The sequence below is a fragment of the Watersipora subatra genome, chromosome 3, assembly GCF_963576615.1.
Source record: "Watersipora subatra chromosome 3, tzWatSuba1.1, whole genome shotgun sequence".
NCBI classification, from domain to species: Eukaryota; Metazoa; Bryozoa; class Gymnolaemata; order Cheilostomatida; family Watersiporidae; genus Watersipora; species Watersipora subatra.
In genome coordinates, this window is record NC_088710.1 from 50707677 (window position 1) to 50832919 (window position 125243).

Below are 125243 nucleotides of genomic sequence, written 5' to 3' on the forward strand. Positions count from 1 at the left end.
ATTGGTTTCAGGTAGGATGGTGCATTGCAATTAGGATAGTGCCAAAATGCAAAGAGGATAGAGCTATATTGCAAATAGGAGAGCACTATATTGCAAAGAGGATATTGCTATATATCAAAGAGGATAGAGCTATATTGCAAATAGGAGAGCACTATATTGCAAATAGGATAGTGCTATATAGCAAAGAGGATAGAGCTATATTGCAAATAGGAGATCACTATATTGCAAATAGGAGAGCACTATATTACAAATAGGATAGTGCCATATTGCAAAGAGGATACCGCTATATAGCAAAGAGGATAGAGCTATATTGCAAATAGGAAAATGTTATATCACAAATAGGATACTGCTATATTATAATCAAGAATAAGCTAGTACATTTGATTGACATCACGAGTCTGTTTGTCAGCTCTCAGTCTTACTGCTCTATTAGGCTAGCGTATCTAGACTAGCATAACTTACTGCCCAACCTCCAGACCTTGATTAATTATTGATCATACATCACCTGCTAGACGGCAGCGTGATAGGCAGTACCTGCCTAAAATGTTTGAGCCAAATTTTAACAGTTTGACAATGCCCCTTCATTCTCGTGTCACATGCTGAGATTATTAATTTAGTTACGACCAAATCGATGCAAACTGTTGAAAAATGTTTAACTATTGGTATTATTGTTATGAAAAGATTCGCTATTAAGAAGGCACGCTTTGAGCATATATAATGTGATGTATGGTGAAAGAGTTTAAGTATGCAGAAATAAGCTTGGTTTTACCAAAAGATAGCGTGCACTAGTCTGGGTCCTTTATTCGACATACAGCTTTATAGCTACGTATAGAGAGTAACAGTAAGTGAATGCAAAGAGATTAGCATATCTCGAGGAAGTGGTTGATGGCAAAATGTTTACTTAAGCAGAATGAAATTCGAAATGGCTGCATTCAGGAAGGCTGGTAAGTATTAATATCTTCGTAGTTTTCATCGATGCTTCTCTGTTTGGCCGCATGATCCTTGCTGATGTTGCATGCTAAGATTGGTTTGATTTTGTGTTGTTTATGCGAGCCAAGGATAGAAGAATGCAATGAGCTATCGAATCAAACCAGCTTAGCAAAGTGTATATTCCATGAAGACAATGATTTTGCATCCAATCATATTTTCTTTTGAATTCAAGTTCAATTTGAAGCAATACAAACTTGGACAAGCTGCAGCAAGCTTTTAGTCATGTTGTTTTATATGGATGAGACGATAAAAATGATCAGATTACGTATAGTTTTAGTGTTTTATAAATGTTCATGGACTTTGATGCAACATTTGCATGCAAAATAATAGAGCAGTAATGACAGAAATATATTTTTATCTGCCAATTAGGTAGAGAAACCGGTAATTTATCTAATGAGATACGCCATTTAAACAATTGATAATTATTATATTTTCTTCCAATAATTTAGAAACAATTTAAAACAGTGTAAATAAACTTATCTGAAAAAAGCTCTGAAATGATAGCTATATACAACAAGGTAGAGATTTTTGTTACAATCTAGGTTAACATCTAAGGAATGTGCATCAAAAGCAATAGAACTTTTACAAAAAATCATAATTAACTGGCTTACACAATCGCATCTACTTACATATGCACAATACCCAAAAATAAAAGTAAATAATAAATAATTTATTATTTCGACATGAGTTGCTTTGCGTGAAAGTAGTTTGTTATCTTGCTGGTCTCTAAGTTTGGACTCAGTGTGGAGATACGAGACTCAGAGATGAGATTGTCTAGGTGAATCGCATGTCCAGTAGTCTTACGAACTGATGTCAAATCTCTCCCCACACCGGTGAGCTTCTCCACAAGTTGGTCATAGGAAAGAGCCTGATAAAGGCTGGAGGGAGGTAGACAGGTCGTACGATTATCTTGGATACGAGGAAAGCTTTCTCGTCTTGCGTAAGCTTCCTTAGATGCGCGATGAGTGAGAGGAAGGCTTGGCCGCCTGTTGGCCAGCTTTATGTCACTCCAGTCTATTCGTTCTTTCACAAAGAGTATGTTAGCACGCAATTTGTTAATATCTGCTACCGACTCACTAGGCTCAGTAGTGACACATTGCCCCAATGTATCCTCACTGTCACCGGAAGAGATATCATCATACGGAGATGCAATCGTATCAAAGTTGCTGTTAATGTCGCCCTCTAGTGACAATAACTCGGACTCCGGCAAACGCTTCCATACTTCCATGTTGGATTTAATGTTGTTCACCTGATTTGTCATAAGGTCTCCTGGTAAAAATTTGCCAAACTCCGTGAAGAGCGGTTCTACGACGTGATAGATAAACTCTAAAATATAAATACATTTATGCTAGAACAAATTGAGGTGATCATCTGGAGACACAATAATCACAGGATAATGGCAAGGTTCACCCACTCCTTCATTAGATTTACTCAAGGTCGTTTACCAAAATTGCTACGCATGAAAATATTACTCACTTTGCTGTATTATTGGAACTTTGTCACTGTACCGGTTGCATAGCATAGTCACGTCCAATCCGAGCCGTCTTTCGTAGTCACCTATGTGAGATCCAAAAAACATGAAATTAAACGCTGCTAAGAGACAACTTCAGCATGAGATCATCAAACAATTCGCTAGAACACCGTGTAAAATGAATTGCGACAGAAAAGAAACAAACGTGAGATGAAACTAACCTTGTTCATAGAACTCATCACATACTCTCCGACTCCACTTATAGCATGTCTTCCAGGACCTAGCAGGATTGCTAATGTCGGCACATTTCAAAGCTATTTGCAGAATGAAGTGTTTGTCATCGGCTTCTGACATATCGATATCCCCCTCTGCCACACGCTTCTGCAAAACAATGAGTATTGTGCAGGTTACTAGTTCCGAGCCTATTGGAAAGCCACCAGTCGATTAAATGCGAAGTCAACCAGTCCGCTGTTGGCAGTGCAGGTGAAGTTGAAAATGTTGCAAGAGTGAATGAGCCAAGAGATGAGAAGATGACTGGTTTGGGCTGGAGATTTCTGCGTGAGGTGACAGCACGCTGGCATTGTTACTCGACAAGTTTGTCGGCCAGCTGGCGCTGTGCGCAGCCTACTTGCCACTAATGGCCATCATTCACATCATCTCAACACGGCAAAGTTGTGCATATTCATCTCCAGCTGCACCCATTAAACAATTTATTTATATGGTTACTCTGGACACCTCAACTACCTCACATCCCCGTCACCGCTTTAGACCAGAGCTAATTGTTATTACAGCAAAAACAAGGTTACCCCCTGCCGAGAGCTTGTCAATGAATGCTAAAAGGCAATACAAGGCCAAGTTTGATGAGGGCTGACAACTTACACAAAGCTTGTCACAGAATTCCTGCTGCCGGCTCATATCTGTGGCGAGGATGAGAGACTGCATCTGCTCAATCACACTCTTTCTACAAGTACCATCAAATCAATGCTTTGCTAACATAATCTTCCCATCTTAGCAGCACCAAACGCCTTTGGAAACATTTAAAACGATAAGAAATAATTTTGGAAAAGCATTTGGTCCTAACATATTACATATAATCTACACACCTCTCCGACAATGTAAGGTGATCCAAAAGTGCGGACTCATGGAGGATACCGACAGCCGTTCGCCAGTGATGATTCTCCAAAATGGAACAATTCTGTAAGAAATGAGAATAAGTTTGACGGAATATTTCCATTGACCAAAAATGCAGCCAAAAATGTGAGACGGATTATCATATTATGTAGATGGATATAGTTGCCTCCGATAAACAGTTTGCTTTTGGCAATTAATTATGTATGAGTGAAGGAATGACATGGCATGCTGACAAATATTCCTGGCTTGACTCGCTACAGCCAAACATGCATCAGTCAACCATTCATTTAATTATTCACACACATCCTATTCCAAGTTGATATCTAAATATTTTAATCTTATGATATTCAACGTGTTGAGTCAAGTCTGCAAAACCTAATATCAACCACAAATCCTTCAAACTGTTCTTACGCAGCTCCTAGTCTCTTGGCTGATTTAATCTAAGAGCTAAGACTAAAGATTCCACAGGAAATTAAAAACTTGACGCGTCTGTATGTCTGCGGCAATCAAAAATTAAAACCCACTGTACAGATAAATCTTCTCGCACTCGTCGACGAGGATGGTTGAAGAATGACGACGACAAGCTGAATGTACCTTATAAAGTGAAGCGAGGTGGTTGGAGGTGGCGATGAGGAATGTTTGGTTCACGCCAGGATGGTCCAAATCGTGTGTGATAGCCGCTATGAGAGCGGCCATTGTCTCCAGCGGGGTGAGATGTCTCGCAATCTGCGGACGAAAAAATATTTACCGTTATCAAGGATAAGAGGCAAAGAAAGAATATCTTCATGAAAAATGGAAGCTAGGAGGGAGCAATGACCTGGGGTTCAGCCTCTATAAGACACTAATAACAAGCACTAAATCTGTTGGCAACAATTCAGATCTGAAATCTTCATGCGCTCACTAAACGAGCATAAAATAACTACACTGAGGAGCATATCAAAAGCGAGATTCCATTGCACTGCGATGCCATCGATGAGAAGACTAACTCTAGGCTGCTGTGCGATGCCTATGCACATCTGTAGTGGTGTCTGGCTCCAGGGCAATAATACAAATAGGTGTTTTATATCCTTCTTACTTAATTACCCGGTGAAACCAATGGGCATGATTATAATTAGAATTACCTTCTCTTGCATTATATAACAATGCATAGCCTGAGCTACATCAGCAGCATGAATGGCATTGTGGTAAGGGTTGTCATGGTATCCCTCCTCAACCAATCCTGTAAGACAAAACACAATATAATTAACAATTTGTTTGAGGAACAGAAAGGTTTGGATATTCATGTTGGATATCAATGGCCAGTTTTAAAATGTTACACGACAAAAACTCCATCGAAGTCGTAAACTTAAATCAGAGATCAAAAACACTTACTTGCAAACTTCATTAATTTGACGATGTCTAAGCCAAACTCTTGCATGAGATTGTGCTTCTGAAAGAGTTTTAAAATCATATGGAACAATGGTCGCCCGTCTGAAGATTCATTCAAGCAAAAGACATCAAATGACCAATCGGATACCTTGTCCAAAAGGCACTGTAAACAGAAAATAAGCACTCATGAATACATCGAACAAATTCCTTCTTGTGTGAGGCGTAGGAAAAGAACTAACAAGGAAGGAGGAAACAAATACACAGGCCGTAGTGCAGCCATGACAAGCTGAAGTGCGCTGTATGTCTGTCCCTTGCGCATTCAAACATGTCACTTAGCTATGCAACAAATCACTAGGCTCATTGCTCATTGACAGATGTATCACAAAGTGTAGGACAACATTGGCAACAACGTGCGTGCGCAATCTTTTGCATAGCGCAGGAGGAGTCAACAAAAGGCCAACTCACAGGCAAATCAAGCAAATTGTGGTCAATATTGTTAATCCCTTCAGACGTAGCCAAATCACACCTCTTGAAAACACATACAATTTAGAGGACGATCGCCTTGCTCACCTTTGTAGGTGATTTATAGAATCCATCAACGACATCTGGCCCTTGCTTGAGCACGGAACGTCGACGACGCCTCACTCCGCTGACTGTGAGAAACTTGCTGCCACATCGTGGCTTGTTAGTTGAAGAGGGGACGTCTGGGAAGAATAGACATGTTGTGTGAATAGTCTAAACATTGAAAAACATCTGCTAGACAAAGAGGAAAACATGAGCACTGTGCCATGAGAAAATAATTTGAGATGAGCATATGATTAGAGATGAGGAAAGAAATTTAGCCTCATGCATCCATCGCTCTCTACGAAACATCCCATGATACAAATCCTTTGATATCAAAGCCTCTTGGGATTTATGAATGAGTGATTTTAAAAGAAGCAAAGAATCAGCATTGTGAAAGTGGCGAGATAGAGAAGACTGTTTACTCAGAGTTGACTCAAGCTTTCGTCTATGCTACACTCAGATTGTGTGGGGCACTGAACCAACCTCAATCGATGAGTGGTTAAAGGAGTTTTGCTATTCTCAAGTGATAAAAGCTAGATTAGCATGAACAAAAACAACCCTTCAAAATAACAAATATTTTTTCTATCAATCTGTGTCTGATTTCCTGTGTAAGAGACGATGTTACTCACTCTGTAGGAGACGTTTATCTTCCGCCAGCAGATTGTTTAGAATGTACTGGTGTACTTTCTCCTGCTGAGAGTGCAAGCGGACATCCCCTACAGACACAAGCTCTAGGGTCAGCAAACAGTAAAGCTAGCTGTAATATTTCAATTAAGCCTCCTTTCTTGATTTATATCATTCATAACTTACGACACTGAGCATTTCAGTATGATTAAATACATAAACCACAAATAGTTACTTATTGTTAAATTACAGTGGAAATTATTTTTGAAAATTTCGTGGACATATCAAATACCATTCTAATATCTAGCAGTAGAAGAGCAAGTCAAAGGCAGTTTGTACAGCACTCAAGCAGAAGACTCAAAACTAGCTTTTATAGTGGAAACTTTCACAAGCTATTAAAGAACAGATCATATTATGGCAAAGATCAATTTATATCTACAAGTCGAGGGTTGAGTTACCAAACTGCGGATGGAATTAATTAATATCCATCGGAAAGATAAATTGTTTATGAACACTGCATTTACTTAATGCGTGCATAGTAAATATTTACCGAGTTGCCTGATGTAGACAGCGTTCTTATCCTTGCTATCGAATGAAATACCAGCTCTTCTCTGCAACATGAGCAGCAGGTCATAAGGCACTGGCACCATGCTTGACAGAGTGTCAATAGCTAATTTAACAGTAGAGAATGGCTCAATGTCCTAGAACTACTCTAGGTGCTGTAAGAAAGACACGAAGCTCTTCGACTGCAAGTCCAGGTTTATATAATCCAGAACGCAGCAGAGGAGGCCGTAGCCCAGTCGAGCGAGAAAGCGAATGAAGAGACGGAGCAGTGTTTAGTTGAGCGATGTAATCAATCAATCAATAGAAAGAAAGGCAGGCGTGTCCTATTGTGGGGCGGTATAATGCTGATACAGTGCGCCCTCAGGATACGATGTTGATCAGTTCTGAGGTTGGCATCGTATGGTGAAAAATTCGTATGTAGGGTATAGAGACCATTGTAATTACACAATGCAAATATCCCCTGGTAGAAATCGTCAAAATTTTATAAAAATGTATACATGTTGAAAATTAGGAACAAAATAGTATGTTAACTTTAGTAACTGTAGTTAACTACGATAACTGTATTTAGTGTATTTTAATGATTATCATCTGCAACAAAATGCAACATTATAATGTGTGTACCAAATGCAATTTACGTACGGTAAGAAGTTCTTATTTTCAAGACGTACGTATAACATAAACTTTGAATTCACTTCAAATAAGTTTAGCTTGCTAAACTCGCACTTAAAACTAAGTTTTAGTATGCATTTTCAACTATTTTACTGAATTTCAACTTTTTATGAGGAAAATTTTATTCTATATCAGTTTCTGTCTTTACTTTCACTACAACATCTAGCGTGTTTGCTTAAAACCTTTTCCAACCTAATTCAACTAGAAAGGCCGAGTGATGAAGTTATCAAAAGCGGCCTTTCGCACACTTGACCATTTAATAGCCATCGAAAAGAAAAATGAAATTTTATTTACTATACAGGACGTACATACCTTTGGAGTAACGTGACTTGAGCCGGTACGTGTAGCGAGTAGAGCAGAGATGAGGCAACGACATATCAATGCTAATTATGTTACTGTACATTTGAAAATAAATTTAATACGCAATGAAATGGACCTTTTTAGCAGGCTAAAATAAGTTGTCAAATCCTGTCAAATTTTTTCGACAGGTTTTAAAAGAAAAAGTTTAACACTTAGGGGTCCTGAAAAGCAGAAATGGCCAAGAAGACACAGCTTTCCTGATGGTGCAGAGAGTGCTCCAAGAAACAAGCCAACTCAGCACAATATAGTAGATAGCCTACTTGATCACTTATTGAGGATGATGCTTGCTGGTGTACTACAAATGCTGGTGCAACGCAAAAAATTTCTAACTAGCTAACGCTTGAAAAAGATCCCGAGAAGGTTGTACAGTAGTTTGTTTTGTATGAAATGTGCTCCAGAATCAATGTAACCATACATACAGAAGTTTGTACGCATTTATACTCTAGAGGGCAGGGCTTTAGCAAGTTCTAGAAAGTAATGCGGATGCGTCAACTATCTTGAGTAGCTAGTTATAATATTTGAGTTACATACAAGAGGATTTGTATTTAAATAGTCGAAAACAGGCCCGTCTGCAAAGATATAATTAAACAAGAAAATAAAACATAAAATCAATAGGAAATAAATAAAACATGAAATAAAATAAAACATAAAATGAAAAAAACATGAAAAACACGCCACACAAAAAGATAAATTAATAATTATATTATACATACATTGTACAGTATTGTTTTTATGCATCAGTCCACATCAGTAAATTACACTTTAAAGGTTTATATGCAACAAAATTCACATTACAGTTATTTGGTATCGAAAGATTCACCATGTCTTACTATGCTGTATTGTAGGTGCAAAATATGTGGAAATGTGATTACAAGCTCTTCAAAGCTCTGGGTGCACTGTATAAGCAAATACTAAGCTTTAAATCATGATAATATCCAAGTCATATATTTATCCATGACTGTAGGACAAGTAAGCCTTTAATTGGGGGTTTTTCCACCTGTGGAAAAAACTGAAAACCCAACCTTTGATAAGATTTACTGACAAGGTAAGATAAGTACTTTGCGAAAAAGGTTACGGGTAAAAAATGTTATTTTAATCCGGTATACTTTCCCCATAAAATAGTTGACAATTGGTCAGCGTGCTTATGCATGAGCAGCAGTGCAGGTCAATAAGAAATGCTGATTATTGTGTTTAAACCCTTTTCGTTAGAGTGAATGCAAAATTCTCATATTACTTTTTGTTGATCTAAGACATTTGTAAAACTTCTTTTACGATAGCCTTATATTTGCCATGAGAGCAAATTCTACTAATAATGTATTGATCATAATAGGTGTACTGTTATTGATTTTAATTTCTCAGTTATAAACTGCTGGAGAATTTAAGTCTATCGTTACAAGCCATGTTAATTTCCTGTTGTAAAAATTAGTCTATTTCTAGCTCAATTTTTTAGTCAAAGCTAGTCAATTTCTAAATTTTAGCAAACTTGTTTAAATATTTCAAAAGCACATGTAGATCCTTCCGTTGTAAGCTTCTCTATAAATATAAAAGTCACCTCATTTTCTTTAGATTTATATTAAATAGACTTAAATGAAGTCTTTTTTACATAGCAGTAAAATGAGTAGTTACAGATTTGAACAAACCGTTATGTACAAGAGAGACAAGGGAAGGCAAACACGAACTTGTTGGGTTGGCTACACAGACCATTGCAAGGACCGATCTGTTTGACGCATAATTGCCATATAAAGCTCATTTTCAATCCTAGTAAAAGGGCATGAAGATAACATAAGGTGAGAAAATACAACGTTAGAATTAGTTGCTGTGGGGTAGTAAAGGTGATACTTATTCAATGCAAAGTTCAGCGCATCTGCTGCACACGCTATCATATCTACTTGTAATAATCAGGTCAAATTAGCGATTCATTGACGTCATTACTTGAGATGGGCCTGAAATCTCACAGCGCAAAACATAGAGAAACTGAACCGAGCTTATCTAAGACAGATATTGACATAAGAGAATGCATGCACAGCTCAAGATTGAACAAATGCTATCCCTAATATCATAACAGCCCTATAGCTGCGAGCTTATTTTGTGGACGTGCAATCAACAAGGTGGTTTAGGAAACTATCAACAGCCAGTTGTAGGTTACATTGGGCAGTTGTTTTCAGTGCAGACACATTCCGTCGGGGGAGCAGCATTGACACAACTGAAGGTCAGACAACACACACCGACGACATGCTTTGCGACGCACATTGACGCTGATAAGCGTCGCATCGTTTTAATAAATGACCAACCAATGCGAATTGGCCTCAGTCGCGTGAAGGCCATGATATTCTCTCTAGAGTTTTCGGTACCGTTGTTGACAATCGTCGAATTGTATGGAAAAATGGATCAAACGATTTGCGATAGCAATAGCATTACTAGAGTTTGTTCAAGGAAAAAATGCGACACCGCAACTATGAAAACAGCTTAAGGCAAAAGTTATGTTATGCCGATGATATATCAAACATTAGAAAAAGCATTGTCATCTATTTTACTACCGAAAAAATTATGTGAAATGTTTCATAAACTTCCAATTTATACTTCCAATTTATTCAAGTGACTTTCATGTATATGTCACAAATGTGAACATTTTGGTCCATATATAAATAGTTATTTGTGTAAAAACCTGTTAACATTACCATTTAAAAATCCAGCTTGGTCGCAGCTACTTGAATTGGAAATGAATAAAACTGAGTCGAGATCATTATAGTCAACTATTTTAACCAATCACAGATGCATCAGTTTTACCTCCACCGATGTAGACCAGCATGTTCATTTTAAAACGGGACAAAGACAACCCATTGTCGACAATGCGTTGGCTAGCAAAAGACGCTGACTACGTGTGTAGCAAGGCCTTTACTTCTAACCCCTTGATGTTCCCTGACCTTTGTCTGACTGGGTTGATCCAATTTCATGAGCACACTGTACTGGTATTTCTCTGCTTAAGCTGCATTCGAGAAGTGATTCAACATTTCATATTGAACTGTAGGTATCCTTCAATTAAGGATGATTTCAGTTCACTACATACCACGATAATGATCAGAAACTTCCATTTGAAACCATGCCAGTAATGGTAAGTCTTTCACTGTCAATAATGACTAAATAGTCGTACCTACAAGTATGTTAACCTTTCCAAATGCTCCCAAATTTGTGTCCAACATTGTTAGACTAGTTAGAGATATTAGGGCCTGTCAACAGCAATTGCTAATGTTATGACAACAGCTTTGAGCTATAGCAAACTTTGCGCTATAAAGCCTTTGAGCTATAGCAAACTTTGCGCTATAAAGCCTTTGCGCTATAGCAGACTAATACATGGCTAGCATACACTGCCAGATGACTATAAGTGAGTTATAAAAGTCTACCATGGAGGAGCCTATGCAAGACAATTTGGTTCCTTCAACGAAAATCTGTGTGATCTAGAATGTCTGAGTCTTTTCAATCTCACTTGCTATGAGCTGCAATTGAGGATTTGCTAACACATAACTAATGTTACTTGTTAACAGTTCCGCCTGGCAGCTAATACTGTTTTATCAGAGGCACTGCCTTGAGCCATGAATTGAGCATTTATGACATAAACAAGTAATTTGTAATTTGAAAACAGTTTTGCACCTGAAAAGTAGCCCTTGCAGTTCTATTGCAAATATTGTAATTGGGTTCTCCAACTGTTCGCGTATCAACATTCATACCGCAACCAGCTCACCGAATGTGCAAAAACCATCACAACTAACTTTCGTTGACCTTTAAAAACCTATCAGAAACCTCCATTATCGCTTTGAATAATGAAAAAGGAAATACCATCAATAGATAGGCTACGATAGGACCACCGCAGAATATTCGCTCATTATGTCAGAGGAGATAACCACCGACTATCGAACTAAATTGACAGGCCACGCAGCAAAGCCAATGCAACTGGAGATTCGCACAGACAATGAAGATGAGGCAGATACATGAGCGCTACTTTAAATGATATAAGTCGAAAACCGTATTTATGAGCACAACTTGTGTAACGGATCCCAGCCAGCATCTTATCAGTTGTAACAAAACTGGTAAACAGTCTAGGTCAATGAATATATGAACAGAGTATTATCTCTATGTGAAAGCATGGCCACAGATGATAAGAAGTTCTTCAGCAATGGGCATATCAACACATCCGCAGGAGCTCATCAGTAAAAAATAGGTTGATATGGGAATTGCCATCAACCCTTATCACTCGGAAAGCTAGCAATGCTACCAACTACTATCATTTAGCATTCAACATGTATGGTAAAAAATTGCACTAAAATTTTCAAAATCACACTTACTGACTGCCATTTTACCTATAATTGATGAAGTTTAAATACGGTTACAAATGGTAGCTAACCAACTTCATATAAATGAATGGTTTCACAGCAAATTATCATGTCCTACGATATATAATCATGGCAGAAAGATTTTATGTTTTTCTTTGTAAAAGATCAATTAGGAATAATGTAAGTCTTAGCGATTTGTTTGAGTGTTGCAAATATAAACACATAACACGCTCACAGAGTTTTATATCAACTATAATATGCATAAAAACAAACTACTAACCTTGAATAATTCTACAAAGAACATTTCTGAATCTTTGCGAAGGAGTGGTGGAGCAATTGTGACAGTGATATTAGCAAAGCAAAGCTTGAGGAATGGAATACAGGCATTTAAACAGTCTGAAAAGGCTTCTAATAAAATGTCTTTTTACCAGCAGTTTGTACAGGAATGCAGTAACTCTAGTTTTATTACCTCCTTAGTGCGATCGCTTCTATCAAGGTCAAAGCTGACACTCAACATGAAAGTAAAAAGGCAATGATGCTTGGAGAATACGGTATTCTTACATTAGACAGGAGTTTAGACCAAATTATACATGCAAAGATAGGATTGTTGCTACTATTTACTTATTTATCTATCTTAAACATACAACTGCAGTTTCGAGATACAAATCTTGTTAGCATTTAAGTTTGACAGAATATATGGACAAGGAGCTAATGACACGATATGAAAACTTGACCAATCCGATTTGCCTTAGCCTACAGTTTAACTAGCAGATTTAAGATACATTCCACGACCCAAATAATATAGTCAATGCTGGATGAAAATTCGCCAAATGGGATTTTTAATGACTTTCCTGTTTGAAAAATTGTAGAATCATTACATTTTACAATTGGTCCCAAACCTGATACCTTTTTTATTCTTTAAAAGATAAATACAGTAATCCCTCCCTTGACAAAAATGCCACTCGAATTTTCTTGTCAAAACTTCAATGCTACGTAACACAAGATGAGATTCACGCAGTGAAATATTTTTAGGAGAATAGAAAATGGCAACGGCTACTACAATTCTCACATTTGCGCACAGACAAACCGACAATGAGACACCATCAAAATCATAGACGTAAATTGTTTTCAATTCACAATTAATATTGATTGCCTACCTTATTATACAGCGTGTGTACAAAAACGAGTGCATCTGTGTGCCTGAATGAATGTTTTAGAAAAATTGAGAAAATAATTTTAAAAACTGTTCTAATAATCTTTTAGCAGATAGTATCAGCGTAGCGTCCTGAAAAGATTGCATTTGACATAAAGTTTGATAAAACAGTCATTTTATTAGAGGATGATGAGGGAAGCATGCACAACACTATGTTGAAATACCGTCCCAACTCAGTTTGCACTTATTTTAACATACACACTTTTCTACGTACAGCAAAATCTGAATAATTATTTGACTCTATACCCCAAGTAATTTTTAACATATGATACTGGTATACAAATCTTTTGAAACTTTGCAGTTTTACAAAATCTGAACACAAGTATCCAATTTTCCTTCACATAGGTAGTTTGGTTGAACAGTATTTGACCGTAAAGTATTCGCATGCTAACCTTTTTAGTTTTAAAATCATGAATTCCATGAGGACTAGTGTGAACGTGGAAAAACTCAAAGCAGGTTTTTTAGGATTACAAAATATTTTAAAAGTATGGGCAAACATATTTGGGGCGTTTTGTACAGAATTATGATACTACAAATTTCTTCATTTATTTGTTACAAATTTAACAACGACGCCACACCTTTTTAGCTCTGGCCTTTGGTATAAACTTCTATCAAGCCATGCGAGGCAGCTTCCGCAATAAGGTTGAAAACAAAAAAAACAAAAAGCTAAGGAAAATTCCCAACGACCACAAAAATGACCACAATCTAGCAGTAAAAAACTGATATGCACTGAAAATGTGCCAAATTATGAGCTATCAACCTATCTCATATTATAAGTAGGCCTACTCAAATAATTTTAGAAGCAAGCTTCCGTGTTGCATAAAATGTGAGCAATTTGGATCACATATTGACTGCTAGTAATTACACGAACTTATTATACAAAGTAAAAATGTGATGATAAAAACTCGTACATTATATCAATGCAAACCCGTGCAGTGCTAACTCATTTCAATACTTACATAAGATAACTACTGATCTGGGTTTATGCTTGGCGATGCGAGATGAATTCCCAAAATATGATATAGGTGATAATAAAACAGTTCACCAGAAACCCTCAAAATACCAGCTTCAAATACAAATAAAATGGCTTTATCTCCTTTAACTCATCGTTTATACGACTCATAGTTTACATCACTGCATAAAACGATTACAAAGTCAACTACATATGTATATTTTTCATTTTAATTACTTGCTAGTAGCTTACATTGGCTCTATAACAAATCTTTCAGATAAATCTGGCAACAAAACAAATGAAGCTATCTACGTGCGTTGTTTATCGGTTTATTAATAACCTTTTGGTTATGAGTTTACAAATGGTTAAAAAATCTTAAAATGAGTTTGTAAGTTCAGGGTTACCCACCCCCAATCTAGGTACACAACGTCGTGCAATCGATGGAGGTCCAAATGATATGGCTCCTCTTCTTTCAAACAGAAAATGGGGAAGCACAGTTAAGTCTATTGGAAGTCTTCCATAGTTCAACTCATGGTTCGTAAGTTTTGCCATTATCGTGCAGAAAATATCTTGTTTTGCCCAAATCAGAAGTCCTCAGGTTCATTGATAACAAATCACAACCCATACTAGTACTGTGCTAAATCATTGCTACTACTATCCGTGTTTAGAATTCCCAGTTACGTGTTGAGATGTTCGCGAATACTAACGATATGTGACGGTGTGATCGTAGAGATATCAGTGTATCGATATCAATGCGACAGGCTTCCGCGGACATAACGTGCCTTCGTAGAGCGAACCTCCTAAGCAGAGCTATATGAATTCGCGCTTTAGCCTGCAGTGGGACTTTTTTAATAAAGTTTAATATTCTTTGGCTCATTCGTTAAAGATGTGAAAGGTTCACCAATAACATCGGAATAGAAGGCCTGATTGATGTTCCTAGACTTGTCAGTATTGTCAGTCTTTTCATGCCTTAGTGTATTGCAAAAAGTATGTCGTCTAATCTATCTGATTTAGTAGAGATTTAGAATGAATAGGTTGGCTAACCAGCCGATATGCATTATATAGTATAGCCAGTATAAGCTTGAACGCTTCATGTAAGCCATTCACACTAAGATCTAGTGGTTATCTTATTGTTAACACCTCCAGTTTGAATTACATGAGTTTCCATTCAAAATTTTTCATAACAAAAACCTACTTGCATGTTTAAGGATTATTCAGAAAGAGACATAGCCTACCTGGTATATAAATACACTGAAAATATTTTGGTAGCCTTTTTAGTCAATTAGTTTTTCAGTACACATTTCCTGAGTTACCATGAGAAAGCCCTAACAAAACACAATTTTTCTTATGAGAATACGCTTTCGAAATTGCTACATGCAGTAAATTTTGTTTACAATAATTGCTATGGAGTCACCATGAACAGAATGTGTACTAACAACTTTTCATACTCATGTTTAGTGATAATACTTTTATTTGAGACTGCTGCACACAGATATATGCTAGTGAAGTTATGACATCTATATAAAGAGTAGGGTGTCGCTGTAGTCCAATGTAGCAGTAGGTGGTGACTGCATGTGCATTCTGGAATGCAAACAGTATAGTGTTCGAATCCTGTGTCTAGTGTTTGTAGATGGCGTCCGTTTATTCCTATCTTAAGTGTTATAAGAGATTTATTGCGGAAAGTCTATCAAGGCTATGGCTATCCATTTACAAACATAATACTGGGAAAATGATGGAGGCGTTTTCATCCTCGCTTTTAGCTAACACTTCCAATTAAGTATAAAGAGAAAAATGGTAGCATTTAGGAAATCTAAAAGAAAAGGACAATATCGCATGTATTTACAGGAGGAAATCAATTGCAGGAGACTGGTATTTATTCTCAAAAAAGGTAAGACAATAATTTCTGCCGGTGGAAAGCGTTGCAAAGCCAACTCAGAGAAACCAGATAAGCATGAGAAAGCAGAGTTTACAACATAAAAGAGGCGAATATCAATCACGATCTGCCTAATCAGAGTTGTAAAGCAATTAAGAAGACTAACACACACTAGGCTCTATTCACAACGGCATTGTAGGATGACGCAAATACGGAATTTATTGTAGACAATATTATCATATTTATGACAGACAATCAAGGGCAGGTCATCTGATACCAAGAGATATCCGAGACTCTTATTTCTCCTGGGACAATTGAATAATAGATACAATATGGCATACAAATGGCCAAGTTAATACTATATACACTATTACGTATAAAGAAGCCATCTCTTCATCGTTTTGCAGCAAAACCTAAAATATATATAGTACAAAAATTAGTGACGAGAGAATGCTGTTAATAAGTTGCTCCAATTGAATGGACGCATTAAACTTGTGCATAATTGCATAACTGACCACGGATATTGCGGAGCACCATGCATGATAAATTCAAATTACAGAATTGGGAAGGGCGACAATATTACCTTAATCAAAAGCATTATAATAGCTTATGAATGAATGGGATTAGTAATCCCGACAGGGGTGATTTCATCAGTGCTATAGATTTGCCATTTACCGTGCCCTGATGACAAAAGCTAACCTAGAAATTTACTGAACAAATAGTTGTCATGTACAATTTCAAAACTATCATAATTTATTCCAAAATTATAATGACTACCAGACTAGAACAATAGCGATCATTACTGTACATTCCTATGTTCACAAAAAGGCGTTCATGAAATCAATGAATTAAGAGAATGGAATGTGTATAATGTGAAATGCTTGAAACGCAAAGCAAATGGCAGGAGCGGAGTGTGTTGATATCCAGTCCATCCACATCTCAAGACATCTGAATAGCATGGAAGGAGGGAGGACAAACAAGGAAAAAAAATTATTTGAAACAAACGAAACACAAAATGCAATCGCGCTGATGATATACATGTAGACCAAATATTTTGGCTTCTAATTAAAATCAATATTCACGAGAATAAAGAGTTACAGAGACAGGTAGAAGGATCGAGAAAATGTCAAGCACAACAGATACCTCTCTTTGAAAATCACCTCAAATACAAAATTCTTCACAACCAGAAACTAGGAGTGAGTAAGTGAGTGATAATAGAGTAAATCAGTAGAAGAAAGAGTTAGGTCTTTATGGTAACAAACAATGTATATAAAGAAAGCGATGGATAGATCAGGCCAGTCATAAAGAGATATTATTGGCGAGACCTGCGCACGCACACACACACACAGTGTAATCATTATTATTGTGTAACATTACCTTCTGACCAATAGAAGTTTACAAAGTCAAGCAAATGTGAGTAGGGGATGTGAAAGCATGAGTTCTAATGCAATGGTGCTTTTAAGGACTTTTTTATTTGTATCTTTTGGACCTATCAGGTGATGAGAACAACTAGTCTGTGTTGTATTGTAAAACCGAGGTTATTTCCTAGCCCGCAATGAGCCTACCTGACTGTCATCAAGTTGAGGTAAAGACCAATGAAGGTAATGAACCATCAAAACTTTCGCCGCCGCAAGATGCTCACGGCTCTAGAGCATTCAGTTACTTGCTGATCAAGTAATTAACAAAAGGGGAAGAATTTCATATGAGTACGCATAAGCAGAAAGATACAGAGGAGTTAGCCATGTTCCACCTAGGTATCCAGGATACAACATGCATACAAAAATAATACTTTAAGAAATTCTTAGGGAATTCCTGTTTGTTATTTGATGATTGTTATGTATTACAAAGTGCAAAGACTGTATGCACATATTTTTTAATACGACAGTTGCATCTCATTCCGATATAGTCTTTATGATGGCCTGTGACTAAATGAACACTATCAAAATCTCACTATAGTTACAGAACACTTGGGCGCAAAATTTTTAGACAACACCAGGTAAAATTACAGGTATGCGTGTCACTGATGGATAAATTCCAGCCAAAACACATCTTATTAAAAAAGTATTTAATATATTTGCAAATAAAATTTACTTACAGTTTTCAGTTGGAAGGGGTTGGCACAAGGGAAACCCCATCTACAGTGGTGTGATGGGCAATGAATCTAAGCCTCATCTGCAAGCTAGTTCTAAGGTTTTTTATAACCTTTTCGACCTCCAGTTTAGGTCCATCTCCAACATACATGTACTTGAGGTGATAACTGAAGTGGCATTGAAGAAAAATGAGCAGATAACTCCACGATAAAAGATAGGAACTAAAGATGACAGATACACATGTTTACGTTGGCAGACTACTTGATGCGCATAACGCAATAAAAAGATAGCTGAACAGTTGTGTGGAATCGGATAACAAAAATTATCAATGAACTTTGGCATTCAGGTGAGACGGAATGGGAACAGGAAAGGCGGACAGGAATCATCTAAAACGCATATATTAGTATTATGAGTGCAGAACGGGGAACACTAGAGGCCAACCAGTATAGAGATATACCAAGCTTTAGCGTAACAAGCTTACAGTTTTATCTTAGATGACTCAGTTTATCAAAATCTTGTTTAAATAAGCTAGTGACACTGGAGTTATTAAATTCTCTTACGCTTGTTCCAGACAACCTGAAAAAACTTCGAGAGAAGGCTTATCGAATGTTAACCATAAATGCATTTTTCAAGTAACTGTATTCCTAAAATATAATCTGATGCACATTCTCATCTTGAAAGCATATCAAAGGATGAGTCAAATCTATTCATCGAAAGATTAGTTTCAAATTAAAACTTGAAATAGTAATTTAAAATCTTCCTTGTAGCAATTTTTGTTTTTGCATTAATCATGTAGGCGTGACACCAGATGCCAATACACTTATATCTATCTATTTATTGATTTGTCTTTTGGTAGCGCCATATGTAACGCATTTGTTCTCTAAAAAAGATTATGGACTGCCCAATAAAAAAAGACACGATAAATATATTCAGCTTAAAGAAGTTTATAACACAAGACTGACTGATAATATGAATGCTGACAAAAGGATACAAGAAGTCACAGATCGTGTCCATATAGCGCAGCTCCGCGCCAGATTTGTCCACCTTCTCCAGGATCTCGTACAGATCAACGGTGAGCTGGAAACGAAACCGGCAAAATGTTACAGACGCTCAAAACAACTTGACAAACAAAAGTAATGACTATTCAATAACTCTAGTGTTTCGCCCTAGCTGCAGTTCATAATTCCTTTTTTTAAGTAAAACAAAAATTCATAGAGGTATTAGTAAAATTACTGACAAGTCAATTACTAAAACCACTACAATGAAAGTAAGAGGAGAAGCTGCACACCTCACTGCTAGAAGAAGCTCGTTCTTGCTGAACTCTGGAGAAGAATGGCCCGAGGAGATGGCAGACAAACAGAAATTGTTGTTCTGTCTTGACAATGGGTTTCACCTGCTCTTTGATAAACCTACAAGATATCCAGATAGTGATCAGCCAAACTTTTTCTTGCACAAACCATGAATTTACAGTTGTAAACCTATAGTAAAACATTCAAGAATAGACAATAGTAGCATGAAATAAAAGCTTGCATGGAAATACAAGGAATCTTTCTTAGCACAAATACAGTTCAGCCTCGTAGTCGCACAGATCCACAGATGGGGGACTTACATGACTTAGCAATGGTACATTTAGATTAAATATTTACAATGTGTTTGCCATAGCAGACATCTTTACACATTCAACAGCCATAGAGTGATTGGTGATATTTCTACTACACAAACGCATAAAATGCCATAACTAATAGATGTGACTGCAGCACGATAAGTCTATTGGAACAATACAGCAGTAGCGAGCAGACGTAACAGTTTACATTTACTGCTAGACCTCCCATTGTTGCTAAATGTTAGAGAGATAATTTATTACTTTCAAGTTTTTTATTTTATTTCCTGTTTAGAATGCTGGCTATGCTTCACCCATACTTCTGCAACACTTTGGCATTTATTTGATCTTTCTTCCTTGTATTACATGATAAATACATATTCCCACTTTTATATAATCGCGAGCAAGGTTGGATTCAAATCTGAGGGGTGCAATATTATAAGTTTTTACTAAACAGTAAATACAAGAGCAGGCAATTTATAGTGCAATAAAATATTTTGTTACTAAATAAGTGGTGAGCTGATTGGGACATTCGATATCACTGCATATAATGTACATATACAATGCATTAAAGCTACTGAAAGCGCACTAGTTAAAAGAAATTTCATTTGCAAGCGATATTGAAATATTGTTTCACTTGTACAAACTGACTCCTGAGTAAGATAGTAGATGGCTGTGTGTAAAAACATAACTTCAATTGAAGAGTTAGTGCCAAAGAAACATAACTATTGATAAAAACAGATGAACATTAAACAAAGCAGTTTGATATAGAGGATATTAGTGCTACAAAATTGGATCTTTGGTTTTCATAATGAGTTTCCTTTAACAGACAACGCAATAGCTTAAAACAGCTGCTGACTGTGCACATGTCCATCTGCTGCTATAATGATCTACAATACATGTATCTTAATTTACAGGTCAGTAAACCCTCGACTTCCTAAATATGATCCTGGATGTCTGAAGAATGCTAGCAACTGTAAAGACGCACAAATGCCATTAAAAATAAACTTGTGTAAGATCAACTTACACAAAATTTTAGTAGATTTTATCAGAAAGTATCTGTATCTTTCTATCATTTGTGATTGTTTTTGATGTTTGAGGTGAGCTGACTGCCAGGATGTTTCAAGATTAATATTGACAAAACCTGATCACGGTTAAAACACTCAGAAAACAAATACCGTAAAAACCTCTGATACAACTCCACCTCTATTTGACCGCCACTTTGACATTCTTTTTTTCACGAACCAATAATAGTAAGTGATCAGTAGAAAAGTATCCACAAAACCGTATTAATAATGACTCGATTACAAGAATACCAATTAATTCTTTCGTAGTTTCTGTTTGTATCGAAGTCCGTTTTCCAACTTCAAAGCTTCTCGATTTTTTTGTTAAAACTTTGAAAGCAACACTATAAAAATAATTAACCACTGTATCAGGCTTAAACATAGTTTATCAAATTTTAATACTTCAGAAAATTAACTAATCTGTCGTAATTACTGTTTTTCTGGCCTGGTCAGTTTCCTTGTTTATCTTTGTATCAAAAACAGGACAAACACTAGCAAGAACAGAACTGAAAGTCTAGTAGCTTCAGTTTTAAATTAGTCTACTATATATGAGACAGAATGGCTACTGCAAGTTAAAGGATGACAAATGCTCCATGACAAAAAGCATACATAAAGCCTTGTCACACATAAGTTATATTGAGGCGGTAAAATTAGGTTCAGCGATTTCCGGAAATGAGTTGATGCGCCGGCTACTAATAGTAGTTTGTTGTTTAGCTCGGTCTCGATACTTCGACGTATAAATGACTAGTTTTAGGCTAAAGTTAAGATTAGCGCCCATGCAGCTAAAACTTTATCATTATTTGTGCAAAATACAACATGTAAGTTTTACGCTGCCAAAAAATTGTTTGAACGCTAATATCAACTAACTTAGCAGTACAAAAAAAGTTGAGGTCAGAAAACATTGAGGAATGTATTGAACAGCCAGAAAAAATAAAACCATATTAAATAAAAGCAGCAACCAGAACTCAACTGGCCGAGCAAACGATGCAAATATGTTTGTTTCAAAAATGTTAATTTTCATTCTTGCATATATTATAAGTATGGCTTGTTTACGCTACTTGCTCTTGAATAGATATATTTGTAACATTTCATAGAATATTATTATTATATAACTTATAAATTTGCAGATTTATAGCAAATTATTTGATAGCGTAATTGCAGTTATATAAAGCTTACAATGGATCAATGCTCATAACTGGTCTTCTATTGCACATGAAAAGCCGATTTTGGCTGAAAACTGCAGAAAATGTATCAATGAGTGCAATGAGCTTTTATGTAACATGGTTAAATTTATAGTTATAAAATAAAAATATGCCTTCAAATTTAGGGTGAAATAAAAAATTTTAAGCTCCAACAAATTACAAAGCAAGGTACAGGCTATAATATCATCGCAGGTTAATTGGAAGCAATAGATATCAACTGGTAGAGATATTTCTCAGCTTTCCAATGCATATTTATTTAGAGATCTACGACAAGTTAGAGGTGAGTAAGCAGATTTCATGTATCTAAAGGGTTAATGTCTATCCACTCTACGGAAAGTGTTAAGTAAAGGCGACCATTTGCTTAGCTCACAAAATGGTTTAATTTATCTTTCCAAATTCTGACGAACTATTTGAAAAATACTATGCCAGCCTCTATTTGAACGCCACCTCCATTTGTCCACCACTATAAGGAAAGAGTTGAAAAATAGAGCGCCATGGCATTCAAATAGAGTCAAAATGATGTCACTAGTTGTTATGGTAGCGGTAGTTGATATCAGCTTTTGCTTTCAAGTTGCAGCATCATGCGGCGTTATTCGGTCGATATCTTTGCGACTATAGACATCATAGTCGCACTTCTGATTGATCTGAGTATTTAAACCGTGATAAAGTTTTGTTGATTTTAATCTTGAAACAACCTGGCAGTCAGATCACCTCAAACATCAACAACAATCACAAATGATAGAAAAATACCGATACTTTCTGATAAAATCTACTAAAATTGTGTGTAAGTTCATCTTTGAGAGGTAAATGCTCCTGACAGTGAGCACTAGAGTTTGAACCTAATTTCTGCATGCTCCGCTACTCTATACCAGGACATCAATAAGGTATGCGCGGAATAGTGCGGTCAGATGTGAGTTGTAATACTGCAATAGCAGCTATTTGAAGCACTCCACCCACATCCCCTTACCATGGTGAGAAAATCCGATTACATGCTATTAACACAGAGTTTATCAAATTATATTACTTCAGACAATCAAGTAATCTGTCGTAATTACTGTTTTTTCTGGCCTGGTCAGTTTCCTTATTTATCTTTGTTTGTATCAAAAACAGGACAGACACTAGCAAGAACAGAACTGAAAGTCTAGTAGCTTCAGTTTTAGATTAGTCTACTATATATGAGACAGAAAGGCTACGGCAAGTTGAAGAATAACAAGTACTCCATGACAAAAAAGAATACCTAAGACCTTGTCACACATGAACTATATTGAGGCGGTCAAATTAGGTTCAGCGATTTCCAAAAATGAGTTGATGAGCTGAGAGTTACTCAGTGGTATAGGTGTTAATTTTCAGTGACTTTTCGACAATAAGACGAATGATATTAACATCTAACTAGACTCTCGGTTTTCTTTAACAGAATACAGTACGCTCCTTAACATGTCTACGAAACTCAAACTGGCTATAGATAGTTGGTTATGCCTTGACAATTCATCAACAAACAATTGCGTAAGGAAATGTGCTGTGTTGATCAATTTTGCGATCGAACCTTCAATGTCAAACCACACGCTCGATCTGGCAAAATGAGAGCCAAAAAAGTGATTTCCGATTTGGCAAAATGCATCCAATCAAGCAGTCCAAAGAGAAGTTTGTATAACTGTAAAAGCTTGCTGAATAAATCGCCATTTTAGCAGATCATGAATCATTTGACTGTCTGACATTCAAAACTAAGGAGTTTTTCCAAGGTGGCATCGAAATGAAAAAATTGGTTTAGTGTAAGGGTTCTTTGCCAAAAATTTTGGGCTTTGCCTTAATAAATTGCCATAAAATTTTTTAAAAATTATGCTTAGCAAAGATCAGAATGTCAGAAATTTGATAATTTGTCATAGCTGAGCGAGTTGGTTTGTTTAATTCACAAGCATATCTAGCAAGTCTGTAGAGACGGGAAAGAACATGAGTGCCACTCAACAGCGCCAAAGGCGCATCTGTTGGGCTGGGTGTATACCTTGGAATAGTGCCAAGTTGTCCGATGTTAGCGTGGTGCCAGATGACATGTGTGAGCGCGAGGACATAGCTGCACCGGTACTCTCTCAAAGCGTGGCCACTCCTCCCCACATCAAACACCTTGGACAAACCGAAGAGTAGATATTTGCCTCCATTCACACGACCAGTGACATAAATCATGACAGGCATAGAGGAAAGGCTGGTGTGAAATAGGACCAATGGAACTAGACGAATATGCAATTACACTTCATTCCATCCGGTAGAATGTGTGTGATTGGCATGAGAAGTGAGGTACCATACATAAGAATTTTAATTGCTAGACTTAGGTCTAACATCTGATACGCAGGAAAACTCCATTTTACAAGTAAAGGTACAGATGCTGTCAAGAGTCATAGCAAAATGGCTAAAATTAGTTGACTCATGCTGTCACGTGCTTTAAATGCTGGACCGATGATTGTCATGGTAATTATCACGGCGTGGCAATTGTATTGTTTTGCCAGACTTCCTTGTCAGAAAGCCTCACGCTGCTTTGAAGAGAACTAAAAGTTAAAACCTTGACATGCCCACAGCAACCAGTGCATTAATTGGCTCGCATCAACGCATTTACGTCAAACTGGATGGTCAAAAAACAATTTTCGCTATAATAGACCAATCTTGGATGATTTATATGGCAAAACAACATTTTGTCACCAAAATAACTTAAAGAAATGTCAAAGTCTCATGGATTTAAATGCTGAAAAGCCACAACACATATTTTCTGTACAATTTATGTGACACTCGTGCGTGAGTATGAAGCTACCTCAAAAGGGTTGCAGGTTCCCATGTCCGCGCTTTTAAGAAACTGACTCTCCGTAAATTCCTCGATAATGCAGGAGAAGATAACCTTCCAATATGGCTCGGGCAGAGTGGTGAGGAGAAGGCCTATCGCATTCATCCAGCTTGTAATAGCCTTTTTCGGTATCAAATATCTCCTGCAATGACCAGCCATTCTCATGGGATTTTCATCTTGACCTTTGCATGACTTCATACGAGGGCCAGCAAATACTGTTGCTTGAGAAAAAGGTTTAATTATTAAGGAGAAAGTATGCTGTGCCGTAATATATATACAAGGTTATTAATTAGCAGATATCTAGTAGTTCCAGTGAATATAAAAAAAATGAAAAATTAAAATTGATTGCATAAGAAACTTTCAGAAATATTCGCAACAGTTGTGGACACTTTCTGTAGGTGAGTAAATATACGCAAAGAATCAAAATTAAATGCCATTGCAAGCTCCATGTAAAACAACAGCACCAAAACTACACCTTCCAGGAGTAAGTAAACTAAAAATCTCTTTCACAGATTATGACAAAAAGAACAGTTGATGAATGTACATGTAAATTGGTTGAATGAACAATTTCACCAGTAAATAGCACAAATCTTTAAAAACTTCAATTTATATGATTATCTACTATATTATTCTGGATGAACGCATCGCAAGGCTTGACAGAATAACGCTGTGATGAATTATAGGAAACAAGCTACTTTATGATGGTAGCCGAACCGAACAATATAACCGCAACAGATACAGACGGATTAATAGAAGAAACTTGCGTTGTCAGAATGAGGATAAGCTGAACTGTAAGCATGACGCATAGGCTGAATGTATTTAAAATAATCTATGAATAATATTACTTTAATGAAGAATTCAATGAAGCAATAATAATAGGGTGACCAGCAATCGTACCATCGAAATACTACATCTATGAGTTGTTGGCCAAGCTCTTCTCCACTGATGGGCAAGGCAAGAAATTCAGCACAAGTCGAGTAGAGAACATGTGAAGGAGCACTGGTGAACTCGGCAAACCTCCAATCGATATCTCGTAACTCCTCCAAGCATTCGTCGGACATCAGTGAAGCAATAGGTTAAGGACATGTCAAGCTATCGGAACTAGAATTACCTTTAGTAGCAGATATTAAACACATACCTTATCTTATTTTAAAAGCAGAATATCTGATGAAATGGCACCTTACGGTTTGGGAAATTAATCTTTTTATTTTTGCTTTTCAAGTAATTTTTTGGTTCAAACGAATCTCTCTCATCTTGAGAGTATCGAGTACCGAGTACTTACAGCCTTCCTTGGATGACACATAAACCGTTTTATACTGATTGTATACCAAAAGTACAAAATTTATATCGCAGCTTACAAACGGTTAAACATTATGCTAAGCAGGGTCAATTTGCAAATAACACGACCATCAGCAATTGAACTACTTAATGGAGGTTAGTGAAAATATCACGGTCAAAAGATCCATGTTGTACAGCTCTAATAAATAACAACGCTGATCAGATTAACTGAACATGATTGACATGGGTGGGTAGTTCATATCATCCAATGATAAGATGATAGAAAAAAACAGGTGGCCGAACTGCGGAAACATGCACTTTAAAAGGTCAAAAATTGTGGGAGAAAAACTGCGGTGGGTGGAGTGTTACTGAATGATAATCCATAGATAGTAATTAATAAAGGATATCATCAACCAGCCTCTTTACTTTTTGATAGTAATAATCCTCGCTGGGTGCCCAATCCTGGTTTGACATGATGTAAGCTCTCATCTCACTGGAGATGATGAGATCGAGTCGAAGCTTCTCACCGCAGCCTTGTAAAACAATGCAAATATCTCTAAAGACCAGTGAAGTCTATAGTAGGTGATGGGAGTGCCATATCTTCACAAATCTGAAGACACTGTTGTAGACAATGGCATAGATGGATAACCCGATTAGACTAACCAACTCTATGGAATGATAAGGCCAGTGAAACAATTAGCATTATTTTCATTGCACAAAAAGCATCCTTTTACCAACCACCATGCCTGAGGATTTCTCGGTGACTAAGACTAATCTTTTTAATGAGCCAGCTTAAAAATTTTTTGAAATCAAATATCTTTTACATAATGCTAAGCTGCAACCAAGAACAATCAAATAGTAAAATTGAAAACTGACTTCATTGATGACTAACAAAATTACGACACCTACTAGGCGCTATACTCTACTAGCAGCCAAAAAAATATCTTAAGTCTGTTATAAACCGTATATTACGGCTTCGCAGTTGAAGAATTTCTGAGCGTTTATGAAGCAGAGTTCGCGTGGCATAATCAACACTTTAATAAATCTGTGGATATCAACTCCATTGGTATTACGGAAAAGACAAAAACGGGATCCTACAAAAAGATAAAAACATAACAACAAATTTTTCTGAATTAATTATTCATGTTATTATTATAATGCACTCCCAATAAAAGTTTTTTGAAAAATTGATGGCCATTGGTGCTTAGCTTCCGAGTCGACAAATGATTACTGATTGGCTATCTGCAAATATGACCAACATTGTTCAACTAAATAAGCAATGACTGACAAGAGAGAATTAGCTGTAAATATAGAATAACTAAATACAGCTCAGACCATGTCATGCCAACAGCAATTTAAGTAGTTGGAAAACTAACCAAGGCATTGAAATTCCTGGAAATAGTTGTGATTAGTAGGGGCAGAGATAGCGCAAACCATCATTAACTCAAATGGCACCAACAACCATAATTAACAACGTTCACTATTGGATTAGCAAAATAAATGATAGTATCTTGTAAAGAACTGACTGCACAATATCACAGACATCACATTCATCTCGATTGGCCTAACATTTTATAGATTATTGGAAACTCTAGGGAAGGCTTTATGTCAAGGACAGGCAATACGTCATCAACACTATTCAAATCTACTAAAAGCAGGTATAAAAACTACATAGCGATATAAAATAAACCTTGTAAGTAGCTCTATAACAAAATCTATGAAAAGAACAAACTTTTTTATTCACTATTTCTCCGAAAATGAGGATTTTCACAGTGATGATATCTGTAAGATTGCATGATTGAACATGGGACAGAACTTTCTTTAGTGTGAACACATCATGCGTTATATTACTATTTCTAGAACCTTCTTTGTAACCGGCACTAACTATTGACTGCAAATAATTTAATTTTAATAGAGATGAACTCAATAAATAATCCAAAGTAAATGGAGTTGAAGAGGTGAGAAACTAGAGCACAGAAAGTGTTATGAACTGTTATCTATTATTGTCATTTAATTACACAAGTTATACATGTAGTTCTGATGGGAGGCAGGCTTGAGTGATTAGACTTCATGTTTAGTGTTTTAGAGAACATAGAATTATTGTCAGTAGTTCACATAACGATAAAGAAGATATACAGAAAGGAATACGGGATACAAGAAAATTATTGGTAACCCATCTTGGTATTTTCTAAGATATAATGGAGCTCGCCCTTTAGATTTGTGTGTTAAAAAGAAATGCAGCGATACTTCTGGAGACACTGTTCAGTAAAGGACCATAACTCATGAATTCAACAATGATACAAGAATATAATTTATACACGCTGCCAAACAAATTGAATGAAAAATATATTATAAGAAGTGAATAATAGACATTAGACTAAGTTTTCTGGCTCTTGTGAGATACAACCTCAGACTAAGTGGGAAGCCTTCTTATAATAATTGTTGACCACCCTTACATGTATGTGGTAAGAGAGGTTTCTTACCAAACATGAAATTTCTTTTATTTCAGAGAAGATAATTTAAAAATGGGCATAATCCAATCCAAATGGAAGTGCTGAACTAAATGTACAGTAGTTATGTAATCCCTTATAATCAGGCTAAATTAAGTGCATTTCATAGTCACTCTTTGTTTTGTGTTCAGAATTCACATCGTGTTGCACAATTAACACCGTCTATTCATCAAAGTTTGCACATATCAGTAATAATCTTCGGTAGTACATAGTAGAATGTGATCTTGATAATTATTCAAATGTTTGACGTAAGAAATGGAGATCTCAATTGTAGCGATGTGACTGCCTGTCCTTCGTATTTCATCACAGAGGATAGAAAAGAGGCTGAGGTTGTTAAACCAGTAAATAATGCCCACAAAGCATCCTTCTCAGCAAACTACACTGAGGGCAGGTGCGGTGATCGTTTTCTTCTTACATATTTAAGGATTATGTAAGAATTAAATTAATAAAATTGTTGTTATTGTAATTATTCAAAAATCTTGTACAGCTTAATCATCACAAGGACCTTTTAATAACAAACACTTTTTGCTTATTGGGCTAAATGACATAACTGCCTAAAATCTGCTCATTTGTCGAGAGCAGCTGTGCAAACAATACACCTCCATGTTGTCCAAATGAGTAGAGATAATATTGGTCTGCAGTGAAATGTGATAATGCGCATAACTATGGATTGTTCTAGAACAGTGGTAAATCGGATAAGAAATTTCACAAGCGATGTTTATCCACAAATGGCTAGACTTGATAGCAACTAGTAAAATTAAGACGATATTCACTTTTGAGATAGTTAAAATAATTACCAAGAATTCCATGGACAAGTTTTTTCTTGATCTCGGTGCGGTCTTTCAAAGTTTTGTAGTAATAGTGCAGAGTGTTGTACAGGTAGGTCACGGGCTGATCTGGAAGCAATCACCGAGCTTAGCATCAATCATGGGCACCTAAGTCACCTGCAGGGGCTGACACTAGCAATTAATACTCCATTGACAATTTCTGTGGCAAGCAAACCGCCAAATGTTTAAGAAAACAAAGAGTGAAGGAAGAAGTAAAAGAAGATATATTACAACTATCAAAAAAAATTTTGGTGCTAGCAAAAAAGGGTGTATTGAGTCACCTAACAGTACTTCTAAAAAAATCAGAGGTCAATGAGTCACCTACTATGATACCTGCATAGGATGAAGAGGTCAGTGAGTCACCTATCTTAATACTTATATAGGATGGAGAGGTCATTGAGTCACCTCCCATGATACCTGTATAGGATGATGAGGTCAGTGAGTCACCTACATTAATACTTGTATTGGATGGAGAGATCATTGAGTCACCTACCTTAATATTTGTGAATGGAAAGGTCATTGAGCCATCTACCATAATACTTGTAAATGGAGAGGTCATTGAGTTACCTACCATGATACTTGTATAGGATAGAGAGGTCATTGAGAACAGTTATGAGAGGCTTTTCGCTTGTTGTCCCGAGATTGACGGCCTCAATCAGCCTGTGTACAATGACATCCAGCACCTGCAATCGTAATATTCAATTCCTTCAGTTCAAATAACATGTATAAGTATGTACACCAAAGTGGTCACCTTCGGATGTTGATATATATTTAAAGGTAACTCGTTTAATAGCCAGGTTAGATCTGAAGAAGGGAATAAATACTTTTGTAAAGAATTTTAAATTTTAAAACAATTTTTACACAAAAAAGATAAATTATTATAAATTATAAAAAGATAAACATGATCATTTAGTAAGTACTATCTGTTTTCTCCAGCTACTCAAGCATTCAGCCACTAAAACACCTATCATTCTATAGACCTAAAGGATGAAATCATCTCCAATATAAACTTTTAACAATGCAGACAAACAACTCCATTGAAATAATTATCATAAAACGACTCATAAACCCTTTTTAAATACAAACACAGATAGGTTCTATAAAAAGAAATGCTCCAAACATTGAATAGGGTTAGTGCATGAAGAAGCCCTGATTGAAGGTGTCAAAATGAAAGGCCATCTTGAACTGGTCTGAGCTGGATGTCAGATTCCTACGCTCCTGATACAAACAGGGGCTTAGCGTGGAATATGCTAAGCGATCTACCTCCAAATGGACGAAAGCTTTAACTGATAAAACGTAAATTAATAGTTTATAATTATTAGTAAAAAGCATTTATTTATAGCAAAAATTTATTTAAAAACAATATAGTGATAGGCCTACTTTAACTGATATCATTGAAGACAAAATAAAAATATTTTTTCACACAGCTAAATGTAAACAGTCAATAAGAGAGTGATCTGAATCCAAAAATGAAACCCATTGATATGCCATGCACCATAAACACACTTCCAACCAGCAGTCAAGTAAATGAACCTAAATCTATTGTATCGTCTGCAGCACACTTGATACCAACATTTACTATAAGTTTAGTTAGTAGCAAACATCTAGTAAAATAGGTAGTCTTGCAAGTGCTTGCAGTGTAACTAATTTGCATACCAAATTGTTGCAAAACAATAGAAAAATGTGAGCTTACCAGTGTTTCTAGCAAGTTAATCATTATTTACGTCATTTGAGCCTTTTGAACACTTGGGAATATGGACTCATCAAAAATGCAACAATTTACAGCGAATGACCCCAAGTATACGGTGAGAGTGCAATCTCACAATCTTGAGCATGGAAAGAATTGGAGTAATGATTTGTCTGCACATGTAATCAATCATATTCTAACCGCATAACACGGCACTCGGCGATTCTACCATAAAGCCGTAGTAACGAGTAATTCAACAAGCAACTGCAAAGTTTGCTATCAAAATCTGATGAGCTGATTTAATGCCATTGGTTTGAGTGACTATTAAATTGAGACATTCAACACCACTGCGTACCAATGGTATTGCACCACCGCATACACATGTAGCAGCATTAAGGCTACTGGCAGCAAACAAATACAAGAAACTCTGTTTGAAAATGATAATGAAATATTGTTTCACTTGTACAAACTGACTCCTGAGTTAGATAATAGATGATTGTGTAAAATCACGACTTCAATTGATGAGTTATTGCAAAGAGTAAACTTCCCAAGAGCTGATAGAAACAAGAACATTAAACAAAGCGGTTTGACTGACCGTACACCAACTATTTAGAACAGCAGAAATATGGATGATATTAGTGCTACAAAATTAGATCTTTATTGTGAACATCTGATGCCGTACAGACACTAAATTCAAATTAGAATTACTTTAGACTGTTATCAAATGGAAAACTAATGGAGTGCAGGACATGTAAACCAGAATTTTCAAACCATTTTGGTAGAAGTCGAGCATCTAGCCCACTCATTAGTCGGTAGGTTGCAAAGTGATTTTGTGAAAGCCTGCATGTCATTTTCGTAGGAAATCATGATCAAAGCTGGATTCTGGGTGATCACAATAAATAGAAAAAGTAATAATGTTATGTTATTGCAAAAGAATACAAGCTAAGGTATGCAACATGTAACGTCTATGTTGAAGATAGCTTTATGTCAGCCACACAGCTCATTCAAAATTCTAAGGTTTTCGTGTCATGTAAAAATCTAATGCGTGATTCAGCCAGAGATCTGCAAGTTGGTGTGCCACGAGATTCCCCTCCCCCATGCACTCATTATAACAAACATATTAATGTTTTTCGGGGTGCATCCCTGACAGAGAGCCCAGACTACTAAAATATCTGTTTACCAGCAAATGTCCGAACTATTCCAGGGTTTGAAGGCTGACATTAGGTATTTCTAGACCAGACTCACGGTTGATGAAACAAGAAGGGAGAGGATGAGTAGCACCCGAGTGATAGCCTCGTGGTAATGGTATGCCACGATATTCACTAGCCAGGTAGGTACAGCGGATGTTGGCAACTAAGCAAAACCAGAGACTGCATACTAAGCAGTAGGTTTTACCGACAAAACATTTTTGTAAATATAATATTATGCAAGACTGTGGCCGGAGAGGAGATCAGAAGGAAGTGAAGACCGTCCTATTGAAGTGAATAGCAGCGAGAATAGAAACCTACGGGTAGCATTCGAAGGCAGACGTTGTCGAAATAAGTGGGCAGATACTGAGAGCCTGAACTGTGACTCGCACCAGCCATGCCAGCCGCCTCCATTGCGCCTTCATACATCAGCGACTCCGTGTTTTTCTAGGAAAATAGAGAATTAGCTGTTATCTAATGGCGAAAACTCGAAATTGAATGATCGCTGACTGACAGCACAAAGAACAGACTGGTCCAAGACAATGTACTATAATACAATATAATGCTCCACCACACCTCTACTTTAAAATGCTTAATCTCAAATTAAAGTGAAATTGTAAGACCATTGATCAAAGGGCAAGTCATAACGACAAGATTATGGCAAATGAATTTTTGAGATGATTTCCTGAGAGTGATGTGTGAAATTGTCATTAATATGTTAGCTTGTTGTGGCCAGTACGACTGCACAGGTGATTGATCGACACTATTGTCATGGTAAATTTGACAATTTACCACAGCCAACCGGCATGGCAAATTTATTCAGCGACAACCGCTTTGCATATCCAATCGTGCATTGACGTAACAAGTTGGCACTCAAACACAACGAATAAATTTAATTCATTTGTATGTATTTAATACAAACACTTGAGCCATGCATAAATAGATAGCTATATACGTATAGAGATGAAAATTTACTAATCTACATGCATATATGTAAGTCGCTGGTTAAAGGAACAATGCAGTATCCAGTTTCCTGTGTGCCACACCAAATGAAGCTAGTGCAATTTATATTAACTTTGAACGAATTTACTAAAAATTTATTAAAATTGATATCAATTATTTGTTAGTTTTGTGAGAGAAAAGATGTAAAACATTGAGTATGTATAAGAGAGCAAAACATTTGATATATTATATAAACTTACATCAGTCTTGTATTGCCTTCTGTGTTTTTGGCATGACCTAATTTAGCAATGAAAGGCAAATGAAATATCAAGGCAGCGCAAAAGGGTGATGTCAACATTTTAGTATCAAGCTTCAGGGAAGCAGAATTTCTGTATGGTCACTTCATTTAGAGTAAAATAATTGAACCGGACCAACTGGTCATCTTCATTGAATATCAGAAGGTTCTTCTCAATCTGAGGGAAACGAGAGGAGTACTTCCGGTTAGCTTACCGCGCAGAAACTGACAGCCAACTGTGTGAGCAATCAGTGCTACTATAAACTACTATTATCGGAAATTTTGTAATTATATATATTATATATATAATATATATAATTGTAATACTTCCTTGCTCCCTAGGTTCATATGAGGGGAGTTATCCCATCATGCAGTAAAATATAAAACCAATCCGATACATTTATGTTAGCAGCGCAATTACAGAATAGTTTGGTTAGTCAAAAAATGAGATTAGCCTCAACTCTAAAGCGAGATTTTACATTCCTGGTGGTCGCACAAAATGAAAGTCAAAAAATGGGTACATGACAGAGAAAAGAAACAAAGACTATCTATTGACCTATGACTCAGCACAAGAAAGATATCTTGTATGAAGCATGCATTTCCCATAACCGCAGTTCAGTCCCTGTGAAATCTACTATCGAGTTCCTGGTGGTGGCACAAAATAAAAGTCAACAAATGGGAACATGGCAGTGAAAAGAAACAAAGACTATCTATTGACCTATGAGTCAGTACCAAAGAGATATCCTGTATAAAGCATGCATTTCCCATAACTGCAGTTCAGCAGCTGTGAATTCTACCATTTAGTTCCTGTTTTTGCTTCGCCTCAACTTTGAGCTAAAGCTAAGAAGCATTGCCAGAGCACAAAAACTTGAAGTTCTCTCCCCCTTAGGGACGATCAATAAAGGATACAGAGCTTTGTGTTTTAGAATTAATTTTGCTAGACTAAGGTTAAAGCAGAAATAGATACCATGTGGTAAGCCATGTGGTGTTCATACGATTTGCTAGACTTCCAGTGCTGAGCGGGAGCTATCTGACAGAATTCTTTGACTAGATCCATGAACCGCCCCGTTGTGAGCAGCTTCTGGATAGCGAAGAGGCAGACTTGGGCATCCTTATCATCGAAGGTTCTCAAGCTCTGCAAGATATAGATTCACATTCACTAGACTAACCGCTTTGACCTTTTTATATGTCATATTGACATGGCAACACGCTAGCATGCAAAGAAACACAAGAGAACGTTGAAAAAAGTTTGAGACAGTTTGATAAATGTTCGAGGATGAGAAAAAGCCTATGAAACTAACGCTATTAGAGCCATGATTGTATTTTTTTATTTCGCAGCAGTCCTTACATCACTTGTCTGGCGTCAATCACGCTAAGCAACATACTTTTTTGGTAAATTTGGCAAAAAAATGAAGAAATTTGAGTAGTTTTTGTCTTTCTCAAAATGATTGAAGCGTAAGCTGGCTGCATCAAACAGTATTAACACGAGAATGTTTCTTGCAACCATGACCTCCAATAATGCCAGGAATGTAAATCAGTACATACCTTGTGTAATTACAATTTATCATAGATAAAACATCTTACAGTTAATTAGAAATCGTAGGCGTAATGGCTGTCGGATAGAAACAGACGGAAAACATTTCAGACTATGAGAATCAAACACTCGAATTTAGGATCAAATTTTTTTTATTTGAAAGACAAATGTCACATTTGTTTGGGCATAAGACTAGCGGCGGTTACGAAAGAGAAACGGTAAACAGGATGCTCGATCTCACCACAACTGAATAGCTCTAATTGTTGCTTAGTCGGAACGAGAAAAATACAAACATATTCCTCATTAAATGATGGTAATATTATAGTTCTTAATTCTAATGTGACTAAAATATGTTTTCTCGTCGATGAATAAATGTGCAGTACTGTAACCGCAATCAAAGCTAATATCCATTAAAGAAACCTTAAGATTAATGGCTATATTAGCATAAGCAACACTTTCCAAAATTACGGAACAATATAAACATACGCTTATAGTAGAATAGTAGAGTATAACATAACAGCGCACAAATAGTGACTGGAAAGTCTAATGGCTCAAGATTAACTCATTGTTTACGCCGTATCCTAATGCTAATCTGGGTAGTATGAGTCAAACCAGTCGGCAAGAAAAAACGACTAATGAGGCAGACTGACCCACAAGCTGATGAAGTCGATCGCCAGACAGATACTCCAGTCATTAGCTGAAGCGAATGACCTCATCACTGTTGTAAGGCACGTGCACGCAAGACCAAGAAAAAACAATGGTTGAGAAGGGAAGGTAAGGCAATGATATGACAGCATGCTTATGGTTGGAAAGGTAAAATATCAGGACTCACGGCAGCAATTCTATGGCAGTAATTCTATGGCAGCTATTTTATGGCAGCTACTCTAGCAAAGGTTTTATAGTGACCTACAGTGTATGCTTGACCTAATAGAGTTCTTTATCGCAGATAAAACAACATTAAGTAGCTACGCCTGCCACTGGCCTCCGATTACTGTCACAAATAAGATCTAGCAATATTTTGATATTGTGGTAAATTTCAAATTCAATTAAATGGTAACTCATCAAACAGATTGAAGCAATGGTAATGCTTTTAAGCGGTATCTATTGGAGCATCACAAAAAGAACCAATAAATACCTCAGCATCAAATACTTTAATAGAACCATATTGTCAAGCATCATTTTCAGCAAACATTAGAAATGTACTGAACATGGCTTAGCACAAACAAAACCTTTTGTTTACGTTACTACGATTATTATTATTACTTATTACTATATCTATTATTACTAAATTATTATTAGTTTGTTTTTAATAGCAGAGGAAGCATTTGCTATCCATAGTTGAGGACCAATTTTGCAATTTTATAAAGCAAACAGCTGCTCTGACTGTTGTCAGATTATAATCAGATCCGAGCATATGACAGAAGGACAACCTCGAACAATTGCATCACAGTCTGGGTTTTTTCCATGTTTTTCGCCTTATTGACATTGTGAATAGTCAAGCCTTCACCTTAGCAACTTGTTTGACTATTCCTAGAGATTCTTAGAAGCATCTATTCTTGAGAAGGTAAGTGAGCAATAAATATAATAGCATTCACCATAAGACAGGAAAGGAAGGACAACCTTTCAATCTTCACAAAAACATTCCTACGTGCCGATAAGCCGGTTGGTCATTTTCAACATGCACAAAATTTGGCAATCAATGTTATTTTTTCTCTATTTGACTCCACCCATGTTTCCTAATGCTCTCAATAAGCATAACAACAACTGGTAAAAGCAGTAAACGTAAAACTTGTTGTTGTCATCTGGCTGTTTGATGAGCCATGCAAGCCTACCCAGCAGAGGAGGAATCTGTCAAAAGTGAACAGGTTGTAGTTCCATAGCATACTTCTCACTGCATCAGTCGAGTGCAAGAAGGTTTCCTTTTTCTGACAGGTTTGAAGCTGTCCGGCTAGATAATCACAGAATGTTCGCAAGTGCAGACCCAAAGCCTTGGGGCCTATTGTCTCTAGAATTCTATAAAAAACATTGATGTCATTATAACAATCAATAAACATTAATGACTCCTGCTAAGCCTGGCGAGCATGGAGGATGTACATTAATACATAAAATATTTTCTCAAAAACTAATGAATTACTAACATGCACTCAATTATAATATGGAACAAAAACTCTAAAATAACTGGCAAGCATGGAAGACAAAACTTTATTTATTAATAACTAGCAGAACTTGCTACAACCAAAATGATTCTTCTTTACTTAATAGCGCTGGAGTAAAGAAGACCAGACAAAACTCGAGAGGCAGATGTTGGACAAGGACGGTCTCAAGTATGTCAATCAGGTAGTTTGTAAAAGCGGAGAGGTTTAACTATTCCCAACTATTTTTAGACTTGAGATCTATAAGATCTTCACACCTAAACAATCAACCCGATCATCGTTCTTAAGAACTACCAAAGGGCTGGCGATAAAACAATGGGTAGCATTATGTGGAGACAACTCTATGCGCTGCCCTGTAACTGATTACAATAATATTAAGCATGACCTCAGCTAATCCAAAAGGCAGTGGAGAGTTTTCAGCTTGCACTTGAAAAATGCTAGGCTCAGTATTACAAAAAATAAACAAAACGAGGGCAGCATAGTCATTCCGAATAAATTATTTATTATCGTCCAATACGGTATACAGCCGATAAAAAGTAACATATTAAGGATTATAATATTACATATAATATTACATAGTATATATATTACATATTATATAAATTACATAAGCTTATTATCATTCTCAATCCATCGTTGGCAGAGTCAGTTACGTTATATTCGAGCATAGCTCACACAAATAATGTAACTCACAGCTAGCTATCACCAATCACTGACAGGAAAATATTCCTATTCACACGGAAACCCTACGTGCTGCTCGCAGGATAATTACAATATCTCTATTCCTTGTTAATCACGTAGAGACGGATATCGTGAAGCTTTTATCATTCATGTCTGATTTAAATAAATGCGAATGTTGGCTCCGATGCAATGTTAACTTCCTTTGCCTCGGCACAAGCACAAATGCGTGTCACGCTTATGCATAACCAGATTATAGAGCGCTGCCAAGTGGCTGTCAGAGGGCCAGAAAGCGGACTAAACTTTTAACAGACACAAACTTTAGCAAACAGTCGATGTTTGCAAGAAGAAATTAGTAATGCTAGCGGGTGGCCGGCTTTAAATCATCTTCTTGTTTGATATAAGGATCAAAGGTAACAGTTCAACTAGAAATATTTCTTGCTTATTATTGTATAGCCCTGACAAGGCAATAAAAATACTTTGAACAATTCTGTTATGATTAAATGTATAATAATTGAGTGCAGCTTCACAAAATCTAATGAAGCTACCGTAACCAGACATTTAAAAATTTGTTCTTAAATCAAAAGGTTCTCATCAAAGTTGTTTTCTTTTATGCCATCAAGAAATAAGTTTTAGCAAAAAAATGGCCAATTTCCACAGCTTTGATGTATTTTATAACACACAATAGCTAAGAGCATGAGTGCCAGAGAACAAGGCCTACCTGCCTGTACTTTTGAATTTCCATATTTTTGAAAAAATTATAAGGATTATTATGTTAAAGACCCAATTCCAATTAAAGCATCAGAATAGGTTCGCTTTAAACCAAGAATATAAAGATAACACATTTTGAAAAAGACTAAAAATGAACAAAGGTGCTTGAGGATTGAGATCGGAAGTGAAAAATGAACATTATAAATTATAGAAATTAGCATACAAGCTTGCTAATGCCAAAACCTGACTCATTCATTGTTATAAAACCAAGATAAATGCAAATTTTACACATGAAAAAGAAAATAGCCATCTATTAAGAGTATGAAGGTGAGACACACAGTAGACCTACTTGTGTGTGGGCAGGCGTATAGGGGTGTTGTTCATAAGGCACTTCCAGAAGACGCTACAACATAGAAGAACAGTAGGCGTTGACGTAAGACAATCGTCTGCCATAGATAATCCACATTTAAAAAGCTGAACAAGGCTTGATCCCACTAATCCCCAGAGACAAACAATGGGCTTTATACAAACCAGCTTATCACTCTAGCCTTATCCTATTCGCATTGAAAAGCTGCCAATGGTCGCCAACTTACAATGACATCAGCCTGAGGAACAGCAGACAAACACGAATAATCTGCATTAATTCTAATGTAGGCTACGAATGGTACGGCTAATCTTGATATCAAGATTTACCCCTACCCGCCGCATCCTGGTTCGCGAGGAAGTGCCACCTCGGGAACACTGCAGGTTGTAGTACATAGCTTACCAGAGGAACAAGGGTCGTTCTGTTGGCCTTGAGAAACGGTTTACAGTAGCCTCAACATCAGTCATGGCTGTAAAAAGAATGGCAGCCTAAATATGTATAGATTATTAACATTTCCCATAAAGTTACTAATGGCTTGATTGAACCTAGTTTTATATATCTATAAATATAGATATATCTATATATATTTATAAATATATATAGATATATATATATATATAAATGGTTTAAAAGATTGATAATAAGAATTTGCAAGAATTACATATATGAGTTAACATAACCATTATCATACAGCACAGCAAGTGATGTCTTTATGTATGACTTAAATATATGAGTTAACATAACCATTATCATACAGCACAGCAATTGATGTCTTTATGTATGACTTACATATATGAGTTAACATAACCATTATCACACAGCACAGCAATTGATGTCTTTATGTATGACTTACATATATGAGTTAACATAACCATTATCATACAGCACAGCAATTGATGTCTTTATGTATGACTTACATATTTTGTAGAAACAAGAACAAATAACACAAAACATAACATAGATATGATGGAACCCTTTAGAAAAGTTTCTACAACTTATGTTGCCTATTATTACACAAGGAAACCAGACTCTCCTTTGTAGAAAATCAAAATGGCCAAACGATTTATTTATGTCTACTGATGTAATAGTCAGAATGTCTTACAAATTATGCATTACGGTTGAATTCCATATTTTTATTCCTCAAATCTTCATACTAACCATAAATAAATAAAGACGATATACACACATTTTCAGAGTTGAAAAAGTTAAAGAAAGTTATGTTGTGTGCAAAATCGGAGCCTATAAGCCAATCCAAAAGGATCTAATGTACATCAATTATAATGCATAGAAAAAAACAAGAACAGGCTAGATGTCATTTTAGCATATTTTAAGTGCTTGTGACACTTGCTCCGGATTAACCCAAACCTGTTTACTGAACTGTGAATACTATGCAAATAATAAATTATTTAAATACACACTAATTGACATTCTAGCCATAGCATTCTTTGTTAAGGAGTTTTGAACACCGACCCGAGTGTCATAAAGTGTCAAAAAGACAATAGGCCCCGTCACGGTGAGTAATTAGTAAGACTAATGTAGGGCAAGGCCAGGGCAGAACCTCATAGAGAAGTTTGATTAGTTTTTCTACTACCGATGCAAAAAATGAAAGCATATCCTGTAGTCAAGTAATACGATCGCTCTGCTAGGGTACACAGCATTTTCTCGCAACGACATATATACACAGGATGCATGTAATTCTTCATTAAGCTTAATGAATTAAAATGACGTACTATAAAAATATTGACTGAAACATATATACATGTATATATATTTATATAATATAATTTTCAATTTAATTGCTGAAAGATTTTACTTCTGATAATTCGTTTCTAACTATTATGATTCATTTCCTATGGCAAATGAAGCATAAAAGTCTTGAAAGTCCTTTTTATTATTTCAATATTTGGAATTAATGACTAACAAATAATTTTAATATGGTATTATAGATAGAACAGTTAAAATTACGTAGTGAAGTCTTTCTCTAAATATTGAAACCAGCCAAAATTAGTGACAGTGCAGTGAATTGAAAAAATGTTTTTTTGAGTTGTAACAAGAAAGAATTCCTACCGATCTGACATATTCTTTGAGGGTCAAGATGAAGCAGGCAATTCCTAACTCCTTCAGAATAAAATAAGATTACTTTGGTATTGAGAAAAATTGTAAATAAAATATTTCCAGATATTTCTATGTTGATCAAAAATACATCAAAAACATGTGCAACTCCAATGACATGACGTTTAAAGGAAGATACGCAAAAAACAGAATATACTTTAGGGTACATTTTTTACCTGACACTTGGGACTATTGCTTAGTTCAACAAATTTGAGAACAATACACAAGTCAACATAATCGATATGTCAAAGCTAATCTCTTTTCATCTACATGGCATGTGACAACCAATACCTACATTCTGCGCTTTGTAGTTTATTTGACACTAACATATAACAGCTGATAAAGGTGAATACAACTCCAAGAACTAAACATACTACTGTTAATGATGATGAAACATTATTATACCAGATGAGGTTTTAATTTTTGCACAAATATGATTTTGCACATGTGCAATAAAGAGCAGTAAATTAAACTGAAACAAGATGGCCTGACTCACCAGCTGAGTCAACTGAAGTCACTGACTCACCAACTGAGTCAGCGACTTGAGAGCATTAAAAGCTGTTAAAGGAAAGAAACACTCGACATGTTAGTATAAAGCTTTTAAAATTTATATTACGCCTGTCAGGACTAAAGGTGAATTCTAGGAATGGCACGCGATTTATATACCACTAGTACTCTGGCAGTTTAGTGTGTCATGAGAGATCGTCAGGAGTGTCGATAAAGCACAAAGAATAATTACACGCATCTACACAACTATTCTCATACGTGCAAAGGCGAGTGATTAGCGTAGGTCTTAGACTGTAGGACAGCCAAGTTGAATGTTGGAAGTTCAAATCCCATATGATGAAACCTTTTTGCAACCTCCAACCAATGATGAACATGACTCTTACTTTGAAAAAAGGTTATGGCTATAATATAGCAGTTAATAAAGCAAGCACAACTCCTGAACCGGATAGACTATCCGAAAAACAGTTTAACATTTAACACAACATTAAGGCTGACTCACAATCAGTCTGAGTGTGGGAATGTGATTAAAATATAACTGCAAGGACTGTATTTGACATATTTCTGGTATGATCTACTTTTTGTGCAGCTGACTTCTAGCTTATCCTAACTCGAAGTACTAGAAAGAAATGAACCGAGCTTTACTTAACATGAAATTAATGGCCGACACCTGATGTAGATTAACTTGTGGAGCGCCGCACCACATCGTTATCTATGATATACCTCATCAGTGCTTCAGTTCAAGGGCTAGAACGTTACAAAACATCCGCATTGTTTTCTGCCACAACTTCCTCAAACAAATTTTTAAAGATGAAGTTCACTGTCCCTAGCAGAGTTCATTTGATATGTTAAACAATGTTTTCAACTATTTGTTTCTTTCACTACAGCGTCAAAGAAACTGAGTAACATCTTTGCATACATAAACTTTGAAAGGTTGTCTGCACCAAAATTCACAATACAGTTATTTGGTATCAAAAGGTTCACCATGTCTTACTCTGTTGTGTTGTAAGTGCTAAATATGTGAAAACGTGATTACAAGCTCTTAAAAGCTTAAAAACGAACAGTTGATCGCACCCATCACGAAAACGCCGTTGATTGTAATCCCTTTCCAATGGGACATAGTTGAACACGATGGCTTCTGTTTACACATTCATGCAACCTCATTCGTTGAAATATTTTCACAAATATACTTCACGCATTCAATAAAACCATGTCTATTGTCCTTACGCGTCTATTTCACCATCATTGTAATGCTGTCACCTTGAGCCCTGATATTTCAAAAACTACTGAAAAAACTCATTTAATTTTTTAACCTTAGCTCGAAGGAGTGCATATCATCATCTGATGAACATGACGAGCCTGTTGGTCATGCGTGATAGTTGAAAAATGCTGCAGAAATTATTCGCGCTGTTTGGCAGGAAGTATGGGTCACACGATCAGATTAAGACTAGATGATTAGACCAAGCCGAAACAAAACTGTAAAGTAGCGAGCATCTATATTTGATACGGGGTCTTTGGTAAAACCTGAAGTGTTTGTCATAAACTAGTGCTATGAGAAGTTTTATATTGAGCTTTTTATTGGTCTTTCAATTCAAGTGAAAACATCACATGTGAAAACAATAACTGAATTGCTTGAGTACGTCATCGAAATAAATTGATTCCAACCTACGGCGTTTTCGTGATGGCGGCGATTAACTATTCGTTTTTGAGCTTTTAAGGGCTTGTAATCACATTTCTACATATTTTGCACTTACAACACAACAGAGTAAGACATGCTGAATTATTTGATACCAAACAACTGTAATGTGAATTTTGTTGCAAGTCAACCTTTAACAAAATTTTTTCCATAGTTGTAAACGATACAAAGAACTACTAGTTGAATTGCATCCGATCTAAACTACTGTTATGGTTTATTTAAATAAATAATTTAAAACAAAATTTAAAATGAAGAAATAATTTATATTAATAAATCCCACATTGTCAATGTATGTCTGTAAGTTGGTCCCCGTAAATGCTACGTGTTTCACATTTCTCGGCTAATTTCATCCAAACTTCACACGCATCTGCCACGGGCCTTCAGCTAGGTCACTAAATTATTTGGTCTCAAACCCAATCTGGTTCCTGAGAATCGGCCTCTTAAACATTTAACTGCAGGATATTTAATTGAAAACGAAAGAAATACGAGTAGAAATCGCATCGGCATCGCCAGGATTTCTACTCGTCTTTCTATAAAATGTCATTTTGGTATACAACCATTACTGAGGCCATGCGGCCTCAGTACTGAGAAATAAACGCGAACCCAAAGCGCAATACATCGTGAGGCTGATGAGAACTTACTCATCAGGTGCTTGAATTCTACATCCACACTCCACTGCAGCTGCTGCCGGTCATCAGCGCTCACCCGGTTTTCTGTGTAGAACTCGCTGATTATAGCGGGGAAGGTATCGAGGGTATGACTAGACCAGTTATGAGGAGTGTGTTCATGAACCTTCTTAAGTAGACTTAGGCACCAGTTTCCAGTCTGGCCAGAATCAGCTACAAAAGTACGCAGAACATGTAGCTACGATATACTGAAGCAAACTCTCATTTTACAATAACTATTTGTGTCAAAAATATGTAAGGATTTAAATTAAATGAAACAATATACCATTCGTATAAAATCATTTGATTTAAACTCTTGGAACATTAAAGTACAACAAACTATGAATGCTTGTCAGCTAGGAACATAAATCTGATATGTAGGCCTCGTGTGTGTTTCATGTATTTGTACATTAATTTATGTACATTGTAGATATGATGAATACTAGCAATCAGTATGTACATAAAACGTATTAAAAACAAGATATGTTTTAAATTCTGTACTTTATAGGCCACGTCACAAGTAACCTGCCAGCTGTAACAAATCGACTTATCAAAACGCGAACAAGAGCTAATATACATGTATCAGCCATCAATCTATGTCTATTATAGCAATAGAAGGTAGGAAAGGCTGTAAAATTAAGTGTTCGCTAATCTCTCAAGTTAACAAGGAAATAAATCAGGCAGATCTTATAGAATTAGAGATTAATGTAGACTGACTCTCCTATAGAACCTACTGACATTGTGAAGATGCCAAATACGATAATACCATTACTGATTCAGAAGCACCCTACAAAACTACCAAGTTGCATAGGGCTATCCATCACACTGCTTGAAGCTATCCACTAAGTTGCATAGAGCTATCTGCCACACTGTGTAAAGCTATCTACTAAGTTGCATAGAGCTATCCACCAGACTGTGTAAAGCCATCTACCAGATTGCATAGATCTATCATTAAATTGTATAGAGTTACTCATAAAAAGCAATGTTTTAGCTTTGCAATAAAACCATATCAGGGTCTTTTAGTGTTAAAGATTTCGTTTTTCTTTCTCTCACTAAACCTTCACATTGATTGAAGCTTATTGAAAGGTGATGAGCAATTTCAGTCAATGTTTTCCGTCTGCTGCCAGATTTGAGAGAGGATGTTGAATGTAGAACCTTTTAACCAAAAACTTAAGTTATTAGAAAGTCTGGCAGAGAAATTAGTGAGCAGATTAGTGATGGAGCCGAGATAAATAAGGATCAATGACTGCAACTGATCGTCACAAATTTTCACAAGCCGTTTTATGTATGATGCAACAGTTTTATAGAGCAAATGATCGGTCAAGAATACCACAGCTAAAAATCTATACATTAATTTCTATTTACAGATAACCAATAAATCATGTTGGAAAGATTTAAAAAATTCATATTTCTATGTATTAGAAAAATAACTGTACAGCAAGTATATGCGTTTATCGACTTGAGTTTTTTCAAACATGTCTCATTCCTTGGGGAGTCCTGGGCCACATCAAACATATTTAGCAGACAGGTAAATCATACGCTAGTACAGTCACACAGCCACTAAATTATAAACACGCCATTACTAGCTTAGCGAGCGATGCGCACTCACAGACTGTGTTGATGGCGCGCGCCAATGTAAGCACCAGTATCCTGTTGAGCTCCTCAGAGTCATGAAAGACAAGAGAGAATTTGTTCTCTACTATGCTTCTGTGGACTTGCTGTTGTACCTCCACGTTACCCAGTGACAGCAGCAGGCATGCTGCCGAGTTCTCATACCTACGATGAAGGATTATGCCAGCCAATAAGAGAAAAGATATCAAATGCTTATGCAGTTAAAAAATAACCAAGGTCAAGTATTGATAATTGGTATGTGAAACATAAATCAGAATTCAAAGTTAAAGCATGATAATGAAAACTATTTTGAATAGGTGGCTTTACTGAAGGAAAGGGAAACGAAAGTTAAAATTATTATTTTACATACTAACAGTTTAGCTTGGTAAGTTTCTGACATTTCAATCATTCCAAATTCACGTTTACATGATAAAAGGTAATAGCAAACGCAGGGGTACCTGCATTGGTGAATATCAACTTCAATTTAATGTTATTAATAAACTCAGGGATACCTGCATTGGTGAATATCAACATTATTCAAAGCTACTAGCAAATGTAGAGATACCTGCATTGGTGAATATTAACATTATTCAAAGCTACTAACAAACGTAGGGATACCTGGAGGTTATATATAGAACTTAATCATCGTTATTAGCTAACACAGGAATACCTGTATTTGTGAGTATCAAATCGAAGCACAAACAGCAAAATTTAAATTTTGTGCAGGCTTACCATAGGCCTGTTAGTAAATCAACAAACCCAAGATATAGCTTATTCATTGTAGCTTACATAAGATGGACAGGAGGAGGTACATGACAGATCCAAAATGTGATGTATAAAACTTTACCAGCCTGTGAGGCGTTCTATTGAAGCTGTATCTTGGAAGAGAATAATAGTCATAATCATAACGCTAACACTATCACATTTTGTAGAACTAAATAAACACAGTCATTATAATAGTTTTAGTAAGCTCTATGTTACACTACATCTCGATAATCACGGAAGCCAAGAAATCCTGTGAAATGATAAACACTATAGAATCTATTACCACACGGTAACAATTTCTGGCCTTAGATAAACGATCACTGCATGTGAGTTTATCGAGGAAACAAGTATTTGAACTAAAAAAATAAGAAAGCTGTATGCGCCTATATACATGGGAGAGCAACTTTACCAGCTTTACAGTGTCTTTTTGAAGTACCTTAAATCTTTGTTGTGAAATATGAGATATTATTTCCTGCTCAAATGTATTTAATTGACGATATCTGTTCCGAACCATTATTCATCTGCTTCTAAGAGGAAAATGTTGAAATATTTCGATGCTAAGAGATCAATAATAATAAATCAAACCGGATACTCTTAACTTAAACCTAGCAACAGCTCATCTCCAATATGTTCCACGTTTCATACACCGATATCAGGCCTGTAATAAGTTATTAGAAATTTAGACATAGATAAGCAAAGACAAGACGCATATATGACGCAAGTCCATATCACTTATTTGAAAATATTACGCAGTTGAAACATAATCTTATGTGGTAGCTTGTCTCTAGCATCCCGGTGCTAAAATTCTGTCTTAAAATGGTAACTACAGACATAGTACAGGCCACATCCTAGACACTAGACTGGTTTCATTAGCTGTTCTCATAGGGCTTCATGATGATGCAACAAAAGCAGTTCACTAAGTGTCTCATATCATGAGCAATTCTTCGACCAAAGCTTTTGAGAGAATGAACAGCAGCTAGAATAGCTTTTATCAGAGGTGAAGATAACTACTGAAAGAGAAAAACGCTTCAAATAGTGTAGATAGAGGGCCGAAGACAGATCAAATATACAACCCCACTCAAATAAATAGTGTAGATAGAGGGCCGAAGACAGATCGAATATACAACCCAACTCAAATAAATAGTGCAGATAGAGGGCCGAAGACAGATCAAATATACAACCCAACTCAAATAAATAGTGCAGATAGAGGGCCGAAGACAGACCAAATATACAACCCAACTCAAATAAATAGTGTAGATAGAGGGCCGAAGACAGATCAAATATACAACCCAACTCAAATAAATAGTGCAGATAGAAGGCTGAAGACAGATCGAATATACAACTCCACTCAAATAAATAGTGTAGATAGAGGGCCGAAGACAGATCGAATATACAACCCCACTCAAATAAATAGTGCAGATAGAAGGCTGAAGACAGATCGAATATACAACCCAACTCAAATAAATAGTGCAGATAGAGGGCTGAAGACAGATCGAATATACAACCCCACTCAAATAAATAGTGCAGATAGAGGGCCGAATACAGATAGAATATACAACCAGCTCAAATAAATAGTGCAGATAGAGGGCCGAAGAAAGATCGAATATACAACCAGCTCAAATAAATAGTGCAGATAGAGGGCCGAAGAAAGATCGAATATACAACCCCACTCAAATAAATAGTGCAGATAGAGGGCTGAATACAGATAGAATATACAACCCCACTCAAATAAATAGTGTAGATAGAGGGCCGAAGAAAGATCGAATATACAACCCAACTCAAATAAATAGTGCAGATAGAGGGCCGAAGACAGATCAAATATACAACCCCACTCAAATAAATAGTGTAGATAGAGGGCCGAAGACAGATCGAATATACAACCCAACTCAAATAAATAGTGCAGATAGAGGGCAGAATACAGATCGAATATACAACCAGCTCAAATAAATAGTGCAGATAGAGGGCTGAAGACAGATAGAATATACAACCCCACTCAAATAAATAGTGTAGATAGAGGGCCGAAGACAGATCGAATATACAACCCAACTCAAATAAATAGTGCAGATAGAGGGCAGAATACAGATCGAATATACAACCCAACTCAAATAAATAGTGTAGATAGAGGGCCGAAGACAGATCGAATATACAACCAGCTCAAATAAATAGTGCAGATAGAGGGCCGAAGAAAGATCGAATATACAACCAGCTCAAATAAATAGTGCAGATAGAGGGCTGAAGAAAGATCGAATATACAACCCAACTCAAATAAATAGTGCAGATAGAGGGCCGAAGAAAGATCGAATATACAACCCCACTCAAATAAATAGTGCAGATAGAGGGCTGAAGACAGATCGAATATACAACCCCACTCAAATAAATAGTGCAGATAGAGGGCTGAAGACAGATCGAATATACAACCCAACTCAAATAAATAGTGCAGATAGAGGGCTGAAGACAGATCGAATATACAACCCCACTCAAATAAATAGTGCAGATAGAGGGCCGAATACAGATAGAATATACAGCCCCACTCAAATAAATAGTGCAGATAGAGGGCCGAAGACAGATAGAATATACAACCCCACTCAAATAAATAGTGCAGATAGAGGGCTGAAGACAGATCGAATATACAACCCCACTCAAATAAATAGTGCAGATAGAGGGCCGAAGAAAGATCGAATATACAACCCCACTCAAATAAATAGTGTAGATAGAGGGCTGAAGACAGATCGAATATACAACCCCACTCAAATAAATAGTGCAGATAGAGGGCTGAAGACAGATCGAATATACAACCCAACTCAAATAAATAGTGCAGATAGAGGGCTGAAGACAGATAGAATATACAACCCAACTCAAATAAATAGTGCAGATAGAGGGCTGAAGACAGATCGAATATACAACCCCACTCAAATAAATAGTGCAGATAGAGGGCCGAAGACAGATCGAATATACAACCCCACTCAAATAAATAGTGTAGATAGAGGGCCGAAGACAGATCGAATATACAACCCAACTCAAATAAATAGTGTAGATAGAGGGCTGAAGACAGATCGAATATACAACCCAACTCAAATAAATAGTGTAGATAGAGGGCTGAAGACAGATCGAATATACAACCCAACTCAAATAAATAGTGCAGATAGAGGGCTGAAGACAGATCGAATATACAACCCAACTCAAATAAATAGTGCAGATAGAGGGCTGAAGACAGATCGAATATACAACCCAACTCAAATAAATAGTGCAGATAGAGGGCTGAAGACAGATCGAATATACAACCCCACTCAAATAAATAGTGCAGATAGAGGGCCGAAGAAAGATCGAATATACAACCCCACTCAAATAAATAGTGTAGATAGAGGGCCGAAGACAGATCGAATATACAACCCCACTCAAATAAATAGTGCAGATAGAGGGCTGAAGACAGATCGAATATACAACCCAACTCAAATAAATAGTGCAGATAGAGGGCCGAAGACAGATCGAATATACAACCCAACTCAAATAAATGCACTAATGGAGAATTTTATGGGATGAACAAAGGTTAACATGCTAGAAAACAACAATGATTAAAATAGAGGGTAATTTAAACATCTCTAATAGAAGATAATGGAAGTAAACTACTATCTATTAATTGTTAAATCCTTTTCTAACAATGTGAGCAGCTTTAAAATTTAAACTATTTAACATCAAAACACTGGATCAACTCTCATTCTAAAGTAAAATCTGCTGCAAGAATAGTGATGAGTGCTATTTGCTATCAATACCGTGTTTTCACTTTCTTCGTGGTTCTTTCTAGCCAATCAAATTGATTGTTTTTAAGTAGATCTGAAGACAAAAAGAGGTCACATGGGTTAAAATAAGCTAGAGCTGCATTCCTCACAGTTCTTTTAATTGAATACGTAATAAAAATGCCTGGACATAAGCCAAGACTCTGGATAGCTACTCTGGGGAGATAATCCACACCAAATATAAGCCGACATCTCATTAGGCGGGTGAAACAATAGAAATTAACATACTGCTAGCGGTCCTCTAATTAACTGCGGCCTTATTAATTCCAGCCATTAATCTCTGGCACTTTCCATGAGCTCTGCAAACTTTCACAGGCCGTTCACTCAGTGCAAACACGTCATCTATGACCTGGTAACGGCCACTCACAAGACACAGCCAGGAATGTTCATGACTAAACTCTTTTGTGAAGCAAATCTAGCTAACAGAGATAATACCTAATCGGAGATAATCTCAAATCTTTCTGCAAACAGAAGCAAACAACTTTCATAACAAAGCTTAGGCGATCAAAGTACGACATCTACCCTGGATGGTAACGCCGTAACTTATAGCATTATTGATCATTTGAGCTGATTATTCCAAAGCGGTACCATCAACCCCTTAGCTCACGAGGGTTTCCCATAGACATATGCCCTCCTCATATCAGCATTTTTCAGTCCTTTGTTTAATACAAAAACAGCAAGGGGTGTCATTGCTATGAAATCTTCATGACAAAAGATAACAACATGTGCCCAGACATGTAGACCGTAGACAGGATTGGCAGGCTCCACTTTACCACTGTCATCACATAAGGAAACACCGTTATCAGCCTATTCTTTTGCATTATAATATAATAGATTATTGATGGCCCCAAAGCCCGTGTCACCTTCTTGTTACGTCGAAACACACCCTTTCTTCATTCCATAGGATAATTACGAATAATCTAGTAATTGATGGACTATTAACAAAGTAAAACAGAATACATTTTTATGAAATATTGTGTCAAAGCTACTGCGCATTAAATCATAACTAAAGTAAAATCTTTTCTTCATATTCAAAACATAAACTTTGTAGCTGATAAGAAAAGATCTTTCATTGGTGAGTCAAAACATGTTTTGAACAAAACAGATACGTAGAAGAGTCAGTTGGCATGACAATTAATAATATTACACAAATATTCTTACAGCTATCAGTTTTCATCATTCTGCTATTTCAAAGTATCACCCCGGTTCAGCATTTGTACAACTTTGATAGTCATCCATATTATTTGTATTATCACGCGAACACCGTCAAAACACACTGACATACTTATATAGTATACTGGTAATATATATTTCAACTGAGAATCATATATGCTTTCAATTACTGTTGATATCAATATTGGGACAGCAACAATTGTGTACCTAACAAACTTGAAACATTTCATTATACAACAGCATGAGATTACATATGTTGTAGTATAGATAACACATACAGCATGAGATTACATATGTTGTAGTATAGATAACACATACAGCATGAGATTACATATGTAGTATAGATAACACATACAGCATTAGATTACATATGTTGTAGTATAGATAACACATACAGCATTAGATTACATATGTAGTATAGATAACACATACAGCATGAGATTACATATGTTGTAGTATAGATAACACATACAGCATTAGATTACATATGTTGTAGTATAGATAACACATACAGCATTAGATTACATATGTTGTAGTATAGATAACACATACAGCATTAGATTACATACGTTGTAGTATAGATAACACATACAGCATTAGATTACATATGTTGTAGTTTATTTGTTTGTTTATTTTCATCTATAATATAACTACAAAAAATAATATGAAGAGTGTTTCTTACAGTATGCAAGAACAAGAAAATAGAAAAAAAATGTCACTCCAGGGAAGGTGATGATGAGGTCACTGTGCGCAATAACAAGGCTAATCAAGGCGCGGAACCTGAAAGTAGAGTCAGCAGAAGTCCTGAGGTAGTGCTTCAGTTCATTTTTGAAAGAATTAGCATTTACAATTTTACGCAGTGTAACCGGTAGTAGATTCCATAGCAATGACTTCTGATAATCCAAACAACATTGACCAGCTTTTGATTTAAACAATGGTATCTTTAGGTTTATGTGTGTGTTTGACGAGTAGTTAAATGTGTTATTGTCCTGTTTTGGTTTGTTTCATAAAATGTGTTGTGTGCTTTTATCAGTACTTTGTATTTGTATAACTTTTTAATAGTTAAAATTCTATTTAGGTTGAATAGAGGATTAGCAGAAAAATCATAAGCTTTCTTGTTAATTATTCTGATTAAACGCTTTTGAAAAACTTTAATTTTGTTCAAGTAGCAGTCTGGAGCATTTCCTCATGCCTCAACACAATACGAGAGCTTGGAATTGATGAAGGAATTGTACAGAATTAGCAAAACATCCTTAGAGAGGTACTGAGACAATCGAAATGAGACTATCTGACTGATAGAATGTTCATTCGCAATATTTCACTTTCTTCTCTATATGTTTGTAGAATGGTTTTTTTAATGGGTCATTCATTATACACCAGAAATTATCTTAAAAGGAAAAATGTGCAAAGTCGCAAAAAGAGGTTCCATGTGCATACACCTATTGATAATTGGTAAAGTAGGTGATGAAATCATAAACAAATACACATCAGACATTGCTCAATCAATAGACATCTTAAAAACCGGAAAATGGAGCATTTTTTAAAAATTATTTTACTTACTGCTGAAGTAATTAAATAATTTTTTATTAAGAAAGTTTTGCAAATGTGACAATTGTTAGAAAACATAATAAGGATGAACGCAAGAAAGTGAGCGTGTGACATAGCAGACCTAATGAAGAGCTGGTTGTGGCTGACAGTGGTGAGCTCCTCAAGTATGGTGCTGAGTATCTTCATACGATAGTGAGGCTGCATGTGGGTAAGACGGAAGGTTGCCATCTCTAGCAGGCCATTGACTATCATCGGGCTTTCTGCTTTCATCATGGCCGGCAGCAGGTTAGCTAGACACGAGAAATAATGTTATCAGTTTTTTCGTCAACAATACTTGTTTTTAGAGCTGTGTTACCTGTTTACATGTCAAGAAAAAGTGCAAAATTGTTTTACAATACAGCTGCTTGAAAACCTGCAAACCCAAAGCTAAAAAGTTAGTTTTTATTAAAACAGCGTATTTATTTGAGCCTGTTTTGCATCCCTATGCCACCTACATAAGTCTTAACTCCATTAAAGGCTTGGAGGTGATATGCGCCTAATAACACTACTGATGATGTTGAGCAGCAGGTGCATCCGTAGGTGCATCAGCAGGTACATCCCTGTAATGATCATAGTTTATAATTTACTTAGTCTCCAATCATCAGCTATCCAATTTATGCAGCATATGACACATGAATGAGACTGTAAAATCACTTTTAAATATATATGCTCTTTCTGCATTCTTTACACATTGTTTAATTTAGTTTAGACAATGTTACCCCACCTAACAAATATAATAGAGTTGCCTCTTTTGAATGTGACATCTCTGCATTATGCAATACTCACCAATCTAGCTTGCAACATTCTGTTAATTGTTCAGCATTTGAAAATTGTCTTCTCTTCTAACTGACATTTTAATCTTGTACATAGTTTTAAAATGCAGATTGCAGTTGATATAAATTGTGGTTGTAAATGAAAAAGCATTTGTAGACTGTATTTAGTTAATTGTAACTGTTTTAGTTGCTCATGTACCGATTCATGCCTAAACATAATCAGCAAACTGTGTTATAATAATAATAATAATTCATGCCGTGAATATGGGACTCTTTGTTTAACGGGTAAAGCCACTGCCCGCACTCACGTTAATCAATATGAAGTTAACAAGGCTACAAAATATGGAAAAGTTCTGGACTGGAAGAGATGATTGAGCCTGCTGTGATAGACAAGCTCTCTTCACCTACACTAATAGGTATCCATTAGTGTAGGTAATAACAGTTATTATTAAATAACCTTCTAAAGTTGCTTTAGAAGGTTATTTAATATTTGTAATTTATAATTTAAATTAATATTTGTCTTACAATCATATGTTTACACTAACAAGGTGTAACGGTCAATATTCATCCCTTATTTGGGACTGCGTTTGGAAATAACATGGTATATGTTTATGGTGTAGTGTGGCATGAATAACATGGTATATGTTTATGGTGTAGTGTGGCATGAATAACACGGTATATGCTTATGGTGTAGTGTGGCATGAATAACACGGTATATGTTTATGGTGTAGTGTGGCATGAATAACATGGTATATGCTTATGGTGTAGTGTGGCATGAATAACACGGTATATTTTTATGGTGTAGTGTGGCATGAATAACATGGTATATGTTTATGGTGTAGTGTGGCATGAATAACGTTGACAAGACACCTCTCGTGGTTGCCTTTGCAAGACCGAGAAGTATTCTAAAGCTTTCTCTGAAAAGTTTATCATAAACAAAGCTAACCAATGCAAAGATAGTGGGGGTATAAGAGCCAACCTAATCTGAAAAAGTCATTAAGCAGAAGAACCTTTACACACAAGAAACATGTGGCAGAAGGATTTTGAACAAGAATCTTAACAGGAAATAACTCAAATGTGGGGAAAACCATCATGTATGAGAAGCCTAATGCAGAATAGCGATAACATGGAAAATCCTCATATAGAAACCATAATATCCAAAAATTCAATGAAAAAGAATTTTAGTGTAGAAAAATCCTAGGATGAAAAAAAAGAAATCTAATACGGAAGAACCCGAATATGATCAAAAAGAACCAATTTGAAACACGTAAGTATAGAAACATCCAAATATGGAACAATCCTAACAGAGAATAACTATAATATCAAACAAATCAGAATTGAAAAAAATTCCAAAAGGTATTAACAAGGAAGAACATTGACATGGAAATAGTATGATAAAAAACGGTAATTTGGAATAAATTCTGGAATAATTTGAAACAACGCTAATTTAGCCAAACCTTCGAGTTGAAATCTTAATATTGAAAAAACCTAATGAGAAGGAACCTTGGTATGAAGGAACCTTAATATGAGAAACATACTAATCCAAAATGGTCTTAATTTGGAACTGTCCTAACATGAAACAAGATTTAGATGAGAAACCCTAACGTAAATATTCCATTTTGAGAGTGGTGATAACTATTTAATACATGAATCATCATACAACTGAGTGAAACAATGAAATTCAAAAATTTCACTTGTGAATATCTAATGGAAGGCAACAAAAAAAACCTTTACTGCACTTATAAATTTGTAATTTTTAGTTATAAAATATGGCAATACAAAACAATTGGACTGCTGATTGCTGTATTGAACATATTGTAAAACCTCTATTTGAACGTCACCTTTATTTGAATGCCACCTCTAATAGAACGCCACTAAAAGAAGAGTTGAAAAAACAGTGCCACCCTTTATTTGAACGCCACCTCTATTTGACAGCCACTTTGACATTTTGTGATCTTTACGAACCCATGATAGAACTTTTCCCATGATAAGAGGATCAGTAGAAAAGTCTCCTCAAAATGGTACTAATAATTTTATAACAATTATAACAATACTTACAACAGTTATAATAATACTCATAATGTTATACCAATAGCGGTTAATTCTTTTCTTGTTGCTGTAGTGGTTACCATGGTTTTAGTGACGGTGAATCTGAGATCGATCGACACAATCATCAGAACTACACTCTGACTTGAAGTCACTAAGGTTTCAAAAATATCCATTGTTTTAGATTCGTCCACAATATGGTTTACAATCTGACCCAAAGAGTTTAAAGCATTTTGATGTGCGATGGGAATACTCTCCAGAAACACTGTACGATGTAATAGCACCCATTGCTATGGCTTATCAAAGTTCGTTTTTTAATTCCAAAGCTTTATGGCTTTTTCTTTAAAACTTTAAAAGCAACGCTATCAAAATAATTAATAATTGTATCTGGCTAATATTTCTACTCAACGTAGTACCTTGTTTAACTCGGGCTGATACTTCGACCTATATGAAAAATAGTTTTGTAAAAATGCTGAGGATGATGGCATTAATGTCGTTCCACTCGAAGGAGAGTGTAAAATGTAGATAACGTTCGCATGGCTTAGCCCGTGGGGTCGAATTTATCTTGCCAAAACTCCGATGAGCTGGTCGAAAAATACAAAGCCACCTCTATTTAAACAGCATCTCTTATAAAATACCACTATAGAGAAAGCGTTGAAAAATACAGTGCCAATGAGTTCAAATAGAGGTTTTACGGTAGTAAACCTCTATTTTATTCCAGAGCTCACAGGCAGTAATAAGCAAAAATACTTTAAGCTTACACTAGCCATACAGCAATAAACAGCAAAAATAAACAGCAATAAACAGCAAAAATAAACAGCAATAAACAGCAAAAATAAGCTTACACTAGCCATACAGCAATAAACAGAGAATGATTTACCACCAAACAGGCACACTAACAGAAGAGAGAACTAATCGACACTTACTCACAAACGTCTTTATTCCTCCTGTCTGTTCTATCTCAGTATACACTAACAACCTAGCACAGGTCTCGAGAAGGGCGGGAGAAAGGCCTATCTGCACCAGACTCTTCGAGTGTGCATCAATCTTGTTGAATATGTGTTTGATGAGTCTGCAGAGCACACGAGTATAACATAACAATAAACTATAGATCCCTCATAGGCGGATGTTTAACATACTGCGCTAAATGAATTTACCAGGATGTTAAAATTAAAAGATGGTAGTGTAAAACTTGAGAAAATAAATAAATTACAATACAAGCCAATGTCATTATTGGTCAAGCCACTTAGTAGTTTGTATAAGCGGTATGAACATTGACCAATTCAATGAGTGGCCATTGAGCAAATTCCGAAATGAGACTGCACTAAAATCACAAAAATATAAATATGCTGATATCTGAGCAATATCTGACATCGGCTACAAGAGGTGTGGCTGATATCATCACAGCACAGACTGTGAGGCTACACTAAGCAATAATATTTTCAATAAATATTCAATGTTGAATAAAATTGAATAGGCGACTGACACTGCAAACCTAACCAATGAGAATACAAGAGTACTCAAACCATTTTAAGTGTTGAATTAATAAGGAAAATGCTGATGATGAACAGAATGTAAACATTTGCAAACATTGCGGACATTCGCAATGCAAAACTCTATTGTCAAAAGCTTCGGTTGCGAGATGAATGAGCGCAGCGATGCCAAAAACCTGAAGCCAAACAGCCTTGGCTAAGGTCAATATGGTTGAGTCAGGTGTAATAGAAGCTAAAGTATGAGAATACAATTTAATATTAAAATGTTCATATGTACATTAGCTCTATGTGTTCAGTACTGATTGGTTCATCTACTAGAGATGAAATCATATGGAAGCAGAACAAAAAACAGCAAAGAGCTGTTGCTTTCCTGAGAGGAAATCAATTCTTATAAAGGCTTGATTGGATGGTTCATTATTAGTAAAAACAGTTTTTACTATTTTCCCTCTATTAGTGATTAGGTGATTATTGCTACGAACTTTGGTTGCTTGAACAGAAAACCCATCTCTTTACTCTGTAGCGTGTAGCCACCCATAACATATAAGTATAGGTTTATTGGTAAATATGTCCTGAGGACACACTTGCATCCTTACGACATTGAGTGACATTAACACAACCATTTTCATTCCTTAAAAGACATAATCCCTTGTTACAAAGGCAACAAAATGGCCTGTTTTACAGATCGCACATGTTTACTAACCCACATATTGTGTTGCCAATGATAACCATTGTCGTCAGAGCAAACTTTAATCGAATGCTAAAACTAGGCCGTCCATTTTATGAGAAGAGGTAAAAAAGAAACGCATCTTGTGTGTTGGATTTCGCGAAACATCAATGTTGCACCGAGTGTGACATAACAAAAGGAGTTGAAACTAACTTAGTCGCGCAGCGAGTCAGCACGAAGGGCCATTATGTCTGGGTAAATGGTCAGATAGACTATTCATGACAAAGTGATGTGAAAAGCCATGCTTAGTACGAACCAAACACTATAGGCAATTTTTGAGCATAAAAAGTGTTAGTGGTCACCCAGCGAAATTTTTTTTTCAAACAGGTATACATATGGCAGTAAAATCTTGGCTTCTGATTGGTTTTAGTAATATAGTTTTAGTAACCAAAACCTACATCATTACATTACAAATTAATAGTTATAATTAGAAAGGAACACAAAATTCCAAAATTGTATTAAAAATGGTTTAAATATATGAATTTTAAGTGAGCACCCTCTTACGTTTTAACAGCACTTTTCGAATGATAACATAATTTTTACCGGCCTCTACTACGTCATTTGGAATTTTGTGTTCCTTTCTAATAATAACTATTAATTTTTAATGCAATGATGTAGGTTTTGGTTACTAAAACTCAATTACTAAAACCAGTCAGGAGCCAAGATTTTACAAACCTGTTTGGGAAAATTTTTTTCGCACCGTGGTGTTGTGCTGGTACTAGAGGTCATCTCCAGTATGAGAGGTCACACTAGTGCTGTGCTGGTACTAGAGATCATCTCTAGTATGAGAGATCACACTAGTGCTGAGCTGGTACTAGAAATCATCTTTAGAATGAGAGATCACCCTAGTGCTGTGCTAGTATTAAAGATCATCTCCAGTATGACAGGTCGTCCCAGTGCTGCGCTGCAGAGCCGTATAGTTTCACAGAGTCCCGCGACCAACAGAAGCGTATACGGGAGCTCGCTCGATTCCAAACAAACAGGCCACGCCTACTATTTTTATATAAGTTATAATGGAGAGGCCGCAACATTAATCAACAAAAACTACTCCCATTAGCAGTCACTTTAAAATTGATTGTTGTATCATAAACCATTTGAAAGAAAACAAAATTTCCTACAAAAAGGTGTTAATAACGTTTTTGTAAAAACGTAAAGTAAATGCAAAAAAGAGCGGTATTGAGAGCGAGGTATGAATATTCCATTATAGATCAGTATGTCGATCGGGTTTGTTTGGAATCGGACATTTTTGTTTCCGGTTTTGGTCGCGAGACTTTTTAAAGCTATATGACTCTGACAGTACAGAGCTGTATAACTTCACAGAGTTTTGCTGCTAACGGATGCGCATATCGAATCTTGCACGGCTCCAAGCAAACAAGCCGCGCCCACTATTGTTTTATATAAGTTATAATGGAGATGCCGCAACACTAACCAACAAAAATTACTCCCATTGGCAGTCCTTTTGAAATTGATTATTGTATTATACACCATTTGAAAAAGGACAAAATTTTCTACAAGAAACGACCAATGATTTTTTATAATAAAATAAAGTAAATGCAAAAGAGTGAGATGTTGAGAGCGAGGTAAGAATATTCCATTAGAGATCAGTATGTCGATCGGGTTTGTTTGGAATCGGACGTTTTTGTTTCCGGCTTTTGGTCACGGGACTCTGTGAAACTATACGACACTGCTGCGCTGGTACTAGAGGTCACCTCCAGTGTAAGAGGTCACCTTAGTGACGAGCTGATACTACAGATCTACAGATCATCTCTAGAATGAGAGGTCGGTCATCTTAGACTTGTGTGCTACTCCAAGTGACGCTTATACGTGTTGCTATGCAGAATTCACATGAATGGTCAATGACGAAGTGCACTGTTTCTGCATCTCTTTCACCTTGTTGAGAATTGTATGAGGAGTTGATAGTAAAACAGAAAGTCAATTTAATAAGTTGCTTCATAGAGACATTCATAGAAGCATTTACAGAGCCATTAAAAACTGAGATGATTCTCATCATTTCTAGTGCTCAATTAATATTTTAGCAATTCTCTTAGCAATTATTCTAGAGCTGGTAAGGCTCAAACGAGTTACTTGCTACCCACTCATCAGTACCAAAGGAATGTCAAGTTCTTTTTGTGGTCTATGCAGGATCATTCTAGCACAGAATAACATTACAAACAAAAGTTTAAATGGGTGAGTGGGGCTACATAATTGTCACCATCAAATGGCCTCCGAAAGCCATTCCTAGCAGTGCCAAGGAAGTGAGACAGATGGCAAAATTACTTCATCAGAAGCTCAAAAACCACAACCTTAATCATTATTGGTCTTTCTAGTGTAAGGACTGCGAGCAAAATTAATATGCTAATTGAAAATAAAAATGACCAAAAAAAAACTAATATAAACCTACAAATGTTGGACTTGACACATTGAAGGCTTATAAAGCAGAGGGAAACCTTTAAACCACTATTGAAACTTACAGGAGTTTTAAACCACCGCTGTATAGCTTATGGTCTATGCAGAAAGTGCATGCATAATCTTTACTACAATAAGAGGCGTGTCGGTCTGTAGCCGCAATTAAAGGTTGTGATAAAAGATTGCTTTCTATGGGATTCAAGCTCGGGAGATTCAGTTTAGTTCACCAACACTCCAACGCCTGCACCAACCAACCGCACTCTGGAGCTTCACAATAATTGTGCATATAGTTATTATCCATGCTTTATCGGCACACCTGACCATCTCTCACAGCACACCAGATTTCCAGGAGCTTAGTACTACAATAAAAGCCAATGCGGGAATAGCAGCTATCCCGAGCCTGAGAGGACTTAGTGCTACCATCCGTAAGCTAAACTTACAGCATTTTTGCGTGTACAGACAGGCTGTCTAACATTTCAGTGGTCAGTGGCTCTGTGCTCATATAACACGGGACATTGTGAGGAAGAGTAGTCTGTGCATTGACATTCATGATGCCATCTGTCAGGTAGTTAAGGAGAGGCAGGATAACTTTCTCTGTAGTACTGTCTAAAGTGGGATTGAGAGCATAAAGTTAATATGACAAGCAATAAAGCATAACAATCATAAAGAAATCATTTCATATAAAAACAATAGTTTTCATTTAAAAATACGAATTAAATATTTTTGATAAACCTATACTTTCTTTTTGACATATGCTGTAAAAAAAGCTTACAATTGCCTCACTTGTGAAATATCAAATGGTCAGTTATCATAAATAAACATAGTGACATGTATATAATGGTAAGCAGTTGTTACTAGAGCTTCACGATTTCCAAAACTCAGCAGACGATTCAATATTGCAAATGGACATATTCGAGATATATCGCGATGTGATTATTATGTAAAAAAACTTATACATTTTTGTTAATAATTTTTGTATATTTTAACTTAACAAGAAACTGCTTTGTGTTTGTGATAATTAAAAACATTTATTTTATGAATGTCTGTATGTGTTGAAGGACATGGAATGAGTGTATTATAAGACTAGAAAGCCAGTTTTAATTCCAGTATCACTCACTCTGAAAACCGTCAAATGTGAGATACATCACCATCACATGATTATATTGTTTATACGATTTTCAAGATAGATTTGAAAATCGTCACCACACAATTAAACCCTCATATCGTGAAGCTCTGACTGTAACACGAGACAAATATATGTTTAGATTCTAAACAACTGCAGGCAGAAACAATATCAATGACATAAAATGATGCAACGGAAGATTAAAATAATACCATATGAAGAATTCCACTTTCAATTAGCCGAGAATATTATAAACACATAAGAGCTAATTAAATGGGCTCTTAGGACCTTTTAATGCTTATAACTATATAAAACCTACCTATATTTACGCAAATTAAAAACCAAAAATGATAACAAATCTGTGTCCTAAAGCTATCAGTGTCAAGAAAGCGGAGATAAGGCTAGCATAAATCTATCAAAGATGCAGCGTTGATCTATTAATGCTAACAGTTGTTGGTATATAATGAATTATTATCATTAATATTTATTGCTAAAAGAAAATATATAAAAATAATCTAGCTTTTCTACATGATGTCCAATGTTCAAGCAAGAATGCACTGGCAAAACCCTACTCCTTGGATTTTTAACAAAGTTCATCGACCTCAATAACGTTTAATATTCATCACTACGCTGATTCCAATCAACCAAATTAGTGAACTAAAAATTAGTTGATAGAAATAGATTATAAAAATTGGAGATGAAAATCAGACCACAGTAAAAGTGCTTTGAACAGAGCTAATTTTAAAATAGCAGAGACTAAAACAGCAGATATCAAAACAGCAGAGATTAAAACAGCAGATACCAAAACAGCAGAGACCAAAACAGCAGAGACCAAAACAGCAGAGATCAAAACAGCAGAGACCAAAACAGTAGAGACCAAAACAGCAAAGACCAAAACAGCAGATATCAAAACAGCAGAGATAAAAACAGCAGATACCAAAACAGCAGAGATCAAAACAGCCGAGGCTAAAACAGCAGAGATTAAAACAGCAGAGACCAAAACGGCAGAGATCAAAACAGCAGAGACTAAAACAGCAGAGATGAAAACAGTAGAGACCAAAACAGCAGAGGCTAAAACAGCAGAGATTAAAACAGCAGAGATCAAAACAGCAGAGGCTAAAACAGCAGAGATTAAAACAGCAGAGACCAAAACAGCAGATATCAAAACAGCAGAGATTAAAACAGCAGATACCAAAACAGCAGAGACCAAAACAGCAGAGACCAAAACAGCAGAGATCAAAACAGCAGAGACCAAAACAGTAGAGACCAAAACAGCAAAGACCAAAACAGCAGATATCAAAACAGCAGAGATTAAAACAGCAGATACCAAAACAGCAGAGACCAAAACAGCAGAGACCAAAACAGCAGAGATCAAAACAACAGAGACCAAAACAGTAGAGACCAAAACAGCAAAGACCAAAACAGCAGATACCAAAACAGCAGAGACCAAAACAGTAGAGGCCAAAACAGCAGAGACCAAAACAGCAGAGACCAAAACAGCAGATATCAAAACAGCAGAGATCAAAACAGCAGAGGCTAAAACTGATACACTGATGATACAAGATACTATAAATATATCTGCAATCAGCAAACATGATATTATAGTAATAAAACAATAATATAATAAGAGATAATATAACGCACTAAACAAACCACAAATGAACTAGAATTGCTAAAACTCTGTACAGAGGTTAAAGGTCTTCAAGCCAGTTTGCAAACAAGTTCACATACTTGTTTCTTTAACCAGAATGTGAATGGGAGCTCTTTAAACCACATAATATCAGAATAATATAAATGTGATTTTATGCCATATCTACGAGTTCCTTTCTGTGAAGGTTATAGCAAAATTCCTGCTGTTTATCATGAGAGAACTATACATGGAATCCTGTCAAAACATTTTTCCTCTTTGCCAATACTGCAGTAATCTAAAGAACTGTCACAATTTTTACCGGATCTAAAAGCTGGCTGCATAATTATTTTAGGAATTTGATAAGCCAAAGAAATGCAAATGCATCCAAGTTTCTCCATTATCTGCCTTGTACGTGTAAATCTTCAACTCAATACAGTTTAGATATTTCAGGATGTCCACAATTGTCAACTAATTATTTCATTCAATGTCCATAACGTTTCTAATAAATTTCACATGCACCAGGCTTCTCAAACTGACCAATACTTTTCTCACGATACAAAATGGCCTCTTACTCGCAGCTCTATTGTCCCAATAAAAGTGTTACCAGCTGTAAGACACGCCCAGAGTCGGCGAATCAGCATGAAACGTGGCTAGTATCAGCTGTCTGTATGTCCATTTTTCTGCAGACACTGACATCCCCTTACGCTTGGCGGTTAGATGCAAATCATTTTGACACCATTGAGCTCTGTGCAAAGAAGGTATTTTTAATATTGAGCCAGTAGTTTTCAGCTGCTTGTATAATGTGTACATTAATGTACCCGGTCAAACATTTTTCAGACTTTCAAATCTATAAATATAAATCTCAAAGTTGGTGCGTATGGGTGTATGGGTGTATGTTTTGGTTTGTCTAGCTATAGCTATTAAAATTAAGGAATGAAGTATCTGTTTCAGGCTGGAATTGATCCCGGAACCTCCCACTGGCCTGGCAGATATCTTACCAATTAAGCTATGCGAGATGCAGTAAATTCTGAGGCGATATGAGTCATTATGTCGGTTAAAATAGGCAAAACATTCTGCGTAACGCAACTAAAGCTTGCTCTCACGGTTCATATTGGTAAGTCTTTGGCAATGTGCCAGGCTAATGGCAAGTAGCGGGCAACTACATTACCTACAACTGTTTATAAGCTGTTTTTAATACCTGTGCAACGCCTGGTGTTCGGCTAGTACAATAATAAAAGGAACTACAATAGCTAGTGGTGACAATACTGAATTGAGACATCCTGAACAACTGTATGGAAGAGAGAAAGCGACCCTATTGGATATCATAAGCTCGATGCTTAAAAATGAAGTCTTTGCCATTTCCAACCAGACTGACTTTTTGGCTTTAAAAAATGGAAAACTTATAATGATCAGCAAGCAACTTGTAATTGAAGAGAACAAGAAAAACAAGACAAAACATAGAAGGCGTCCTTTGATTTCCTTAGCAACTGTGAACAGATGCAATTTAATTTCATTCAAAGATAGATTCCCATACTACATAATCTTTCGTTTGTCTGCTTATGATTTAATAGTGCCCAGTATAACTAGGTCTGGTTACTGTACAAGGCATCTGAAGTCAGACATGTGTCTGAAAAAGACAGAACACTTACATGCATTGCATAGGGCTGAGAGCTTGTAGTCACACGTGAACGGCATGGGACTTGCCTGGTTCTGCATATAGGCTTGTAACGAACTTTTCAAAAACCTGCAACGAGATCACTAGTCTAAGTAAATTACTTACAACCCTGCTTTAAGCGTTTAATGTAAAAATAAGATGTGCAAAATAAAACAATTCACAATACTTTGAACTATGTAAAATAAGTGTAGATTGCAGCAAAGAGAACTGAGAATAGTTGTCTCTATAGTTGTTTAACGCTTTGAAGCCTAACCTTGTAGATAAAAGAGGGTCTCCTGATCCTATACCGTATTAATAACTTTTCATCAACTGTGAAAGTACTTGTACTTAGAGGTGCACAATTCCTTTTGAACTGGACATTATTTCAAAGCTATAAGCTTGAAGAATTCATGGAAAAAACTGAAATCAGATATAGCAAATAGTTTTTTTCATTCTCTCAAAAGTGATGCTTTAGAGGTATCAGAAAAACATAATTATTGTAGTACACCGAGTCTGGTAAAGTGTGTATATTTATTATAAATAGAAAAACAACTAATTTTAGTGTAAAATGTATCTTATGAGAGAAAGGTTTTTTAGCTTTGTCCATTTTTGAACTTCCTTTACCAAAAATTTCAATCAGTGCGTCATTAAAAACTAACGCCAAGTCATCAGCCATTTTTCATCAGTTTGAAACGCCCCACGGACTAGCAGCCCAAATGACTTGAAACTTTAAAGTTACACTAAAAACTTATCAAGCACGAAACAACCAAAATTTCATAACCCTAGATAAATCGGAAGGACGAATGAAGTGAAACAATTCGGGCGTAGGATCAAGTGGAAAAACAATTCCCTGAATTATCGCGTGCCCAGGCTTCGAAGTGTTAAGAGCCAGTTGAGAATACAGACAAGTTGCGTGAGAAGAAATTCCATAATGCCTCAGGAAATGCTGTTGAACCCAAAACTCAGATAAATTGTTTTATAGTGTTACTATGCAACGCACTCGAGTTGTGGTCGGAGAATACTGGGTATGGGACGAGGCTTTGCCTTCTGATCATTTATCTGTATGTTTTTTCGTTGCATGTGCACCCAAATACAGGTGACAGCATTGCTGATGACTGAGTGGGGGCTGCTAGGGTCAGGTACAGGCAAGGTCTCGGAGTCACCATATAGATGATCATACATTTTGGTGAATGCTATGTACTCATACGTACTCGGCATCTTGCCGATGCCAAACACGCACTGCATCATCATCCACATTATGTGGTCTCTCATGCAAGCCTTCTCAAATGACCGACTTTCCAGCTACAAAAAAGCAAGTACAGAGCATTCGTATAACTGCGAAAGGGGGCAGCATCCGCTAAATGGACAAACCCTAAAAATCAGTCTAATTCGTTAACAGGAGATTGCAGGAGTTAACAGATTAACAGGAGATTACATGGGTTATAGCATAATACTAGTCACCTTTGTGTAAAACTAGCAAGCTGTTTTGCTTAAAAGCTAGTGACTACTTGGACTTATTATTTAAAAAGGCGTAAAGCTCTAGCGCTTTTGAACGCAAGGTCGTCTTCTCATACACAAAAACCATGTCGCTGTCCTCTGGTAAGTACAACGGCAACCCGCTGTCATACTTTTTTGCTTCTACCATGTATGTACTTTAGCATTTAAATCAATTCAGGAACTCAGTAAAAGGGCTGTTCTATCAGATCACTTGTCAGCGGTCTAAATCCTATCAGCATCCATTAGATGAGCTTTAACATTGAGTATACCACATCAGTTGAAATTTTACCCTCAAAAGTAATGACACACAAACATGCGAAAGATAATCATTACAGCGTAATCGCAATAGGAATTTTCTAAATTATTTTTCATGTGACAGCTGAAGAAACCAAGTTAAATCACAAAAGTTACTCTAAAAGCAGACAGCTATTGTCAACTGAATGACAAACAATGTTTACTGTTCTTGCAGAACCGATTGAATAAAAACCTATAATAATAATCTATTATAATAATAATAATCTGGAATACAAATAATAATCAAGAATCTGGAAAAGTTGATCAAACTGAATGTAGTCAAGAAGGAAATTCCAAAAGTGCAACTTGGCTGCGCTGCTGGGATTGGCTAGAATCCTAAGGAAGGTTTTAGATCTCCCAGGTTAGTTGTTCTGATCCGAGTTCCCAAGACACCAACACCAGCTTAACAACATGCTGTGCTAACTACCAAAAATAATAATAGTAATTATAATAATAGATCTTTAATCTATTCTATGTGGCTAAATTGGGTAGTTAACAATATTTCTCCAATTCATAGAAATAGTTTAAACTTCCCAGTTTTCGAATACTCTCAGCAGTTTGTATAGATTCAAGAATAGATATGTTGGCTATGATATTGAACTGAGTGAAGTTGTGTACACCTGTACCTTTTTTTGGAGCTGTATGAACATATGAGGCAGGTTGACCATGGCGACAAGCACGAAGAAGATGACATGAGCAGTGATGTTATGCCACCGCAAATTGGCAAAGGTTGCCATACAGTTTGAAAGCTTAGCCTGGGTTTCGGTGATGTAGATGATATGATTGCATAGTTGGTCCTCAAGCTCTGCGTGCCTGTGCTTGCTTTCATCCATACCCTACAACAAATCAATAAACAAGAGGCTAACGAAAACACACTAACAACATAGTCATAATTAGACAAATTCCATGAAACGTTTCAATGAAGAATCGGTGAAGTTTTTGTTTGATTGTGACAAATACGAAAAAGTTTGGCATTTCAACTGTGTGATGTATACTCAAAACATTGCTTGTGTCTGCCAGAGTTATTGTTACTATGTTTTCATCAGTAGCTGCCCAACGTGCCAGCGAATGTTTGTTATAGACAAGTGTTTCCATATTGGCGAGCTGGCCGATGTATAATTTGGATACACAGATACATATAAGGTAAAAATCTGTTACATTCTAGGTTAAAATAGTCACTGGGACACGGAATGCCCTTCATTCACAACATTAAACACATTAATTTAGCAAAAATGCAGTAGCCTAGCCCTATAGTGCCAAAAGATGAATAGAAAGTTATTTCCCACAAGACAAGGTCCTGTTGATGTTTTCTAAAAGACAAACCGCCCAGCATTGATGTGCTAGTGTAGGACACCCTCGTTGCCAATCATCAAACGGCCATATGACAAATGAACAAACCATGTCCTGCCATGAAATACGCCAAATCCCTTCATAATAGTCTGAAATGGTTTAAGTTCCTTGATAGCCAAAGGCTAAATCATTATGTGCAAGTTAAACATAAAATCCTCTAGTTCCTTGTATTTGAGTAAGGGTACCTTGCGGTTAGCGATAAGTATGCTTGTCATGAAGTCAACAGAATAAGCGTGTGAGAGGACATAGCGAATGAGACTGGTCGGTGATCTGTCCTACAACAGAGAGGACAGATGTTGCAATCTCAATTAGTGCTTGCATAAGCTGGACAGACCGGATCCTTATTGGAGTTCATGAAAACTATAGATTCAACCTCATTAAAAGATAAATAAGAAAACCTGCCACAATCTATAAATAATCTTTAATCTTGTTAGTGAATTGAGGCAAGTCATAAGTATAGTTGTTAGTTGCACAATTATTATGATAGCAAATAAAGGATGTTTATTAAGCAATTATATATATATACATATACATGTAGACTATAACTTATCTAGAAAATCGATTTTTCCTTCACTACCAATCTGTTTCGCGAGGTCACTTATCAAACAAACAAACCTAATGAGCGACACCACGAAACAGATTCGTTGTGAAGAAAAATTCAACGTGCCAAATATGTTTTAGTCTAACAATTGAACAAAATAAAACAATTACTCCACTTATTACTATTAGTGTAGAGTTCTTTTTAGCTTTGAATTTTATTATATCTTATTTTTGTTTAGCAGTAAAATTACTTTTGAACATAAACATAGGATAATTAACTACTTGTACTTATATATGCACATGTATATTAAATTATTCTTTTCTTGGTTACGTGTTTTGCGTAGGTGAAAAGTGATGTTCATTAGACTAATTTGTAACTAACTTTATACATAAAAAAATTGTTTCCTCACCCTGGTTAACCCATATGGGTGGTATTTTCTTCTCTAACTCAGGTCTCCTACCAGAGACCTGGAAGTTTGCGCACTCGCCTCAAGATCTTAGCTGTTCCCAATAGCGCACTTTTCTGCAACTCACTTGATTTGATTGCTGTCGGTATCCGGGCCAGCCACATTTTATGCGCAGTTATTATTGTGCCCAGTTTCCAAATGACTACTGGAATTACAGTTCTTATCATTTTTCAATATATATACATATATATACATAAATATAATACAATAAATAAAAATATATTATTTATATATTTTATATTTATTTTATATATTGTATAAAATATAAATAAACATATATATATATATTCTTGACTAGACTACTCTATAATAGTAGAATATGCAATTTAAACCAACAGATATCTTTATGCTATCTATTTTAAGACTAGCATGAATGATTTAGAAGTGATAAAGTATGCTGAACACACGTATTGCTAAAAAGCAAGTAAGTTGCAAACAAATGAGAAGAGAAAATGGTGATACAATTTACACTAACTTGTTATCTCAATGGACAAGTCATGAATGTATAGACAAGTGCTAAATATAAGATTTACATATTAAAAGATTATCCTCTACATCTATACTCTGTTCATACATTTAACGACACATTCGTTTGCTAACAATATAAAGAAGCTGTAAGAAAAATGGTATATCAAAATAGTAGAGACCACAAAACCAGTTCACTCAACAATTCTAGCCCTGACTGTCCATGCTACAATGGCCAGTTGGTGTGCTGCCTTTACAACCCAACTACACTGCTGCAAATATCAAGACTCTTTTCAAAGCACTGATATTGTCTAATTCATTTAAACAGATTACTACTAAAACGCGTCAGCACTGACGGCTACAGAAAGTTACTAGCTATTGTAGTACTCACATAAGAATACTCTATTTGTGTTATGCATTTGAATGGCATAGAAAGTGAAAGAATAAAGCTCAAAACTCAAACCTATAAATGATCTAAGATTTGTTACTTAGATAATGTTCCATACACAAAAAATAAGAAGTTGTCTGCTCTTAGCATCTTTGAGAAAAAAAAACATGCTGCAAATAACAGTTGGGATGTGAAAACTAATTTGCAATTAGACAGAAGTGCGTAACGTGTTCCAGGTAGGCACTAATAGTGGTATTCGTCATCAGTCTAGCCTCTGGTTCATACTTTTTCTTCTACATGCGGCTAGTCTCAACATTCATGTTAGTAGTGGTGCAATTCATTCTTGTGCTAAATGCAGGTCAATATTGGACACCATACAAATGTGGTTATATTTCTAGCTCAAAAATACTAAATGATAATATAATCAGGATCGTTTTTACATAGGTATACAAATTTCGAGCGAAAATATTATAGGCAGTCAGGACACTGAAAGTTTAGATTCCAAGAAAATTTTTGGTGTTTCAGTATCGGGAGAATATAAGAAATAAAACACAAATAGCTACCATTTTCAGATATCCGTGTCAGTTGTCTTTTTGGCAAGCTTCAGACAAATTTTTACAGGTTAAAAACACAACGCATAGGATTCGTACTAGGAACTAAACAAGCTGCATTTCACCAGAATTCTACAGCCTGTTGGCCAACAAGGCTGATAACTAACAAAATGGAAATGATGTATCACACACAAATCAAGACATGCACAAAACATGAAGTCTTGACATTTGTAACATCCATGTGTATTCACAATTCTCATGATTAGGTTCGAAAGGAGATAATCTAAAGTGCAGAATTCTCATGACTAATAAGATGGCATCAGAGTAAACCTTGTCATAGCAACAAGAGTTCTGTATGACTGTGCTGGGACCACCAGAATATGATTATGAGATAATGGCGCCTCAAACCACCATGTGTGTTATCTTTTATTACATACAGTCAAACATGGATAACTCGAACTTCACGGGACCGAGCGAAAGTGTTCGAGTTATCAGAGAGTTCAAGTTATCAGAGCACTGTCACAAGTCCATGTATTTATTTATTTATTAGTAGATACATGCACATATACAAACTATAATAGAAATCGAAAGTATAAATGGCTTGTTTCAAATTAAATGCTTCTAATGTAAAGTTGAAAACTTTTTTATCAAAAAGTATAGGAGATTTTTCTATCACTTGAGATTGTTTTGTTGTTTGAGGTGATGTTATTGCCAGGACGTTTTTTAGATTAAAATTGGCAAAACTTGATCGTTGTTGAAATGCTCAGAAGAAAAGACATCTTTTTCTTTTGAGCGTTTTAACCGAGATCAATTTTGCCGACTTTTCTTGAAGTTTATGCGAAGGTCACCTCACTTTTTCATGCTTCCGAAAGGCGATCGCTAAGCAGATGTTTGGTAAAAATCAAAATTCACCTAACCTTTAGAAAAGTTGTTGACAAAAATATTTTGCCGACGGTGGTAATAACGATGCCTATGAATTACGAAAAGTTGAGGTTTACCTTTATGACTTGGAATAAAGTGATTTTCTAAAGCGATAACAACCGTCTCGGTAGCCGTTGGGCAAAAAACTGTTCGAGTTACCAGAGTTGAGGTCGAGTTATCTATAGCAATTTATCATTACATGGGAACGGACCAAAGAAACCGTTCGAGTTAACCATGTGTTCGAGCTATCCGTGGGCGAGTTATCCATGTTTCACTGTATATGCATTCCCGAACTCAAACTCAATCAGTGTGTCATTACTGAAAGCATCTCAAGTCCCAAAACCTTTGCAGTGTGCATATATAAGATGTCTGCTGTTGTGATAAGATAAATTAGGAGGTTCAGTTGACAGTTCCAAATTACGTGTACATGCAGTTAACTTCGTCTATAAATTATTAGTTGCTGATTACCTAAAAAGGATGCTATCATATATTAGAATATACTAGTACACTCTCAGTCCCACGCGCGCGCCGTGAAAGATTGCCATGTGCAATAACTATATGCACACATCTAAATCCAAACATCTGGGTTCAATTCCCAAGCGGTGGAATTGTTTTTTTCTAACACTGGCAGGAAAAAAGTGTTGTTTTCCCAAAACGTTCTTTTCTGCTCTTAGTGGGGCTTCAGAAGGAAGTCGGATGGACACGGTTGTTAATATATTAAAAATTATAGTACAGATTACCGCAAGCTGTTAACATTTGAGAAAACTTTACCTACTGTAGAAGTTGGCATGGAACTATATAACAGAAAAATTTTTCATAACAATTTGTAAGTCTTAATATAATTCGAGTAGCTATGCGTATCTCTAAAACAAACAGCGAAAAATTTCAAGAATTGCACATTTTGTTATACAAATATAATTCTAGGCGACCATTCACTTGTAGGAAGTAATTGAATATTCATGTTCTAATGGGTTGCAACAAATAACCAAGTTGACACTGTCTCTTTCTCATGCACTACAGCCTTCTCCGATTCTATTAGTATTAATCGTCGTAAAACTAACTTTGCTGTTAAATATTTTTTAAATAAAAAGAAAACAGGGATTAATTTTGAGCAATTTTAAAAATGTCTAAACAAAAACCTAGAATCTATATTAATAAATCCCACTTTCTGTCTGTTAGTCTGAGTAAACAGTGCTTTCTGTCTGTTAGTCTGAGTAAACAGTGCTTTTTGTCTGTTAGTCTGAGTAAACAGTGCTTTTTGTCTGTTAGTCTGAGTAAACAGTGCTTTCTGTCTGCTAGTCTGAGTAAACAGTGCTTTCTGTCTGCTAGTCTGAGTAAACAGTGCTTTTTGTCTGTTAGTCTGAGTAAACAGTGCTTTCTGTCTGCTAGTCTGAGTAAACAGTGCTTTTTCAAATTTTTCATACAAGTTTTACATGCATATCCTCAGTGCCTTCTTCCAGGTCGCTAAAAAACTGGGTCTCAAAACTCCATCTGGTTTGTCAGCACCAGCTTCTCAAACATTCACCTGCAGGCTATCTCATTGAGAATAAAATAATTCCTGGGCATGACAGTGTTTACTGTTAGTGTGGCAGTAAGCCAGAAGATTAGTGCATGTAATAAAGTGTAGCTTTACTAAGCTGAACCTTGTGAGTTCGAGCCCCGAACAAAGCAATCGTTTATGAAGTACTTTAATTACGGCCCGTATTATTTTTTCACCATAACAGTTCCAAACAAGATTACAAGATGATCAGAGTTTTATAAGTAAATGAATAAGTAATCGAGTGCCTTCCGCCTTAGCAAAATAATCTTTACTATGATAATAGCGGTGTTCTTTGACGTCAGAAAATTTTTATGTGAGGGAAGAGTTATAGACACAAACCATCATTGCTCCATGACCTACGGCTTATTAAATGTGAAAATGCCTCATTTGGCGATCTTAAACTTTCATGTTCTATATAAATGCACCAGGATGTACTTGATTAGAAACACACAAATGGGCAGTCTCATGCTTCACGGCCCATGGTACTCAATGAACGCATTTATGGATTGTTGTTGTGAAAACTGTGCAGCAATTAGAGTTGAAAATCTACATGCATACTGCAGGCTATCTGATTGAAAATAATTAAAATCCCAGAGATGGGGGGCTCACTGCAAGTGTATGTTAATTTATCGGCTAGAGCAAGGTAGGCTATACCATGTCCAGACTTTCACATAATTATATAATGAGCTAGCGTAATAATAGACTGAGCATTATAGGTTGAACTCTGACAGGTTAAGCAAAGGTCAGCAGGTCAAATGAAACAAATATGACTCAGTTGAAAATGCGCCAGTCGTACTAACAACATCTTAAAAACATTTTAACAAACTTGTAGCCAGCTAATCTACGAGAGTTTAGCTTACCAGCAGCTCCATAACTCGTCTACCATTTTGAAGCAGCTGGGTAAAAATATTGGTCACCTGTTTAAAAAAAACAATTCTTTTATTAGCTATATGATATACAAGTTTGGATGACTAGTTTATAAACGGTGGTTCATAATTGATAGGTTCATAGGTCAAGTAGTTCATAAAAATTACAAATTAGTTTATTAAAGAATAAATATGGTATTTATTGGCAAAATTGTCAATCAATTTTGTAACATTCAAGCACTAATATTATTGGGGTAAGGTGAAAAGAGAGACAACAGGCTTTGTTTGAACCATCCAGTGATAGATTTTTTAGCAATAAAATAAATGGTATATTGTACAATCGTATAATTTACTTCAGTATCATTATATTATCATCAATACCCAATTTACATTCTGATTGATGCAGCAGGTGATATTTGCATTGTATCAATATTTATCAGTTGTAGTAAATTTGGAGTTGTCCTTGCTATGAGAGAAACTAAACTGGTTACAAAACCAGACTTTTGGAAAGAAAGAAATCTTATGGCAGCAAAAATGTTCAACTTGTCGACCTGCCAATCTTGTCGACCACGACATGCAAACAAGCTGAACCAATCAATCAGGTTAATGACAATGTTTTCATTTCATCCATGAATGGTGTCCATCTTACATACTCTTACATATTTTTACATTTTACATGTCTCACCGCATATGGGTGATTTATCTCTCAAATGCTAGTAAAAATGTGATGTGATAGGGTTGAAGTTGCATTCTCGTGTCACAGCGCTTGCCCGAAAGGTTATAACAATTTGCCTTTATTTTCTATCAACCAATCAATAATATATACTGTAAGATGGGATGGTCACAGCCATAGAGGATGCTGAGAGATGAGATGTTGAGAGATGAGATGTTGAGAGATGAGATGTTGAGAGATGACTTTAGACACTGAACAAGTCTGTCTAGTCAGCACCTTTACTAGATCAGTCGGCAGCACTGCCTTGAAATTTTGGTTAGAAATAACGAGACTAACAATCTAAAGCTTTTTCTTCAATTTATACTCCGCCGTGTGACCATAGCAGTTTTAGTCTGTAACTATACAATAAATGCCAGCTTCAGTTGATTAGATCGGAGGTAAAAACAAACAAGAATCATGCGGTAAAGTAGAACAGAGCAGCGAGAAGATGAGAAAGAAGCTTTTCATAGCTAGTAAACGCCGATGAGGTCTTACTCTCTAGAATATATTCTATTATGTAACTGCTAAGGTTGCCATCCACATACACAAAGCTACAAATGATAGCAGACTTTTTTATAATATGAGGCAGGGAGTTGCCTTTCCATAAAAATGACCCTAGCAAAAATTGTGATGGTTGACCTTCCTGACTTCCACATGTGAAGTACCAGCATGACAAACATTAAAAATGCCCTAGGTTTAAATTTGGATTCAATCAAAATCACAAGATATCATCATCAATGTTATTTATGAGCAGCAGTTGGACAAAACAGTTTCTGAAACTGATTAACAAGCATGAATATACCCTTAAACTGTGTGATATCTGAAAGAAATGTCTGTCTAGGTTTAGACTTGGCTCAAATAATTGGGTATTAAGTTAAAACCTAGTTTTAGAAGCAGCTTTTAGCACTCTAGCTTTAAGTAAGAGAAAATATATGTGACCACAAACTGTTAAGCTTGAGCAGATTTAAAATTAATTCCTTATAATTAGAGAGAGAGAACAACTCCTCACCCGGTCATAAGGTAGAGGCCCACTGTTGGGAAACTTCAAGTTTCTCAGTTCAAGTCTCCAGACATAAGCATTGATGTTGGAGTGACCAATCACAGGCCGGAGGTGAGACAAGCCTGATATGGTCACTATTTGAACTATTGGGCGGAATGTCTGAGTGAACTCCGCCAATATCTTACCAAATGCCTGCCAAGAAAATAATAAACAAATGTGAAACACCAGCCAAAACTGAAAGAACACCTCAAGGTAATAGCATCACATGCTATAGCCCAGTTGGCCAAGTTTCTATTATTTTATTGAAATGAATGTATCTCTGTTACCAAGTTTTGATAGTACAAATAAAATTTATGGGTAAGGAAGGGTACTGGATGGTTTTACAAAAAATGTTTGAAAGAGAGCATTTGAAAAATGTCTCAAATTAGACAACAGTAGCCATGTTAAGCTCTGTTTACACCAAAGTTATTTTGTGGTTGAAGAAGCCTATTTATTCTGAAACCGACTATGGACGAGAATGATTAATGCTGACATCATAGAAGGTTAAGCTGTATCTACACTAAGTTCCTATGCCGGCTAAGTCACCTTAACTAGGGTGATATTATGGTTCACCTTAAAACTAGTTCAATCCTCTGCTGTCAGATATTTATAATTAGGTCATGTCATGCTGGAGCATAGTTAAGGAAGCTCTAAGATCTCGATGTTAAGCATTAGTTACACCATAGTCATACAAGATATGAGCATGTTTGTGATCTTCTTAAGACTAAGTGTTGTCTACACTAGGGTTGTCTTGGCGATGAGTGTAACTAATATATCTTTCAGTAATGGATTTACAATACAAACGTAAAGACACTGCCTAAATGAAGGTATATCTAAAATGCTGCATTTCGACTTCGCAGTTAAACCAAATTGTGATAAATAGTACCCCCAAAACTACAGCAGAGCAACAATACTTGACATTGTAGTTACCGTAAAACCATTATTTGAACGCCTTAGTGCTCATTTTTCAATCCTTCTCTTCGAGTGGCGCTTTATTAGAGGTGATGTTCAAATAAAGGGTAGCATTGTATTTTGCAAACACCTCGTCAGAATATTTAAAATACAAATTTAATCCTTTCATTGGCGAATCGAATGCCACCTATAGTTTGCAATTTCCTTCGAGCGGAGCGACATTAAGCCTTTGGGCCAAAAATATCTGCCAACTTACCTCTAACTTGTCATAGGTCTCTAAATAAATATGCAGGAGGAAGTTATACAAGTCTCTACCAGCTGATGTCTATTGCTTGCAATTAGCTTACGAGGATCTTATGGTTTGCATTGCAATTTGTTGGAGCTTCTAAGTTTTTTATTTTATTGTAAATTTGAAGGTATATTTTCACTTTATAACTATATTTAACAAGGTTGCATAAATGCTCATTGCACACATTAATGTGTTTGCTACAGTTTGCAGCCAAAACTGGCTTTTTATGCGCAATAGGAGTTACAAGCATCGATCTATTGTAAGCCGAGTTCATATTACCGTAATGATTCTATCAAATAATATGCTATAAATCTACAAATTCATAAGTTATATAATAATAAAAATGTGTCAAATGCTACAAAGATATATTCAAGCACAAATGACATAAAAAATCCATATTTATAATACTTGCAGAAACAAAAATTAACATTTTTCAAACAAAAATATTAGCATCGTTTGCTCGGCCAGTTGCGTTCTAATTGTTGATTTCGTTTGGAACCATTCTGTATTCCTCTGGCTGCTCAATACCTTTCACAGTGTCTTCTGACCTCAACTCCTCTTCTGCACAGCTGAACTAGTCGATATTAGCATCCAAACAATTTTTTAGCAAAGCAAAACTTTTTTGCGATGCACTTCTGTATACCCTTCCAGCGCGAATAAAGAGAAACCGCGAGGAAACCGCGCGTACTCCAAATTTTAGCCTCAAAATATGTAGTAGCACAGATGTAAAATGTAAAAACATTTTCACATATATGTACATGCAGTATCAAGACCGCCATGTAAAAAGAACTACTATTAGCCTGATAAAGTTACTAACTATTTTTATGCATTCAAAGCTTTAACGAAAAAACCGTCAAGACTTGGAGTTGGAAAACGGACTTCGATATGAACAAAAACAACAAACAAATTAATTGTTATTGATGTAATTGAGTCATTATTAGTACGGTTTTGTGGACACTTTTCAGCTGATCATTTGCTATTATTGGTTCATAAAGATCAAGAATGTCAAATAATGGCGGTCAAATAGAAGTGACGTTCAAATAGAAGTGGCATTCAATTCAAGGGCAGCGCTCTTTTTTTCAACCCGTCTCCCATAGTGCCGCTCAAACAGAGGCGGCGTTCAATTACAGGTTTTACGGTATGTAACATTTCACTATTACTATCACTGTATTTACATTATACCATAACTCCCACAAAAGTTAATACTTCCTTATTGGCTACTTAGGCAGCTTGTCAATGGTCTATCTAAATGAATTACCACATACAGTAGACATACAACAAAAGCTCATCACATATACTACTTGTAATTTGGGTTGCTCCAATGTCAAGAAGAAAAAAACTCCTCATTGAGTAAATCTATTACAAAAAAGGCCTCTACTTGCAGGCAAAGATAAATGGGATTGAATTAATTGTAATGAAATATGTAGAATATATATATTTATTATTGCTAGAAATGCTAGTTTCGTTAACAATAATAAAGAAAAAGCATAATAAGAAAAAGCAATGAATTATAGTATAATGTGGAGAGTACTTAGCTGTTGGTTAATCATGACAGATTTGTTTCGAGATATATATATATACAAAAAAAATGGTTTCCTCACCCCGGATACCCCACATGGGTGGTAATTTCTGCTCTAACTCGGGTCTCCTACCAGAGACCTGGGAGTTTGAGCACTCGCCTCAAGATCTTAGTTGTTCCCAATAGCGCACTTTTCTGCAACTCACCTGAGTTGATTGCTGTTGGTATTTGGGCAAGCCACATTTTATGCGCCGGTGTTATTGCGCCCAGTGCCCCAATGACTAATGGGATTACAGTTGTTCTTACATTCCAGCATTTTTCAATCTCTTCTCCAAGAGGGAGATATTTCTCTACCTTTTGTTTTTCTTTGCTGGCTATATTATAGTCATTGGGTACTGCTATATCTATTATAGTAGCCCATATATATATATATATATATATATATACATATATATATATATATAATATTTACATATTATATATATATATATAATATTTACATATTATATATATAATATTATTCATATTATATAATATTTGCATAATATATACTGTATATACATATATATACATACATATATATAATAGGTGAATGTTCGGCGTTGCCTGGGTAATAAAAAAGTCTTTGGACAGAAAATTTATTTTCATTTAACATATACAACATTTACCATTCTAACTTTCCAACTTCATAGCATGGAAAAAGTGTTTTTTGTGCAGTTCAAATAAATTAAACGCAAAAGAAAGCAGCTTTAAAGGTTTTCAAACTTTCTCAAACTGTAATTTTTAAATTTCATATCATGAAAGAAGTGTTTCGTTGAAATAAATTAGGAGGAAAAATAAAACTGTAACGGTGTTTAAATGTAAATGTGAAATCATTAGCAAGTAATAGCTAAATATAGTCTGTTTTGCTATGATTACAATGAAAAATTATTTGGTATACGATCATATAAATTTATTTGTTTCAGTGTTGGCATCATAAGGTGAAAATATCGTATATAGTGGTATTGGAACCCATAGTAATTATTTAATGCAAACACCTCCTACTAAAAATCATCAAAATCATCATCATTAAAAATAGTAACAAGACGATATGTTAACCTTAGTAACTATAGTTACCTACAATAACTCTAGTGCATTTTGTGGTTATGATCTGCAAAAAAATGTAACTTTACAATGTACTACGTGCAGAGTTCTCACCTTCAACACAGACGTGTAACAAAAACGCTGAATCTAACTTATATGAATTTAGCTTAGTAAAAACATACTTTAAGGAAGTTTTAGTATGCATTTTAGTAAACTTTTAACCAAAATTTTATCACTTATCTGTTTGCGAACCTGTTTATACCATAACGGATGACGCTAAACTGAAATACAATTTCAAATACAATTACAAAGCCAAATTTTAATTTCGAGAGAATTTATTGTTGATATCATTTTGTGGAAAACAAATTAGCCCTAGTACTGCAAGGACAAAAAACATCGCGTTTCGTAGAGTTAATAGAGTTTCAATTAATACGTCATTTAGCGCGTGCTATCCAGAAAAGGGTGTATACAGTATATAGTAAAAGCTATGAACTGTAAAAGCCTTGATAGACTAATGATTAGACAATCAGATTACCAACCTGAGGGTGCAAAAGTTGTGTGTTCATTTCCAGCATAAAACGGAAATTTAATTCCAAAAATTTAATAGCCTGGACATGTCAAAATACACACATACAGACATACACATACATACATACATACAGATTTATATATACAGTATATACTACTGAATTTTTATTTAATACATAATAGCAGTTACCATTCTAACTTTCCAACTTCATATCATGAGAAAGTGTTTTGTGCAGTTTAAATAAATTGAGAGAAAAAATAAAACAACTACAAAAGCGTTTAAATGTGAAATAATTAGCAAGTAATAGCTAAATTAAGTCGGTTTTGCTACGATTACAATAAAAGATGATTTGGTAATGATACAATTAGTTCGAACTGAGAAAACAAAATAAAAATCCTGAATATGTTGAATTTATAACAATTTGTGCACAGAAGTGTGTGTATAAAAAAAGGTTACTGTTCCAGTAGAAGCTATCTATCAAAACTTTGAATACGATGATACTGGCACCTTTCGACTATGGTACAAATGTAAAAATGAGATACCGTACTGTCTTTGTCTGAACAAACGGAGACAATGTAAAGGTTATTCCTATGGAGATAATACAATCGTTCGCATGAAAAGTATTGGCATTGACCACGGTTTAGCACTTGAACTCTATGAAAAACTCGGAATTGAAGTTTAAGAAAACATGAAAGAACCATCGTGTTTCATAGAGTTAATAGAATTTATAGTTTCAATTAATACATCATTTAGCGCGTGCTATCCAGAAAAGGGTGTATAGAGTATATAGTAAAAACTATGAATCATAAGAATCATCGTAGACTCATGGATAGGCAATTGGATTCCCAACCTGTGTTTGCGATTTTTGTGAATTCAAATTCAGCAGAATGCGAAATTTTAGCTATAGCTGGACATACCGAACTACGCGCGCTCACACGCATGCACTACATTACTATCGCCAATAACAGCACTCTTAGAAAATAGCGTTATGACAAACCCAGTGAAGAGGCTGTTTGTCGTCACGCTGGGGTAGTTTGATGATCTCGCTGATAGCAAAGTAGCTGGGCAGGAGACAGGCATTCCGATTGAGAATGTAAGCGAAAACCTGAAGTCGAAGCAAAAGCAGTCTGTTTTAGTATGACATAACATTATGTAAACTATGATTAGTGACATATACTGATAGAATGAGACTAAGTTGATGCTTCAGCAGAACAGCTCTTATAGATATCCGAATTACAAACACGGTATGGGAGTTGTCGACTCTTAAACATAAATCTAAAGATAAAAGCTAAGATATGTTCTGCTGAGCAGTAAAGATGCATTGAAAAACTCAACAAAACAGATATAAAAGTTATTGGACCTTGTTGGTATAATCACCTATATGTTTGTGAGATAAAATGACACCGTTAGAGAAATAGCATTAAACAAAACCGTGCACTATTGGTGCATGAAAGCACTGCCCAAGTTCTATCTGTTTAATGAATAGCCTTAAACTGTCTGCACTATAAAAAACATATTGAACACGCTACCTACCTCCACTACGCATTCAATCTGGGGAGAGGTAGAATCAGTCGCTGGAATACTGCTGCACTTGTATAAGATAGCTCGAAAAATGTCCCGGCACCCCTGCAGCAGGCAGAAAATGACACTATGACTTCAATTATGCTGCTGATTAATAAAACTCTACTGGACTTAATAAAACTCTACTGGTTCAAATATCAAGATAATTGAGTAACACTCCGCAGTAAAAAGTAGCATGAAACATTACCTTGTAGTCTACTCCACCAATAATTCTTCTCACAAGTTTAAAACTTGCACACCAAATGTCTCGGTTGCAGTAGTTGAGGCTCGGTGTGTTCAGGAGAGCTTCACACAGTGGCCTGAGACAGAGCATAAATCTTTAGAAATCAGAGCATTAAAGAGTCGAGCAACTCCAAATGACAAAGAATTAAGCTACTCCATATAAAAAAGAGTCGAGCTACTCCACATGACAGAGAGTAAAGCTACTTCCATATGACATAGAGGTAAGCTACTCCATATGACGGAAAGGCGAGTTACTCCATATGACAGAGAGTCAGATGATCCACGAGGCAAATAGTCTGAATAACGATGGTTACTCACGATTTCTCAAGCCAGGAATGACTTCAGACTTTCAGCAAAAATCAATAAGAATTACAAAGAAATAAAAATCAATAAGAATTACAAAGAAATAAAAATCAATAAGAATTACAAAGAAATAAAAATCAATAAGAATTACAACGAAATAAAAATCAATAAGAATTACAAAGAAATAAAAATCAATTATAAAAAAATATTTTTAATGTACGTACTCCATGCAAATTGATGAAGGAATGTGTAGTCAATGGGTAGCTAAACTAATACTATCGATTAACCACTATCGACTAACCACTATCGACTAATTACTATCGACTAATTACTATCGACTAATCACTACAGACTAACCACTACAGACTAACCACTACAGACTAACCACTACAGACTAACTAGTACAGACTAACTACAGTATTTTGAAACAGCAGCCGCATAAATCACATTTTGAAAGTTTTGTCTATGAACACATCTCAGCATAAAATAGTAACAAAATGTACTTTAAATTGCAACATAATTACTAGAATTGAACAAACTTGGGTGTGATGTGGTTGTTGGCAACCAGGTACTCAAGATAGGTCAGGAGGGACATGGCCTTTAGAGCATTCTCTTCTTTGAATATTATTTCGGCAAATAGCTTACAGGCAACAAACACGCTCTGCTGCAAACAGAAACAAGTTCATATTATATTAAAGTAAAATCACATCATAACTGAGAGCAGTTTTGATAAAATAGAGCCTGCTAATATTCACAGTAATCACCTTGTTGGTAGCTAGAAATTTAAACATCAAAAGCTCTCAATTGTTATTATCAATTTGTCTTAGCGCAGCAACCTTTCAGAGAAGTTTACAAAGTCATATGTATTAACTAGGGCATATATTTGAAACAATGTTGAAAATGTGATGTTAAAACAAGTAGTATATGCAAGTTATGCCCCTTGAAGAGCCTGGCCAATCTGCCAATCCTGAACACAAGAACAAACCTCATTGAAACTAGAAAAGAGTTGTACAACTGCCTCTTGCTCTTTTTTAGCGCGAGTGATTTCTTCATCCTTGGTTTCATGTATGAAGCCGGCAAATGCATTTTCAATAGAACTGTTATTCTAAAATAAGTAACAACAGATTTAAATGATTGCAATAGTCCATGCTGCATTTACTACAAAGGAAAACCAGATCTAAATGTTAGTAAATCATAATATGAGTTGGTATTTTTGTAGACTAGTCAGCTGAAACCATTTTTGTAAATGCTGAAGCCAAACACAGAAATTTCCAAAGTGATAACCCAAACCAAGTTGTTTTCTATTGTTGTACGAGAAAGGCTGATAATAGGCAATATTTCAAAAGCGGGAAGCACAAAGTTTTTAGTAGTTTTTCCCTTGTATCATAAAATACCATAGTATTTTATTCAAGTTGAACCAAAACCACCATATTTAAAATGGGTTCATTTTCAAGCATTAATGGGAATTGTCAGTGTATTTTCTAACAACCTATAAACAAATCATCCTTATGATAGACTAAAAGGATGATGCATGACTGAGTCATGAATTCATGAAATGACTAGCTATACCAATGGAAGTGGAATGGACGACAGTTCAAGTTGTCTTTTTTATCTCAAGCAACATAAACAAAAAATTAATTCAATTTTCAATTAGAGTTTTTACATTCTTAATAGTAAATTATAGGTGTTTTCCAACTAATACTCAACCCTGCCAATGCTTGGCATGTTAAATGCTGGATTCAAAATCTCATTAACGGCATATAACTAAATTATTACTTTGATTGCACATAACATTGGCAAACATATACTTGGCGGGTGAAAAAAATAAAGTTTTTGCATTCCTTGCCAGTCTTGTGTAACATCGGGCAATGATTCAATATAGATGTCACAGCAAGTCTTCAAACAGACCAAGGTCTTAATACCAGACGAGTAACGGCGTCAAAATATTGGCAAAAAATGTCCTCAACAGTAAAACTTGATTCCAATAAAATTATCAATAGAACTATCAACAGAGCTGTCAATAGTTGCTTATTGAGCAAGTGCCTAGTCCATTATTCATATACCCAATACATCAAGAGCAATACCTTTGTGAGCCGCTAATTAGCATAAAGGTAAACAAAAATAATTTGGTCATAAAATTTATTTAGCTAAGGTAAACAAAAACTATTCTTGTCAATATAATAAAATTGGAGCTTTTTTACGATTTCAAACTTGCACTAAATGAATGTAATACTGTAAAAGATACTTTGTAAAAGATTTTACAAAGAGAAATTGACAACATTAGGTTGAAACAAGCAAAACTTAGAACCGGCTTCAGATTTTCAACATACTTCACACAAAAGCTATCAAAAAATTAAGTGTTATAATCTTATGCAGATAAATATTAGTTTGAGTACAACAAATCTTTGTTACTTGAGATTAAATGCCATTCTTGAGTATTAAGATCAACGGGCTGAATATATTGATTTGTTCATCGAGCTTGATTTTTATATTCATTTTTGCCAACAAATCAATGTTTTAACTAAAAATTACAAACGCTACTACATCACCTCAACTACGATATGTTAACAGATCCTGTTATTTTAATAGTTAGTAATACTGCATACATTAAATCGTTTCATGAAATTCTCAACGATCGCTTCTAATTGAACATCTGCCATCTTGCAATCATCGATATGTGCTACAACAGGTTGCAGCTTTCAGTTTTTCATATGAAATAAAATCCGTGATATACAGTCATCGAATATAATTATAATGTAATATTAGTAGCGATTGAAACAGAACGAAGACGATAGAGAGAGTAGGTAAACCGCAAAACTTTACTCGCTAGAAAATTTGAGATCGACAATATGTTTTTAAACAGTTGAAGACTGAGAATGACCTTTGGACAAACTGTTGGACGAGAAGCTAACGAAGCGTTATTGAAATCTCGTTTCAAAAACTTCTTGTTAGAAGAATGTACAGAACAATTAGAAATATGTGCCACTCAAAGTTAATAAGCAAATAATATTGGAAAGAAGTTACACATTTTAGCATAATTTCGAAAATTTGTCTTCAGAGAACATTATAACGCATTCCCATATTAAAACATAAGAGGTTTTTCAAACAAAACTTTACTACACTAGTTAACATAGAAATCTACTGTGCATGCATGTTTTTTTAAAATTTCAAGTCTGGAAATTCATATATTTAGGATTGCTTTGTAGTGCATCAGTTGATAGCAAAGTAAAAGAGGTCGCTCAAACTGATCTTCATTTATAGTTTGACTACATCATTTTATAATTGAGATATAACTAGTGTAGTCGTTGATAGTACTTCGCCTGGCAGTAAAAAGTAATATAAAGTGCAAGTTGTTGTGAAAGCCATAATATTTGTATTACGCAGAATTGAAAGCTATTTGTTAATCGCTATGCAACCTATACTAAAGGACTAAACAAAAAAGATTTCATCTCGTCTTGTAAAGGTAAATAAAGATTTGTCTACTCTTGTTTTGTTGTGGAAGATAATTCAAAGCTCTGCGTCTATTTGGTGTACACGAGTATTGATAAATGGCCATAAATGGCCATAAATATAACTTCAGTGAAAGCTACACAACTGGCAACAACTAATACACAGCGCCTTGCTTTGCTCGTACTACTAATCTATCAAATATAGCATTTGTTATTTTGTGGAAGTTGACACTTTCCAAGGTGTAAATACAGAAGTAGTGGAGAAGCAGCCCAGAGCTATCTTTCACTCTTATTTATATAAATATGGAGAATAAAGTAAGATCACATTCTTAGCCAGAATTTTATGCTGAGTTTAATGATATAGTTTCTACACCTATAACTAATCACATTTAGAAGTTCTAGGACGATTTTATTTCGAGAGAGGACAACTCCTAAAATTTCGGGAAATCCCCATTTTCCTGCTTGGAATTGCTGCTAGGAGTGAAGTGTTCAGATTTTAAAATTATAAAAGCTTGGATAATGAGGAGTGTGTCTTTTATTGTGTGGAAAATTGTGTTGAAACCTTGGTTAGGGTTCTTCAGAAGAGTATCGATGAAGCTGACAAGTTTGCTATAGAAACTGCAGTAGTAGTGTTTGACCAAGCTATATATTGTAAAGCACAAACTATTCGCTTCCTCAATCTCATTTTCATGTCAAGACTTGTCCCTAGATTAGGAGATTTCCACACAGTGATGGCTTTCCTTGGTGTGATAGGCAAAAGGTATGGTGATGCTGGGTAGGCCGAAATAATCATAGAATCGCAATGTATTGCTGAAGGAAGCCTGAAAAGGGTGATCAATGGCCATAGTTACAATAGGTCCATCATGGCACACAAACTCTGCATGGAAGCACTGTATGACCTATTGTTGAATGAATTCGCTGAAAGTCATGCATCCTCTAGTGCCCTTGACTCTCTTAGTTTGGACGTTAGTAGAGCTGTTTTCAATCACACTGAATGTAATCAATCTGAACTCGCCCACATGAATCAAGCATTCCAAGATTTTATAGCCACCTCTTCAATAGGCAACCCCACATTTAGATTCTGGGTAGAATATATTGAAATGGTGACACAGCTGCTAAGTTTTGTCTGAGACACAAGGAAATCTATTTGGAACCTCCATGTCAACTAACTACAACGACTCTTGCCATGGTTTTTTGCATACGACCACTCCAACTATGCACGGTATGGCACACTTTACTATATGGAGATGACGCAGCTGGCAAAGACTCACCCCCTAATTTACCGAGCAATGGCAGATCACCGTGGTTATTCTACTTTTCAATATGAGCATCAAGTTTCAAGCTTTGAACCTCTCAGCAGCATTCGGAATAGTTGCTAGTGTCCTATCGAAAAGGCTAGCATCAATATCGCTACATCATATGGTTCTTCTCGGTTGGATTTTGTTTGTTATAGCTATCCTGAGGCGAGCATCAAATCAACAGAATGAATGCATCATGGATTGAAAGGTATGATTAAAAGGTGACAATTTTTGAACCAAATCAAATGGTACCAAATTGGTCAGACTTCCTGGCAGAGGATGATAACAAAGAAGCTTTGGTGGTTTTCTTGAGTAAGGAGTGGAGCAATACACAGATCAAACAGGATCTTGATGTATACATAGCATTTTCTTCCAAGTGCAACAAAATCAGTTTTCAAATGGATGGGAAAACCAGTAATAAAAATAAAGTGAGTCTAGCATCAGATCATGAGGAAGCTGACAAAAGAATGATAGCACATATAAAGTCCATCATGGAAGACAAAGGATCGGACTGTACACTGATGATAAAGTGTCAAGATACAGATGTGTTTATGATTTGTATATCTTTCGTACATGAGCTTCCATCAGATCAATTGTACTACTTCTGTGGAAAGAAAGAACGAATGCGATACATACACATTGGAAATCTATCAGGTATTCTAACATCGCCCTACTGCTAGGCACTTCTGGGGCTACATGCACTCAGCGGTTTTGATAGTACCAGCGCATTTCATTCAAAGGGAAAGAAATCGTTTCTGAATTTGCTCAATCAGAACCCTGAGTTCATCAGCGTGTTAATTTAGGCTTGGAGTTTGAGGTAGATGATGATACTCAGCACTCTATAGAGAAACTCATATGCAGGCTGTATAATATTGACACAGCTGAAAAGGTCAATGAAATTTGGTTTATTGCTCTCCCTCAAGGATTTCCCAAGCTAACCCTCCTCCAACCCAAGATGAACTGAGGCTGCATGTAATGAGAGCTGGTTACTAAGTAGCCATATGGCGTAGAGCTGCGCAGCCAACAATATTGATCCTCCCCTACCCACTAATCATGGCTGAACTTTGTCTAATGGCAATCTCAAAATCACATAGATGACACAGAACCCAGCGCCTTCTGATGTGATGAAAGACATGTTTTGTCGATGTAAGACAGGATGTTCATCCAATAGATTCCAGTGTTGGAAGGCTGGACTCAAATGTACAGATATGTGTCAGTGCAAGGACTGTGGAAACAAAACTGGTGTTGAAGAAGAGAATACAGATTCTAATGAGAATGCTGGTGAAGGTAGGTTATTATACATCAAGTATCAGATTATGTCTTTAAAAGTTTGCAGAATATTTCCACTCATTATTTTGCATCTTGATCAAATCTTTAAACAGCTGTGACAGTTTTTGATTCATTTTTCCTTGTAGATGTGTAGGAGATAACACACAGTCACGGTGCTACATCAGACAGACAGATTATGTAATCCATTATATTATATAATACCGTGTATGAGTTCAAATCTATGCAACTTGGAAAGATATAAATATTAAATCTGAAATATACTACAAATTCTGATCTTGATTGTGTTGCAACCTCTTTGCTTTCCCCAAATGATAAATTGGCGATAATAACTTACATAATTATATTATTATGTAATATAAATTCAAACCATGCATTTTGGAAATCTCATAATATGATATTTGAAATCAGCTACAAATTTTGAATTAGTTTGATGTATCACAGTCCCGCTCCGTACTGGTAGAACTTGTAAATTATAAAAATTATATTATTAATTTATTGTATTACGCAATACATTATAATTAGTCTTGTGGCTAGTTTAGAGGTGTAGAAACTAGATATTTCGAATCAGCATAAAATTCTGGTCTAGAACATTATTTTAGCATATTATCCATCCTAATATAAAATTAATCACTTTTTTGAGCACTTTATGGTAGGCTGCTTTATCCACTAAAGAGTGCTACAGTCAGGAAGAGATAGAGAAAAAAATGGCTTGGAGGCCTGTGGTTTTGAAAGACGTCTAGTACAACTAAATCGTAACATTGGTATTAGAGGTTGAAGCTCCGACACAGTTATGAGGTTAACCGAACTGCATGGAACATACTGCCTAGATCAGGGGTTGCCAACCTTTTTCATTCAGTTCCCCTTTATGCCTTTTCATAAGTTTGATTCCCTACGCACTTTTAACTCATGACTAAAAACAACCGATACACATTATAATCCCATTTTATTGTACTCATCTAAACATATAACATATTATTAAATTTTATACAGCACGCATACAATACACAACAATACATGACCATCGGTATGGCGGTGAACTGGTTTATGACTAGGTTAACTTAGTATCCAATCAAAATCTGGATGGAAGTGTTCACATATATCTGGGTTCTGGCTAGTAGCTCATTATTAGCAACTAGTGTTATAAATAAAACCAAAATGTTAAACGATGAAACCCATACTCACATGGCACTGCAGGACATAAATTAAAAGTTTAACAAATCAGACACTTCTCTGTTCCCCTTTGTATATTCAAAATTCTTCCTAGGGGGTAATTCCTCCCTGGTTGGGGACTCCTGGCCTAGATGCACCAGCCTACCTGCTACATATATTATTCAATAGATAGAGAGAGATGGTAGATGAAAATCTGCTGCTTTACCGTAAATACTATTATTTGTATATAACTGTCACAGTCGCAGCCAAGGGCTACTTTGCCATCACAGAAAAAGTGCCAGCTGTTTATATGGTTGGCCTACAACAACAACAACAACAACAAGTATTACATAAGTTAGTGTGGCCAAACTCGTGACGGCAATTACATAAGTTGTGGTAAGGCGTTATTTAATATACAACGAAATTGATATGATTACATAAATTGTGGCACAACGTTATTTAATACACAAGGAAGACGATAATAAATGACTAATTACAGATATACATACAACTACTGCTACGGAAGATTACTAAAATAAAGTAACTTTTTTCCTAAAATGTAGCCTGCAATGTCTATCTCACTATGGCCAGCACACACTCCCCCACCCACCGGAAGTACCGAGGAGCCTTCAATCACGGCTCAGCTCCATAGTAATTTGGCTAGGCTGGCGTATCGTTTGCTCCAACGGTCTAAGTAGTCTAGTTCCTGAGTCAATAGTCATTTATCGTCAGGGCTAAGTGTCTCGTCGTGATCGCGTATATCTTTAGATGCATCTCGGGCTTTTCTCCAATGGGCCGTGTCTTCTAGCAACTGTCTGTAGCATCATCTGTGTCTTTCGCCCATATTCTGGCTGGCTGGGCAACATCGTAATATAGTAGTAAGTATCCTGGGTAGCCGGGGAAGCTGTCCTTTTCTGTAGCCTAATGTAGCCCACACTGGCCAGTTCTTCCGCCACCACTTTTAAGGCAATTTTAGGAGCCGCCACTTTTAAGGCAGGCTCTGCACCATCTACCGATATCGCCACTTTTAAGGCAAGCTCGGGGCTGGCAGTGTCAGAGTCCTTTGAAAAGTTGGTGTCCTCAGCTTGTCTGACGGTACAGTATGCCCAGTCTCCATACCGATCTGGTTTTGCAGTAATTCGGGCCGGCCGAGGGTTATGTCGTACCGGTAGGGAACTTGGATTAGGCTCGGTTCGTCTCGGTAGCGGAATTGGGTTGGGCTCCTCAGTCTCTTTTAGTGTGTCGTTCTGCTCCTCAGTTTCTGGAGTTGTTTCTTCTTTTTCAGAAATGCTTGCTTCGTCAGACAGAGTTGGCGTCATTAACGGCCACTCCAGGATAGGCAGAGGGGACTCTCGGGTCAGTCGGAATGTCCAGGCTCCTTTCATATCAGGTCCTCGGCTCTACAGTGGCAGGTACCTGTCCTAATCGCTTGGGACAGAAATGATATGGCTTCAGCCATGTTTCATTTTGGACAGAGGACTGTTCCTGCCTCTCTATAAGGTAGGCGTGGTTGGGCTAGACGGCCTTGACGAGGTAAAGGCCAACAAACTTGGCTTGAAGTTTGGGGTTGGTTCCTCGTCTTCTTCGTTGGTTCATCAACCACACCCAATCTCTCGCAGCATTCAAGGGTGGTTCCTCTTGGTCTGTGCTGGTCTTACGGCAAGCTGCGTTTCTTAGAGAAGTTCTTGCCCGTCTTCTAACCTCCTCAGTTTTCCCAGCATGTACTTCCGGTATGGCTATGACATCCTGCTAACACCTAAAGTTGTCTGAGAGTACCAGGATCTATTGGGTGCCTGTGAGGGTCATGGGAAGAGGGCCGACCAAATTCACAGCAACCTTCTGATAGGGACGTCCAGCTTACAATCGTTGCTGGCTCCCAGCAGGCTAGGGTTCCCCCATGCTTGGCAGTCTGACACACATCGCAGCTACTCACCAGCCATCTAACCATGGTAACTAGTGCAAGATCAGTTAAAGGCGGCCCGTGGTCCTTCCCACGCCGGAGTGGGCCAAGGTGAGGATCTGTCAGACCCTGTTTTGCTCAGGGCTGGTGGGCAGACAGCACACCACCTTGCACGGTCCAGGAGAGCCACTCCGGTTTCCAGCACACCATCCAGTCTGATTCTCAGAGACCCACACATGACGTTGAGTATCCTGAGCTCCGGCTACTGCTCCCTTTTCCTCGAACTGCAGCCGTGCCAACTAGCTTGCCTCTTGGACTGCCCCTACAAGTTTTAGAGTGGCCTCGGCAGGCATTGAGTCTACCGTGTCCTCCTTTCTTACAGCAGGACCGTGTCTCAGAGAGCCGGTTGTCTCACGCCCGGTTCCGGAGACCTCAGCCCAACTCATTTGTAGATGTGAATGGTGGTTTGGCATGTTTCCGGTGTTCACCTGCTCAGTGCCGAGGGATCCCACGGTGGCCATGACTGGTCTTAATTCTCAGAGAACCGATCATCTCGCGTGCGGTCCTGGCGATTTCTGACAGTGCTTGGTTTCTCCCGAAGCTCTGAGTTTTTTCCTCCCCATCTCTCCATGTGTTCGTCCGCCATCCTGATGAATGATCTGGCTGCACTCCTGGCAGCAGTCTTGGCAGGTCTATTGGCTCAGATCATCAGCGTTTCCATGCTTTTGGCCAGCTCTGTGGTCCAAGACATACCTGAACTCCGCCAGGAGTTCTAACCATCTAGCAACCTGGTGGGATAGTTCCTTGCATCGACAATGCCAACGGAGTGACGCATGATCCGTACAAAGCAGAAACCCCTGTTCGTAAAGATATGGCCAGAAGTGTTTAACAGCCTTGACTACTGCCAACAGCTCCCTCCGGATCACACAGTAGTTCCGTTCAGCGAGAGGGAGAGTCTTGCTATAGTAGGAAATAACCCTTTTTTTGCTATCTTGGACCTACGAAAGCACGGCTCTTACTCCACATCCGCTAGCATCTGTGTTTAGTATATACCAGCTCCGGAAGTCGGGATACCCCAGCACCGGGGCATGGGTCGGGCTCACCCGGAGGCTGTCGAATGCCTCCTGCTCCTCTTGGGTCCATCTCCAGGACTCTTCTTTGCCGACCAGTCAGTGAAGAGGCCTAGTTGTGGTGGAGAACCCCAGCATATGCTGCCGGTAATGACCGACAGTACCCAGGAAACCTTGTAGTTCACGGACTCCACGCGGGGATGGCCATCTTTTGACCATTTCTACTTTGGCTGGATCCGTGGCAATGCCATTCCGGTTCATTATATGACCCAGGTAGCGTACATTGGGCTGAAGCAGCTCGCACTTTGATGGCTTTAGTTTCAGAAAGGTTAATTGTAGTGGTGTGAAGACTTCCTCCAGGCGCTGAAGATGGGTTTTAAAGTCTGTAGATACCCCGATAATGTATCCATGAACAGGAGCAGAGTTTGCCAGTGTACGCCATGTAGCACCCGCTCCATCAACCTCTGGAAAGTGGCCAGAGTGGAAGTTTGTCCAAATGGAAGTACCTTCCACTTCCAGAGGCCTGTTTGGGAGGTAAAGGCTGGCTTTTCCGGGGCATACTCGTTGAGAGGTACCTGCCAGTATTCACTGACTAAGTCTAGGGTGCTAAAAAACTTGCTGCCGGAGAGCACATCTAGGCTGTCGTCGATCCAAGGAGAGAGCGCACGTCCTGCTCGGTCACCATATTGAGTTGGCAGTAATCTACGTAGGACAGCCACCTCCCATCCTTCTTCCGGACCAGCACAACAGGCGAACTCCAGGCTCCTCCAGCAGGCTTTATCAGTCATTTCTCTAGCAGCCCCTTCACATGCCGTTCTGCCTCTACCTCCTTCTCTGGTCCCAGGCAATGAGGGGTTGTCATGTCGCCCGGTTCTTGGCATGCACTGGAATGGAGTGCTCTGTGACCGTGGTCCTTTCTACATCGTCTTCGACGGTGCTGAATACGGAACTGTATTGTATCAGCAGTCCTGCCAGCTTCTTCATCTGTGTGTAGCTGGGACAGTTCTCTCAAGCTGTCTGGTACAGCTCCTGAATGTGCTCTGGCACTCCTGCCGCTGTCTTTATCTGAGTCACCGGCACTGCAGCCAGTCCCTCTCGCCCGGGCGGCTGGATCTCTGTCAGAGGTTCCTCCACACAGGTGTAGAGACCCAAGACGCAGCCAGACTTCAGGGCCAGTGCTTGAGTTGCAGGGATCAGGCAGAGGAGCAGGACCCAGTCATCCGACCTGGGCTGGTTAAGGCTAGTGGCCAATGGTGGTTCGTCTGGTTGTCCTTCTATCAGTCCCTATGGGCAGAAGTTTCGGGTTTGCTCAGAAGTTTGCTCTGCAGTAGCCGGCTATTTCATTCCATGCAGACTAATGTGTGGCCATTCTACTGGGTAATAGGTGGGTTGCTCAAACTCCAGAGCGCACTAGTGTGTCACCAGGAATCGCATGCCCAGGATGGTATCTTCGCTAATCTTGCTCACCACGGTCTCGACCATTTTGACATCCTGTAGTCGTATGGGTAGTCTGATCACCCTGTAGAAAGGGAGACGAGTTATGTCTGCCAACAGTAGATGACTATCACTGGCCTCCAGCCTTTTTCTCATGGTCCCTGGTAGTCTGTCAAAAACCTGCTTACTGAGCAGATTTGTGGTGCAGCCAGTATCTATCAGTAGTTGAATGGTTCGACCTTTCAACTTGCCTGGAAAGAAGTAGCTAGGCGTGTGTAGTCACCTGGGAGATTTTGCACACGATGCTTCTTGCACCAGATTCTTCTGGGGCCTGTTCTCCTCGTTCTTGGGGTCCGACTTGACCATAATGTCGGGGCCTGCCACTTTCAAGGCAGGGTCACCGGCGGGAACCGCCGCTTCTAAGGCAGGCTCTTTTCTCAAGTCAACCCGGGTTGGTGCCGAGTTCTATCTTTTCAGAGGCGATCTGCGTACACAACTGGCTCGGTCTCCAGTGGCCGAGTTTCTGTGTCTGGACTGGCTTGGCCTCTGCCACCTCTTTTTCTGGTTTTTGCAGCTATCAAAGTGGTGGTGCTGCGGAGATTCTGTCTGGTTTTATTAGCAGAAATTCTCCTGCGGTTCTTTCTGCATCGGCTAGTGTAGGTGTTGGTATGGCCAGTAAGTGTCATTGGAGAGCTGCATTGTTCAAGGATTTTGTAAAATGCTCCTTGGCCAGGGTCCTCACAGATGGCTCCGGCAGCTCTGCGTATGTGATGCATACCAGTCTTTCAGTTTTTGTTGCATGCTCGTGCAACGGGGTTTGGCTAGCCTTCTTTCAAGTGCTGAGTTTGGCCTGTGCTTGTCGAACAGACAGCCCAAACCGGGACCGGATGGCATCGAAAATGCCCTCTACTCCTTGTGCTTGTCCGTAACTCTCAGCTTCCTCCTTCAAGGTTTCACGCAGATGTAAGAAAGCCACGGCCTCTGTCCATTCATTGGCCCATACCACTTCCCGAAATCTGGAAATAAAATACTTCAGGTCTTATGTACCGAAGTACTGGGGAGCCCGACACTGTGGTGCCGGCGTCCATGGCGCCGCTAACAACCTTTCCAGGGCGTCTGTTAGCCGATCTGTCTCTCGATCAGCACTGCGTGTCCTGCGGTACATCTTGCTTCAAACTCTGGGGCTTTATGTGGATGCAGGGTACTACCAGCGCAAAGCTTGGATTCCAACCTTTCTCTGTTCACTTCCGGATTCAGTGTCCCTAATCTAACTGAATCTCAATGAGTTCAGGGTACGCCCGCGCATTTTCTTGGCTCTCAATTTTCATTCGGAGAACAGGGTATGATGGCTAGGTACTGATTAGTCCTTGAAAACTGGACGAATGTTTAACTAGCACAAAGTTTCATCTCGTCACGGTTCGAGGCTTCAGCTTTTTTCTGTGTACTTCGATCTTCTCTTAACCGCCACTTTTAAAACAAGCAAAAGATATTCATGGAAGCCAAACCAAATCGCTGCTAGTGTAGCCCGGATCCAACTTGACCCCACCGTTGCCACCAATGTAAAAGACGCTGCCCGGTCTTTTACGGCACACTAGCTAATTCCCCCTTTTCAGGCTCCGAAATAATCACTCATGAGAGTAGGGTGCTTTAGTATATCTATACATATAATCCAACAACTATACTTGTATACAATGGGATAATTGTGCGCATACTCATTACACCGGTTAAAATACGCAAGCCCAGCATATGGCTTGCAAAAATACTATTGGTTCCTACTAGCATGCTTGAAGATCATGATTGTAGGAGAAATCATGATGCGTAGCGTAATGATTACAAGCTGGCTTCAAGGCTCTTATTGTAGTAAATATTTAGACAAGCCCTGGTTACTAGCTTGGGTTACTCCGCAACTTTGCTCATTTTGCCATTAGCTAATTAGTCAACTTAGCCATGGCAACTACATTACCTGCCACTGTTTTTAAGCTATTCGTTATCACCTGTGCAATGCTCGGGCATTAATTAGTTATTGTATAAGTTAGATATACATACAATTGAGTAAAATAAAGACATCATGTAGTAAAAATGAAGACTTACTAATTTAACAGGTTTGTGTTGCTTGGTAACACATACATTCATCTCAATATACTCAAAACTATATCTCTCTTCTGCATGAAAACATAAAGATTAATTTGCTGAATTCAAATTTAGCAGTAATAACATTTAGCAAAGCCACTGCATTAAATTCTCCTGTACTAAGAGCTTTACAAAAGGCTGGCGCATTATAATTAGACAGTTACTATAAAATCAGAGATGTAATTCAAAATTTCAAATAAGTAATCTTCGCCATAAAACTTAGTTTAGGTAAAGACCAAAGGAATTATTTGTTTGCAAAGATGCTTAACCAAATCTTCAACACCCTACAGCAATAGTTGATTTAGGACATATGCGAAGGAGTACATATTATTAGCTATATGTACATTATTTGCTAGTAACCTATTACAATAAATGTTTGTTGCTTCAGTTGATTGTTCTTTACAGCTCCAAATAACAGGGAAAGTAACAAAAAAATTTACCTAAGTCATAAACTGGTTTGCTCTGTCTCAACAGCGCAGCAGTGGCTTTTGAGAAGAATGACAGGTTAAATGCCATAGTGAAGTTTTTTTCTAGTAAAACAACATTTATTAATATAGGAGTGATCAGTTATCGCTTAGTGTAACAAAATTTTGAAGAAAATTTTTTGGATTGGAGTTGTAAAATTATGTACCGTGGAAGCTGCGTACCAGAGACATACAAGTAACAATACAAAAAAGATAGGAATTGCCAGGAGCTTTTCGAAACAACAGCAGAGCATGAAACAAGTAACAACATGCAAAAGTCCTATTATGTAATTACAAAAACTGTTCTAATTGGCAACAGAAAATCAGGATTAAGCAGACTGAGTGTAATATAAAAGCACTATTATCTTGAGAGATGTGCTTTTTTATTCACTATAAAGGAATGCTATTAAAATATGATAAATGAAAAAATGTAATTATGGTCAAATTGTAGATTTTGTGTAACTTACCCTAGACAAAATATCAACAATAAAAAACAACGACTCATAAAGGTAAACAATAGAGCATTGGAAATAAATAAATAAGAAAGATAAGGTTGTCTCTTGTAGTTTGATTAGTCAGTGTACCAAAGGTGAATATAATTGGGCAGAGAGTCAAAATAAGAATGATGATACGCCACCTCGGCTGATATCCTTTTACTTGGGTCACAAACCATCATCAGCTACAAAATCAATGCGGCATTTCACAATCAAGTCAGCAAGCTTACAGAATACACTCACAATCACCATCAATTCAAACTTGTAATGATGCTGAAATGTGAAGCTAAGCTTCTAACTGTCAAGAGCACATCTGTAAAGAAGTAGACAGCAGTTGTCTTGTGTTCAGAATAACAACCAAATAATTGCGCAAAAGGCCAAAGCATCTGTGAACAAATAGGTAAACAACCTAAATTAATGATTAATATATCTTCCAACCAATCCACATTGTCATAATAAATTTAAAGAATACCTGTAAAAGATCTGTTCCAGCATTGTTGAGGTTGGGCACCACCTGCTCCCATGTCATACTTATTGGGTACTCCTGAAACTGCTACAAATAAAATAAATCATTTCGATTGCCTAGTCGCAACAACTTTAATTATTCCCGACTGAATATACCGAGCTGGAAGATCAGATGAAATGACTACATAACAAATTTAGCGATCCTAACCTTGAATTCAGGCAGCTTTGAGACCCCTTCCCAAGTAGACTCGGAAGCAGTCCCAAGTAGTTTAAATATCCTCTGCAATTGATCATCAACATCACTTCCAGGGAACAGAGGCTTCCCAGAAGTTGACAACTCTGCAATATTTGTATGCAATGCCATAACTTGTTTTTTTACACAACAATGTGACAGATTTTCACACTGACTCATATGATGCAATTACTAGTTTCGTATGTAACAGTTACGGTAATTCTCAGTGTATCGGCTTTCACCTTGACTGCGTTTTTGCTAGCATATAATAAGAAGCACAACTCCTCGCTTGTGACAAGCAGCATAACTATTGGAAAAATCACATGGTTTTGGCAACCTGTTTGGAATGTTAATATTAGTAATGGTAATATTGCAAGATTCTTTGACTCAAGAAGCCAAACATTAAATTTGCGCCTACATAGTTAGCCATTGAATCCCATGCTCAAAATGCGGATGACTTGCAAAAATCCAGGATTGAAGCAAACTGTGTTTTATAAAAATGGAGAAATATAATACACTACAATATACAAGTATAATCAAGGTATATACTTTTGACTAGACTATAAAAAGTATAAAGTCTAGCATATGGTGTCAGCTGCCCTGTCAACAAACGTTGACAAACATGTAAAAACAAGAATCATAATCAAATTGTTTTGCAAAGGTAATTTTATCATGGCTTTTATCAGCATTACTTTAAAAAGGCACAGCAATGACAAATTAACAAACTGCAACAACTGGGACAAATGCCTGTCAAAAAGGTAATAGAATCAGAAGAAATCTATTTCTTTACCTGCAAAGATGCATGCAGCAGACCAGACATCTATAGAAGTTGTGTAGAGTTTAGCACCAAAGAGAACATCTGGAGGTCTATACCATAGAGTAACCACCTACAATGTAAGTGAACCTGAACCTGAAGCATTCGTGTGGTGCATAGCGGTTCACGTCATGCCGAGTTATTCATTCATGGCAATTTATTGTCATTTCCAAAATTTTAAATGCACTTCAAAATTTTGCTTCATCGTGTACATACTTTCACATGGATTCTCAAGCTGAGATTTGATCGGTTTCAAAAAATGATTGATAGAAGGTTGATAGGAACTATGTTATTAGCAGGCTTGTTAATACTCAAAAAAGTGGCCCACCTCTGCTGAGTAACAGCGAACTGGTATTCCAAAAGCTCTGGCCAGGCCAAAGTCAGCCAGTTTTAGCTCCCCATTCTGCATATAGAAAAAACATGAAGTAAAATTGACACAAAACTGTACAGGTACATGAAAGAGTCGTAGAACACTGACAAAACTGCTGTTACACAGCACATTTATACATGCTGACAGCTGTTCGTGTCGACTTATAAATAAAAAACACCAAGTTTATCAGTAATATATTTTGTTTCAAAGACCCAGAGTTGCAAATATTTTTATTTCCCTCACTGCATAATAAACTCTACTAAATGAAAAACAAAAATTAAACATAGCAGGGGGGTGTATCCCAAGAAAAGAGACATTGCAAACCAACTTAATCTTCTGGAAATTAATAACCAAAAATATACAAAATTTTAAAAGTATGTCTGAACCTAAAAGCATCTGTAAATCTGCGTAGCCATCTATGGTTTACCAAATAGTTCAGATTAGCTAGTAATTATTTACCTTGTTTATAAGAATGTTTTGTGGCTTTAAGTCTCGATGAAGAACATTCTTAGAATGACAGAATGCAACCCCACGTAGTAGCTGGTAGAACAGGGTCTGGAAAGGAAAAAGTACCGAGTCAGATCTGTCACAGAGACTGTCTTAGTCAGCCAGAAGTAAACCAAGAATATACTCAACACAAGACAACATGGTTGATAAAAAGTGCAGTAAGCACAGCTGGAGATTGGTATACTGGTAACCGTGATGTAAAACATAGAAAATCACAGACTTCTCTGCTATTGATTAAGTGGCTTAGTCTATGAGAATAAGACCAGTATTTGAGTAGAAAAAAATGCAGCCATAGAGTTACCTGTACAGTCACTTGGTCTATGGGTGTGGAAAGAGTCTCAAAGTATTTCTTCAGATCCATATCACAAAATTCGAATACTAATGTGAGTTTCCTCTCACTGTATAACACCTCAATGAGACTGCAATGAAATACTTCCTATCGTAGAGGACTGTGTAAAACCAACAACTGGACTCCTTATCGTGTTAATTGTGCTACTTTTAGTTACATTGACAAGAACTCATAACAGCTGTCCATTTGCAAAAAAATACGGAGCTGAATCCTAAAACCCTGTTGGACTGTCAAATTTTAGTTGATAAATTCAGACATATTTGTCTATCACAAATCCAAGCGGTTTTCCTAGTACGTAGTGAGTTTTATTTGATGCTTTTAGAAGCCAGCATTTATTATCGCGTCCACAAAATATTGTAAGGTAGGCATCATCCCTACTAAATACTAGTAGAAGAGAAGATTAAGGTATGAAGTCAAGACATAAAAAGCTTTTATCAGTGTTGGTGAGGCACCAAGTATGAACATACAATATATATAATATGTATATACAATGTATATAATATCATGCAAAGAGGGTTGATTAGCTTAGCCAATCGGGTTTGTTCCCAACAGTAATTTGATGTGCTTTAAGATCTTTGGTTTTATTCAATCTATGAGTAACTTAGTGGCTAAAGTGAAAAACCATCTTTAAAAGAAGCAAATTTGCTAGAAGTTACAAACCGCGAAAGGTTATTACATTTGAGAATATTCGAGGCAAATTTGACCAATCACAACACAAACACATTTTACATGTATATGGTTACCATTGATCAAGCTCATTTGCTACTCATTACATCAACATCATCTCCTGCGATTGATACCTGTTGACAGAAGGTTCCTCCTTAGCAGACAAAGTTCTTATGATAAGTATGAGACTATAAGCCCTACGAGTCCCCCAGCTAACAGCAAACATCACAAACCAACTTACTTCACAATATTCCGTTGTTTCAACTCCTTCAAGAGGCATGTCTCCCGCAGGGCAGAGCTTGGAACACCCTAAAGCAGATCCATAGACAGATGCTACATTTGTGATTCTAACAATTTTTAAAGTTTAAAAGTACAGTGTGCCCTAGGATGACAACGACCCTGTCATACAAATTTTTTGCTCTGCGAAGTGGAACACGATGATTTTTCGCCCTCTCCATATGAAATATTTTTTTGCAATACGACATCAACAAAAATTTCTCTCGAAATTAAAATTTGAATAACAAATATGCTGATCGCCGAAATCCCTCTAACAACGAATGAAAGAGATACAATGCTTGATCTTGCTCAGTTTGGCATTATTAGTTATTGAGAAACCGAAACCAAAAACAGATAAGTGATAAAATTCTAACGGTGAAAAAGTTGAAATTCAGTAAACTAGTTAAAAATACATACTAAAACTTGGCGTTATGTATGTGTTTAGTATGCTAAATTCATTTAAGTTAAATTCAACGCTTATGTTATACGACTGCCTTGAAGGTAAGAACTCCCTACAATACATACTGCTCATTGTACATTGTAACATTACATTTTATTGCAGATCATCACCACTGAATACACTAAAGTTACTGTAGGTTACTATAGTTACTAAGGTTAACATGTTATTTTATTGCTAATTTTTAATATGTAATAAATATATGTTACAGCAGTGCTTGTATATAAAGATTTGATGATTTTTACCAGGGGGTGTTTGCATTAGATATTTACTATGGGTTTCTATACCCCTTCATATAAAATTTTCACCTTGCAATACCAACACTGGAACGAATTAAAATCATATGGCGAGCGTTCACTGTACAATAAACAACAATGTGAAAATCTTTACCTCCAATACATATTGACTCTCCTTGAACCTAATAATCATAGAAAGATATCTAGTATATAGCCAAGCAAACAAATATGGTTCTTTACAAAGTTTCCTAATAGCAATGATATACAGCCCCCCATAGGGGGGGCTGTATATCATTGCCAATAGTAACATCAACAAGTGATGATAGCTAAACACATACACATGTGCTACCATCATATACTTGTTCTACTTTATTGAAGGCTAGACAACAGCATAACCATTCGATTACAACTGAAATATTTGTATGTTGTCTAGTTGTGTTAAACTTATAAAGCAATTTTTAATTGCACTCAACACACTAGTAAATTATATCATAGACAAAAGAGTATCAGTCAGATAATTATAACAGGTATCAGTGATGTTGGTGTTCATCAAAGGACAGAATTCTCTGATAACGAAGCTGATGCAATGAGTTTTCATATACATTAATGCTAGCAAACTTTACTAGAATAAGAGCCCTGTCCGTCCGAAGCAAAGGTTGAAGGTTGGGAAAAATATTGTATTATACGGGATTCAAACCCACACCATTCAGATTCACCATCCGACGCGCTACGACCTGCACCAATCATTCACCTTACAAAAATTTAGAATAATTGTGCACATACTTACTCACTGTGTTTTCTTGTCACACATGATGATCTCTCATAGCACACTAGACTGCCAGAATACTAGTCAGTGATAAGAATTAATACTACTGGTCTTACAAAACGTGGGCAAAGATCTTCAAATATTATAATTATTATAATAATTAATTGTATTAAATTATTTCAAAATGCATTGTGGTATAGTTACCTCATCATCTTCATCAAGCCTGACCCTTTTCAGTGCAACTATTTCTTGAGTATGAGCATTCTTGGCCTTAAAAACTGTTCCATATGTACCTAAATTTAAAAAATCTTATTTATATATTCATTAACCAAAGCTAGAAGTTCACATGCACAAACTCTAGCAGCTAGTATAGAAATATTTAAAATGAGGCTTGAAGTTGATTCTGGTACAACTGGTAAGATCATTGACTAGTATATGGCTTGCTGTTTGTCGGAAATCGACAACGACTTGCATCTTAGCGATGCATGCTTGGGTTGAGCAGTATGGTAGAGAAGAGGTGACCCAGTTCTCACTATCTAACAAGTTCCGTGACTGTCAGATTAACCTGAAGGGATGCCTTTGCGTCTCATCCAGTCTGACAGAGCCAGGTAGCCATTTCACTTGCCCAATGTACGAAGGACAGAGGTAGATCTTTAATGTGCCTGATTAATCTTCAATGTATTGTAAGTATGGCACACGGGGCCTCCAAGTTAAGGTCTAGATTCGAAAGACTCAGCATTTTAGGGTTAAAAGCTGTCTGAGAGCTTTTTGTCAGATCGGCATTAAGCATGACTCGAACCACCAACTCCATGGTTGATAGTCAAAGGCACTACCACTAGGCGACCGTGACACCCACTGACTGGTAGAGAGTTATTATCAGTGTAGACCAGGCATAGAAACTATCTAACAAAGGTTTCTAACTTCTGAGAATGAACATGGGCATTGTTGAAATGAATTTTATAACTTTGCCATTCAGTCAAACATTGTAAACAATGGCTCAGGTTGAGAGTAAAACCACATTAAGGTAAAGTATATTTTAGCACTTTACAATATCTATTTCGAAGAAATTAATAATAACAGTTTGATTATGCACTAACGCCTCTTAAAACTAAAAGCAAACAGCATTGCGCTGGTATCACAGTTGGCTGTAACTTGAAAGGTGATTTTAGCTCTGCATGGCAATTCCATTTACACTAACAAGCAAAGTGTGACAGTGAAAATGTCAGCATTAATATTGTTCACATTTTCTAGCCATAACATGTAGAAACAAAGACTTCTCCTAGAAAAACAAGTCTTTAGTCCTATAAACATTTAGAAGATGTTTATCCTATAAAAACCAAGCGGGGTTGGTGAGGGAACCGATATTTTCAAATGGTCATGCATAAAGCTTTAGTTGATGTTTTTGTTAAGAGGTGAGAAATATTCTAAAAAGAAGTCCTTATATATTATGTAGTCTAATCAATGGAGAACAAATTTTCACAAAGCCATAATGAATAAGAGGTTAGACGAGAGTAGACTTTCTTCTGAGTTAGTTTAGTGCCCATTTCCAGGAGCTTGAATGTTTCATATTTATTTTTGTCCCTGTTCATTTCAGTACATTCTTATTCTAATACTCACATTGTAAGTCACAATTTGATTTATTTTACCAACCTTCTCCTATTTTCTCCAGTCTTTCATACTTTTGCATTATTTAGGCTGAAGAGAAATGGAGTCTCTAAAATAGCACCAATACGCTTTAACCGCGAGTAAACCATCTGAACAAAACAAACAATCTCAGTGATGTGAGAGTATCAAGGTAATACGATCAACCACAAGTATCGTAATTATAACTGATACTCCAGAAGTCGCATAAATCACTACCATATCCTGCTTTTACTGTTTTTAGAGGCGATCCCCAGGTTGAAAGTTTTTTGGTAACTAAAATGTAATATATGTCGAGCGTTACTACATATGGCTTATCTTACCAACGTAAAATGTAAAAAACATTAACTAGCAATATTAAAAATATCAAATATAATACTAGCCATGAAAAAAATGTCCCAATGAACTAAAACATGAGAGAAGCTCATTGAAAAGAAAAACAACAAAGCTTTGTCAGAGCAGAATCAGTGAAATCTGATCAGTGATGTTCAGTCTACTGATCAGTGACGTGACTCAAATAGGACCAGAATATTTGGTACAACTAATTGGGGCAACTTTACAACCGCATTTGATTATAAATAAACCCGCCCTCTGCATTCCGACCCAACAGCTTGGCAGATTAAACGTTGTAGCCAAAAACTTAAAGTCAGCCGCACTGTGATTACTATCAGCGCTTCTAGAATTTTTATTATTTTAATCTTTACAATGCACTAGACTTGCCATACTGCAATTGTTCTAGTGGAATCTTAGGAATGTGCATAAATGTGCGAAAATTATTTACAGTATTTATTTACGTCTTTCTTGATACACATTGGCCCAAACTCAACAGTTGAGAAAGTTAACGTCTTACTTCGTAGTAAAAAGTTAAACATCCATAACTTGAACTGAGAACTGTGAACTACATTTTTTTTCTAAATCTTGCAAGGATGTTAAATCATCTCAAAGAGTGGTACCTGATACCAAGAAAAAGGACAAAGCCATCAAACTAAGTCCCTAAAAAGGTCTTTATTTACGCTGGCTGAGATACCATTTTATAAAAATCTCTTCAGCTTAGACATCAACTCTCCGCATTTAGTTCACACACACATATACTTCTAATAACAATTGTTCGTGATTATTAAATAGGTTTACAATATTGGGCACAAATACTGACAAGGGAAGCCCAATTTGTGTAGAATATGAATAACGATAAAGATTAAAACATTAATAACATCTTTGAAACACAGAGTGTACAAAAAATTGTGATGGTTTTCTACTAGATTGTAAATAATCAGAAAGCAATAGTTATGGTCTAGTATTATCATTCATTTCATTACAATCTCTCTGTAAAATAATTGCCTTTATAACAGAGCGAAATACCCTCAACAATAACTCACGATAATAATATGGCTTAGAAACAAGCATTTCATTGGGTAAATTTTATAGCCTTTAGAAAAGTACATAGCTTCAATAATTCTAGTTTGCCATTGTAATATTTGCCACATGCATGACAAAGCTTTAGCAAATATGAAACTAGGCAGCGAAAAGAAAAAAAAACTAGAGCCTGCAGACTTTGGAATGAAATGATAATATAGCTTGGAACAAAAAAGGTACAGTAGTGATTAAAGATACTTTAGTATAAGCAGCCACTTGGTGTAATGAAATGTTTGTACACAAGATTAATGAATGCTATAAAATTTGTGCAATCAAAGCATTTAATACCCATATAAAAAATTAGAGAAGCTTGCATGCATATACAACAAAGACATACTGTGCCAGACGTCATGCGTTAAAACTTCTTTCTACAGATTGTTACAGCTTCATTTACAATATCCTACTCTAGCAAAATAAGAAGCATTGGCTTTTTAATACGCACAAACCATCATTTAACTGCTCATCCAACAAATAAGTCTGACGCAAACAGGGAAAATCTTTAGTTGTTTGATTCAGATAAGGTTCAGTAAGGTTGCAATGAATAATGTGTAAAAGAGATTCTATCGGAGTAAACCCAATATAGGAGTGGTGGCTGAATTTTATTCAGTCAGGCCCACACTAGCTCCCTGAGCTTGCCCAGATATCAGCGATAGTATTATAGCTGTTGCTACTTTCTAGGAGTGCCTCAGGTACTTGAGATAATTAGAAAAAGTTGCCTTCACAACACTCAGCTCAACCTTTTAAGAATGCTGAGAATGCTATCATAGGTACAGATGGACAAGGTTTTAGATGCTACCTCCACAACCTGGATGCTGACCGAGATAAGCTCACTGCTTTAACTGATGTAACTTTCTTCTCACATTGTTCCACTGTTTTTCCCGTAGTGTACTAAGTAACAATTTATCAGCTAACGCCAAGCCAGCCACTGACTACCGACTTGCACACTTGAACAGGGAAAGATTGGTAACATTAATCATAACTAAATTTATCAACACACAGAATCAAACTTATGAGCTCTACGAATTCTGAAAAAATAGATAACTACTTTCATGTTTCACAAGGATCTAATTCTTGGATCTGTACTATTTTTACTATTTATAAATGATTTGCCAGAAAGTGTAGACTGCTTCATAGCTCTGTTTGCTGACGATACTCTTTTCGATCAGAAAGTATCATCCACCCTAGCAGTTACATTATTCCAGCAAAATCTATCCAAACTTAGAACATGAGTAGCAAGAAGGGGAATAGAATTTAAAGTCAACAAGAGCAAAATCTCATTGCTCAACGGACTCACCAAGGTATCTATGCCGGTATACAAGCTGAATGGAAAAATACTGGAGCAAGTAGCAGAAGGTCGGTACCTAGAAGTGACACTACAAGAGAATTTGGGATTCAATATGCATATGCAATCTAAATTACAACGGCAAAGAGCATGATCAAGCGTGAATGATCAAGCGGGCGCCTTAAAGGGCTAAGCTATGGCGCCTTACAGTGCCTCGCATTGCGCGTTCACAACTCGAGTTGTGAACGCGCAACGCGACTTTTCAAAAGTAAGGTGCAATATATTGGTATTACGGTAGCATAACCGTAGATCTGGTTATATTAACAATGGTACATCAATAGGCACCCGTTAGCTAATAGAAATTAAACTATGTATGTATTGTAAAACTAGAACTAATAGCGAATTATAGTGCGCCGAGTTTGCAACTCGAGTTGTACAACTCGAGTTGTACAACTCGAGTTACACAACTCGAGCACATAACTCGAGTTACACAACTCGAGTTCATCAAAAATCCAGGCCGAGTTCTTTTAACAGCAACTCGAGTTCAACAACTAGGCTTGAGAACATCCCATCATTTCATTTTCTCTAGCTATATTTTCTATATATGGAATTTATTTTGGTGCATCATTAAACGCCGTTGAAATAATTTCTATGTTCATTTTCGGTGTTCATTCAGTTTCTTGTCAGGTTCTAGAGAGATAACTATTTTCATTTAAAAAAGAAGTGGCCTACCTCATGCATAGATTGTTTTTTAGTTTGCTTTTTACATTCTACAATTGTTTTTTGTCTCGTTATATTTATAAAAATAAATATGCGCAAATATCGCCAATATAATTATATAATTTAAATGTGTATATATATTTAAATTATTAGTGTTAAATTTCTGTAAATGAGACACCCCAGTTACTCACTTTGCTTTTTTTACAAACCCGTGTTTGGGTATAACACAACTCGAGTTAATCATAAACCCAGGCCGAGTTGTACAATTCGGCAATCGAGTTGTGCAACACGGCAACTCAAGTTGTACAACTCAAGTTGTGAACGCGCAACGCGAGGCACTATAAGGCGCCATACTAAGCTTTTAGCACATAACTCTTTGTCTGCCTCAACTTAAGTACACAGCTGCAGCAGCTTGAGATCCCAGTAACAAGGAAGAAATAGTTAGTTTGTAGCAAGTTCAAAACCAAGCGTTTAGGTTTATAGCAGGAATCAAAGGCACTGGAGGAATCACCGATGCCATAAAAAAACTTGATATTATCCTGCTACACCAAAGAAAACATTAACAGCGACTCCATCTGTTAATGAAAATCCTCAGAAGAAAAATATCCATCCCGCTTTAACAGAATCATACGATGAAATTATGAACTGATCTGACAACTTCATCAAAGTTAGGTCTTAGTGTTTGGGCCAACTCACCTCTGTGCAAACAAACAGCACTTTCTATCATAATAGTTTTTTACCAAACCTCAAGAAACCAGCAAAACAAAAATTAGTCACACAGAGCAGCAGTGCGCCACGCTTCCACACAAGACAAACCGAGCTTGCCTGTACTGGTCTGAATAAATGCTAAATATGAATCCACATACCTGCCAACTCTCACGCATTAGGCGTGAGACTCACGCATTTACTCCAAAGAAAAAATGAAAATGCGTGAGATTTTTGCCCCAATTTCCACAATTTCATATATACTATCATTGATACATCAATTGCCCCAAAACCAAATCTCACGCATTGCCCCACTCTTGGGTTGGTAGGTCTGTGAATCCAGCTTTTGGAAACTTGACTTAACATTGGTTATACTAAAATTTATATGAAGCACATCTCTTACACCCCTGAATGGTTTAACGTGAATAAATCTACAATGTAATACTTCAAAGTAATACCCTAAAACGATTAATTTTAATACACTATGAACGGTCTGTACCGCATGTAAGTGGCCGCGACTAATGCGCAAATATTAATGTCAAACGGTACGGTAACAGTCGTAACGGTACTGCTATTCCACACCTTAAAAGCTCTTGTCAATACAGGTATCTAGTAATCATAGATATCTTGTGCAGCGACCATAAAATAAACGTTATGACAGACAATCTAATGGAAAACAAAATTACTTGATCAGGAGAAATCGAAGTTACCTGACCTTCACCAAACCTATACTCGCGTGTTTGTGTGGGCTCTTCCATAGAACGATAACCTTATTCGTGTATTACTTTTAGAGTATGTACCTTAAAATTTAGACAACATCGTTAGCACTATTAAATAGGTGGAGCAACTCCTTAAAACACCGTGACATTTTGCCTACTGTAATTTACGTAGCAGCTTGATGTGTGCTATAAGCCTATAATTAGCTGACAATTAATTAATCAACAAATATGAATTTTTTAGTTTTTTATTTTAATATAACCCGTATCGAAAAATAAAATTGATTCAGATTTTTTCCTTAGTGAGAACAAATCTTGAGCATTACAGTTTTCTCAAAAAACAACGACGGTGGAGACTAACAGCAGTCCTCTATCATTATTGAAATGCTCGTCACTATATTGAAACAACAAAATTTTACATACTTACCTAAAAGCCATAACAAGCACAAAATTTTTTTTATCAACTGCAAGTAGATCATTCCTCATGTATCATAGTAGGTCAAGCATTGTTGTATGGAAATATCACCAAAACAAGATGCAAACAGGGAGTGCAGACCATAGAGTAATCTCCCCCCTAGAGTGATAACTGTGCATTCAACAACACGAGCGTTTCCGGTGCCAACAAGGAGCGTTTAGGCCACGCCCCTTTTTTGTGCTAGTCAATCGTAGTAATTGACAGAACGATAACATCAGCCATGAGAATGATCATGAATTTCCACAGTTAAGATAGTAATTATTGCTCATATTAAAGAAATGATGATTATAGTTTATTACTCTAATATATGCTTATTATTTAAAGCAATTCAATACCTACATGCCTTGCAAAGTCACTGAATAGATAGTGTTAAGTAAGTGAGTTAATGCAATCAGTTACTCCAATGATATACAGCCCCCACACATGGGGGGCTGTATATCATTGGTTACTCATAGATAAGATAGATAGTCATACTGGGGTTGTATTACATTAGTGTGATGGGAAGCTAATCGACTGCCATCAACTGAAAGTATTGACATTGTATGGTGATAGAGTGATTCATTGACCCACAGTCCACAAACAGCCCTTGCATGTAATATTAGATTTCAATACATATCAATCAAATACATAGACTAGCTTGAAGCAAAGATGTCCACTAGTTAGTGGACAACGTTGCTTGATGTAAGCAAGCAAAAAGCTTGAAAGAGTGGCAAATGTTGTTATATGTTAGATAAAAATAAATTATACAGTGTACTTAATTATACTAAGTTTTAATTATTTAAAAATAAAATAGACTTTTTTATTACTTTATTTATTAAATATTTTTTATTGTAATCATAACTAAACAGATTATATTTAGCCATTACTTGCTAATTATTTTACATTTAAACACATTTACAGTTTTTTTTCCTAATTTATTTCAACAAAACACTTCTTTCATGATATGAAATTTAAAAGTTGTAGTGTTTTGAAAAAGCTTGAAAACCTTTATGGTTGTTTTCTTTTTCCTATTAATTCATTTGAACTGCTTAAAAATATTTTCTCATTATATGAAGTTTAAAAGTTAGAATGGTAAATGTTATATAAAAATAAATTTTCTGTCCAAAGACATGTTTATTACTCGGGCAACTCGGGTAGTACAGCTCATAGTTGATGGCAGTCGACTAGCTTCCCATCACACTAATGTAATACAACCCCAGTATGACTATCTATCTTATCTATGAGTAACTGATTGCATTAACTCATTTACTTAACACTATCTATTCAGTGCCTTTGCAAGTCATGCAGGTATCAGGGATTACGTGTATGTCACAATTTCCATTTCCATAAAATTTCCATATTAATTCCATTTCCATAACATTTCCTTACTTCATTTTTATATTATTTCCATTTCCATAACATTTCCATAATATTTCCATTTCATAAAATTTCCATAATTTATTTCCATATTAATTCTATTTCCATAACATTTCCTTACTTCATTTCTATATTATTTCCATAACATTTCCATAATTTATTTCCATATTATTTCCATTTCATAAAATTTCCATAATTCATTTCCATATTAATTCCATTTCCATAACATTTCCATAATTCATTTCCATATTATTTCTATTTCCATAACATTTCCCTTCTTCTTTTCCATAGTGTTTCTATATCATTTCCATAATTCATTTCCATTTCTATAACATTTCCCTACTTCAATTCTATATTATTTCCATTTCCATAACATTTCCATATTATTTCCATTTCAATAACATTTCCATATTATTTCCATTTCGATAACATTTCCATATTTCTAAAATAAAATTTCCATATTCATTTCCTTAAAATTATGGAAATATTTATGTTTATGGAAACAATGATATACAGGGGGCTGTATATCATTGGCTGTATATCATTGCTGTATGGGGCTGTGGGGGGCTGTATATCATTGATGGAAATGGATATGAAAAAGTAAACATTTCCATAATATGTTTAGTTATCCTGGTAGGAATTGAATTGCTTTAAATAATAAGCATATATTAGAGTAATAAACTACAATCATCATTTTTTTAATATGAGCATTAATTACTATCTTAACTGGAAATTCATGTTCCTTGTTTAACCCTTCTCATGGCTGATGTTATTGATCTAGTCAATCACTACGACTGACTAGCACAAAAAAGAGGCGTGGCTTAAACGCTCCTTGTTGGCACCGGAAACGCTCGTGTAGTTATCACTCTAGGGGGAGATAACTCTATGGTGCAGACCACAAGACAAGAACAATACGTATAAGCAGCAATAAGTATTTGATGTCTTGCAGCAAAACATCAAAATATCCAATAATTAAAAAACATCCAAACGCAAATTAAAAATTTCAAAAATGGGAAGAATCAATCATAGAAAATGAGTCAATCGTCCTGCCAGAGAATCACCAAAGAAACATTGGAGACGAATCAGAAGATTACACGAATATAGATTTGACATGCTCTGTCAGACAGTAGGATTAGTAGTTAGTTAGACAGAGTAGGGCAGTAGGGCACGAGCTAAACCCTACAAGTCTCCATCACATACACTAGCTGGAGACTTACGTGAACAAGATATCTTTGCACACCTGACATAAAGCATTGAGCCTCAACACTCAACCTATTTTCCACAGGCTAGCCTTCTCACATGATAGATAACTATAAGAATGAGCAGCTCTAATGACTCAGCTTCTCTTTCCTTAGGGTCTGCTGAGGCTCTCCCCGTGCCTGTTGAGCCTCTTTCTCTTCCCACCGGCCTGCAGAGCTCTCTCTTCCTCCCTTTGCTGAGGCCCTGTTTAAGCACTCTCTCTTCTGCCTGCTGAGTAACCTCCCTCTCGCCTGCCTGTAAAGTCTCTCTTTCTCCTTGTCTGCTAAGGCGCTTTCCTCTGCCAGTGGAGTCTCCCTCACTCTTTCCTCAGCCTGTGGAGCTTCTATTTTTCTGTGACTATGGAGCCTCCTCCTCCACCAACAGTTGAGCCTCTTTTCTTTCACTATTTCAACTGCTGAGACTCTATATCTATAATAGACTGGCATAACACTCTTTTGACTGTCAAGACTCGCAGCCGTACGCCCCTGAGCTGATGAAAATGGACGACCATTTGAGTAAGAGTGTAACATTCATTAGCTATTTTAACCTTTTGTCAATAATATTATTGTTTTAGAATTTTGTTAGTTGTGTATTTTATTGATTAGACTTGTGGGATAAAGAAGTATCTTTTACTGGTGCATATCAGTATCGCTTACAATAGCCTAACACCTCCCTATTACCTCAGCCAGTAATAATCAAATTAGCTCAAACAAGCTAAGCAAAAATGCATAAACTAAACATAGTCAAATTAGAATAGGATGTCAAAGTAGCATCAATATTGAGGTTGCGTGTAGACTCGGATTAGTTTTGCATAACATAATTTCTTCTCTAATCCACTATAACAGCATAGTCCATACAGCAGAATTGCATGTTTACCATTTTAGTTTTTATCTAAAACTACCAGATCTTACGGATAGATATAATTACTTTCTAAAAAGATGTGCATGCAAAAAGTTTACAATATATTTTATAAGTACTTTGGTTTTTCAAAACCATTTTGGCTGCTTGGAGCTTTATAGCGTTTGCAGAAAAATAGATGCATTGGTTTTATGACACACAATTTAACTTGCCTGGCGAAGCTTGTTCTATAGAAAATTTATATTATTTATTATATGATGAATAATTTAGATTATTTTTGTTATACTGTTGAATCCAATGGCAACGAACAAGCCGTAATCACTTCTGTACATGCAATGATTGTAGAAAAGTTTGAACATCTTAGCTATACTAGAATAAGTTATGCATGTGATACTAAAACCAATTATTTAATGTATTTATTACCATTTTAAATAGATGTTGATTAAAATTTGTTTATTCTTATTGAAGTTGATAAAAATGAGTTATTTTTCTGCCAAAATATCTATGAAGATGATTAATTAATATGACTTCAGCACAACAACTAACACCCAAGTGCTTTATTTTATATTCACCATTGATTGATCAATAAGTAACATTTGCATTCACCTACAAACTGACACGCACAATGAAGTCAACACCGATGGCTGTAGGCAGAAAGAAGCAAAGTGGTCAATAGAATGATAAGAGAGGTCATGGCTTTCAAAGGTATTTGGCACTGCTATTCAGAAGTTCTGGGACAGCTGCGAGCTATCCAAGAGCAGCAGCTAAGCTTAGGTTTTGCTTTGCTCAAATGATAAATGATAAAGCAGAACGGGGGGGGGGGGGGGGGAGAGAAAAGGGGCGTATTGTCATCTGACACAGATTAGCTAATCAAGAACCAACCACTAGTGGTTTAATTTAAACACAATCCTTCAGGTTGAAAAGAAAAAGCACCTTCAGCAAAAGCTGACAGCTGATGGTCCAATTTTGAGAAAGCTTCACTAATTATTTCACTAATGTGTCACTAGTTATCAATTATAATATACTGCAGGTGTGTTACTAGCAGAGCTATACTCAAACCAATAGTGATGCAAATACTTGAATGTTTCAAACCAATATTTCTTGTCATGATTTAAGTTAGTTTTAATTTAATTTGTACAATCCCAAACGATTTTTGATATTATTTAAAAAAATAAAATGATTGATGAATAATTTTCCATGGAATCTTTTGGAGGATAATTTATTGGTCATAAAACCGAAGTACAAGTTATTCCAAGCAGCATAGCCCACATGAAGTTACCATTCTAGGCAGTTTGGGTAATATTATGCTGGTATTAAGATACCTAGCCTAATATTAGCTACCGTGTCCTGTCAATGATATTTTCAAGCTGGAGACACTTGGCTATTTGAAATCGATTGCAGCATGGCGGACAGCCAATAGTATGGAAATTACATCTCTAAGTTTAACCATTAGACATCCCTACTTTTCGTTAACTTGAATATTTCTGCTTTTATTTGAAAATTTTTTGGTTAATTTGCGATTTACAGCTACTTGATTTAGTATCAATAATAGTGGAACTTGTCTCAGAATATATGTTATGGATACACATGTATAGTAATGGTCTGTCAAGTATCATTGCTATCATTGTATTATAGCGATTTTTAGGCCTGATTTTTAGAATGGTACAACCATATTATACATGGTATAATTTTTTGCACTGACAAATAAAATGCTAGTTAAGCTCGTTCTCAGCTGCAATCAAAAAACTTAGTAAATAATTGAATAATAAATAAATAATATTTGGACACAATAAATAAATTCATGTTTCCAAGGCAAAGTTCTCTAACTAGATCAAATTTGTCAAAATTGTTGTTTTTGAAATGTAATGGCAACAAGCAGGTGTTAATATGGGAGTTTAAAATATTTACTCTATGTCAATGATAATATGTTTTTTATTTTTCACATTTCATGTTCTGCTGACTATTGTTCTCGTGTCAAACTATATATATTTGAAATATACCCAACACATCAATGGATACAACGAAAGGAAGAAAATGCTACATTGGTCAACCAAATATTACTATTAGTTGAATACAGTCGTGATATATAACATCAGTTCAATCAACTGATGAAAAAAGAAAATGCAAAAAATTATAGAAACCCACCGTACTTTGTTGAACATCTGCTTTGCTTCTTAGATGTTTCTGATCAATAATTTGTCAAATACTTCCAAATCATAATTGAGTGATTTAAGATTTGAATTGTATCTATCAGGCAAAGATTTAATTTTTTCTTCGATCATGTAGATATAATTCTATATGCAGGTGATTTTATTTTAACTACCTATATCAGTTTGTAACTGATTAATTTCAAATTAAAAAATAAAAAATTGATTTGGACACAGCCTTGACTACAAGTAATAATTACTTGCTTGTGTAACAAATGATATGATGTGCTATTAATTGCAATATATTATTTCTACGCTAGCAAAAGTTTTAACAAGCGTTACTCACGTGACTATTTGTCCATTTATTTTCTGCTTGCAAATAACTGTGTACATAAAAACTAACTCCAAGCATCAGCAAGTAGTAGTAAAAGATTCCCTGTGTACTCAACAATGCGCAGTCAGTGACATCATGCATTTGTGTTTATTTCGGCCTTGCAACAAGAGCCAATAGACATCTTTTGAGCATCAAACTGTGTTATAATTGGTTAACTATATTGACTAGTCTAACAAACAGTTTGTTGATTAACGTTGCCGTACTAGTTGAATGCCCGGCGTTGCACGGATAATGAAAAAGTTTTTCCACAAAGAAAGTTATTTTTACTCAACATATACAACATTTTCATTGTAACTTTTGAATGGAAGTGTTTTGTTTATTTCTGAGTACTGTATTTGTTTCTGTTTACTGTGTTTATTTTTGTGTAATTCATACTGTACCGGTTGCAGTGCTTACTATACTTATACACTCAATCAGTTATACACTGCAATCAGTATACTGCTTATACTAATTGCAATAGTTTTGTTGGCCACGTGAGTTTAAACATTTTTCTTCAAGTATGAGCACGCATTTTTCTTCTGGTATGAATTCACTCATAACGCTAGCTGCAGTGTTAAGCTAGAGCCATGAAAAATTGGCAAAGGTAATAAGTATGCACCCAATTTATTCTATAGTATAGTTGGACAGTGTAGCGTATCGTATAAATACCTGCCTGCAGAACTGGAGGTTTTGAGTTCAAATCCAGTCCACAGGGGATTTTTCATTAATAAAACTTTATCGCCATAACTGAACACTCGGACGAACATTAAAATTGATATATATATAGATTATTAAACATACATAATTATATTAAACATATTAATATTAAAGTGTACAGGTAGTCATAACTAGCATTGCCCAAGTTAAAAATATAACTTGCATTTCTAATTTGTATTCTTTTATTCTAAAAATTTTCCAACGAAGATACGAATAAGCAGTCGTTATTCTTAATTTTTTGAGTCCCAAAATGGTGAACAGTTTAGTTGTCTTATTACGAAATCGTATTTAGTGCCATTTCATTTACTTCTTGTCCCTAACGCCGCTTATGAGTGGTGACCCCAAACTCTTTTGGGCTTAAAAGTTGAGGGAGTGTCGGAGAAAGCCGCATGCAAATTTTCAGACAGATTGTTGAATTAGAATTTAGCTTCTATAGAGAAGATACTCAAAGACGAATGAAGCTATACCTATATAATTACGTGAGTCTCAATGTTTGTCTTTTGTCATCCAGTTATAGTGATAAAGTGATAGGAGCGAAAAATCCACTTCACGCAGGAATTGAACTCAAAACCTTCTGTTATGCAGACAGGCAAGCTAACCACTACCCTGTCCTTACTATACTATGGAATAATTGGGCACATACTTATTACATCAGTTATAGTATGCATGCTTAAAGCACTTACAAAAATATTATTGGTTATTACAAGCACGCTTGAAGATCATGATGGCATGAGAGATCACGACACGTAACAACGATTACAAGCTGGCTTCGCGGCTCTTGTTATAGTATGGTTAGCTAGCTCAAGTTACTAGCTCAAGTTACTTAAATTCATTGGGTAAAGAAATTTAGCCAAGGGCAACTTACTTGCCCTTGGCAATTAAGGTGCCAAGGACAACTGCAATTGGCAATTGCAATTAATTTGTATTACAATGTGAACTAAAAAGCATTGACACTCGATTTTTTTCGCATCAATTGTTTTTCAGAATGCAAGCCAGATAAATGAATTGTTTCAGGAACATTAAGCGTCATGTTTTTTTTAAAATAGCTTGTTTGGTGACTCATACCAGATAAGGGGTAAGTACATACTAATGTAACTGTGGTACCGTTCTCATAAGCTTGTCAAGAGTCATGTCCCCATTGCAAGATAAGTCAAGAGTAAACATGGCACAACTTCAAAAATCAACTAGACAGGTTTTTGAATGATTACTAACTCTAGATCATTGCGCAAATAAAAAATGGAATGCACACATGCATTATAATATAAAAACAGATGCAGTGCTAGGTAATGCACTTCTAGCAGTGAGAGACAGCGAACTGAAGGACTGGTCAGTTTACATATTGCAAAGGCATTGGCAGGGTTACATAACTTACAGTCTATGATTACATAATAGCACTGCTATATATTTAAAAAAATGTTAATAACATTCATTAGCAAAAACAACCGTGTAGCCCATAAATTTAAGCATTTCATAAAAATAGTAAGGATATTCCAACAGCGCCTTGTGTTAAGTTCTTTATATAAAGGAGATTTAGTTTGCTAATGTCCTTTGACTGAACAAGAGCAACTTGTTGACTCAACATCTTCAACATGAATTGACTAATTTGATTGAAAGTTGTTTACTCTCGTACAGATTAAAAAGTAGACAACTATAAGTAGAGAGCAGTGGTAGGTGCCAGAGTTTTTACCAGCATATTGCTAAATCATCATATATCTAGAAGGGACTGTTCCAACTTGGTTGTAGTAGTATCGGTGTAGGTTACTGTTGAGTGTTGATGTACATGTATGTCTATTTATTTAATTCAGTGAATGTGGCTGAGATAAGATTAACGTTTTAGCTGCAGAACCCATAATTTTCAGAGCAGGAAATGTGCTTTTTTATTTTTTGGTATGATTAAGATTGATTGTTTTAATAGTGGCTAAAAACTGCTAGTGGCTTAAAAATAGTAGCTTTAAATCTTTCCTAGACTATTTTGTATAGCAGATCAGATTAACTACAGAATTTTAATAAAAAATGTTTTCCGAATCTTTGATAAAAAAGAACACGCAAGTCGTTTTTGCCCAATTACCCAAGCCAAGCGGAATCTTTTGTATTTTAGAACTTTCACCATGATTGTGAGGACTTAGATAGATGATTTTTTAAATGAACACGATACATATTGATTTATATATAATCTGTGAAACAATCCACTGATTGTTAATAGCTAACATATAACTATATATACAACCTACTCATAGTCTGTGATTAATAACGAAGCAAGCATCATAATATTTTAACATGGCTATGTCACCAAACCTAAGGATTGTTATAATTCAGTCCTCTGAATTTTTTTTATTTCTCGCATTCCGTCATATCATTGTCTAATAAATATATGCCTTTGACATGCCACTTTGAACTGACAAAATATGTATGCTTCTATTGTATATTTCTTATGTATTGTATATACGCTAAAAAGGGACACTGGTCAGTGAGTATTTTTGTTTGTATTCAGGATATATATCATCAGTTCCAGCTGACGTATGGTGACCTCGAGCTTAATAATAATTAGTCCTTCAGCACTATGACATCACAAAAACTAACTAATCGTTGTAAAATTGCCATGACAACATAAAGCCCTATGAGGTCAATAATGCACTAGCATATGCTATAATATAAACATGCAAGTTTGAATGATGTTAGAGGTTGCACAACAAGCATAGTTACCCATATTCTATAATTAAGCTTCATAGTCGCCGGTAAAGCTGAACGCTTCATTACTCTTCTTTTCAACACTGTCTATCACATGTTGACAGTATGCGTTGGACTCAAGCCGTAGAGATATTGGGCTACCAGCTAGTGTTTACTGTAATCATCACCAGTATCTGTACAGGTATGTTAGTGATATTAATGAATATGGTATGTTAGTGCTGTGGATGAATATGATATGTTAGTGCTGTGGATGAATATGGTATGTTAGTGCTATGGATGAACATAATATGTTAGTGCTGTGGATGAATGTGGTATGTTAGTGCTGTGGATGAACATAATATGTTAGTGCTGTGGATGAATATGGTATGTTAGTGCTATGGATGAACATAATATGTTAGTGCTGTGGATGAATGTGGTATATTGGTGCTGTGGATAAATATGGTATGTTAGTGCTATTGATGAATATGGTATGTTAGTGCTGTGGATGAATATGGTATGTTAGTGCTATGGATGAATATGGTATGTTAGTGCTATTGATGAATATGGTATGTTAGTGCTGTGGATGAATATGGAATGTTAGTGCTATGGATGAACATAATATGTTAGTGCTGTGAATGTTCGTGGTATGTTGGTGCTGAGGATGAACATGATATGTTAGTGCTGTGAATGAATATGGTACGTTGGTGCTGCGGATGAACATGATATGTTAGTGCTGTGAATGAATATGGTATGTTGGTGTAGAAGCTGAAAACTTATGATCTTTTTTTTTCTTATCAACTGAGTTCAGTTGAGAAACAAACCTGTATAGTTTTTATGTGGTATTAAAATTACTAATGAACTCGGATTTTGTTGGGTAGCCAAAGCTAACAATTTCTTGTTGATTGCTTATAATAGACTTCTGTTCAATAAACTAGCTAACAGCTAGAAAGGAAATGAAAAGAAACTAGTTGTTTGTTGTTTAACTTGATCAAGAACTGCTCGTTTACTCTCCTATTGATATTTCAGCCTGTGTGTTAAAATTCTCGTAGTCTCTTCCAACTAGTACAATATTTATTTGTGTACTTGTCGTGTTCAATAAGCACAGCAATAAATCAGCTCATTTGTATCTCGATGTGAGTGCTTGAAAATACCTATTCCTTGCTGTCAAACATTGATGTGACCGGATTTTGTTAATTTAGGTGTATTGCAAAATGTTTGCTCTTAAAAACTGCTAGTCATGCTTTTACCGAAGCCTACGGCAGTTAATCGGGATTATGAATTTTTAAATCCAAGATTACCTTCCATTATTCTGTGCTTAGTTTCTAAGATAGGATTCAAATCTGTCAAAAAGGATGAGCTGTCCTTTCTGTAAGTGCCTCTGATGTATGATATCCATTAGAAGCCTTTAAGAGATAGTTGCTGTCTTTGAAGATAGAATAGTGAAACACAAAACTATATAGGATGTAGGATTCTCTGCTAGGTTCTCAATGCTCATTTGATATTACTTCCGGTGTTGGTCGCTGATCACATCATACAAAAAGCTTAATAATATAATTATTCTTTCATTCTTATTAAAGGTTATCCCAAGCAATATTTTTATTTTTTTAAATAGCCTAAATTCAAAGGTGTAGCTATAGCCTTAGTTTTAAACTATACAAAAAGAAACATCCATAAGTTGCGCCTAACTATCTAATGTGTAATATTTCCTTCTTTGCGGTTTATATTCTCGCCATTTGCACTCCAATAAGGAGACAGGTATGTATATGTTGCCTAGGCACAGTAGCTATGTGTTATGACTATGATTCTATCTTTTTTACTTTTAAAGATTTTTGGCAATTTTGGTTGTATCTTCTTACTTTGCCTGTGCTAAATGTTCATTTTATGTCAATTGAAGGTTTCAAAATCTTTCATGATTTGTGTCCTGGTTTTTTACAAGAGAATTACAGGTTTTTAATTCATTTCAACTTACGTGATATGAACAAGTTGCATGCAACATCTAACAACTATTTTGAAAATAGTATCATTGCTGGTACGTTTAACAATCTTCCATCTAATATTCGTTCTCTTAGCAGAAAAAAACTATTATAAACACTATTTGTCAAACTATTTATTTGATTTTAGTGACTAGCTGTTTCCCTTTTTGTTTTATTATTCTTTTACAACATACGATAATTTGACAAACATTCCTACTTACAATGAAATTATTTCCAATAAAGCAATATATGTATATATACAGTCTCTTATCCAGTGTTTTTAAAATATTTTTAATTACCTTTTAAACATTGGATTTCTTATGGACTAAATAAAGATCATTCAGCACTGTAACATTCCCCACAGTAACATTTACTTATTTTAGCCCAACTGACTTTTGCAACGTTATACTGTGGTTTGGGTGACTCATTCTATGAAGTTGGCAAGTCTTGGAATCACCGCTGCTACAGATATAGCTGCACATCAGAAGGTTTGACCTCTGAACCGATCTATAACTGCCCCGCTGTTGTATCCTGGAGTAGCCCTAGATGTAGTCCTGTGGTGGAAACAACTGATCAACAAGCCTGTTGCACAGAGGAAACCTTCTGCGAGGAGTTGATCTTACCACCCCGTGAGTAACATACCAATGAACCTTTACAGAAAATTGTACAAAGTATTTTATACCTGCTTTTAATTGTATTTGTGTACATTTAGTCAAATTTTCATTAAATTAAAATATATATTGTAGCAAATTATAGTACTATAATATTACTGCAATGTTTTGAGCAGAAGAAGATCTGTAACAAGGCTAACTTTTGTCAAATTATTATTCTTGCTATTGTTATTACTATTCCCACTAAATTATTATTTTTACTTGCTACATTATTGTAGATTTTTGTAGTTACAATTGTATTATTATTATTATATGTATTTATAATATGTAATAATTATATGTAATTATTATTATATGTATATTATTATATATTATTATATGTACATTTTAATCGATTTATAAAAGACTGGTTATACATCACATGACTTCAGGCTTGTACCTGAAGTCATGTGATGTTGTATTTTTGTAGCGCTATAATAATTTTTCACAAAGCTCGTATATTCTATCAAAATAGTCCATGACTATTATCATTCTTGTCAATTATAGCAAGAATAGGTGTGTATGTAGCAGTCGTATTTGGCAAATAAGGTTGCCAAGTGACTAATTAAACTAATATTAACGCATCTAAAGAATATATTTTTAACAAAACCAAGCCTATAAATAGAGATTGTCTTTCTTTTAACTTTTATTCTTGAATTCACTCTTTTTTGCTGCATTATCTCTGCCTTAGTAGTTGGCTAGTAATTAAGACAGAGGCTAGCATTTTACCTATATCCGGGTGCAAACAAGGATATCCATCTATCAGGCAAAAATAATTTATTTGCGAATCTCAAAAGCTGCATATGGAGCAAGGATGAATTGTTGAAAAATGTATTCTCTATAATAGAGAATAGTTGATCTAAACTACTACTGGTCCACTAGTTGCTTTGTTGGATATTAAGTGAAACCTTAAACTAGTAAATCCTCATATAAAATGCTCTTATGCTAAATTGCCTACCATGTGGCCAGCATGGCAAGTAAACCTTCCTAAGAAGTAAAAGCATGTACATTTTCCCTTATTGTTAGAAATGTACACTCACAACTCTGGCAGCATAGAAAGCTAGTAATACTGTACAACAGCACTTTTAGCACCAGCTGTACTTGACAAGACTCAAAAATCAGTTTATTTATTTTATCAGTTTATCAGTTTATTATCAGGTACAGCCTGTGTTTCTCTTCCTTTTTCTGAAAAAAGTCTGTCGTAATGTGAGATCATTTTATGTTCAACTGGAGCAAGAACACTCAAAGGCTTCGTTTCAAGAACATTCTAGAAGTAAATGAAAATTTACAGTATTAAAACTAAGTTTTTATGTGCTGGCTTCACTTCAGTATATGCAGCGTTTATCTGTTAGAGTTGACTACCATTTTTATTGCTTAGATGGTGCTGGAGAACAAAGTGCTGAATATGTCTGCCCGGAGGAATGGACTGTAGTGCCTCTGGCAGGGTAAGCTAGTCATCGTACCACTCTGCATATGTTATGGACCATACGACAATCTCATCACTTTACTTTGTCTATCATCTTGTTATGTTATGATATGATTTAATGTAAAATAAAACAAACAAACATTTCTCAGTGTAATCTTTTTGGAGGATAATACATCGGTTATAAAACAAAAGCACATGTTATTCCAAGCAGCTTAGCCCACTTGAAATTATCATTGAAGGCAGTTCGGATAATATCATGCTAGTATTAAGACACCCATCCTAATGTTAGCTACCGTGTCCTGTCAGTGATATTTTTAAGCTGGACACACTTTGCTTATAGAAGTCAATCGCAAAATGGTGGACAGCAGTGGTATGGAAATTACGTCTCTTAGTTTAACTGTTGGATGTCCCTACTTTTCGCTAACCTAAATATTTCTAATTCGATTTAATAAATTTTAGGTCATTTAAAGTTACTTGATTTAATCTTTACTATAACAAAAGGCGTGTCGGTCTGTCCGTCTGTCCGAAGACACGCTAAAAGTGCAAGGAAAGAAGATTACCCTCCGTGGGAATCGAATCAAATTTCCAGCCCAGCACTCTACCAGCTGCACCACTCAACAACTTTGCAACAGGGTAGAATAATTGTGCACCTAGCTATTACACATCACCATCTGTCACGGCGCACGGTCTTTCAGCGTACTAGTAATAAAAATAAACTTCATTAACTATTAATGATAGAATTATACATACCAGTTACAAACCCGACTCTCTTTCCCTTGTAGGAGAGATGGCAATTCTTCTACTGTTTGCATGAAAACATATACAGACAGATTGCCTTACGCCGAAGCTGAGAAAGTATGCAGACAAAATGGAGCCTTCTTAGTTAACTTGGAGACTCCAGGACTCATCCGTACTGTCTTAGGTGAAAGGGAGCTGAGAGAGAGTCTGTTTAGTGACTTTATCGGAACAGGTTTGTGATAAAACGCTATTTCTTTGCTTCACTTAACCTGTGGGTCAGATGAAATGTCTCAGGAGCTTTATCAGTACAAATAATAAACCATAAGCTTTTCTTTTTAAACAAACCTAGTAGTTTTGCACAATGAAGTCGACAAAGTTGTTTTGATGGTGGGTTGACTAGCCTTGGCTCCAAAGGTTTCAGGGTTTCTCATACTTTTGTAATACATAATAAATGCTACCATAGTACATATATACAATGATATAGATCCTAGAAACAGGGCTACATCGCGAGCTCGTACTCAAATGCTGCCAAACTATAACTTGTGTTCATTTTAGATGCTTCATTAGTTTTTTTTTATCTGATTGACCAAATCTTATGCTCCAAACACATTTTGTAACTTTTTTATTTATATAATATGTATCAGTGTTTTCCATAAATTTAGATACCAGCGGGTTACGACGTAACGTAACTCGTTATATTGTTGACATTATTAATCTTTATTGCTACAGTTTATATAATAACTCCACTTGGCTGTTAGTTTTTTTTAATTGAAATTGAAAAATCTTTTAACAATTTTTGAATTTTGTACATTCGTGTTTTACAACTTTTTTCCAATTTTATTTCCAAAATATTTCTTTTCTGACTTAGGTAATATATATCTCAAGCTAAAGCTGTGTTTATATCTAGCAGTTAATTCTGTGACCTAAGAAGCTTTGGCCATATACAGGATGCTTTGTGAGGTCAATATACACGAAATGCTGAACGTTACAAGCAAAATAAAAACTATCATGTCATCGCCGGTTTGTATTAGAATTATAGGATTATATCAGGATTATAGGATTGCAAGGTCAGCTAGTAATAACATCAGCCATCAGACAAGCTTCGTAATCGAACTTACATCTACAAATCTGCTCACACTCGATGTCCAAGTACATCTATTTATGTGTCAGTTTCCTTTGAGCTTTTTTTTCACCAACTCTAGTCAACCAAGCCATGAAAATGAGAGGAAATGTAAATATCTATAAAAACTGACTGCTCTTGTAGAAGCAGTGTTCTGGACAGGATCTCATTTAGAAGGTCCAACCTTTGTCTGGGATGGATTAGAACTTGTGAGACCGCAGCTGAAATACTTTTGTCCTAGGTGAGCGCTCCTCGGATAACATTATATAGTGATTGAAAGTTGCTCATAGCATGAGAAAAAAACAGATCAATTTTTTTCTTTTGTACATCCATCATAAACACAAGCATAGGAAGGTACCGCTAAAAATAAGCTTTTATTATTGGAAAAGGAAACCTCCTAGAAGGACCATAACATTGAATTGCGTAGCAGGCTATTTGAGGTAACTGTCACCTTTTATTTGGTGCCACTCCTGTTAATCTATGATGAGATTGCACATTTTTCTTCCTTTCAACTCGACTACCCATTGATGAATAACTTTGCCTTAATCCTCAAATACCAGCCTAGTTCAGTAGAAACGTGGTGCATGGCTGTAAATAAAGATAGGCATGCATATTGTCATCTTTTGTCATTATAGTAGAGTCTGGCTGTCTGGTACTCTGTGAGTTTAAATTTAACCTGCACTCAAATCCTGAAAAGATTTATTGTTAATGAAAGTATTTCTATTCCGCTGCTAATGCGTTGTTGAATCTCAAAATAATTAACAAGAACTACATTGGTAGCTCTGGTAGAGTTGATAGGTTTGGTATCTCTGTTAGCTCTGCTAGCTCTGGTAGTCTTGCTATCTCTGTTAGCTCGGCTAGCTCTGGTAGTCTTGCTATCTCTGTTAGCTCGGCTAGCTCTGGTATTCTTAGTACCTCTGTTAGCTCTGCTAGCTTTGGTATTCTTGATACCTCTGCTAGCTTTGGTAGCGTTGGTAGCTTTAGAAGCTCAGGTAGAGTTGATAGAAATGAACAAATAGTAAATAGTATCAACTGATCAACACAGCTACAAGACTGACACACACGTCTAGTAGCTAGCTTAAAATAGTAAAACTGCGTGTTTTAAGGTGAACTCATTTTTGCTTGGTATATCTATGTACAAGTTAATTTTATACTCCATTTTTTCGTCAGAAACAATGAACAATATAAAATAGAACATAAAAACATGAAATTTGATTATCTATAGATAATGATAGGTTTTTTATGACTGTCATACGTGAATGGAAAGAAGACAAAGCAGGTGATTAACGAAAGGAATTGCTAGAATTAAACTCCAGAGATTCCAGCCATAG

General features: G+C 36.2%; 3 protein-coding genes across 3 annotated transcripts; all 3 read right to left on the reverse strand.

Moving 5' to 3' along the window:
- Positions 1 to 1325: 1325 nt before the first annotated feature.
- Positions 1326 to 14906, reverse strand: LOC137389757 (high affinity 3',5'-cyclic-AMP phosphodiesterase 7A-like). Its single transcript, XM_068075845.1, has 12 exons — positions 14643 to 14906; positions 6699 to 6759; positions 6154 to 6240; positions 5531 to 5664; positions 4964 to 5123; positions 4714 to 4811; positions 4187 to 4318; positions 3565 to 3656; positions 3341 to 3422; positions 2683 to 2842; positions 2467 to 2547; positions 1326 to 2316 (listed from the first exon to the last, which is right to left on the reverse strand). The coding sequence occupies exons 1-12, from the start codon at positions 14784 to 14786 to the stop codon at positions 1664 to 1666; spliced, it is 1884 nt and encodes a 627-aa protein (XP_067931946.1). The 5' UTR covers positions 14787 to 14906; the 3' UTR covers positions 1326 to 1663.
- Positions 14907 to 15723: 817 nt separating this feature from the next.
- Positions 15724 to 82939, reverse strand: LOC137392276 (mediator of RNA polymerase II transcription subunit 23-like). The gene is made up of 30 exons (XM_068078946.1): positions 82866 to 82939; positions 82420 to 82544; positions 81543 to 81654; positions 81308 to 81400; positions 80772 to 80879; positions 75413 to 75595; positions 68139 to 68228; positions 67230 to 67439; positions 65813 to 66114; positions 64808 to 64902; positions 60846 to 61011; positions 56709 to 56854; positions 53046 to 53214; positions 45643 to 45809; positions 44010 to 44207; positions 39459 to 39525; positions 39042 to 39095; positions 36983 to 37163; positions 34584 to 34751; positions 32701 to 32826; positions 30077 to 30188; positions 29476 to 29574; positions 26576 to 26701; positions 25788 to 25953; positions 24861 to 25032; positions 24063 to 24181; positions 19486 to 19606; positions 19189 to 19274; positions 18203 to 18364; positions 15724 to 16520 (listed from the first exon to the last, which is right to left on the reverse strand). The coding sequence occupies exons 2-29, from the start codon at positions 82473 to 82475 to the stop codon at positions 18208 to 18210; spliced, it is 3849 nt and encodes a 1282-aa protein (XP_067935047.1). The 5' UTR covers positions 82476 to 82544; positions 82866 to 82939; the 3' UTR covers positions 15724 to 16520; positions 18203 to 18207.
- A 13223-nt stretch (positions 82940 to 96162) lies between these two features.
- LOC137391977 (cyclin-dependent kinase 5 homolog) lies at positions 96163 to 108152 on the reverse strand. Its single transcript, XM_068078558.1, has 11 exons — positions 108040 to 108152; positions 103347 to 103410; positions 101901 to 101989; positions 100203 to 100270; positions 99248 to 99365; positions 98899 to 98994; positions 98398 to 98472; positions 98046 to 98142; positions 97232 to 97362; positions 97031 to 97111; positions 96163 to 96743 (listed from the first exon to the last, which is right to left on the reverse strand). Exons 2-11 carry the CDS (start codon positions 103381 to 103383, stop codon positions 96636 to 96638), a joined length of 900 nt encoding a protein of 299 aa, XP_067934659.1. The 5' UTR covers positions 103384 to 103410; positions 108040 to 108152; the 3' UTR covers positions 96163 to 96635.
- Between the last annotated feature and the right edge of the window lie 17091 nt (positions 108153 to 125243).

Coding starts and splice junctions, on each gene's coding strand:
- LOC137392276 (XM_068078946.1), bottom strand. CDS start 82,475: ATGTCCCTCCTGACCTATCTTGAGTACCTGGTTGCCAACAACCACATC. Junction 37,164..39,041: donor ATACGCCTGCCCACACACAA/GTAGGTCTACTG, acceptor TGTTTTTTATAG/AATTCTAGAGACAATAGGCC. Junction 25,954..26,575: donor AGTAAAGAGGCTGGTTGATG/ATATCCTTTATT, acceptor CTATTGCTTCAC/TGATGTCCGACGAATGCTTG.
- LOC137389757 (XM_068075845.1), bottom strand. CDS start 14,786: ATGGCAAAACTTACGAACCATGAGTTGAACTATGGAAGACTTCCAATA. Junction 5,124..5,530: donor TCTATAAATCACCTACAAAG/GTGAGCAAGGCG, acceptor TTCTGTTTACAG/TGCCTTTTGGACAAGGTATC. Junction 2,317..2,466: donor AGTTCCAATAATACAGCAAA/GTGAGTAATATT, acceptor TTTATATTTTAG/AGTTTATCTATCACGTCGTA.
- LOC137391977 (XM_068078558.1), bottom strand. CDS start 103,383: ATGCAAAAGTATGAAAGACTGGAGAAAATAGGAGAAG. Junction 100,271..101,900: donor GGCTTGATGAAGATGATGAG/GTAACTATACCA, acceptor GATCTGCTTTAG/GGTGTTCCAAGCTCTGCCCT. Junction 96,744..97,030: donor CTGGAACAGATCTTTTACAG/GTATTCTTTAAA, acceptor TTGATTTTGTAG/CTGATGATGGTTTGTGACCC.